This window comes from Martes martes (assembly GCF_963455335.1).
Source record: "Martes martes genome assembly, chromosome: 14".
NCBI lineage: Eukaryota > Metazoa > Chordata > Mammalia > Carnivora > Mustelidae > Martes > Martes martes.
In genome coordinates, this window is record NC_137902.1 from 1,257,714 (window position 1) to 1,397,824 (window position 140,111).

The window sequence follows — 140,111 nt, forward strand, 5'->3', positions numbered from 1 at the left end:
AATCGGTGCTTGTTTCAACTTCGCTTTCCCTGCAAGGTTCACAGACAGCCCTCGGCATGACCTCTGGGTTCAACGTGTCCATGTTGCTCGAAGAGATGCTGAAAACGGGGAGACGAATTTCACAGGAGGAGGGGAGACTGGCTTTGGCCCCGCCGTCCAGGCTGTGGGCTCGGGCTCCCAGACCCCCCATGCCAGAGAGTCCCTGCCGCCCTGCCACCCCTCAGCCCCGACCGCAACCCAGCTTTTAAATTATAAAGCCCCTTTACCTCTGCTTTCAAATAATTAAAAAGGCTGATGACTGGTCACTACTTCCCCCTTCACAGAGAAAGAGCAGCACGGCTCCCCCAGGCTCTCGGACGGGTGACCCTCCAAAGGCCAGAAGTTAACAGAAGCCAGGGTTCAACCACGTACCGAAGAGAAGACTGTTACTAAAATGCTTCACACACACCTTACAAGGATGCAGCCTGGGGCACCTGCCTGCCTCGGTCGGAGAAGCGTGTGACTCTCGAGGTCCGGGTTGTGGGCTCGAGCCCCACACTGGGTGTAGAGATTAGTTAAAAAAAATAAAATCTTATAAAACACACACACGTAAAGATAGAATTGATTCTCGTTTTAGCTAAAAATCTCCCTGATGGAAAACAAAAATTAGTTGAAAAGAGGGGCCAGTCTCTTGATACTCAGGCTGTAACCCAGTGCTTGGGGAATTCGACCCAGCTGCCTCCGTCCTCCAAACCCCTGCGGAACCAGGAACGCGGCGCTGGAGCCACAAGCAGATGCACGGCCGGTCCCACCCCCGCACCTCACGGACTCCTTCAGGGCGTTGCGGGTTTTATGAAAGACCAGGCAGTTGGAACAAGATGGTCCCGTACTTAAGAAAAAGGGGGTACATTTTAAATAGCAGTTACTCTGAAACTCTGGAGAAAAAAGTGTTTTTACATCCTTTCTCTGTCCCTTAAAACTACAGATGTTTCGAAGGTAAACATGGCTCAGGATCACCTGAGACTGAAAGAAAAGGAAGAGAAGAGGCCTTTTGGAGCCGTCAGCTGCTCTCTTTGGAGCCGTCTAGCATCTCTCCGAGCCGGCGGAGGGGCCGTCTCCCCCGGCAGGAACGTGAGATGCTCTCTCTGCGCGGTGGATTTTCTACCTCCCACTCCTCCTGCCCCCCGGGACCCCAGAGAGCCTTTCTTTGAAGGCAGACTTCTAGGAAACGCGTTCCTCCGGAGGAAGAAGAATGGAGGTAGTTGAAAATCGGACCTGCAGTGTCCTGTGCACAAGCCCTAGGGTTCGCGCGGTCCCGTCTAGCTGGGCAGGGCCTGCGCTCAGGGGGACGTGCGCTCTCGGGCACCCGCGGGGACTGCGGGAATCCAGGGGCGGGGCGCGCCCGCCTGCCCACCTCAGGCTCAGGGAAGGAAAGGCGGAGGGTTCACGCCGAGCGCTTGCAGTCCTGCGAGAGACGAGTCGCCCTTTAGGTCTGCAGGTTGAGTCAAGAGGGACGCGTCTGGAGGCGTCAGCGTTAAACACGAAACTCCTGTTCCGCGGAGGCTGCTGGGGGTCAAAGAGGCTCCTGTCACCTCTGGCACAATCTGTCCGCAAAAAGATGACTTAAAACGGTCGGTCATGTCTGTGTCTAAGTTTTCGGGGGCGATCGTTAGGGCGGCTCTCGAAGTCTTCGCTGACCTGAGACGTCGAGCGCTGCTTGGACGATGATGGGATCGAAGTCACTGGGCAGCGGGACTTCAGCAGCCAGAAGTCCGAAAGCCTGCAGTGTGGGACGCCGGGCCGTGTTTCCGAAGTCTCGTTGCAGAGAAACGGAAGGTATTTGGGTCAGGTACGGCAGGCTGGTCTGACGGCAAGTACTGGCTCGGCTTCTGGCCTGGGGAAGCTGCTGGAAGTTCCACCTAGAGAGACCTTACAAAGCTCCAGCACGGCAGATTCTAAAAGATCTGTCGCCTCACCCACTGGTGCGCTGGACTTATGGAAGTGATTAGGCCACGATCGTTAAAACTGGACGTGTTTTACAAACCAAGTAGTCCTAACTCGGCAATCTCTGATTAAAAGCGAGGGCTTTTATAGAGAGAGGATGTTTCAATAACACATCTTTGTAAATATTAAATTTCAACACTGTTATAAACTGGGCTAGATCCAGAATTCTTCTGGTTTCCTCAAATATGTGGCTATGAGGGGCGCCTGGGTGGCTCCGTGGGTTAAGCCTCTGCCTTCGGCTCAGGTCATGGTCTCAGGGTCCTGGGATCGAGCCCCGTATCGGGCTCTCTGCTCAGCGGGGAGCCTGCTTCCCCCTTTCTCTGCCTACTTGTGATCTCTGTCAAATAAATAAAATCTTTAAAAAAAATATTTGGCTATGACTCTCCAACTAAGGTTTCCAATCTTTTTCCATTCTCTTGACTTAAAGTCATTAAAAAACTAAAACTGGCTTTTTTCCTAAAGCCCTAAAAACTGACCCTGGACAACTTGAAGTAAACTTCCAAGAAACAGCTTTTCTATTTCTACACAGTAGCTCATGCGTAGATAATCTTCACGCTTTTTGTTCTGTCGGGATAACAACAGGACCCTGGGGCATATGATTATTTAGAATTAATTCCCCAATGATCATATAATTCAGCTGGCACCTTGACCAGTTCTGTGCGGCTGGGATGGTTAAATTTTCCTTAAAAGCCAGAGCATGCCCCACTCCATGGGGTTAACTGTGGGCTTGTGGAGACCATGGGTGACCCCACTTTCTTCGTGATTGGATCAGATGAGGCACTTGGCGATGCGTCTGTCTCTTGAGACAAGTCCTCTCCCACTCGCCAGTGATTCCTTGTGCTTAGGACATTGTTGAGGCTGACCTCAAACAGAAAGGGCTCCTGACGGTTTCATCCCTCACGGTCGTGTTTATCCTAGAAGCCACCTCTGTAGACGGACAGTCGCAGGCAAAAGTTTTAGCCAAGCGTACAGTAGCCCTCCTGGTAAAGCTCACTGTGGGACAGTCCCTGACTGTCGTGACTTCACATCAGGTCCCGAGTGTCTTAGACAGGAAAGGTCCATCGATGCATGCCGGGAGGCTGACTTATGAAACACCGGGCCATGCTCACAGACATGCCTGAAATAATACTTAAAACCTGTCGAACTCTGAAACCAGCGCCCCTGTTCCTGGACCTGACCACGGCACTTCTGTCGAGCGTACCTGTTTGGACGTCACTGGTCTTGCTTACCGTCACGGACCAGCTGTCAAAGCCGCAGATGACAGCCGGCCTACCCGCGGCGGTAGTTTCATGGAGAGGGGAGTGAGAAAAGCTGGGTGTGCCTGCTGAGGCCCCCGCTCTGTCGCAAACACCTCTGCCCCCAGAGCAGAGTCAATAGCGCCCACCTGTGCTTTGTGATCGGCCAAGTCTTAACGCTCAGCATCTATACCGACTCCAGATATGCCTTCCTCGTCCTATAGGCCCATAGCCATTCGAAGAAAGGCGGATTATTATCAAGCCAGGACTCCCCCATCAAATGCGGGCCTGTTATTATTACACAAACTCAAAGGATGGTCCTCCCAGACCGAGTAGCCCGTGAAATCCTGCCTGCACTTCGAGGAGACCCAGGACTAGACGACTGTCTCCTGGCTGGGACCCAACGGCTCTGCGACTCTGACCTGGGGCCCTGGCGTCTCCCTGGCCGGACAGGCCCCCGTCGCCTGTGTTTCGCCTGGATGCATGGACGGACAGTTGATTAAAACCGTTACCTGCCCAGCCCACTCCCACACGTAAAGTGACGGTGGACATGTCCTGTGCCGCGTCCGCATGGCCACCGAGCGTCTGCCTTTGTGCTTCGGGGCTGGGGGCTGCCGATCGGCACGTGAAGCTCTACTGAGCGCAAGGCCAGGGCCCCGAGCGACACCGAGAGCGGCGTTTCTCTGTCAACACCGAAGGGACGCGGAGGCATGAAGCCGTTCTGGAAAACAGAAACAGAACAGGCGTCGGATGTCCGCACCGCTCCACGAGGTGGACCGTGCGCCGGCAGGGAAACTGCTGTGCGTCGCTCCAGAATGCCACAAAGAACTTCTGGGTTCCTAATGGATGTGATGCTCAAACTGGTGCTTTAAATATCCCCTCTCTTTCCTTTAGTGGTTAAAACTCCTGGACTGGAGGAAAATTATGGTCAACTCTCAATAGGCGATTTTCGTCGGGCTTCTTTTTTCTCATTATTAGCCATATTTTGTTATTTTTTTCCAGTGTCTCCCTACCTAGTGCCAGAATTCCTCTGTTCCCGTAACTTCAGCCAACAGATGACCCTTTCTACTCAAGGAGGCTCATGCATGTGTCCTTGTAGGATTCGGCTGCCTCCCCCTTTCCTAACTCCCCTATATATTTCCGGACTGACCAACGCTGACCCACAGGTAGGGAGCCTACGAAGGTTCTTCAGAAAACATCTTTCTCTCCTTACCCCCCAACTCCTGAGTATATAAACCGCCGCCCCTCACAACCGCGGGCGGCAGCCCTTTCTGCCCACGGGTCCTGTCCCGTCCGTGAGCTTTAATAAAATCACTATTTTGCACCAAAGACGTCTCAAGAATTTTCTCTCGGCCATCGGCTCTGGACCTCACCCCACCACACCACCTACATTCCAAAACCATATCGTTAGAACAATAGTTAGATGTAAACAGGAAAGTTTGAAAGGCTTATGGAAAAGGAATCTTTGGGAGGGTGTGCCTGGTGGTCCCGCTGGCTAAAACGAGGATCAATTTAAGTAAGTCAAAGAGTTTCAATGTCGAAAGCACACGGGGGGGGGGGTGCGTTTTCTTCATTAAAAGAACAAAGTTTTCCTGAACTATTGGTCTGACGTTAATGAAAAATCACAAACGTAAGTTTTTCTTTTCCTTGAAAGTTATCCCCCCTCCCCCCATACAAAGGATTCTATGTTTTGGCAACATAATTTCCTGTTTCCCACGTCTGTGATGACTTACGGACCCTGCGTGTCAGTATTAGAAGAGCCACACCGGGGACGCCTGGGTGGCTCAGTTGGTTGGGCAGCTGCCTTCGGCTCGGGTCATGATCCCGGCGTCCTGGGATCGAGTCCGGCATCGGGCTCCTTGCTTGGCAGGGAGCCTGCTTCTCCCTCTGCCTGCCACTCTGCTTGTGCTCACTCTCGCTCCTCTCTCTCTCTCTCTCTGACAAATAAATAAATAAATAAATAAATCTTTAAAAAAAAAAAAAATTAGAAGAGCCACACCGTGCTCCCAGCTGTAGAAAAGGTCTTGCGTTTGCCTTCGACATCTTTATTGTCCCTGTGGTGAAATGAACAGCTGATACGGGTTCACAATGACTTGTAATCCTAATAAAATGTTCAAACCTTTCAACGTTTTGTTTGGAAAGACTTTCTAAAATCAAGTCTTAAAATAAAGTCTTTTGGGGGGCACCTGGCTGACTCAGAAGAGCATGTGACTTTGGATCTCAGGGTTGTGAGTTCGAGCCCTGCATTGTGGGGGGCTTACTTAAAATAAATAAATAAATAGGGGCTCCTGGGTGGCTTAGTTGGTGAAGCGTCTGCCTTCGGCTCAGGTCATGATCTCGGGGTCCTGGGATCGAGCCCCACGGCAGGCTCCCTGCTCAGTGGGGAGCCTGCTTCTCCTTCACCTTCTGCCTGCTTGGGCGTGTGCTGTCTCAAATAACTACACAAGATCTTTTTTTTTTTTTTAAGATTTTATTTGTTTATTAGACAGAGAGAGAGAGAGCTAAAGAAGGAACACAAGCAAGGGGAGTGGGAGAGGGAGAAGCAGGCTTCCCGCAGAGCAGGGAGACCCATGTGGGGCTCGATCCCAGGACCCTGAGCCGAAGGCAGATGCTTAAGCACTGAGCCACTGAGGCGCCCCTAAAATCTTTAAGAAATAAAATAAGTAAATAAAGTTACATCCCAATATCGTTCTTAAAAAGTATGGAATGATTTTTACCACGATCTAACTGAAGTCTTCCAGAGAGCTCGTGGAACATTTCAAAGATTTTTTTTTTTTTTTTGAGAAATTAAGCCAGTCAGGCGTATTTGGCGTGTGAGATGAGCGGAAGCGCCCTCGGACTGCTGGTATTCGACCCTCTGAGAATGCATTTGCATAGACGTGCGGTTAAAACGAGCGTTTTACGAATCGTATGAAACTCCCAGAAGCCCGGTGTCCTGGGATGTTGGTGCCTCGGAGCGCTCCGCGTCCCGGAAGTCACCTAATTCCTCCGTCGCGCTGTCCTGAGCTCTCACCGGATCTGCGACCTGCGACCAAGGGCATGTGTCGGCCCTTCTGTCATTCAGACCGTCCTACTTCCACTCAGGCGCCTCCGGGCAGCCGCGTTCCGTCTTCCGTGGGCACAGGTTGCTAATCACGGGGACCGTAAAGCCGAGCTGGGTAAAAATTTCCAGAAGTGGCGGAAACGCTGTATCCAAGCAGAACGAGAACCAGTGACCCGGGGCTGACTGAACGAGCAGGACTGCTCTAACTTTTATGACTTTTTGCTGACTTTTAACAAGCGTTTTGCTTTTCCAGATTTAAGATGACTTTTTATCTTCAGCCGACTGACAGCAAGTTGACAACTTTTCCTCTGGGAGCACAGGAAACACTTCCCTCTGCGCCGCACCCCTCCCTGGCAGCGGGAGTTCACCAAGAACCTGTCCCTTGGCAACAGGACACGGCTGGGAAACTGGTGACGGGTCCCTCCTGCTGCCACGCTTCGTCAGCGATCGGGCCAGGTGTCCTCAAAACTAGGCTTATTTTGTCAACAAACTGATGTTAACTGGAATATTGCTGGTAGCATCGAGGGTGATTGTAGGCGGTAGAAATCTGCTTCTGCGCTGTTCGTCCTAAGCTGGGCCGGACCGACCTCCTCCGGCCTCCGCTGCTGCCTGGCTACGGGTCTGCAGCTGATCATCGTTTTCTCACCTTTCTGACTTAGAGTCATTTCAGAATAAAAACTGCCCTTTTCCCGGAAGCCCTGCAAACGGAACACAAGCCACCGCGATTAACACGGTAATGATGACCGCGCGCCGGAACTCATGCCCCTGCAACCGCTCGCATTTGTGATGTAGAAGTTAGACGGCTACGTTAAGTGTGGATGGTGACTTTTTCACAATTTTCTCGGGGGACGTGGGAGCAGAGAAGTTTGATGACCGTGGCTTTACAAGTGGCCCTGTTTCCGGGGAGGGAAGGTGAGAGCCGGGGTCAGGTGCACAGTCGTCACATCACCCACCGAGGCCCCTTCCGTTTCCCCTGCACTTTCCTTGGACCCTTGACTCCACCTTGGGGCTTCCAGGGGCAGCCGACCCCACCTCATCTGTGACCATCACGGCCTGGTTCACAGATGGGTCTCTGGCCGCTCTCACGTGGGGGTCCTCCGAGTGACGGCACCTGCTACAAGGTCCCTCGTGGAGAGGGAAAACCAGGTTGCAGGAAGAAACACGTTTCCTTAAACATTTCCCAGTAATTGCATATAGAGAGTTCAGAGGCTTATTAAAAAAAAAAAAAGTGTAAGTTTTGGCGAGATTGCAGGATGTGCCAAGACACAAAAATTGTCATATTTCTATACTAGCAGTAACAAGTGAAATTTAATAGCAAGTGCCATAACATAACACAGGACCATTCAGGGATGTACCTGACAAAAGAAAGGCAAGGCGTGCCTGCTGAAAACTACGAGGCTTCTCCAAGAGAAAAAACAACATCTCGATAAAGGTGCGCGGACTGCCTTTGCGGGTCGGAAGACCGGATGGGCAGCTCGTTCTGAGGTTTCCCAGGAAGGGGGCCTGAGGAGCTGGGGGATGCACGGGGAGGACAGGTGTGGCGTGGGAACCTGGCCCGAGGGGCTTTGCAATCGCCGTCTCTGTGGGGAAGGGGGGCTGCTTGTTCCCTGGTTCCCCTGCAGGGCCGCGTGTGGTCAGCACTTGCTGAGTAAATGAGACTGTCAAAGCGAAGGAAAGCTAGAAAGAAGCATGCGTCTCTCCAGAGCAGACAGAGCAGGCGTCCCAAGGCACTCCCATGCGGCAGAGAGCCAGGGGCAGGGAGGGCAGTGCCAGATGTCATCATGGGGAGGGGGCTCAGGGGGTCCTGATGGAGGCTGGGGTGGGGAACTAAGCAGGGGTCCTCGGGACTGGCTAAGGAGCATTTTGGCTTTCTCTGGTTGGTCCTGAGCCGGAGGCAGGCACAGGAAACGGGGAAGCCCTCGGTGACTGCGCAGGGGCTGGCCCTTTGGGGCTCACTGATGGGGGGCGACGTGTGGCTTCCTGGACCAGTTGCTCCAGATACTGGGCTGACTTCCTGGGAGTCTGACTTGTAGCAGACTGGCTTCCCGACTGGCCACTCCGGTGAGGGTCGGGACCGTGGGCGGTCTCTGCAGGTGAGGGTCGGGACCCGTGGGCTGGTCACTCCGGTGAGGGTCGGGACCAGTGGGCTGGTCATTCCGGTGAGGGTCGGGACCCGTGGGCGGTCTCTGCAGGTGAGGGTCGGGACCCGTGGGCGGTCTCTGCAGGTGAGGGTCGGGACCCGTCGGGACCCGTGGGCTGGTCACTCCGGTGAGGGTCGGGACCGGTGGGCTGGTCACTCCGGGGAGGGTCGGGACCGGTGGGCTGGTCACTCCGGTGAGGGTCGGGACCCGTGGGCTGGTCACTCCGGTGAGGGTCGGGACCCGTGGGCTGGTCACTCCGGTGAGGGTCGGGACCGTGGGCGGTCTCTGCAGGTGAGGGTCGGGACCGGTGGGCTGGTCACTCCAGTGAGGGTCGGGACCGGTGGGCTGGTCACTCCGGTGAGGGTCGGGACCCGTGGGCTGGTCACTCCGGTGAGGGTCGGGACCCGTGGGCTGGTCACTCCGGTGAGGGTCGGGACCCGTGGGCTGGTCACTCCGGTGAGGGTCGGGACCGTGGGCGGTCTCTGCAGCTGAGGGTCGGGACCCGTGGGCTGGTCACTCCAGTGAGGGTCGGGACCGGTGGGCTGGTCACTCCGGGGAGGGTCGGGACCGGTGGGCTGGTCACTCCGGGGAGGGTCGGGACCGGTGGGCTGGTCACTCCGGTGAGGGTCGGGACCCGTGGGCTGGTCACTCCGGTGAGGGTCGGGACCCGTGGGCGGTCTCTGCAGGTGAGGGTCGGGACCGGTGGGCTGGTCACTCCGGTGAGGGTCGGGACCCGTGGGCTGGTCACTCCGGTGAGGGTCGGGACCCGTGGGCGGTCTCTGCAGGTGAGGGTCGGGACCCGTGGGCTGGTCACTCCGGTGAGGGTCGGGACCAGTGGGCTGGTCATTCCGGTGAGGGTCGGGACCTGTGGGCGGTCTCTGCAGGTGAGGGTCGGGACCCGTGGGCGGTCTCTGCAGGTGAGGGTCGGGACCCGTGGGCTGGTCACTCCGGTGAGGGTCGGGACCGGTGGGCTGGTCACTCCGGGGAGGGTCGGGACCGGTGGGCTGGTCACTCCGGTGAGGGTCGGGACCCGTGGGCTGGTCACTCCGGTGAGGGTCGGGACCCGTGGGCGGTCTCTGCAGGTGAGGATCGGGACCGGTGGGCTGGTCACTGCGGTGAGGGTCGGGACTGGGGGGCGGTCTCTGCAGCTGGACGGCGGGTACCCAGCGCATCCGCAGTTCCGAAGCGCCCTCGTCGGTCAGTCCTGCAATCCGCGACCAGGACTCCGCAGACCACGCCCCGCCTTCGGCCCGCCCCGCGCAGGGCGACCACCACACCACCTCAGTCCCCGCCCCCCACCGCGCCTGCGCACGCGCACCCCGCTCCTCAGGCCCCTCACCCCGCGCCTCACGCACGCGCGTCCGGTTCCTCAGCTCTTGCCCTGCGCACGCGCGCCCCGCTCGTCAGCGCCTGTTCCGCGCACGCGCGCTGCGGTCCTTGGGCGAGGCTTCCACCCGCCCTGCGCACGCGTTGCACGCGCCGCACGCGCCCCGCGCGCCCCGCGTTCTCGCGCACGCCCAGGCCCCGCCCCTCGACCAATTGGCGGCGCCGCGGCTTCTCCGCCGTTTATCCGTCGCGCGTCGGCCGGCGCGCGTCAGTCGGTCGGGCTGTCGGCCGAGCGCCCCCGCGTCCTCCCGCCCCGCGTCCGAGCTGCGAACCCGCCCGCCCGCCCGCGCCCCCCGAGCCGCCGCCGCGCCGTCCCTCCGGCGCCATGTCGCAGAGCGGGACCCCCGGGCTGCAGGAGGAGAACTTGCAGGGTGAGGCCGCGGGGGCCGGCGGGGGGCGCGGGGGCCGGGGGGTCGCGGGCCGGGGCGGGGGGAGGACGGGCTCCGGGGGCGGGCGGGCCGGACGCGGGGGGTCCCGGGCCAGCCCAGCCTCCGCCCCGGCCGCGGGCAGGCCTCGCGGAGCCCCCGCGGCCGCAGAGCCCTGCGGGGCGGGTGTCACCCCGTGCGCCGCCCGAGCGTGGGCGTCGCAGAGGCCGGCGGGGTCGCGCCGAGTGGGGCGGCCGGGAGAGTGACCGGCACTCGCTCCGCCCGCGCGGGGGGCTCGGGTGCCGCGGCCGCAGGGGCCCGCGCGAGGCTGCGGCGAGGAGCGGCTGCGGCGTGTGGCTGGCTCGGGCTCCGCCTGCGCTGGACGTGCTGCCCAGCAGCCGGGGCTGCGAGTCCGCGGCTGAGGGACGTTGTCCCGGGCCTCGCAGGGACCCTGCGCAGACGGCCGGCCCCGGCCTCCTGGGTCTGCAGACCCTCCTGCTCTCGGGAGCGGGGCACAGACCCGGCCGGGCCTGCCCACCCCCGGCCGAGTAGGCGGCCTTGCCCGTCAGCCGCCGGCGTCCCGCCTCCGGGTGGCTACCGGGCCTCGCGCCCTGCGGCCCGTGGGTGGTCCCGCCCGGAGAAGCCCGCCGGCCCCGACCCTGGTGTCGTCTGAAGCAGACGGTCAGCACGTCCAGGAGCTTTGGAGAAGGGCCGTTCCGAGCTTCGGGCGGGCTCTGCGGCGCCGCGGCCCCGTGAAAACCCTGTGCGGGAAGTGCGCGTGAGCCCGGACGGTTTTTCCTGTTCCTGAGCGTGAGTTCATGGGGCAGGACGTAGGCTGGCGCCGTGCACAGCGCGTCCGTGAAGTGTGCAGCCGCTGCTCGGGTCTGCAAGCGCGAGATTCCAGGGCACTGGTTTTCTCGGGAACCGGCACAGGGACCGAGGGTTTAAATTCTGTCTCTTCTGTAAGACCCTGCATAGGCTTCGCCTTGGGACCACCCTTTCCTAGTTAGCAGGCCGCGTCCTCCCCGACGCTGTGCTTTACATGCAGGCCAGGGTTGAGTCTCTGGTTGGTGGAGTCCTCCCCAGGGGGCTCTGCACCCCCCCCCCCCACTGGACCCCCAGGTGCTGAGTCATGGGCCATGCTAAATTGCCAGCTTCTCAGCTGAAAGTTTGTTTCTGTGTTTTGCTTATTCTATAAAAAGGTGGTTACACACGGAACGGAAACTCAGGTTGAGGCTTCTCTGGGCCCCCGTCTGGGGCGTACGTGCTGCCGGGCACTGGCTCCCCCAGGCCGCTGGTGGGTGGAGTCACTTGCCTCACATCACGTGGGGCCGCGCTGCTGCCCCGAGAAATGTGAATCCAGGCCTGGTTCCTGGCCGAGGCGGTGCTTGTCCCCTGTCTCTCCTGGTGTTGTGACCTCTTGTTTATATTTGGAGTGCGGACTGGGCCAGCCCCGGCGAGCCCGCCCGCGCGCGGCCGCAGACCTCGCCTGGGGAGGTGCCGGCAGAACCGTGCTTCCTGCCCACGGTCGTTCTGCTTGAAGCCGTTGTCCAGCAGGACCGGTCAGTGCCCGCCCCAGGCCTGGCGGAGAGGAGCTCGCTGTGCTGATGGTGTCGGTGTCATGGGGAGGGGGTTGCCTCACTGACTTCCCACGGGACCCCTGGACGCGAAGCTGAGCTGCTCATGAACGCGTGGCTTCAGGGAGGTGAAGCCCCCCACCCTGCGCCCCGCGTGCTCTGCAGCCAGCTGCATGGCTGCTTGGGCGAGCAGCCCACTGGGGGCAGAGGTGTCTGAAGAGGAAAGCCTGATTTCTCTCGAAGGGAAATCGTAGTATTGTGAAGTTCAACAGCGAAGGGGTTTCAGCTCCTAGATCCTGGCCCATCCCCCACATCTCACAGTGGTCACCGTGAGAGGCCCCGGGGCCGAGTGGAAAAGAGGGCAGGCGACCACAAGTAGAGGGAGAGAGGGGCTCCAGGGAAGGGCCGGTGGGGTGCTGGGAGCCGGAATGACGACGGCCCAGACAGCAGGGTGCTGGTTATCCCGAGTGCTCCAGCCCATTTCTGTTCTCAAGTTCAAAGTTGACGGGTCTGGCAGGTCTGTCTCGTTCCTGTCTCACCTAACTTGAGAAGCTTTTATCTGTTACCGTTTATTTTCTGAAGCACGGTTCCATTACTGTAAATAACGGTCGTGTTTACAGAGAGCTTTGAGAACCTGCCGTTTCCTAAATAAGAGGCGCCTCTCCCGGGAAGAAGCCCGCTCTGCCGTGCCGTCTGCAGCATCCCTCTGTGAGGACTGCATCCCACCGTCCTGAGGGTTACTGGGGTGCCTGCCGCTCCCCTCGTCAGTGCTCTCCCACCCTGGCTGCCCAGCGTCTCCATTACAACTTGAGCAAAACATGCGTGTGCTGGGGTTCTGCCTCAGCATTCCGGACCAGATTCCAGAGTGCTGAGCGAGGCTTCTGGAGAGCCTCGGGGCTTCCCGCAGCCGCCAGGGCCATGCAGTGGGGTGGCCTTCCTCGTGGGCTCCGCCGTTGTGGCCGGAAACACTTGCCCTGGGTCGCGGAGCGGGCAGTGGGGCTGGGGGAGGCTCTCCTCTGTGACAGGAGAGGCAGGAGCTGCGCTGGGCGCCCCGTCTCTAGCTTGTGGGGAGGTGGGACGTGGACTCGCTGTGTGTGCCGGCGACCCGTGAGCGGGGTGACCCGTGAGCGGGGTGTGTGCTGGGGAGACGGCAGGGAGAGGCGCGTGGAGTTAGGCAGGCCGGCCTGCCTTGGGCCGGTAACACAACGGCGTGTTTTTTTGTTTTTTATTATACCGAGTTACTTGATAGGTTGTGATTCTGAGGTCGTGAAGCTGCCTTGGTCCCCACGTTTCTTGCTTAAAAAGGTGAGTGATCTTAAAACTTGGGTGACGTCGGTGGCGGGGTAGCCCGCCCCTGTCCCTGGCCCCGTGCTCTGCTGCTTCCTGCCCAGTTGTTCAGGTTAATAAGAAAACTCTCGTCCTGGTAAATCATTCTTGGAGTACAGCTTTTGGACTCCAGGGCATAGACAGTCCAGCATGGGATTTTTTGCTTTCTTGGGGTGCTTAGGGCTTTTTGGGACGTGATTGTAAAAAACAGGAGTTTGTCTCATCGGAGTCTTCAGTTGGCCCTTGTGGTGTAACAAAAAAAAAATACATATGTGCATCTAATGGTGTCACGTGTTTATTATATATGTTTATTTTTTTATTTTTTTGAAGACTTCATTTGTAAGTAATGTCTGCGCCTAACGTGTAGCGCGACCTCGCAGCCCTGGGACCAGGAGTTACGCACTCCTCCGGCTGAGCCGGCTCGGCGTTCCAGTTGTATCTGCTGGAAAATGTTCATCTGTTAACTTTCTCCCTGCTTTGTGGCACGGAGCCCCCCAAACCCTTGGAATTTGAGTGATACAAGTGGCTTATGGATAAAGAGCCCCTTCTGTGAGGTGCTCCCTTGGAACACAGAGTGCGGTAGTGCGGTGACTCGGTGGGGCCGTGGCCGCCACACGGGGGTGGGATAAGAGGGTGGACACCCCCCTCCAGGGATGGCAGGGGCTGGAGATGGGTTAGATGTCACGCAGCAAGGTTCAGAGACACTTGAGCCTTGGACGAGCCGACGTGCGGGGAGTGTGGCCCCCCCTTCCTCGTACCCAGCCCTGGGGGTCTTTCCAGCGGGCTGTACCTGAGCTCTGTCCTTCCCGATAACTGGGTAAAGGGAAGTAAAGTGGCTCCCTGAGTTCCGTGAGTTGTTCAGGGGGTGACTGCACCTGGGCCGGGCATCTTTGGAGCCCCTGAGCTTGGAGTCTGCAGCAGGTGCGGGAGGAGCCAGGACGAGCCCATGTCGGCTGCTCTCTGCCCGAGAATCTGTCTCTGGCTTGTGTGGGGGGGGGGGGGACTGACGACCCCCGCGCCCTCCCCACCCCGGGTCATGTCAGAAGTGATGTCACCCCTCAGCCTCCCGACATCACGCAGCACAGGCCATCTGGTGCGCACCTTCGCCCAGCGGAGTGAGCCGAGCCAGGCCTGGCACCTGCGCGACGGGGAAGGAGCCTCGGAGAATGGAACTGTGCCCGGGCTGGTCTGCCGGCCCGCCGAGTGGCTCCAGGGCGGCACTCCCACTCCGGAGCTTCCTTCATGACGCGTCAGGGTCAGGCACGGAGCTCGGTCGCCGCGTCGCTGGGGTGTAGAATGGCCTGGAGTCACTGCAGCTCCTGGGGATGTGCTGGCTGCGGGCCCGGCCCTGCCGCCTCATGCCTTAGGGACGTGCTCCTGAGGGCCAGGCCAGCATGAAGCAGTTGAGATGTTAAAGACACAAGGTCGCATGTCACTGGAAAGCTTGTGTGAGGTTTCTGTTAGCTAGCGGGGTGCCAGGGTCTTTGCTTTTTTCTGATGCAGGCGACCTATTCAACTGCCAAGGGCAGGTTAGGACTCCGAAGAGCTGCCTGTTGGGCTCACTGGGCAGCTGGAGGCCTGCCGGTGCCTCGGTCCACGCAGAGGGGAGTGGGTGGGGCTGGGCTGTCGTGGGTCACTGCTGGAACTGAAGTTACCTGCAAACATGGCTCATTGTGTGTCTCTGGTCCCTGCATTTCTGTCCTCCGCGGTCTGCCTTCACCCTGCCCATACTGCCCCTGTCCTCTGTAGGCCACCAGAGTGGCCTCTGTAACAGATGGTGCTGGAGACACAAAGACCTGTGACACAGAATAGAGAAACTAACCGTCTTGGGCTCAGAAACGGGCCCGTACACGTGGCCAGCTTGATTTCTGGCAGAGGAAGTAGCGCGGCCAGGGGCAGCGAGGGCAGTCTGGTCAGTGAGTGGTGCCGGGCAGCTGTTTGTCGCAGGGAAAACCTCACCCATTTGGGACCACGTGCACAGACGGAAGCCAGGCTCATTAAACACCAGCCAGGTCTCCAGGCGTAGGAAGAGATTGAAACTCTGAATTAAACGTTGGAAAGAACGTGACGTGAAACCTGAAAAGGCAAGCTGTAGGGGACGTTATCGTCCATGTTTCGGTGGAGAAAGGCTTGTATCTTAAATGTTAAACTTCCACAGGAAGAGTAAGAGGTTTTTGAACCACTAATTTATCTCCTTTTTTTTTTTTTTTTTCAGAGAGAGAGTGCGTGCGTGGAGGGGCGAGGGGGAGGTGGGGGGGGTGGGATCTGAGCCCCTGAGCAGCTAATTTAAAAAGATGCTGTCCAAGTGGCCAGTAAGCATGGAGAAGACGGCCAATTCCATTCGAAATCAGAGAAATGTCAAAGCAGCCACACAAGACACTGTCCCAGAAAGGCCGAATGTCAAGACTGGTTTACTGGGAGGACCGCACCTCGGTTTGGCTGTGTTAGAGGCCAGGCCTTTCCTAGGACCATTGAATGTGCACGTGTTGGCCGTGCACATTCTGGCCGCGGGCCTGCCCCGGCGTCCGTGTGGACACAAGTGAGAGTGGCTGCCACGAAACGTGAGCACTACGGGGCGCTGAGGTGGCCCAGTCAGCTAGGAGACTGACTCTTGGTTTCAGCTCAGGTCACGATCAGGGTCGCTCCTGGCGCGCACTCGCTCGCTCTCTTCTCGCAGATAAGTCAGACCCGAAACACGCAGTTAGAGCAGAACTCGGCAGGTGCTGTCGCAGACCTAACAGGTGGACAGTCTGTGGTCCAGCAGTAGGTGCTCGTGAGCCACAGCAGTGTGCGGGGTGCTCAGCCACGCGCACGCATCCGCCAGCGCTCGGTGGCCCCCACGCCCAGCCCCCCAGGCATTGCTCTCGGGTCCCGGCCCACCTCTCTGGCGGGCCCGAGCCTGCTGCTGGCCGTGCTTCTAGGACGTGTGTGGGGGGCTCGCACCCACTGTTCTCCGGGCTGGGGCTGCTCCTGGGCTCGGCCAGCTGTTGGCTTCCCCAGACACGGGCTGCAGCTGTGCATCCTGTCCTTGCCGCCCGGGACTGCGGCGCTGACGTGTCGGCCCCTCTGTGCAGAACGGTGTGCCTGGGACGGTGCTGAGGTCGGAGAGAACTTACACAGAAGTGCAGCCACTGGGGTGGCCACAGACCAGCCTTGCCGAAGACTGTGGCTCGTGTCGGGTGTGGGGGTGGGCCGGGGGTGGCAGGTTCTCGGTCCTGTTTGGGCTAGTGGCCGATCTGGTGTCGAGACGGCTCTCTGTACCTGCAGAATTCGGAGAGCAGCAGCCCGGGATGGTCACCTGTGGTCATTTCTAGCTCGAGAAGGCAGACTTCTTCCTGCAAAGACGTGGCTAACTGAGCACGTCGGGGATGGCTTGCTCTGGTCAGCCACGTTCAGGGGGAACCTGCCTTTGTTCTAAGCAGAGTATGTTCCTCTGGCTCTGAGGGAAGTAAACACAGCCCAGCAGTCCAGGGTTTGGGGGGTGTCAGGATCCGAGTGCGACTCTGCTGTGGAGGTGAGGGGCGCAGGGTCGTACAGACCTGCCAAGAGCTGAAATCTCTTAAGCTCCCGTCGAGCCCTTTCTCTTCTGAACGTCGAGTGGAGAGAAAGCATCGTGGTCTGTCGGACTCCGCTGGCCCCAGGCACCTGCCGGGCGTCCAGGGGTGGCGGGAGACCGGCCGGAGCGTGTCCTGGGGTGCACCTGCGGGAGGTGGGTGCCAGGCGTGTGTCTCGGTGCGTTTCAAGGAGTGAGGCTGCCGCGACGCTAGGACGGGGCTCCGCAGCGGGCAGCAGATCCCACCGGGCGCTTCTGTGTCTCCGCCAGGCTCGTGGGTGGAGCTGCACTTCAGCAATGGGAACGGGAGCGGCGTCCCGGCCTCTGTGTCCGTCTACAACGGTGACCTGGAAAAAATACTGCTGGACGCCCAGCACGAGTCCGGACGGAGTAGCTCGAAGAGCTCCCACTGCGACAGGTGCGTGTGAGGGGGGCCCGTCTGCGCGTGCGGGTTTACAGCACAGGCCGAGTCCCGGAGTGGCCTCCCCACCCCTGTCTGCATCGCAGAGCCTTGGTCTCCGCTGGGAAGGATGGGGCCTGGCCTGTGGAGGGACCGCGGTAAGGCTGGGGGCCGGGGGGGGGGGTGGCGGCCGGCACACACCCAGTGCCCCCGGCGTGTCCTGGCTCTGTCAGCTTGGTCACTGCGAGCTGCTGTGCGTTAGCGCGGCTGAGTCCGAAAGCAGAGGTCAGGGGTCTTCGGGGTGTGCCGCGGAGCACAGACCCCGTGAGAAGGCCGCAGGCGGGCCACTCTGGGGGTCATGTCATCCCCGACCCCCCCCACCCCTGGCTCCCTGCTGAGCTCAGCCGAAGGGGACCTGGGACGGTGGGAGGGGAGACCTGGAGGCTGGGGCCAGCGCTTCCTCCTTTCAGGGGAGACAGGGCCCGGCCTGCGGGGGGCTTGGCTTCTCGTAACGGAAACTGTGCTAACATCCTGGTTTCTCCGTCCTCCTCCCTGTGCCCACCAAGCCCGCCTCGCTCACAGACCCCGCAGGATACCACCCGAGCTTCGGAACTCGACACGCACAGCATCGGCGAGAAGAACAGCTCTCAGGTGGGCCGCGCGGGCAGTGGGGCGGAGCAGAGAAGGGTGTTCTCGGGGGCGGGGGGCCTCTTGCCTTTCTTACAGCTGCGGAGGGGGCATCCCCACACTCACTTCCCGCTGAGCTGACGGGAGCAGGTGTCGTGGGGCCTCCGCTGCCCTCAGCTACCACCCGAGGATGCATCAGGAGTGCGGGCGGCTTCCCTCAGGCTTGGAGCCCGGCTGGACCCATGGGGCTGGTGGGGAGGGCCCCTGGGGGCCACTCAGCGGTGGCGCTCTGTCGTGGCCGGCAGTCGGGGTGGCCCTGCTGCGCTGAGCGGTGCTTGCGTTTTTCAGTGTCAGGAGCAGGGGGTATCCCCACACTCACCTCCCGCTGAGCTGATGGGAGCAGGTGTCGTGGGGCCTCCGCTGCCCTCAGGTACCACCCGAGGATGCATCAGGAGCGCAGGCGGCTTCCCTCAGGCTTGGAGCCCGGCTGGACCCATGGGGCTGGCGGCGAGGGCCCCTGGGGGCCACTCAGCGGTGGCGCTCTGTCGTGGCCGGCAGTCGGGGTGGTGGCCCTGCTTCGCTGAGCGGTGCTTGCGTTTTTCAGTGTCAGGAGCAGGCGGGCCGGTCAGTTCCGTGTGAGGCCCCTGCGTGCCCGTGTGCGAATGCTTCTGGGTGTGATGTGCCGGGCGGGGCTGCGTCCTGCTGTCGGGGAGACCCGTCTCGGGGAACGCGGGCTGTGGCCCTGTAGGACTGCTGCCCTGGCGCGTGGTGGGATGTGGGGGAAGCGTCCTCTGGGTGTTCTCGGTGGTGATCACGGAACGGTGCACTTCCCCTGTATTTATTCCAAAATCGCTTAGGAAGTGGGGTCTTGTGATCAGTACCACCGAGGATGTTGATGCCATGGGGTCCCCCCGCCAGGCCTCCCTCCCACCCAGGCTTCGTACCCCCCGGGTCCCCCAGGTAGTGTTCTCAGGGCAGCTGGCTGGGTTTGCTCCTGCATTCCAGAGTGTTTCCAGAATTTCAAGCAGTGGTCTTGCTGACTTTCAAAAGGAATTACAGACTCAGGTGCAGAGTTTTTTTAAAAGCAAAAAACCCCAGAAAGTCTCCCATCGTTAGTGTTCGGCCTTACATATCTCAGGTGTAGCTTGAAATCACAGGTGTGTGTGTGTGAGTTTTTGGTTCTTTCCCTCCCACTGAATGAAACTGCCCTTTAGAGACCGCGGCACGAGGCCCTGTGTCACCCCAGCCGTGTGGGCCTGCGGAGCACTTGGATTTTCTCTTCGGAAAACCTGCTCCGCGGTTGGCGCCGGCGTGTGGACGCCGTTGTCCTCGTGCGCCCTGCTTCCTCGGGAGCCCGCGTCTGCTGCCCCGGCGTCCGTCTGCAACAGAGGGACGCGTGGTGCGGGGCACGGCGGGGCCACGCGGCGCTCAGCGGCGGCGCACGTTGGTTCTCTTGTAGTCGGAGGAAGATGATATGGAGAGAAGGAAGGAAGTCGAGAGCATCTTGAAGAAGAACTCGGACTGGATTTGGGACTGGTCAAGTCGGCCGGAAAACATCCCCCCCAAGTGAGTGTGTGCGGTGGCGCGGGGGCGTCCTGGGCCCGGGGCTGGCGGCTCACTGCGTGTCCCCCTCCCCAGGGAGCTGCTGTTCAAGCACCCGAAGCGCGCGGCCACGCTCAGCATGAGGAACACGAGCGTCATGAAGAAGGGGGGCATCTTCTCGGCGGAGTTCCTGAAGGTCTTCCTCCCGTCCCTGTTGCTCTCTCACCTGCTGGCCATCGGGTTGGGGTGAGTGAGGCCGCACGGGGCCGCCTCCGCGTGGTCCTGAGTGCGGGGGATCCGGAAGCCTGTCCTCCGGGTGCAGATCGTCAGTCCGCTTCCGGAACGTGAGGCTCGGATCGCGGACCCCAGACCCGGGAAGGGCCCCAGCCCTCTTGCTCCTGGCCCTGCTGTGGGTGTGGCCCCGCCGGAGCCGTGAGCGCGGGTCTGCCTGGTGCCTCCTTGACTGTCTCGTGTCAGTGTGGACTCAGCCACGCTCGTTCTGTTCTCACGCTGTGTGGACGGACGCTGCTCGGACACGCTGAGCTGTCCCTCGCTGCAGCTGGCAGGGCTTGGGAGCCGCCCCACTCCCACAGCGCAGCCGTGCTCCGGCAGCAAGCCCCCCTCGGCTCTGGTGTCTCGCGCCGTGGGCTGGGTGCCCCTCCAGCCTCTGTCTCGGGGTGCCACGGTGTTCCGTGCATGCAGCTGGCTGGACAGGCCGGACGGTCACTGTGAGCGTCTGACGGAGGCTGGCCTCCGGGGCCCCAGGGAAACGGGGCGAGACAGCCCCTGAAGCACTGTCCCCCCGTTTTCCCAGATCCCGGGGATGGGGCGCAAGAGACCTGGGTGTTCGAAGTCTTAGGGCAGGTGGGAGCTTCCTGGCCTTGCAAGGTTCCTTCTCTCCCGCCAGCTCTGGGGGAAGCAAGCAAGCACGGGGCTGCTTTCCCTTCAGAGCCTCATACCCTTGTTCTGGGAACTGTGCCTGGAACGCGGCTTCCCAGTGGGCCAGAGGCTCCTGGACGTCAGCGTCCAATGTGAAGCCCTCCCTGGTCCTGGGCCAGACCGTGCCCCCTTCCCGCTCCGAGCTCTGGCTCTCAGCACGGCCCCGCCGGCTTCATCCTGGCCTGTGTCTCAGAGCCGGGCTCGGGTTTTCTCCAGGGCTAGCAGGTTAGGCTCTCTGGGAGCAGGGCCCGGGGCACGTTCGGTCCCTGGCTTGGGCCTTCGCTTCAGGGTAAGTCCCTGCAGCCCGCTCCCATGCGCCGGCCCTGCCCCTCTCTGCTCCTGCCAGGCTCGCGGAGCTTCTGGTGCCCGAAGTCCAGCCTCCTGTTCCTCTTGAGGCGGCTCCCAGCAGGACCCGTGGGCTCTTTCTGCCTGTGGGCGCGGTGGGTGGTGATGCCCCGTGGGTGACTCCCCAGCAGCGTGTCACTGCACGAACTTACAGACAGACCACGACGGCCTGTGTGCGGCTGGTTAGTGGCCACCTCTGCGGGGACCGAGCGCATCCGTGCGAGCGCACAGCTGGCCGGTTTCCGAGGTAGATGTAAAAACGGGACGCTGAACCCTGACGTGCTCACCCGGGAAGAGACCCTCACGGAGAGATTCAGTGCCAGGTTCTCAGAAGCAGGTCGAGGCTAGGCCATCCCCGCCCGCAGGAGCTCTAGGCCGCCCGCGCGCCGTCTCTGCCGTGAGAGCCATGGGCCCCGTGCTAACTGCTGTTGCTTTTTCCGTGAAGGATCTACATCGGGAGGCGCCTGACCACTTCCACCAGCACCTTCTGATGAAGACTTGGAAGCTGGCCTTTGTCCCGTAGTTGGGGGGTCGGCACTGGGAGCCGGAGAGCCGCCTGGGGCCGAGCGGAGCGCTTCTCTTGATCCGGCTGGCTGCTCTGTGAACCGTGCGCGCTCCTCGTCCGCTAGAACGAAAGACAAGACAGAAAAACCCCAACACGCTAAGCTGTCATCACACCTACGGGATCAATTACTGCGCATGTGCTACTGAGGAACATCTCCTGTAGTAATCGGGTAGTGAGTTTTGTTCGGATATTATAAGTAGCAAAGTGTAAGTAATTTTAACATACTAGATACGACGCGTAGTATTTTAACAAAAATTATCTGGATCGGTTACTCAGTTAAAATACTTTATATTTGAAAAGAATGAATAATGTTTATTAAAATAAGAATGAATGTTTATTAAAATGACTACATATGGGGTTTGTCCCAAGTGAATACTGTGGCCTTACACTCACGCTGGTCTAGGAAGCGCTGGGCGTGAGTGGGCAGGTTGTCTTCGCTGAAGACTTCGCCCACCACCGCTGCCAGTCACGCGGTGGGGTCAGAGGAGCAGACGCCGACTCCTGCGTCCGCCTCCGACACTACGCCGTGGGCCCTGCTGCCCCGGACGGCCGTCGTGTGTCCCGGCACCTGCTCATGTCTTCCCTCTCTCAAGCGCCTGGATTGCTGACCTGAGTCGTCCTCTTTGTGTTCGGTTTCTGTGCTCCTAGAATCAGCTTCGTTCTAAGCAAACCTCTGTCTACGAGAGACTGGAAATAGAAAACAATAAATCTCTCCCAAATCCTTCAGAGAGGACTGTGGTCACGTGTGGTTTAAATGAAATGTTAAAAAAAAAAAAAAGTAAAAATAAACGTCAGAAAGCTTTCTGATTCAACCCGGCGTCCGCCCCGTTGTCCCGTTTCCTTCCCGAGGCATGACCTCTGCAGGGCTGCCTCCTGGCCCCCCGTGTGTCCCCGCGTGTATCTGCTCCACATTTCCACCCTCAGCTCCGTTGTGTTAAATAACACATTAGTTTTTAACATTTCTGCTTACACTTAAATGATTACCCTGGACCCAGCCGTGGACCGCCGCCTCACTGGGAGGAGAATTTTTCATGTAACTTTTCCAGAAAAGATGAAGCTCCCAGTCTCAGGGACGCGCTCCAGCCCGGCCAGTTCCCTTGTGACTCACAGCAGGTGGATTTGCCTTTCGCTGGAAATGGGGGCTCGTTCTTCCGCTGCTGGGGGCTGGAGCGCCTGCCCGTGGGGGCCACAGCCAGCAGGGCCGCATGAGCCCCCCCGTCTTCAGGGTTGAGCGCTACCCCGTGGCCTTCCTGAGCCGTGGCCTAGGCGGCTGGGGTCCCTCTGCAGGGCAGTCTTGTGTCCCCGTCGCGGTGGCAGTGAGCAGAGCTGGGTAGAAGGCCTCCAGGGCTGCTGGGAAAGTGCTTTTCTGAGTGACACGGGGACTGAACCTTGGGCCTTCCCGGGGCCCCTCCCACTCAGCGTGGAGGTGGACATTGGACTCCTTGAAGCGCTGTATTTGTGTGGGGGTGTGTGTGTGCGCGTGTGTGCTTTCTCGTGTTGGGGTGGGATGATTGCATGGGGGTGTGTGCGCGTTCTCGTGTTGGGGTGGGATGATTGCACGGGGGTGTGTGTGTCATTCTCATGTCCGGGCAGGATGATCGCGTGGGGGTGTGTGTGTGCGCGTGGGGTGTTCTCGTGTCCGGGTGGGATGATAACCCTGCAGGCCTTGGGGTCTTGGAGGCGGCTGGATTCGCTGAGTCGCAAGTGCACCTGCTCGGACTGTGTTAAGGAGCCGGACATGGAGTTGCCCCTCCCGAACGCAGCTTCGGGCCACACACCTGCAGGCTCCAGAGGGCGCTGGGGCGCTGGGGGCACCGGCAGGTACGGCTCTGGAGAGAAGCCAGGCACCTGGAAAGCCCCCTGCCCTGCTGGTTCCTTCTGACCTGTGACCCACCCGTAGGAATCCACCCCAAAGATGAACCTCCGAAGGCCTGACGACCTGCAGGAACGCGTCCCGTAAGAGACGCTATGTAGCAGCGTGGCGCGTGCGCGCAGCTGGCCGGGTACACGTGCCACGGGGCTCCCGTGCTGGATCCCAGTGTGGCTTCTCAAAATGACCAACAGGGTTCAACAAATGGGGATTTCTGGGGTGTACTGGTTCTCCAAGAAACGGGCACTGGAGTTGGTGGCTGACAGCTAGAGCGGGGTCGCCACCTTTCGACTGGTTGGTCTCCCTGCCTGAGTTCCTTTCTGGGAACCGGCCTGCTAGGGTAGCGGGAGGCGGGGGCAGTGCTCTGGGCCAGCCGCGTTCCCGGGGATTCCGAGCGCCTCGGGGAGAGGCTGCCTGGGGAGGGCGCCCCAGCGCGGACACGGGCCTTCTGGCGTCAGAAGAGCTGCCCAGTGGATGCTGACCACGGAGAAGCGAGAGGAGCTGAACCCAAACTGCAGGCTGGTGAACAAAAAGTATTTGAAAAAATACACATGGTGTGCTATTGTTTGTGCAAAACAGCGTGGAAGAAAACAGAACTGCTCACTTGGGAAAAAGGACAGATCTAGAAGTGCGGGAGACCGGCTGCTGCGGGGGGGGGCGGGGTTGCTGGCAGGTGGGGGGAGTGGGGCTAGAAGGGAGGCCTTTTCCGTGGCTCAGAACCCCAGCGATGCCTCACAGCCAGAATCCGTAACTGAAACCAACATTTTCAATGGGATTCAAAATGGAACGCCGGGAGGGACGCTTGACTCTTAGAGGAGGCTACCCTGGTGGGGCGGGGGAGGTGGACCCGCAGTGGCACAGAGCGGACGGGAAGGGGCGGGTTCTAGCCAGTGGGGGATGCTAACCGGGGCACCTGTAGCCACTCACGGTCCTAAGTCACGGCCATCCACGCAAGTGTGCCACGCAAGTGTGCAGGCAAACACGCATCTCGCTTTGTCCAAAGGGCCTGACACCAAGGCAGCAGCGGTGGGCTGGCCTGTTTCCTGGGCGGGGAGTCAGGAAGGGCTCAAAGCACAGAGAAAGGACAGAGGCCAAAGTGGAGGAACCCAGAAGTGGCACAACCAAGGCACAAGCTACAACAGTAATGGATGCTGACCCGAGACTGGCGGGCGTGCCCGGGTTCACACTGACAGCAGCCAGCTGGGCGAAAGGCACAGTTCTCCCTCAGGACCGCAGCTGCGTGCGGAAGGGCGGCGGGAGGACTGACCAGCAGGTGGACAGCTGCCGAGTCCGTGGGGGCTGGAGTGAGTGGGGAAAGGTGTGAAGACGGGTAGGATGTCTTCCCCCTGAAGAGTCATCACAAGACGGGAACTCGCAGCGTGACAGCGAGGAAGCCTCGTGCGGCCGGAATCAACCCACGCACACACGGCCCGCACCCTCGAGAGGGGCGGCGGGAGGCCTGTGCTGCCGCACAGTGCGACGCGGGCCGCCGGCTGGCTCTGCGGGTGGAGAGTTCAAGCCCCCACGGGGCACAGGGATGACGTTCACGTCTCGGGTCACCTGGGGGGCTCTGTCGGTGAAGCCTCCAGCTCTTGATTTCGGCTCAGGCCGTGATGTCAGGGTCGTGAGACGGAGCCCCGCGTGGGGCTCTGCATTCAGTGGGGAGTCTGTTGGAGAGCCTCCCTCTCCCATTGCCCCTGCCCGCACGCCCTTTAAAGTATTTTTTTAGAAGATTTTATTTATTTATTTGAGAGAGAGAGCACAAGTGAGGGAAGGGGCAGTGGAAGAGGGAGAAGCAGGCTCCCCAGGGAGCAGGGAACCCGACATGAGGCTTAATCCCACCCAGGACCTGAGCCGAAGACAGACGCTTAACCAACTGAGCCACCCAGGCGCCCCTGAAATAAATCTTTAAAATAAGATAAAATCTTTAGAAAAACTGTTAAAAACACCCAACAATGAATTTAAGCCCAGGGGCAGTGACCTCCCTGATCTTGGGGATGGATTTTTGGATTTCAGACAAATGCAAAAGCAACAAAAGCAAAAATAAACAGGTGGGACTAGAGCAAACGGAAAAGCTGGTGCTCGCCCCGGGAGGCCGCCAGCATGACGGAGCAGAAACCTGCCGAGTAGGACAAACTGTCTGCGGATCGCGTGTCTGAGACAGAGCGAACGTTCAGAACAAGCCCCACGACCTCCTCTAACAAGTCGGTTGGATTGAAAACGGGCAGAAGACACGAGCAGACCTTTCTCCGAGCGGACACGCAGACGACCAACGGACACGGGAAGCCGCGCTCAACATCGCTGCCGTTAGGCAAATGCACATCAGAACCACAGTGAGGCGTTGCCTTGCGCCCGATCCGAACAGCAGGTGTTGGCAAGGGTGTGGGGAGAGGGAGCCCTCGGGCCGGCCGGCAGAGTGCCAGCTGCTGCAGCCGACGCGCACGGCGGAGGCTCCCCCGGCCGGTGAAGACAGCTGCGCCGCGGCCCCTGCCCGTGCGGGCGGAAGCAAGCAGAGCACTGATTGGACGCTACACCCCACCCCGGTTCGTAGCCTCACGTCCAACAGCCCCAATCGGGGAACAACCTAAGTGTTCACCTTAAATGGATTAAGTGTGCGCTCCTGGCCTCGCACACACAGAGTAATGCTGCGCCGCCGGCGAATGGCGGGAAATCTTGCCGCTCCCTTCATTTCCAGCGTGGGTGGACCTCGATGCCGTGATGCTAAGTGAACGGAGTCCAGTACTGCACAATCTCACTTACATGTGGAGTCTTCTGTGTTTTCTTTTAAGATGTTATTTGAGAGGCAGAGAGCACAAGCGGGGGGAGGGGCAGGGGGAGAAGCAGACCCCCTGCTGAGTGGAGAGCCCGCCGTGGGGCTCCCTCCCAGGACCCTGAGATCGTGACCTGAGCCGAGGCAGACGCTTCACGGACGGAGCCCCCCGGGCGCCCCCCCACGTGGAATCTAAAAACAAAGCAAATCAACCATCAAGCTCACGGACGCAGGAGTGGGCTGGTGGCCGCCAGAGCTGAGTCGGGCCGGCAGAAATGCGCGGAAGGCGTGAAAAGGTGCCGCTGTCCAGCTGTACACCAAGCCACGGGGACGGAAGTCAGGGCGTGGGGACTACAGGTAGTAACAGCATCTGGCAGCTGCGACGGGAGCAGAGCTGAGAGGTTCTCGTCATAGGAGACGGCGTTCTGGGAGCGTGAGGGGACGGACGCCGAACGGAGTCACTGCAGTGCTCGCTCCCCAACGTGAGTGGATATCGATCATGTCCCCCTAAACTGGTCTCTGTTCACTGTACCTCGATTAAAAAAAAAAAAAGGAAATCACCATTTCTAACAAGAACCATAGAATTATACTGCATTAAAATACTTCGATTTCAGAGAACATACTTTCCTCTGAAACATAACAACAAATTCCTGCTCCTCATCCCCATGGAACACACATTTTCAAAGATGTCTCGAGATCTGCAGCGACACTGACAATGACCTCTGGGGCAGACAAGTGGACCGTCTCAGTAACTCTCAGAGGCGCACCCGGCAGCCTGGGGAGGGTGTGAGGCTGCGAGGGAGCCCCCCGCCAGGGGCAGGGCTCTCCCCACACCCCTGGGCCCTGTGCGCTCCGGCGGCCGCCCGCATAGCCACGGACCCTGGCCAGGATCAGGCTGTCGGCGGTGCCCCCAGGGTGCCGGCGACGCGCCCCGGAGCGTGCGGCCCGGAGGGGATCTCCCACAGAACGCCTGTGCAGATCCGCGTGGGTACGGGGCTCTGTCGGGGACTTACCGGGTACGGGGTCATCAGAGAAACCGCGGTGTCACCGGCTCTCGCCATCCTCAACGGCACAGGGCCGAGAATGAACGCGGGGCGTGTGCTCCGGGGAGGAGCGCCACCTGAGGCAGGACAGGAAGGACAGGCCAGATGATCCCACGCGGCAGCAGCCCAGCCTCCCAGCCAAGGGGGCAGCTGCCTGCCCCGGACACCCGGTGCTGGGACCCCACCTGCACTCACGCTCTGAGGACAGGGACACGCTGCCGGACGAGGTGCAGATGGGGCCGGTGGACTCCAGGCCCAGCGGACCCCCCTCCACACATTCTTCTGCCGGCGATTCCCTGCTCGTTGTTCCGGGGCCACAGCTCCACGGTGCGCACGCGTTCCGCATCCTGTACGCACCCACCCCTCGCCAGCTCCGGGAGGCTGCAGTGTGGGGCCCAGAGGCCCAGCGTGCAGGCGAGCTCCCCACCGTGACCAAGTGCCACCAGGTATCCACCTGGACCCCCAGCAGACTGGTGTGGGGGGAACCGCCGGCCGAGGGGAAGGGGTGCGCACCATCGGGATCAGCGCCCAGGCCGGTGACACCCCGTGACTGCCTGTGACGGCCCCGTGTCGGGGGGGAGGGCTGCCTTTTACCCACGCGTCGTCCTGACCCCAGACTGTGCAGAGACTCCTGGGGTGCTCCCTGCCCTGGGCACAAAGGAGCCCCTTCACACCGAGCGTGGGACCCAAGGCAAGCAGGGTGGAGGCCGGCCAGGCAGGTGTGAGCAGACCATGCGATCGGGCCGGCCCAGCGAGCGGAGGAACTCGGGCTCAGCAGGCCGAGGCCTGAAGGCTGCCATCTGGGGGCCCCGGGTGCCGCCTTCTCTGCCCCGGGAAGGCCAGGGACCGGGTCTCGGTTGGTTTTCACACCAGCTCGCACGAGACTTTTCTGGACTTGCTACACTCGGCAGCCAGAGCGCCCGAGCCAGGCCAACGGGAATGATGGTTCTGTCGATGCTTCACACCCCCGGCAGGGTCCTCGGGCAGCCCCCACCTCAGACCGGGGCTCTGCGCGAGGACCGACATCCTCCGGACGGCAGGGGCCTGCTGCTCCTTCCCCGCCGGAGCCGAGTCGTCGCCGTCACCCAGGCCGACCGGGTCAGGGCTCCCGCTCCTCCGTGCACAGGGCACGGGTCAGAGAGAGAAGTCCAAGTGCGAATCCGGACCCTCTTCTCAACCCCCTTAAGCGAAGAGCCGCAGACGAGCCCTCCTGAGCACACCGTGGAGCAGCAGAGCCCCCGGCTCAGCCCGGCTGCCAGGGACGCCCGCAGGGGCCGCCTGGGGCACGGGGCACGGCCTCTGGCTGTGGGCTCCGGGCCGCTTAGCTCCTCCGAGAGTGGGCAGAGCCGTGGCCTTTGCTGTCGTCCCACTGCAAGCGCCGGTGATTTGTGGACAGCTGACCACCAGGCTCCTGAATCTCACAGTAGCTTATTAGAAGCTCGATTTTTCTTTAAAACAAAGAAACAAAACCAAAAAAACGTGTCTAAATCCACACATGAATAAAGCGTGTTGGCCCCGACGCAGGTCACCAGCCTAGAGAGCGTGAAGGCTTCCAGGGAAACAGCAGCACAGAATCTAAGCATGAAACCGCTCACACGACTCACTTTCAGGACCAGAGACGGTGTCTGTAACCGTGAACGAGAGAAAAGGGAGCGCCGTGGCGGCCGCAGGGGCAGCGCTCCCCTCCTCGGGGACCCCTCGGTGACGGGCGGGCCCGAACACACAGCCGAATCCAGTTAAACACTGGCAACTCATTATGCCTTTTCGACAGTTGACACAGATACGCCATCCCGCTAGCACTTTTCCGGCAGGACCAGGATGGGCGAGTCCTTGCAGAGCTGCGCCCCACACCTCGGCTCTGTCCGTGCCAGCAACGGACACACAGTGAGAATTATGTTTGATTGTACTTGAAATTCTCCATTTCTAACTTAGTGTGTATTAAAGTGGCGTCTGTGAACGTTCCCTCAGGGCAGCGAACAGAACGGTCATCACGAAGGTCTGTTCTTAGTTACAGGCAGTGTTAGTAATCAAGATAGGCCTTAAAATTTCAAGACCGGCGCGTGTGGCCGGGCGCTCCTGTCCCCTGGAGGACACTGTGACTAGGGCCGTGTGTGGAATCCCAGTAAGGTCCAGTCACTTGGCCCTGGTACGTGTCTGTATTGCCTTGGGAAATACTGATTTCTGGTATCAAAGATCCTGCTTTAAAAACCCACCCGCAAGGCAGTGATGGCGTCACATACGGGCTTGGGAAGCAGTGCAAAGCCCAGCGCCTGAGGGACCCGGGCAGTTTGTAGAAAGTCCCTCCCACGCGTCCTCTTAGAAACAAAGCACATCCGCGTCCCCGCTGTGAACGGAGGCACGGTGGGCAGCGACGGCGCGGCTCGCGGCTCTCTCTCCGGGGGCGGGGGCCAGGCTTCGCGCAGACCTTACCTGGCGCGTTACCTGCACCATTTCCACAGAAACAAAACAGACTTCGAGTTTGGGACGGACGGGCTCCGAGCCCAAGTGCCGCCGTCCCGCCAGCGAGGGACAGAAGTTTTACCCCTTGTCCCAAAGCGCGATTCTGCAGAATTTCATGACACGCAACGAGAGCAAATAAAAGGCCGATACTTATCTTGGATTTAAAACCACTTTTTATAGTGTGTTGTTTTATTCAGTGGTCACGCCCGAGGCTGTGATGGCAGGTACAGGTGTGGGGGGTATAAAGCTACGGGACCCGCTCGGGGAACCACGCCCTCGACAGGGCCACCCGGGCTCGGAGGACGGCGGAGGGGCGGGGGCACGATGGCACGCACGTGTGAAGGCCCGAGTGTGACGGGGGGAGCTGGGGGGGTAAGAGTTTCAGAAAAAGAGATGTTCCGTCAGACAACGTTCCTCTTGGGCGTTAACCTTTCGGTCTGCGAACCGGAAAGGAAGGCTCAGACTGAATAAATACACGTATTTGGAGTAACGGCCTTTACTGAGCACTGTCCACCGACCGCGCGCTGAGCGGGGCTCCGCGGAGCAGCGGCCCGCGCCCGGCTTGCTGCAGGCGGGAGGCCGACCCTCCAGTCCGCGAAGGGGAGCGGGCAGCACCGCGTGCTCCTCACGGGGAGGACAGCGCCCCTCCTCTGAGAAGACGGCCGGGCTCAGTCCCCGCGCTGGCTTCCTTAGTTGACCTTGTCCTGGAAGATGTACAGGTTGTTGGTGGCGGCCACGGCGATAATGTTCTCCGCCGGGTGCCAGGCCGTGTGCAGGATCTTCTTGTTGAAGTCCAGACTGTCCACACTGATCTCGTCCTTCCTTCTCTTGCCGCCCGTGCACACCTTCCGGGGCTTCAGGCCGGCTCGGGGCTTACTGTTCTCCCGGGAGGCTTCCAGCGTGACGTCCCTGCGCACGTTCCGATCAAACATCCTGAAGAAGTTGTTGTAGGACCCCGTCATGATCGCACTGCTCGAGACAGGGAGAGAGAGCAACGCCGGTCAAGCGGGAAGCACTCGACACCCTACCGCACGCGGGGCCCGGCGCCCCGGACGCCTGTGCGGGTCCCCTCCCCCCACCCCTCCTCGGCCTGACAAGACCCTTCTAGGAAAAGCGACACGGAGGATGCTCTGCAGAGGCGCGCAGTAGAAGCTTCCTGCTGAGCGGTGGACGCACGGCCACGTCAGCAAGAACAGGACAGGACAGAACAGGAAAACAAGAACAGTCACACTTTTACTCGCACGTTTTTGTTTTCTCAGTGATCTCCACACCCAGCGTGGGGCTCGAACTCACACCCCGGAGATCAGGAGTCCCACGCTCTTCTGACGGGGCCAGCCAGGCGCCCCACATTGATGCGTTTTTAAAAAAGTAAAGGAAAAAAACCCCACACCCCGACACAGGCACCTGTCCCAGCCACAGTAACTGTATTTATTCTCAGGTCTTGAACATCTGCAACTCTGCCGGCGACTGGAGCTGCTCTGCGCTCAGACGCTAGTCAGACTTGTCCCAGCACAACACACAGTTGCTTGAAGAATACTTGGTTCATTCTGACGTCGGCAAGTTATTTCACGGGAAGCAACAGGAACACGAAGAGGAGAAGTCCTAGACCTCAATGTGGGTCTCAGACGCTGCCCACGTTCTTCCTTCTCCCGCATTAATGCTAACGGCTTCCACCGTTTCTATAGTCAAAACGTTTGTTACAGGGTAGAAACTTCTGGTCTTTTTCTACAAAACTGAGAGGAAAACGGCTCACAGCCCGTGTTGCCACGACCTGGCCCACGGCTTTAGGACGAGCCCCACCGCAGACCCCGCAGCCTGCCGTCTCATCGAGGCACGGCCAGCAGCTGACCCTGACCGAGGGCGAACCCCCCGGGGTCTGACTAAAGTGCACGCAGGAAACAGGCTCAACTCCGAGAAGACCGCTCTGCTCTTGAGCCCCGGGAGCGCCCCGCCGGGGACGCTCGCCAGCTCAGCCTCGGGGCCGGACGCCAGCAGGGAAGGCTGAGCGGGGCGCGCCCACGGGTAGCTGCCGTCCGCGCTCAAGAAGCCGCACTTCCTGGGAACACAGAGGGCGGGAGGCTCCCTCAGGGCCCGCTGTCTTGGGCCTGGCAGAACCCACAGCAGACGGACTGTGGCAGACCCCGGACCCCGGCTGCTCTGACCGCCATGCCCGCACGGGGGCTGGGAGGGCGGCGTCCCCACCGCACTGGTCCAGTGACCCAAACCACACAGATGACCACCTTCCCGAGCACCTGGCCAGGTGTCCCCCTGTTCGCTGGTGCAAAGCGGACTCAGGAACGAGTGGTATGTCCGTTTTTGCTGCTGGACAACCTGAGCACAGCCAGGCGGTGCCAGGGACAGCACAGCCCCGGGCGGAGTGCAGGTCCCCCCCTCGTGCCACACTATCCCTCCGCAGGGGCTTCCTGGCCAGAAGGCAGGGGAGCGTTTGCAGGGCTGAAACAGGCAGATGTTCCTGGAAAGCTCTCCGACGTTCCTGGGGACGGGGGACTCAAGGGAATGTTGCAGTATTTCGGATATACCAAGAGGCATAAAGAAAAATACACTGACTGTCCACCTACCCATAGGCCACCGCCCGCTTGGCCCAGAAAGACCGGTCCCCGACCCGGGGCCCCTAGCAGGACGCTCAGTCCTCAGAGCAGGACAGGATCATTCCGGGACATGTTTACATGTCAAACAGTTACACATTCTTAAAAACACATCCATCTCGTGCATTCTACAAGACACAGAAGCCATCGAGTCGTAGTCTTCCAACCACGCGCTTTCTCCGGTCTTTATCCTCGTGAGATCGTCTGTGGTTCTTCCTGTCGTGGGTTAGGAGAAGACCAGTTCCCTGTCCCTCACCCGACGCGGAGCACTGGGGCTCCTTCAGACGTTCGCTAGTTCCTGTCTCTGAACAGCTCTTCCTGCCTGCGTGCGCACGAGGTGAGGTTACTGACCCACGTGGGCCACTGCCAGTCTCCAGAGGACCCCGGTCATCGGCCTCCACCCCCCAGCCTGCCTGACATCGCTGTCGTCGTGAGAGCTCTGGGACGGCATCCCAGTCACTCTGACCTGCTGACTCCTAATGAAAATGAGCATTTTTATCCATTTTCTTCCCATTTCTATTAACGCCCATTCCTGAGCTGTCACTTTCCTACCGACCGGGAATCCTCTGCATAGTCTGGACGCTTCTCTCTTAAGCAGCTACAGTTCTCTGCTCGTGCGGGTTTTGTCTTTACCGCCGTACCCAGCATGTGTCCGTCTGCCCGGAAACCCAGCTGACGCCCCAACACCGCCTCCACCTGGATCCGGGCTCACCGTGCGGCGTTCTCCCACGGCTCCGGCCCTGTCCGTACAACACTCAGCCTGTTCCCTCCGGCTGAGCGAGAGCCATAACCTGTCCCCCCAACACGGATGACCGAGACAAAAGACTCGCTCAGCATCCACATTCCTCAGCTTTGCTCACAGCGCTGGGGCCAGCGGCCGCTGCTTTTGAAGATGGCGTCCCTTCCGGGGGGCGCACCCCCCGTCTCGTGAGCTCCCCGTCAGGGTGAACTGCCCTCCACCTGAGAGCAACTTATCGCACACACGTTCTGAGCGATCCCCGTCTCGACACACACCCCCGGGCTGACAGCAGCTTTGTCCCCACGTGCTGGAGCGAGGACGAGGGCTGCGTCGCGCCGTCCACCCGCTGCGCGGAGCGGGCCGCCCTCAGCCAGATCGTCTGTTCTCCAGAGTAGCGCGTCAGGCTTTCCGTGGCTGTTTTCAAGGTCTCTCTGCTTCTGGAACCCTGTGCTTTCATTCTGACACGGCGGGGGAGGGGTGGGTTTCTGGGCCTCCTGAATCCAGGTGCCCACTCTCCCGGCAGCTACCGAAAATTCCCGATTTGGCCGTGTCACAGGTACTCCTGGGCACACATCCGCAATTCGCCTGGTCCGCCCCCACCCCCCTGTGCTCCGGGTGCTCCTGACCTTCCACGGGTCCCACCGGCCACACTCCAGAGGCACGCGGGGCCCCTCTGATGCTCTTCAGTGCACAAACCCAAGGTCTCTCTTGCTACTCTGGGTCTCCTGCCAAGCCCACAGCCATTTCAACCACTGCGCTTTTCATTTCTAGAGGTCCTGTTTGATTCCTTTACACATTTCCAACGTCATTTTTAGGGCTCTTAGGATTCCTTCCACTGATGTGAAAACATTTTCAGCGTTTGTCTCTTACGTCCTGCAACTTACTCTCCAGTATCGGACTCCTCAGAGCTGAAGCTCTGCTGCTGTTTCTGACTCGTTCCCAGCAGCTCCGTGTGTACTTGGTACTTCTTACCTGTACGCTTGCATCTTAACGGATTTTCATCGGGGGAAATCCCGAGTCCGGGGGCGCTGGGCGAGGCACACTGCCAGGTCTTCGGTGGGTTTGCCGGCAGCGCGACGCTGGAATGCTCTCTCCCAGGCCGGGTGCCAGGGCCCCGCAGCGTGCAAGCGCAGGCGTGCGGCCTCTCTCTGCCGGAGCTGAGCGTGTGCTGGTTGGGACCCCAGCACTTGTGCGGCCCTGCCCGGGGCCCTGGTGTCGCTGCCGGGGCCTTGAGAAACGGATGCCCGCATGAGGTGCGTGCTGCTTGCCGGGGCGGGTGGAGCCTGGAGCTCTGCCTCTGCCCCAGGAGGCTCGCGTCTGCCGCAGCACCCACGGAACACGGAGAGGTGGCGGTCAGCGTGACGAGAAGGCGGGACCTGAAGTGGCTGCTCTTCCCGAAGCCCAGAGCCCTGCCCGCTCTGTAGGGCTCGACTCCTCAGCTTTTCCAGGCCACGCAGCCCATCCAGATACAGATGCCACATCCTGGGAGGGAGGGCAGGCTGACGGTTCCACGTCTCCGGGGACTTTCATGCTTCTCCCACCTGCCAGGGGCTCAGACACATTTCCCTTAGGACTCCCATCTGGACGAAGAAGGATGATGCCGTTTCCATAATCCTTGAGGGTCTCACTGCCAGTGCGCACTTGTGGACCCAAGGCTTCTTGAAGCGCACCAGCCCTCCGCTGTGAAAAGCCAGCCAGCAGGGTCCTGGGATCAGATGTCCCCAGGCCAGCCTGGCACCCCAGGTTCCCGGACCTTCTGCTTCCCGTCCCCTCTTCACCTGGCCATCACGCACTCTCCCTCACTTACGTGTGCGCTCCATGACCCACATGCAGAGATCTGTGGCGGCTTGGCCAGCAGCACAGGCCTCTGCCGCTCACATCACGGGGAGGCCCCACCTGACACAGCGTTCTACTAGGGACGATGACAGTCTCCTTCTGGCACCAGAAACGCACCGTGTTGTCTGAGATTGAAGACACAGCCCTCAACAGTGCTGCCATTACTGCCCTCCTCAGAGGACGTGCATGAAATAAACTACGAGACACCAGAGCCACTGCCCCATCAAGGCCGCTGGGACTTCGCACCAGCCGCCCCGGCAATGAACCTGGAGGGCACGTCCCTTCTTCCCTCCAGAAGAAAAGGCAAACTGGAACGTGGCCGTTCCACACGCTCAGGGCTAAGTACTTCCTTCTCACTCATCTTGGAAATAATACAAAAAAAGTTATTTTGAAATATTTAAAAAGTATTTTAAAAACAGCCAAAAGGAACTGTAATACCACGTGCACTGAGTAAGGACGGGGTCGTGAGCGAGGGGACAGCTGTTCAGACGCCCTCTCGTCTCTGCCTTGAACGTGCCGCTCAGCAGCCGGCAGCCCCCCAGGCCGCTCCTCCACGACGCGCGCCCCACCTGTCTGAACCGCTCCAGCAGCACTCGAACTTGTCAAAGATGCAGTCGTTTTCGTACAGAGAACAAAGCTTGCTTCGCAGATACTCGTGCACCTTAAGGAAACCACAGGAAAGTTAGAAAGCGTCGTGCACAGGTGTGGCGCCTTCCCTGCGCGGCGGCCTCACCTGGTGGGTCTCCACGGGCCGGCTCTCCATGTTGAGGTCCCACACCTTCACCGACAGGTAGTCCCGGGTCATCATGTACCGACCGCTGTGGCTGAATTTTACGTCGGAGATGGAGGAGATTATTTCTGAGAAGAAGGACCTACTGCTGGGGTCTTCAGGCTCTTCAAAAACTGAAAAACACAAAGTTTTCAGCTTCTGTTTAAAAACCAGAGAACGCGGGAATGCCTGGGTGGCAGAGCTGGTTAAAAGTGATTTCAGCTCAGCGTTGTGGGATTGAGTCCCATGTGGGGCTCTGCACTCAGCGCAGTCTGCTTGGGATTCTCTCCCCATCTTCCTCTGCCCCTGGCCCTGCTCACTTACTCTCTAAAATAAATAACCAAACCAAACCAAACCAACCCCCCTCCCCCACAAAACAACAAACCCAGAGAACAAACCCTGTTTCAAGTCCCTAGGCCCTCCCTGGGGAGTCCAGGGGGCTGCAGACCACACAGCACTCACGCTTCTCGTCTTTCTGGTATGTCTTCTGGCCTTCAAATTCCGAGCTTAAGAGACTTAGATGACACGTCCCAGTGCCAGTTACTGCCAAGGGACAGCATCAGAAACACAGGCCCTCGGCTGTGGCCTGGAAAAACCCCTCAGGACACTCCGACGGGCCTTTTGGTCAAGAACCCCGTGCTGACCACCACTAGCCCAGGCCCTAGAGAGCCACGTGCAGACCTGTCCCGTCCACACCATGGGAAGACGAAAGCAGCGTCACCTGGGAACACCGGGTCCGGACAGTAACCACCAGAACGGGTCCCATATACCACAGCCCGTCAGGAAAGGAGTCTGTCTCTGCTGTTCAGGAGTCAAGCTCCACGTAACCAAACCGAATTACTACTTTCAGGAAGACGCCAGGTGCCTCCTTAGCAGACCTTCCTTCCTCCCACTGGTTTTGCTTTCCCAGAAGAGACTCTACGGCCCTCCTCCTGCGCCGTGCTCGAGAGCCCAGAGCAACACCGGACCCCTGATTGCACCGTCATGCCTTCGGCTCCGGAAACTCCGAGTGCGTGCGTCCTCCTTTGAAGCTGCATTAGCTTTATTATTTTTTTTTTAATGTAGGAACCCAAAATGGCTCCGCATTTAAAGTTAATTTTAAGCAAGCCAGTGGCAACACCAAACATTCGCTCAAGTCCATTACTTTGCTGACAAGAACTACTTTGGTATAAAATGGTTTACTCAAGAATATTAAGGGGCGCCTGGCTGGCTCGTTGGGTGGAGCATGCGACTCGTGATCTTGGGGTTGTGAGTTCAAGCCCCACACTGGGTGGACATTACTAATGACAACCACAGAACGTTCTCTTCAGAGACAGAGGCCAACGCTGCACGAGGCTCATCCGTCACCGCGGAGTCCTAGAGGAGGACTCTCTAAAACACAGTCGGCCGCGGTCACCGAGCATGAGGCAGAAGGGCAGCTGAGAAGCGGTTAGAGCGACCCACGGAACGCCAGGCCTGCTGGTGCCGCTACGCGTCGTGTGGGAGCCACTCCGGACGCCACGACCGCGAACGGATTTCACCAGCGGAGCGAGTGTCGCGGGAAATGAAGACGAAGGCACGTCCTCGCACAGGCTCCCGGGACCTGTCAACGGACCGTGAGGACGCGCGAGCATTGTCCCCGGTCACAGCCTAGTCCCCACCACGGGACCCAAAGCACGACGCGCACACTGCCGGTTTCCTGTAAGGCTGGGCCTGCTCTTTACCGCTAAACATAAAAACGAAACTGTCCTCACCTAGAAGATACTTCAAGGCTCAGAGGATTACAGCGCTAGAGCTTCGCCTGAGGGAACGGGCTTCAAGTGCGGCAAAGCTCACCGTGAACAGAGCCCATCCCGACAGCTGAGAACCGTCGCGAGTGAGATGCGTTCCGGCAGCCCCTGCCGAGGTCCTAATGCACAGAGGTAGAGGCAACAGATGGTTCTCGGCTGGGAGTCCTCTGACGGAGCCCAGAGACTCTGGGCGGGAGGAACACTACAGCTGCCCCACCGGGGGACAGCTAACGGCGAGTCCGTGGGAGCGTGGCCTCATGGTCCATGGGTGCCCGCAAGTGCCCACCAGAGGCCACCCGGGGACTCAGGATCAAAAGCCGGTCCTACTACGCCTGCGTGGGCACGAGGAGACCAGAAGAGACGCTAAGTCTCTGGAGATGGTCTCGCGCCCGGGGAAATGGCATTGACACAAGACATACCGAGCCTTTCGGGCACTTACACTTGGAGTGTCTGTCACACAGGGCCGAGGAGCGCATGTCGCACAGTCGGATGGTCCCTTTGCTGCTGCTGTACACGAACACATTGCACTGCAGCGGGTGGAACTCGGCCGCGGTGATCACCTCCGTCAGCTCCTCCATGTTCACGGGCTTGATGTCCACGATGTCTGCGGGCGCACAGTTAAGGCAGAGCGCTCGGCGGGCTTTAGTCCACGTTCAAGCGGACGTCGGGTGTGCATCACCCCGCCGCGAGGGCCGAGAGCAGACACGCACGGCACGTGAGCCTAGTAAGAGAAGCTGGGTCCCTGCGCTGCTCACACCACCGCCCTGCGCCTCACCGGGCCCGGACCCACGCGCGCACAGGCGGAGCTGGCGTCCTGCCCACCAGGGTCCCGTGGGAAGCCGTTCCCAGCAAGACCAGACATGTCTGATGAAGCAAACAACGAAAGGAAGCAAGCAGCCACTTGTGCAAAAATCCCACACTTCTATCCATAAACCACACACAGAGAGAACCGTCAGATTCCAAAAGATTCTGCTTTTTCGAGAATCTTTTCTTGATCTGCCACGAAGAGCCCATTCCAAGCAGTCAGAACAGTGCTAACTCTAGTTTGCCAGCTTTAGAAATCATTCAACTAAAAAAAAAAAGTAGAATCTGGCTCTGGCTTTGGGTCAGGATGGAGCAACAGGGTCCAGGTGGGCCCTTCCACTGAAACGTGTAAGAACCGGGCCCCCACAGCTCGTTGCTGGACACGAGACAGCACAGGCCGCAGCCCTGGACGGGCCGGAGCCCTGTGGCCGGCCCGGGGGGCTGCTGGCGGTCGGGGGATGCTCACGGGGCCTTCTGCGCCAGAGCAGAGGTCCTGGCAGGTTCAAGGAGGAGCAGTGAGCAGCAGCCCGTGAGGACACCGCCCAGGCTGCCGGGGCGGCGCCTTGACAGACCGAGCAGGGCCCCCCCGCTCAGGACAGCGCACGGCCTGCAGCCCGAGGTGTGCTGAGGGGATGGCGGTCAGCGCGCAGACCGGTGCAGCGGCACAGGGGCAGGGGCAGGGGCCCGAGCCTTGGGGAGCAGCACGACTTGCGGCCAGAGCGCTCAAGTGAGCGGAGCGAAAGGCACTCGGAGGGTCACAGTGCTAACAGAAGTGCGCGTAGTAAAGCGCTGTGTGTTCCGTGACCTACGTCGCCACAAGGAAGGGCGCCTGAAACATGACCGTGGGACAGAATCTTGCAAAGACAACGAAAAATATGACTGCATACACAAATCATTTATGAGTCAGAGTTCTCACAAAACACGAAGAGAAAAGATGAAATTCCAAAAGGAGAAAACCCACAAAGGATGGTAAAAAAAAAAGTTCACGCTAATGGACAGTAAATTAACAGAATATACTTCAACTCACCTATAATCAAATAAATTAAAAATGGTCTTACTTTGGTTTTATGGATGTGAAAAGTTATTTTAAAGAAGATCCAGGGTTTTGCTAAAATAGACGCTCAGAGGCGGTGGGAATGCCTGTCTCCAAGCCTGCCCAGAGGTGGCCCCCACGCAGCCCTCTCTGCGGCTCACGTCCCGGGGACCGAGGCCCACAGACGTGTGCATGGCTCCGAGTGTACACCCACTCCTGCGGCTGGAAACCCGCATTCTGACTCGGGGAAAGACGGCTATGATGCGCCAAGGAATCAACGAGGCCAGTGGCAGGAACTCTGGAGCTTTTGGATGTGCCCCAGGCCCTGTGCACACAGCTCTGCACCCACGGGCTCTCGGGTCCCACAGGACCACATGCAGCACCCCAGGAGTGCGGGTTTGCAGAGGGAGAGAAAGGCCTGGGCGACGGAGGGACTCCATGCTCATTAAGGTCGTCGAGCTGAACTCGGGCCCCGCACCCCTTGAGTGCCTGCAACTTCATTACCACCGTGTGGAGGAGCCCCGTCGTTCTTGAACACCAGCTTCCTCATACGGATGCGGGGCGGAAGCACGCGCCGCCGCCTACAACGGTTACCGGTGCAGGGTGGGACTGGGGGAAGAACTTCCTCTGAATTATCTGAATTTTGTTCAACACGGTCACATATTAACAGAGGAAAGGAGGATTTAAAATAGGAGTTTAAGGAGGGAAAGCAGGGAGCACGGGCACGAACCCTGTAAGACGGGAGCTTGTGCCCGGCTGCAGGAAGAGGAGACCCCGCGGGCAGGCGTCGGAGCGCCTCAGCGACCGGCAGGACCGGCAGCACCTCGGGGTGGACAGAGCCGCCGCGCTCTCTCTTTGCAAATGGAGTCAACAGCCACACCAAGCATGGGGACAACAGGCAATAAAAATCCGGTGTGAAATGCTAGAGTTTAAAACACCACATACACTTCATCTCGCGGCTCTTCCGGAGTACAAGGGAGCACACACACGTGCCAAACTGCGTCTAGAAGGCGGCCCAGGTGACCTGCGGATGTTTGTCCCACTCTGACCGGCCCGACATGGCTCCCAAACGGGAGAAATCCCGACCAGTGCCCCTCGACGTGCACACAGGACAGGGCTCTCGCTTCCGCACAGATCGACAACTTCTAACATGCGTTCCTGAGCAGCCGCGCGCTGACGGTCACCCTAACAGGAAGAGCACCCCGGCGGCACCCCGAAGACAGGGGAGAGGCCTCCGCAGCTCGTCTTTGAACCCAGAGCTCTCCCGCGGTCGGTCACTCCTAACCACCGCTCCGACCAAAGCCGGGGTCTTCTATTCTAGTATCTGCGAGCAGGTTTGGGGGAGAGCAGGGGACCAGGCAGCACTGAACCTCCGGACACACACACACTATTTAAAACTGTCTCTCGGGAACCCAGGAGGGCAGATTGTGCTCATTTCACGGAGAACTCTCCCCAGAGGCAGAAAGCAGTTTCCAGTTTTAAGGACAGGTCAAACCAGAGATCTTACACCACGGGCTACCATGCAGCAAGCCGTGCTCCGAGGTGCCGACTCGGATGCAGGAGCGGACGTGCATCCGGAACTTTCCTGAAGAACAGACCTATGAACAACACCAAGCCAGCCGACTGAGGAAGGATACTAAAGCTTCTATCTGTGATTTCTAAATGCCATAGATTAATTCTCAGGTCATCTGCAGAAAGATATGTTTCATGATCACTATTTACTGAAATGGAATTTATATGATATGTGTGAGCATTTGCAAAAATTCGTCGTGGACTTGCTTCTACCATAAGATCCATGGGCTTCAATATTGGAACCTAAAAATGGAAGGAAATAGGGATTCAAAACAAAGATCACCACAGCATAAAAGTACAACACTTACAGTAGAAAGCAAAAGGGAACAAATCTGTATTCCCAGCGAGCTAAGAGTTCTGTACAGGCACTACCCAAACAACCAAAGAGCAGAGCTGTGAAAACAGGCTGCGGACGGGGTCCCGTCCCTCCCTGCAGCCGTCCCCGCGGCAGATCCACCGTGCTGAAGGGCAGGGCATCCCGGCGCGGAAACACGCTGCCGCCAGGATGGGTGCCCCCGAGGACGGGGCTTCCGCCTGTCTGTCCTGCAGCCACCGCGCGCTCCTGCGAGGCACCGTCAAGGAACCCCCTTCCTCTCTTGCCGCTGCTGCTTTGCAGGGCGACAGTGTGAGCCTCTTCACTGCCCGGGTGGTCTGCTGCACCGCGTGCTGGGCGCCAGGGAGGGGCGCGGGGAGGGGAGAGCGCACAGGGGGCCCCGAGAGCCGGTGTGGGGCCGCGCTGCCATCAGCTCCCGGCCGCGTGGCTGGGCCGCCTGCGGGTGCTCCTCAGCAGCTCACTGCGTCCGGCAGAGGCAGTTTCTGGAATGTGGAACGGACTTCAGTGAAAGGGTTTTTAAAAGGAGCACAAAAACCCCATCTCTGTGCTGGGCACTGTGGTCAGGGAACAGGACAGCCGCACCATTGTGGAAACAGTGGAGTTGCCTGGCAACAGACAGATGAGAGCAAGGGGCCGCCTGCGTGTACCGAGGCCCCCACGGGAGGCAGGGGCCCATCATGGGTGATCATGTCCACATGTGAGAAAGGAGGAAAAAGTCCCAACACCACAGACATCTAGTGGGAAAGAAGGCCGGAGTTTAAAAGCACAATAAAAATTAATAGTAGTAACTCTGCTACTTTTCTAAAAGCCAAAGGGAGCACCTGGAAAGGACAGGAGGAGAGCTCTCCTTTTCTCTGCCCAAAAGTCTGCAAAAATGAGGTTGGGGGAACATGCATAAATGCTGCCTTCGTTTCCCAGCAGCTAGGTGCTGACGCCACACCGGGGTTCTCTGTAGCAGGAGGCATCTGTCCTGCAGGGCGCACGGCAGGCCGCCACAGCCCCCCCACGGGTCTCTAAGTGATCCGAGCACATGGCAACTCTCATGTTAGGACAGATAGGCTCTTCCTCCTAAGTAAGTCCCTTTCCTGGCACTAAAAGTTTAAGAGGAAAACAAAATTTAGAAAGGGAATATTTGACTCCTACTCAGCTAAATTTGGGCAAATAGTCCTTTTTTAGCTTTTCGAGAGGCAATTAAGAAATCAAATATAGGCCTAAAGTCACAGAAGTCAGTCAATTTACAGCCCGTGACTCTGAAATCAGTGTGCTCATAACAGCTGTTTCTGATGAAACGACACTTCGGTCCAGTTACACCAAGTGCCTCTGGCGAACGTGCAGAAGAGCCACTGAGTACAACCGACACTGAGCCCGATAAGACCCGTGGGTTTTCCAATGGGCACGTGAGCGTCTGGTGTGGCGGAGCAGGCTGAGAACTGGACAGTGTGCTCGGCGGGAGGCTGTAAAGGCGGTGGGGCACACACAGGGGACACCAGGGCAGGAGGCAGGACAGCGTCACAGGGCACCCAGAGCTTTCTCCGTTCGGTCACACTCGGAGTTCCACATGTTGGGAGCTGGAACCTGAGAGCCACTGTCACTCTCCGTGGCTCATCACCACCGCATGGATGTGGAAGCAAGGGCATGGTGCGGGGAAACCACCAGTGTTTACATCAAAACATCCTGGTTCAAATCAGGGTTTTAGAAACTCTCCCTGAGTCAGTCACGCTGCTTCTCTGTGCCAACCCCCTGGATGCGTGGTGACACCTCGGTCCCACATGCACTTCTCCTTGACAATGCTGTGTCCTGCACCCTGGGGAGTACCGGCCCCGTGGCTGGGCTGTGGCTGTCCTGTGCGCCCACCATCCCAGCACCCCGTGTGCGCCCAGCACTGAGAGCTGGAACGGAGCAGAGACAGACCCCGAGCACTCCGCACCTAGTGTCACTATGGTCTCTCAGCGGGGTCTTCCCTGGAGCACCTGAATAACCCGTGACGTGGTCACTGATAAGGTCTCCACTTGATAAACAATATTCAGCAAAGCTTCAAACCTCGTTAAAAAACAAACCAGCCAACCAGCAATTTTCACGGGCACTGGCCAGTGCTGGTCTTCCTGCCGCTGCCCCATGCACGCGGCACATCCCGGCGTCCCACCTCCCTTCCCATCTCCTTCCACACACCCTCCAGGGTGGGCACCCCTGGGCAATGACCTGACCCAACTTCACAGCTGTTACAGTGTGAACTCAATCTAGGTGTCAGAACTGATGAAGACGGTCGTGTCACAGGGTGCCCAGGGATACCAAAAAGGAAGTGAAGGGATTACGGACTGACAGGCAAAGAACCCCGAAAGCTCCGAGGGTGCCTCAGCTAACTGCGGAGATGCCACGAGAGCCCCAGGGTTGTGTGGGTTGTGTGGTTCATCTCGCACCCGCGGCCCGTGCGGCTTCATCCGGGGCACCGCTCTGAGTCCCACGGGGACCTCACCACCACCAATGTACGCCTTAAAACCTTTGCAGTGAACGCTGACACACTGAGAGAGATTTCTCTTGCAGGGTCAGACTTTAGTTTAGACTTTCTTGAGTATCATCAGATTTTTCTGAACTTACTGTGCGGCTCCCTGCTTACGTGACATACAGGGAGCCCCACTGTAACACACACGCACACTACAGCTGTGGTCACAGACGGCCTCCACGGATCGGGAAGGCAGATGTCACAGCAGTCCTGCTCAGCGGTCTCCTCTACACAGCTGACTTACGCACTGTCTCTGATTAACCAGGAAGAGAACGGGGTAGTTTGAGAAAAAGCAGCGTGTACCCGCAGTGCTGTAATTCGAAATGGGTCTCGAAGCCGTCCATCTTCATCTTTCAAGTTATAACCTTCTGCTCTTTTGTCCCGTTCACTTATTTTCCATAATTTAATAGTTTTATCTGAAAATAAAAATCTCAGTGTCCATATTAAAAGAAAAACTGTATCACGCACCACCGTTAGTCAAGTATCACATCAGAGAACCGTATGGCTCTATGTTGACTGAGAAGCTACGAGACTCTGAAGGTTACTTTCCGGTATGGACAGAGCGGACACTCCGTCTGCAGGGTGAGGAGAGACGGGACACGCTGGAGGGCAGGGCCGCACGGGAGCGCGCTGGCTTGCTCACTTGTGTATGCTTTACGTTTTCAGCCTACCACCTGTTCCCTAGCTAGTAATTTACCCTGTCCCCGAAGTTTAAAGCAGAAACCACTTGTAGAATGGATTAAAGTAACAAGTAAAGCAAAAATCTGCTACACCCAGCAAATTAAAAATAAAATCCTAAATCAAATAATCACTTAAAAAAAAAAAAAGCTCTTACCATTTGTAGAGAGTAGAAAATGAGCAGCATTCTGTTGTGGTAGCCACCTAATTTTATTAATTTTTTCCTCAATTTCTAGACTTTTCAAATAGTCAAACTCTGGTTCATGACTTTGAAAGGTACTGTAAACATTATATTCTCCCCTGGAGTGAGGGCGACTTTTGTTCTGCAAGGAAACGTGAGCCGGGTTAATGACAAAGCACAGGACAGAGAAAACTTCGGTACTACCAATTTGAATATAAAATGACGACACACATTTTTAAAAATTAAAGAAAACCCTGGGTCAAAAATTATCAAGTAGAAGATACTCTGAAATAATTTACTTGGAAAAAACCAGTATCCGATGATTTCGCAGACCTTCTACCCCACCCCGGGGCACACGCGCTAGAGTGGGGGTCTTTGGAATGTGCCTGCTGCCTGCACGGGAGCCAAGGGCCCCTCAACACAAGGAGGCTCCTCCACGGACGCACTTTTCCCGGAGAGGCCGGCGGGCCCATGATGGGGGCAGCACGGTGCAGTGTGGCCCTGTGCAGTCCACACTGAGCCCCAGAACAGCCCGCGAAGACAACACTCTCCCCGCGTGTCACCCCCAGGAAGGGGACGACCAAGCAGCACTCAGGCAGTGACCATCACCAGCAGAGGACCCCGTGAAGGAATTTTCAACACATGTAAAAGCAGAAAAACCTGCCTGGGAGACGCATGTTGTCTTCAAAATAATAACCAACCCTGGGGAAGCAGGTCTGGGAACAAAGCTGTAAGACAAACTAGGGAGACCACAACTGGGGCCGCCTCTACCTGCCAAGGGCTTTTCTTTTAGGAAAGAGGAAAACCTTGGTAGTGGGTTCATAAATGTATTTACATTAATCTCTACAATCTTCTGTAACCAAAGTGACATTTTCTATGAAACAGTAAAAATATTACATAATTAAAAACCAAGGACAGCAAGATTTTAATTCTTGCTATATAATCGGCACCTGAACTCTTACATGTTTACACTTGAGGCTGTGTGTCAAGGACCACGAATGAAAAAGCGAAACCGTGGTGCCTGGGTGGCTCAGTGGGTTAAAGCCTCTGCCTTCGGCTCCGGTCATGATCCCAGGGTCCTGGGATCGAGTCCCGCATCAGGCTCTCTGCTCCGCAGGGAGCCTGCTTCCTCCTCTCTCTCTCTCTGCCTGCCTCTCTGCCTACTTGTGATCTCTGTCTGTCAAATAAATAAAATCTTGAAAAAAAAGAAAAAAAAAAAAAGAAACAGAAACCTTTATGTCTGGGCTTGTATATTTCTGAATTAAGATCACATGTTATGAGAAAACACCCCCCAGCTCCCCGAATCTCTCCACCGCATGGCTCTTTCTGTGCCGCGCACCCCTGGAAACCACGCGCAGCCCCCAGGTCTAGGACCCGGGTGCCACGTGTGGCTGTGTTAGGTGCGTTAGCTCTTTCTTCAGGCCTGCATCCCACCCCCCACGAGAAAGCAGAATCCACCAGCAGATGCTTCTACCTTGCCCATGAGAAAAAGGAAATTGAAATCTTTAAAAAAGAAAAATCTATGGACTCAGTCCCATGCCTCAAGACCGCAACCAACTATAAGAAAACAGCAGGATACGAACGACCGTATGAGGCGCCCACACCCAGGGGCCACCTGTCCTTCCCGGCCACGCTCTCCGAGAAGCCGCGCTGCAGGCCTCTTCCTGTTAGAACCGCGCCGCGGCGCCCCCCCCCCCCCCGCCCACACCTAGAACCTCTGTCCTACAGGCTGAGACCCTGCGTCAGCCTCCGAGGACCCCCAGGCAGGGAGCAGTCTCCATGCTCTGTCCGGAAGAGGTAAGAAGAGAAAGGCGAGAGGAAGGGCCTCGAGGAAGACCTGCTTGCCCACGGCGGCTGGGTCCCTAGGAGAGAGCAGGGCCAGAGCCACCAAGGCTGCCCGCCTGAGCTGCCGGGAACAGGATCGTGGAGGAGGACGGGAAGATGGTGGCAGGTGCACTGTGGTGCCCATATGCTGAGTGCTGGTGTCAGAACTACTTACGCCTGACAGTTTGCCCGGTGAACTGCAGAGCCGAGCCAAGTCCTTCAACCCTGCTCGCCTGAGACTGACACACCGGGCTGCCGGGAATGGAGGGCTCTGCCGCTGAGAAGGAAAACAGCTTGAACTCTGCTCCCCGCCTCGCGTCTTGGGCACACCCTGAACTTTCCGATGGCTCCCTCTTGCCCCGACCCCCTGGCCGGACACCCGAGGTGCAGCCAGCCCTGTGCCCGGGGGCTCTGCGGGGAGGGCGGCGGCGGCTGGACCGAGAGCACTGGGAGAAGCCGCGATCGCGGCGAGCACCGAGAAGCGAGAGCAGGAGACTGAGGGCTTTTCATGTCAACCAAACTGACGCAGATTAAGTTACGTTTAAGTTATTATTAAGTTGCAGACAGCCGCGTTTCTCAAATTTAAACAATGTCAACAGCCCGCTTCTGCGTGAACCCGTGGCTTCACGTGACTAACCACGACGGTACATCTGAACGAAACACAACCACCGGTTCTCCCAACGGCGGCGCCCAGCACACTGTGTAACAGGACGCTCGAGCAGGACTATGATCTATCCCCCATTTGAACCTAGCACTTTTTAGGTTTAAATGAGGACTCACAAAAGGAGGAAAATTTCATTTTCTACAAGGATATCATTTAGGTGGCAAACGTAAAGGAGCTAAGAGCAAACTCCTGAACGGCCGACGGCTCGACTCGGCCGTCCGCTCCCGCACAGCAGCGCCGGCCAGTGACCGACGTCTGGGAGGGACGCAAAGTTACGAACTCATCGAACCGTCTGTGAAGACCTAGACAAACTAACGGCAATATATACACTATCTACCAAAGAATTCTTGCCACCCCAAATCAGAAAAAATAGGATTAAATCTACTGAACTAAAAAATTGCCTTTTTAAAAACTAAAAAATAGTTTTTAAATCTATGTGGACATAACCCAAATCAGAACTACAACAAGCACACTTTATGAGATGCTGACCTTCCACAACGCCCTTCCCACTGACCAATGCAATCCTCACTTCGGCCGGGGGAGCCCAGGGCTCGCCCTCCCACAGATGCCCCCGAGCGAACCTCGCTGGCCGTTGCCCGCGTGCACGTCTGCTGGAAGGGAACAAGGGCCACGAGGTGCTGTAGCGAAGCTCCACCACGAAAGCGTAGAGACCAGACTCCGAGGATGAGAAAGTACGCGCCCGCTGACCTGCCCGGACACAGACAAGGGTCCCGTGTGTGAAGCTGGCGGGAAAGACCCAGACGGGGCTGCACCGTGGTTCTTGCCTACAGGATGTGCGCACGGCCCGGCAGAGCACCCGGCCGCCGCGCCTCCTTCCTCAGCACTCCCCACGCGCTCTGCTGAGGCTCCGGGGCAAGGCCCACTTCTACCTCCCATTCTCTCCTTACGCATTACTGAAAAAGACGGGTTTCTCTGCCCTTTCCCCCAAAGAGAGGGAGTGACCCACAAAATGGCTCATGAGTGCGAGTCCTCTGGGGGGCCCTCCAGCCCCCGTTCTGAGGACTCCTTCCTCTTAGCATGGACAGTGGGGCCCTCGGGGGGCATGGCAGAAGCAGGCAGCTCACCTCTGACTGAGGAGGAAGAGAGAATTCATGGCCCCCAACACACAATCTTCCCCGGAGCTGGCGCCGCCGGAGCCATCCAGCGCACACTGCACACACACTGCACACACACTGCCCGCTGGACCACGGGGCTGGGAGCCAGCGCCTCCAGGGGCTGCGGGAGTGATGCTCACCCACAGCCCCCGGCATAACGACAGGATGAGAGCAAAGAGATGCGGAACTCCACCACCCCACGTCCTTCCCTCGGTCCTCACGACAGCCTGTGGGCAGGGCAAGGACTCTCCTCGCCCGAAGACTAGGGCACAGGGGACTCCGTCAGAGCTCCATGGCTGGACGTCGGGGAGCGGAAGCACGGGTCCTCTTGCTCACCCGGGACAAACGGCTTCTGCACAGGTCGTCTGCTGCGAGCGACTCTGAGTGAAGTCACAAACTGAAAAGTGCCCGTGTTTCTCTCCCTCCTTCCCAGTGACACGAGAAAGGCTGGTGTTCATTTGGCTTGTGGACGGTGAATCACTGACCTCTTGTTCCCGCTGAAAAATAACAACTCTGCCGCCCTTGTCTCCCGTCGCAAGAAGATCTCCAGAGTAATTGAATTCAACAGTTGAGATGATGTCAGCTGCCAATAAAACACAGAAGCAATTATGATTTGGAAAGGAGTTACAATCAATAACAAAGGTCGACAAAAAAGGTCCAAAAGACAAACACACACGTATACAACTTTCTTGCTGGATAAAGCAACACTTTCGCAGGAAACTCGTCATCACCAAGCGGCTGATTCCACTTCTGGTACCCGGAGCCCAAGAGCACGTGGGCTCATGGGCTCCGCTCCATGGACTGAATGCTTCGTCCCTGGGGCACCAGGATTTATTTAGGCTGCATTATCCTGATACAAGGATATGGAATAAAAACTTAGAAAATTAATTTTGAAAAGAAAACAAAAACATTGGTCCTAGAAGACTGTTATCTGATTTTATGACACATGCCTGATATTAACTTATAAAATAAATCTCGTTCTTACAAGACATTAACAGATGTTTTAATATTCTCTGCAATACCTTTTGTTGGCTTCTGTACAAAATAACACCATACACGGCACAAACTCTATTTCACTGATTGGATTCAACCATTACCACCAATGATGACAGCATTGTTTCCCAGTGAGACACTACTGCTGGACACCCGAGATTTCGGACACTGACACACAAAGACCTTGGCTCAGTACAGGTGAAGGGCACAGGGTACGAGCAACAAAGCAAGGGCGGCGTCCCGAGGCCGAGGCCTGGAGGGACCGGATCTGGATTCATGAATGGACCCCTGGATTAAGAAAAACAAAAAAGACCGTTTTCTCCCGCTTGGGTGCGCTGCGTGTGGGCCGAATCAGGACAAGGCCACGGGTTGGTCCCGCAGGGGCCGCTGTCCCCCTGCTCCGTCCAGCACAGGGACTCCGGGCCCGCATCAGCTGCCCCAGACAATCTCAGCTCTGGCTGCCCTGAGGACGAGCCGGGGTGGATCAGTACAACCCGCCCAGCCGCTGGAGCACGGACGCCAACAGCCCGTCCCGCTGGCGGACGGACCGCGTGCTCTGCACACGGAGGACCCCACGGCCGCGGCAGGAGTGTTTAAAGACACTACTGCTGCGCAGCTCCTCGTCCAACACTAAGAAACAGACAACGTCTGAAAGTACTTGGAGAACCTGGCCCACAACGGGGCTCTTAAAGGTGCGCGCAAACATGCAAGTCACGCGGTTAACACGGGACTCTGCCGTGCGAGCTCTCACCTCACCTGCACTGTGCTCCACGTTTTGTTTTTAATTTTTAAAGAGATTTTATTTATTGTAGAGAGAGAAAGAGAGAGAGAGCAGAAGGGGGAGGGTTGTGGGAGAAGCAGACTCCCTGCCCAGCAGGGGCCTCGAGGCCCACACCAGGATCAGGACCTGAGCCCAAGGCAGCCACTTAATACACGATGAGCCACCCGGGCGTCCCCTGGGCACGACTTTTAAACACACAGGAATTCTCCTGCCTGGGATGTCCTGCCTTCCTTTTTTTTTTTTTTAAAAGATTTTATTTATTTATTTGACAGACAGAGATCACAAGTAGGTAGAGAGGCAGGTAGAAGAGAGAGAGGTGGGGTGGGGGGGAAGCAGGCTCCCACTGAGCAGAGAGCCCGATGCGGGGCTCGATCCCAGGACCCCGGGACCATGACCTGAGCAGAAGGCAGAGACTTATCCCACTGAGCCACCCAGGCGCCCCCCCCCCTTTTTTTTTAAGAAACAAACAAAAACACCCCTTCAGTTACAGCTGGGAAAAGGACTAGGCTTCTTGTTAGAAGTGTCACTTTTTAAATTAAATTACTGAAAATAACCCATTTTGCTTAAATGAAATGAAAATATCCTGTATTAAACTAAGCGGGACTAAATCTCTGTCGTTCAGACCCAAGGGGGTCTATGATATTATATAATTAACGGCATTCTAGCTCTGACAGTTATTTTTAAACTTAATTGAAATGGACTGAATCTTTTAAAAGAGAAACTCCCATGATTGCCACTGGTGAGAAATTATTTTCATTAAGCTGCACAAATCTGTATGAATCTTAAGTTAGAAAATGCTGCCCACAGAATTTAAAAGAGCTCTAAAGTCAAGATAAATACACAAACTAAATACCTACAAAATTACAAAACCAACAAAATTTAAATTACCAACATGAATTTAACATGATGGCCATTACTCTACAAAACTAGTGTGATGCTAAAAGCAAAAATATGGTACTGAGGGCACCCAACGGGGCCTCTGCACTGGCCATGCACCGCACGAGGACTCGGGACGCACTGCTCGGTCTGTCTGAGCGGCCAGAGGCCCCTGCGCAGGGCCCACACGCACACGGGCCCTGCTGGCCACAGGGGGTGGCCCTGTGTCTCCGCAGAGCGGCAGCAAGGCTCGGGCGCTGGTGCACAGACTGCAGCGAGGAGCTCTGGTAGGATGCGTCATCCGGCTGGTGCAGAACTTACTCAGTCTATGTTTTAAGTCATACTCAGAAACCATGACACACGCCTGGCAGTGCCCAAGAACCCAGCTCCGACTTTCTGTCAAGTGCGGCCCACTGCTGGCAGAGGCCTTTCCCTCCCACCACCACCACCACGGTGCCGGAGAGGACTGGTAAAGTGTTGGACCACAAAGCAACAATGGTGGGCACGCTCTGACGTGCAGGGGACAGCAAAGGGGCAGGGGGATGGTAGGTGACAGTCTAAGTACACACAGGGGGGCGAAGTCTCAACCTGCCCGGGGCCTCGGCCACGCTGCACGCCAGGTGCTGGGCCTGGAGCTGGAAGGTCATTTCCTGAACTACGAGGTCCCCCAGCTCGTCCCCGTCCCGTCAGGTGGGCGCACACAGCTACGCCCCCTTCCTGTTTCCCAAACGCCGGCTGCCGCGAGTGAAGACTCCTCCCCAAAAGGAAAAATCTCGGAAGAAAAGGTTCAAGACTCTAACACATGGGGTCCTTAAGAAGCGACTGACCTCAGGGAAGCCCTCCAGCCGGAAGGCCCACCTGCTCACGGAACTGCCTGCGGCTCCAGATGGCTGCATCTCAGACACGAACCCGTCGCCCCCGATCTGCAGACAGCGGAGCGAAAACGCCACGACAAGGCAGCGGAGCAAAGAGGGACAGCGCGCCGGCAAAACGTCGAAGAAATGACAACGTCCTCAAGGGAGCTAGTGCCTGCCAACAGGAATGACATTGCCAATGCTGGCTGGGCACCCGCCAGGGGCCGGGGGCTACTCTAACCGAGTGTGGCCCCAGGTGAAGCGGGCGCCCCTCCAACAGCCCAGGAAGCAGGGCTCCTGTCACCCCTCTCTGCGGGAGAGAAGCAGGCCCTGGGCACGGTATCCAGCTCACCTGCGTGGCACCCCAGCCAGGCCCTGGGGCGCAGGGCGGGGTCCCTGGAGGATGGGCGACGCGCTACTACAGAGAAAGGAAACCAAGGAAATGCGCTTGAAATTCAAACAGTAATAATTTCTAAACTCAACACCTCTTCCAAAGGGTAGAGCCAAAAGACAGAGATGGACAAGAGGAGAGAAAAGATCATTAGAGGACAGGGGTAGGTGGCCCATCACCGGGTAACAAGCTCCAGAAAGGAGAGAGAAGAGAAAGTGACACAAACATCAAAGGACTAAGAGGAGCGTGTCCCATAGCAGGAGCCCAGGAGCCTCCAGGCTGACGAGGTCCACGGAGGGCTGAGCCGGACCCAGGAGCAGACCCTCGCCCACGGTGCTTCACTGCGGAAACCACACCACTGGGGATAAAGGGAGATTCTAAAATTCTCCCGAGGAAACGAGCAGGTCACACACCAAAGGAATCAGAGGGCAGCAGACAGGACGCAGGAAGATGGTGGCTGGAATGCCAACTGTCCTCACAGTTCCGAGAAAAACCAGTTTTTAACCCATAATTCTACACCTGGCCAAATTTTCAACTGCATTTAAAAGGACGGAGTAAAGATACTTCAAACATGAAGGGAAAAAAAGCAAAGACCACAACAAGAGCCCCTTTCTCAGCAATACCGGATGATGCAATTTGGCAAAATGAGAATAAAGCGAGGGGAAGGCAGGCGGGGAGCAGACGTCCCCGCGCCGGCGGAGACAGGCTAGGAGGCCCTGGCGCTGGGAGCAGCGGTCCCAGCGGGGCAGACGAGGCCTGGAGGGGCCCGCTGTGCCTGGGACAGCCTGGTGACGTGGTGGCAGAGAGGCCGCAGCATCCGTTCCCACCGCAGCAGACACAGAGGACCAAGCGTGTGGAGCCACCAGGCAATCATCAGCTCTGGGGAAAATGAAATTTGTATGAGAAAGAGAACAGAGACCGCAGCTCGGACCGAACACTGTCTGCCGTCAGCACAGTGCGGAGGGAACAGAGACGCCCAACGGAGTCCTCTCAACTCTCTTTTCTTTCCTGTTTCTTTTCTTTTTCAGGGAGGTGGGTGCACGTGGGTGGAAGGTGATGTCAGCAAAAAAGCTAAATCATCAGTTACCATAACAGGAAGGCAGTACTTACTGCTCAAAATAAAATCCGGAAAGTGGAAGTTAGCAGTGTGAGACGCCCGGCCGTGGGGGTGCTTCACGGCCGGAGGGGGCAGGCGGTAAGAGGCGCTGGATGTAAGAGGACGGACCGCGTGGACATAAGGAAGCGGGAACAGGACGTGTGGAGGGGCAGGGGGCCCAGAGGGGAAATATCGTCAACAAGGCGTTAAAAGATGGAGAACACGAAGTCACGTTCATGTGCCCATGGCCTGGCGTAGCCGCGGGGGCTGATGACACACGAGAGCTGGGTTAGCAGAAGACAGGCGGGGACAGGGGCACCTGCACTGGGGGGTGCCCCTGCACCGGGGGGGGGGTGCGGGGGTCAGGGAGTGCACGGCACAGGAGGGGCAGGAGCAGACCGGGCGGACGCGCGGTGTCATGAGGCGGCAGCTTTCTTCTAGGAGGCAGGACAGACGAGTCACCTGCTCAGAGCACAGGTCACGTGGGGGTGAGTGAAGGGAGTGTTCCCAGGGCAGGAGCCAACCGCAGCAGAGAAATGCAGGGTTGGGTCAATGCCCACGTGAGATCTGAGGGCTGCAGCTTATTTTCTAAAATTTAGCAAACACGTGAGTGGCTACTGTAAGCCAGGCAGTGCCCTGGGCACTGGGGACACAGCACAGGCCGAGTCCCTGCCGCCTGGGGACCGCCATCTCCACGAATGGAGGAACTCTGAACGACCCCTTCACTGCAGCTTGTGGAGTTGCTGGCGCGGGCAGGTGGGGGACCAGGTCTGGGCTTCTGCCCGCGGTGTGAGGACAAGGGCTGAGACAGACAAAGAGGGTCAGAGAGAGCGAGGAGGGACTCAGAGTCAGGCCCCAGGGTCCCGCCCAGGCGGGGGGGGGGGGGAGCCAACTCCAAGGGCAGCTCCCCGTGCTGCGTACACAGATGCGTGGGTCTCTACTTCCCCAGACTCTGAGCTTTTCAAAACCAAACACGCGAGCAAGCGTCAAGCTTCCTCTACTTCATGCCTTACGTGCGACGTGACGGTCACCTGCAGCAAAATCCTGGGACCCCTTCTGAGTGGCCGTCGTGGCTGCCCTGTCACCGCCGGCACCGCTGCGGCTCTCTGGGCCGGGAGGGACCCGCGAGCCCAAACTTTGCAACCAAACCACCAAGTCACGTCAACACAGAACGAAGCCACGACGACCATGACCACAACGCCGTTTCCGTCCACGCAGTCTCCCTCTCTCCCGGGGCGCTGGGGGTGCTGGAACCGTCCCTTCCATGGGGCCCGTCTGTTCCCGGGGTGGCCGCCCACGCCCACACCCGTACCGGCGGGACATGGGGGAGACCCGGGCTTGCGTGCTGCCTCCTGACCCCATTGTCCCTTCGGGACCCCTCCGCTCACGGTCTCGCCAAGACGCCCCCACCCCGCCCCGAAGGCCATGACCCCCGTGGTGGCAGCCGAGACTGCCGCGTGTCCGCCCAACAATGGCACGGTCTCCCAAGAAGACACCGAGGGCACCTGCCGAGGGACCCCATCCACGCTGAGCCCCAGAGCAGGTGCACACCCCCAGACCCGGGAGTCCTCCATGGGCCGCCCCCGCCGGCCCCCGCACTCACGTCCCCACGGGGCCGGCGCCCTGGCTCCGTGGACACCGCACCTCTGTGCACCCCGCGCTCTGCCTGCCCCGCCTTGCCTGTACACTCGGAGCCTCAGGCACCCAGGACAGGCCGCCCCACAGCCGGGCCACCGACTGCAACCCTCCTGCCCTCTGTGGCCCCAGCCACCTCCGCCTTCCAACAAAGGGTCCTGACTTCACGCAGAAACACTGTCACCTCATCCTCAAAAGTCAGTGGACCTGCCCTTCATGCTCCCACAGCAGAGCGGGCGGCGCTCTGCCCCCACCGCTGCCAAGGCCACCTGCTTGAGCCGGGCCAGCTCCTTATCCCCTCCCCGATCTGTGACCGCCTGGGACACACATGCAGGGCCCTGGCCACATCACTCACCTCGGGCTCCGCAGCACCCATCAGAGGGCGGGCATACACTGCAGGCGCTCCCACAGCGACACACACCATTAATGCAGGGACAAGACGCTTTGGGAAAGGGGTGGCCTGGGGGGGGGGCGGCATCAGTCCTTAAGCGTCTGCCTTCTGTCAGGTCACGATCCCAGGGTCCTGGGATGGAGTCACGCATGGGGCTCCCTGCTAAATGGGGGAGCCTGCGCCTCCCTCTGCTGCTGCTCTCCCCGCCCCTTGTGTTCCCTCTCTCTGTGTCAAATAAATAAATAAAATCTTTGAAAAAAAAAGAGGCTCTGGGAAAATCACACTCAAAAATACTGAAGATGCTTTACTTACATTCAGGTTTAGAAGTAGTGTCTACTCTCCAAGTCCAACGAGAATGTCCGATAAGTCAGTAAATTTCTACTTATTAAGGTGAATACAAGGGTAGAACACACTGAAACACTACACATTTCCATTAAAAAGTGGACAATTTCCTACTAACAGGCACAAGTAAATACGATGCATGTGTGTGTAGCATTTCTCACTGTCACTCTAAAGCAGATCACCAACGGCCAAAGTTCTCCTTCAGAAACCAGCCACGATGGGGCACCTGGGTGGCTCAGTGGGTTAAGGCCTCTGCCTTCGGCTCAGGTCATGATCCCAGGGTCCTGGGATCGAGCCCCGCATCGGGCTCTCTGCTCGGCAGGGAGCCTGCTTCCTCCTCTCTCTCTGCCTGCCTCTCTGCCTACTTGTGATCTCTGTCTGTCAAATAAATAAATAAAATCTTAAAAAAAAAAAAAGAAACCAGCCACGAACGGGTAGGCGTGAATTATAAGCTTCCACCAAACAGAAAAAATGGAAAACCACCTGTACGAGCAACAGTGAGGTTCCAAACTAGAGACGCTATCATCTTAGAAGTACTCAAAATTGAGTTTCTCCAAATTATGAGGACTGAGTAAAAGGTGACAAAGGAGAAAAATCTGAGTATCACTTTCTAGTCAGTCACTAACCACCCCCCCCAAACCAAAAAACCCAGTTTGTGGCAAACTAAATAAGCTGGAAAAGTCAGAAGGGAGAAATGAAAGTCATTTTCTCTGCTACTAGAATAAACAGGATTTTAATAAAAGGAAGCGTGAACTGTATTTTAGGAATACAAGGACAGTTTTAAGATCTGAAAGTGACCCAACGTACTAATACACCATGTCAATAGAATGAACAGACAAAAACCACATGGTTCTCTCCTGTCCAGATGCGACACTGACAAAACACAACACCTGACCATGATAAAAGCACCAGCACACGAGGAACAGAAGCGGACTTCTTCGACCTGACAAGGAGCACCCACAGGAGAGTCCAGAGCTAACATCGGTTTCACTTCATGGTGAAAATGTGGATGCTTTCCCCGGACCATTTCTGGGAAGCTTTCTTCTGAAGGTTCCACTCAGGGTAACCAGACAAGGAAAATGAAAGGCCTCCAGATGGAAAAGGAGTAAGGAAAACTCTCTGTGCAGACGGCATTACCCTGTATGCCGAAAATCCTAAGAAATCCATGAACCACTCACTACCAGCGCTAATAAACACGTGTAGTGAGGACTCAGGACACAAGAACAAAGATCAACTGTGTTTTCTATACACCAGCAGTGAACAATCCAAAATGAAATTAAGGAAACAATTCCATTTATGGTATCATCAAAAATAATAAGGTATTTACAAATAAATTTAACCAAAGATTGCAAGATTTATAAACTAAAAATTATAAAACATTGTTGAAAGAAATGAAAGAAACCCTCAAGAAATGGAAAGATTTCATGTGAAGACAGAAGTAGTCTCCAAATTGATGTACAGAGTATAGGCAACACCCCTTTAAGGCCTCAGCAGTCTCCCCCACACCCCACCCCTGGCAGAGAGGGACAAGCTAAATCTAAAAATGCATGTGGGACTGCAAGGGACCCAGAACAGTCAAAACAATTTTTAAAAATAACGAAGTTGGAGGACGCACACTTCTCGATCTCAAAATTCATGGCAAAGCTACCACAATTAAGACAGATTGGTACTGGCATAAAGACTGACATACGGACCAAGGGGAGAGAATCCAGTCCACACAGGTACCCTTACATCTACGGCCAATTCCTTTTCAACAGAGCTGTCCAGACAACTCAAGGGGGGAGAAACCAGTATTTTCAACAGATGGTGCCTGGGACAACTAAGTATCCGCATGCAAAAGAAAGACATTGGATCCTTACCTAACGCCGCATACCAAATTAACTCAAAATGAGACAAAGACCTAAATATAAGAGCTAACTCCATAAAACTCTCAGAAGAACGCAGGAGCAAATCTTTGGGGTCTTAGATAAGACACCAAGAGCACCGCAGACGAAAGAGCAGAACAGAGAAACTGGACGTCTTCGAAACGGGACATTCTTGTGCATCTAAGGACACGGGCAGAGCGAGGAGACAGTGCACAGAGTGAGGGGGACACTCGCAAACCGTGCATCAGGTCAGAGTCTGGCATCCGGAATATACACAGAACTCCGTAATTTAAAAAGAAAGCCAACTAAAAAAAACGGGCAAAGGACTTGAGGGGACGTTTTCTCCCAAAGAGCACACACCAACGTTGAATACGCGCAGAAGAGATGCTCAACATCGTTGGTCTCTAGGAAAATGCACATCAAAAAGCACAGAGGGATGCACTGCACGTCTCTCTTACCATGGCTGAACGAACCCCCCGAACACCGCACAACTGCCGACCAGGAGGTAGGGACACGGGAACCGTCCCGCACTGCTGGTGAGCCTGCGACACGGGGCAGCCACTCCGGAGAACGGCTCGATCTCCTCAAAAAGGTCAACAGACTTAGCCGGTGACCGCGCATTCCCGCCCTGCGAACCACGCCTGGAAACCCGAAAGCGCACGTCCACGCAAAAACCTGTACGAGAATATTTAAATAGCCAGATACTGGGAACAGCCCAAAGCGCTCACGAAACGAACTGAAAAACAAATGGGGTCTGTTGTCACACGACGGAAGACCATGCCGCCAGACGAGGAACGAACACTGATGTGTGCGAGCCCACGGGTGAGCCTCGAAGACAGTTTGCTAAGTGGGAAAAGCCGACGTAAAGTCACCTAACACACGATTTCCTTTCTACGGAATGTCCACAACAGGCAAATCCACAGAGACAGGAGGGGAGGAGGGAATGAGGACGGACTGCCGATGAGGTGTCTTCTGGGGGGACGAAAATGTTCTAGAACTAGACGGGGGTAACAGCGGCTCGAGTCAGTGAACACAGTAAAAAACACCCACTGTAAACTTTACGAATGAGTTTTATGCTGAGTGAGTCGTCATCTCAACAGAGCGGTCATTTTTACAAGCACACAAGAACGATGATCGGACCCCGAAACCGGAAGGGCCCTCACAACTCGTACCGGTTCCCAACCGCACCCTGAAAGGACACCAGGCTGCGACCCGAAGCGCGCGCAGGGCGGCACAGGCGCCGGGGGGTCAGGAGGACGGGCGCTCGCGTCGCCCCCAGCCACCCCAGGCGCGCAGTGCCGGCGGGCGTCCAACCCAGGGAAGCGCGACTCTGCCCTCCCGGCCCTTGGCGGGTTTCACCGCTCTCCCGGAAAGCCTGCCTCCCAGAGTGTTCGTGCTCTCTCCTCCACCCCGGCCTCGGAGAGGAGGAGCTCTCACCCCGAAGGCGTCCGGCGGAGCGCGCGGCACCGGCGCGACCACGAGGGGACTGTGACCAGGAGGGGACTGCGCTCACTCTAACAGCCACTCCTCCGGGAAACGGCCGGCCCGACTCTGACCCGAGGCAAGTCGAAGCGCTCCAGAACCGCCAAAGGCAGGGCAGCACCTTTGTAAACACAATCATCAAAGTACTTACTAGAACCCGTGGAAGAAAATCGAAAATACACACCCTTCCACGGAGACTCTCGCCCCCACCACGACGCCAGCCCAGCCCCACTCACTGCAGCCAGAGTCACTTCTAGTTTTTAAACACAAACGTGGTCATGGGATTCTCCTACTCCACACACACCAGGTGAAGTCGCAACTGCCCTCAGGATAAACATCAAAACCCTCATTCGATTCTACCCTTCGCTTTCTGTGGTCTGGTCACCCAGGCCTTAGTCTCTTTTCTCCTTTTTTTAAGATTTTACTTACTTACTTCAGAGAGGGAGACAGAGACCGCGAGAGTGAGCACGGGTGTGGAGAGGAAGGGAGAGGCACGCTCCCCACTGAGCACAGGGCCCGATGTGGGGCTCCGTGGTAGGGCCCTGAGCCACCCAAGCACCCTCTGGAGCCGTCATCACAGCCGTCGCCTCGGCGGTCCTGCGTCTCGGGACCGCATGTGCCGCAGCGGTGCTCGCGCACGGGGCAGGAGCAGCAGGGACGCGCGCTGGCAGAAAGATGCACCAGGAGGCAAAAGAATGGGGAGCTCGCAGAGTTCATTTGTGAGCCCGGGTCCCTCACCGTGGGCCAGGAGACTCCCCTCCTGCTGCGCACCCAGACAGGGAACTACCCAACTACTCCCTGGTACTTCAGACTCAAACCAGCAAGAAGACAGTATCGGCACTTTTGTCAGACATGTAAAAAAGGCCACCAATTCGAGAAATTGGTACCAAAAGGGGAGGAATCCCTCTTTACATCTGGGAAATGATCTTTAAACCCAGTCTGTCATTAGAAAAACAAAGCTGCTGTCATTTCTCTCCTTATATGCTACTTTTTTTTTTTTTTTTAAGATAAGCTCTGTGCCCCACATGGGGCTTGAACTCACAATTCTGAGATCAAGAGTCACATGTTCCACCCGCAGCCAGCCAGATGCCCACTCAAGTGCCATCTTTTATTAGTACGTTAGGCACTGGCACAACCCTCAGAGTCTTCCTTATGCTAAATAAACACAGTTCAGTATATTTAAACACATGTGGAAGAACTCGCACACACTTCCAAGTTAAAGAAATCCTGAAATAAAGAAACAATCAAATAAGTGGTATATTCACCAGCTAAATGGTAAAAGAAGTCAAAGTTTTATCAGATTTTAAGCAGACAATGATTACTATACCCAGTCTGTGATTTTATTTTTAAAAACATTTTATTTATTTGTCAGAGAGAGAGAGAGAGAGAGTAAACATGTGCACCAGGGACCACAAGCAGGGGGAGCAGCAGGAGAGGGAGGAACAGACTCCCCGCTGAGCAGGGAGCCCAACGCGGGGCTCGACCCCAGGGCCCTGAAATTATGACCTGAGCCGAAGGAAGACACTTGACCGACTGAGCCACCCAGACATTCCCTCCAGTTTGTGATTTTAGGAAAACTGTAGCAAGTTATTTTTGACCAGTAAGTCTGTATATAAATAATTCAATTTCCAAACAGCTTTTGAGGAATATATTCTTTAAGAATAAAATTTTTTAAATTTTCAAGGACTGAAAATAAAGTAAAAAAAAATCAGAGATGTTCAAAAAATCCACATTTAACTCTGCCATAAAATGGAATGAAATTCTGATCCATTCAAGAGAATGAGAAGATAAGCCACATACCAGGAGAAAATATTTGCAAGAGATACAGCTGATAAAGTACTGTTATCTAAAACAGACGAAGAAGTCTTAAAATCAACAATAAGAAAACAGCCCAATTACAAAATGGGCAAAAACCTTAACAGACACTTCAGCAGAAAAGCTCTACAGATAGCAGATAAGTGTATGAAAAGATGCTCAGCATCACCTCAGGTAAATACAAATTTAAACAAGGCACCGCTACACACCTATTATAACGCCAAAACCCCAAGTCCCGGACACCACCAAAGGCCGGCAAAGATGCGGAGCAGCAGGAACTCTCTTTCACTGCGGATGGGAACGCAAACCGTGCAGGTGCTTTGCAATGAAGTCTGGTCGTTCCTTACAAAACTAAACATTCTCTTCCCATAGGATTCAGCAATTGTGCTCCTTGGCATTTACCCAAAGGAGCTGGAAATTTACATCTACACAAAAACCTGCACACAAATGTTTACAGCAACTGTATGCAATATTTTAAAACATGGAAGCAACCAGGATGTTCTTTGTTCTTCCGTAGGTGAACTGTGGTCCAACCAGACACGGGGGTGTTATTACTCAGAACTAAAAAGAAATGAACCATCGGGGCACCTGGGTGGCTCAGTCAGTCAAGCGGCTGCCTTTGGCTCGGGTCATGATCCCAGGGTCCTGGGATGGGGCCCCGCATTGTGTTCTCTGCTTGGCAGGGAGCCTACTTCTTCCTCTCCCTCTGCTGCTGCTCCCACTGCTTGTGTTCTCTGTCAAAAAAATCTTGGGGGAAAAAAAAAAAAAAAGAAATGAACCATCAAGCCATGAAAATAATGCATAGAATGAAGTGAGAAAAGCCAGAATGAAAAGGCTGCATACTGCGTGGCCCTAAAGACAAGACACTTGGGAAAAGGTCAAACTTTGGAGACAGTGAAGAGATCAGTGGTTTCAAGGGTGAGTGGAGGAGAGGAACAGGCAGACAGAGGGTTTCCAGGGCCGAGAAACAGCTCTGCGTGATACCACGGGGACAGCCGTGAGTGAGAACACATGCGCCCAACCCGCAGAGTATTTAACACCCAGAGTGAACTCTAATGTACACACGCTTATGATGGGACTTTGGGCAGCAAGGATGTGTCGTGTTGGTTCCTTGGCTGTAACAAATCTACTATCTGGCGCGGGTTGTTGATAGTGGAGGAAGCTGTGTGTGTGGGAGGGAGGGTAGCGGGGAGTACACGGAAAATCTTTGTAGCTTCCCTTTAATTTTACACTGAACCTAAAACTGCTCTAAAAAAATAAAGTCTTAAAAAAATTTCTGATACATGCTACAACGCGGAGAGACCTTAAAAACATTATGCACTGTGAGATAAGCCAGATGCAGGTGGACAATGTTGTGTAATTCCACGTCTGTGCGGTCCCTACAGTAGGCATATGATTTTCATAGAAACGGAAACCAGAATAAAGATTACTGGGGGCTGAGGGTAAGGGGAAAAGGTTTTTTTGTTCTTTTAATTTATTATTTAACGGGGACAGAGTTTTTGTTCGGCAGGATGAAAAAGGTTTAGGTATAGATAGTGCTGATGGTCACGCAACATTGTGAATCTAATCAATGTCACTGAATTATATGCTTACAAATGGTTAAAATGATCAATACTAAACTCTGTACAGTTTACCATAATTAAAAAAGAAAATTCCCAGACCTCACAAGAACATCCACTCTCACCACTTTTATTTAGCAGAGCACTGGCGCTCACAGCCACGGCAATTAGACAACATAAATAAATAAAAAGCATCTAAATTGGTAAGTAATAAAACTCCATTTGCAGATGACACGATACTCTATGCAGAAAATCCTAAAGAATCCACCAAAAAACTACCAGACCTGATAAATGAATTCAGTAAAAAGTCACAAGATACAAAAATCAACGTACAGAAATCTGCTGCATTCCTATAATACTGATAATGAAGTGGCAGAACGGGAGATTAAGAAAACAATCCCATTTACAACTGCACCAAAACCAATAAAGTATCAGGAATACACTTATCCAAAGAGGTGAATAACCTGTACTCTGAAAACTAAAACACTGACCAAATAATTTCGAGAAGGTGAAAAGAAACGGAAAGGCATTCCGCGCTCCCGGGTTGGAAGCCCAGTGATACAATGTGGACACTGCGCAAAGCAATGCACACATTTAATGCAATCCCTATCAAAATAACACCAGCATTTTTCACAGAGCTAGCACAAATAATCCGAAAATTTATATGGAGCCACAAAGGACCTTGAAGAGCCAGAGCAATCTTGAAGAACAAAACTGGAGGTGTCACAATCCCAGAATGGTACTGGCGTAAAAACAGACACAGAGATCAGTGCAACAGCCCAGAATTAAACCTACAACTATATGGTCAATTAATCTTCAACAAAGGAGGAATGAACATCCGGTGGGAAAAAGTCTCTTCAACAAATGGTGTTGGGAAAACTGGTCACATGCATAAGAATGAAACCGGACCACTTTCTTACACCACACAAAAATTAACTCAAAATGGATTAACGGCCTAAATGTGAGACCTGAAACCATAAAAATCCTGGAAGAGACCACAGGCAGTAATCTCTCTGACACCTGCCACAGCAACTTTCTAGTTATGTCTCCTGAGGCACAGGAAACAAAAGCAAAAATAAGCTACTGAGACTACATCAAAGTAAAAAGCTTCTGCCCAGCAGAGGAAGCAACCAACAGAACTAAAAGGCAGCCTGCGGAATGGAAGAAGGTGTCTGCGAGTGTCTTATCAGATGAAGGACTAGTACCCAAAATACATAAAGAACTTAACTCAACACCCTAAAATGCCAAACAATCCAAATTAAAAAATGGGTGTAAGACTTGAGCATTTCTCCAAAGACATCCAGACGACCAACAGACACAGGAAAAGATGCTCAACATCACTGCCATCAGGCCAATGCACATCAAAACCACAATGAGATGTCACCTCACACCTGTCACAATGGCTAAAATCAACTTTTAAGATACAACAAGAAGGACAGGGAGAAAGGGGAACCTTTGTGCCCTGCAGGTGGGAATGCCAGCTGGTGCAGTCGCTGTGGACAACAGTGCGGAGGCTCCTCAAACAGTGAACGACAGAGCCACACTACCATCCAGGAATCGCTCTACTGGGCACCCCCCAATACAGAAACTCTAATTTAAAGAGTATGCATGTGCCCCAATGTTTATAGTGGCATTACCCACAACAGCCAAAGTGTCCATCCACAGATGAATGGATAAAGGAGATGTGACAGATGTACAATGGGATATTACTCAGCCACCAAAAAGAATGAAATCTTGCTACTTACAACAACACGGACGGAGCTAGAGAGTGTTATGCTGAGCAAAATAAGTAAGTCAGAGAAAGACACGTACCATATGATCTCACTCGTACATGGAATTTAAGAGACAAAACAAACCAGCAAAGGAAAAGCAGAGAAAGGCACACTGAAGAAACAGACTCTTAACTATAGAGAACTGATGGCTACCAACAGGAAGTGTTGGTGGGGGGATAAGTGAAACAGGTGATGGGGATTAAAAGAAATAAACTTGGGAGCACCTAGGTGGCTCCGCTGGTTAAGCATCTGACTCCTGATTTTGGCTCAGGTCATGATCTCAGGGTGGGTGAGATCAAGGCCCGTGTCAGGCTCTGCACGGGGCATGGCGCCTGCTTAAGATTCCCTTTCCCTCTCTCTACAGAAATATTAAATAAAAGGAAATTAGAATATAACATAGGAATCTAATACAGATGTCAATTAAAAAAAAAAAATCACCACCACCTCGGGTGCCTGGGTGGCTCAGTTGGTTAAGTGTCTGCCTTCCGCTCAGGTCTTGATCCCGGAAGTCCTGCATCGGGCTCCCTGCTGGGTTGTGAGTCTGCTTCTCCCTCTCCCTCTGCTAGTCCTCACCCCCTCCATGCTCTGTCTCAAATAAATCAACTCTAAAAAAATCCCAAAAAAACAAAAGAGCCACCACCACCACGACAAAAACTAAACACAAAAAACACAGTCCTCAAAAAACAAGGTCCAAACCAATGCTGGCCAGAGTGTTCTGTACTTCTCCTTGGATCAGATGGAATGAAAAGACGCAGCCCAGGAGCCGGTTCCCGAGACAGAGACAGGCTCTCTCCAAGTCGGCCAGCCCTCCCCCAGGACTCCACAGGTCCTCACGGCCGGCAACCCCAAACGGAACAGTGGATGGATTTCTAAATCACCGATCTGTATGATTACTACTTTACCTACTGACACGCTTCACCCCGAGCAGTAAGAAAAAGACACAGAAAGTCCCAAGTGGTTAATTTCATAATTCAAGTCAATTCCTCCTTTTACTCCCGAATTCCACTGTTCCTGTGTGAACAGTAAGTAAACTGAGAATGGTTAAATGTTCTCATTCCCTCGAATTTCCAGTTGCAATCAGGATTACTACCGAACTTAACTGAGCTCTGTGGCAAAAGAGTATTTTTTATTTTAGGTAGGGGCGCCTGGGCGGCTCAGTTGGTTAAGTATTTGCCTTCAGCTCAGGTCAGGACCCTGAGGTCCTGGGACTGAGCCCCCCATCCGGCTCTGCTCAGCAGGGAGCCTGCTTCTCCTTCTCCCTCTGCCCCTCTCGGTACTCATGCTCTCGCAGGAGTATTTTTGGTAACTACTGCTCCTACCCAGACTATGTCTGACATTTCCGAGGACTCCAACAAGTGACAGACACATCCTTTCTGCGACCAGAGAGTCGAAACCTAAGAAACGTGATCTCTAACACTCAGTCTGATCACTGAGGTCTGATGAGAGCGCGCTGGGGAAACCAGCAGCAGGAGCGGGGCTGAGGCGGCTACAGTAATCTTCGCTCGATGAGAAGCTGCAGAAGGTGAGCCGTGCATCTGACGTGCTACAAATTCGTTACGAGGGGATACCCTAGATGCCAACTTTATGGCAAAAGCTGCCGCTGGTGAGGGAAGGGGATGAGGCAGGTAGTTAGGTTCTGATGGGGTATCGGGAGGTCAGCAATGGGCAAGGTCAGAGGCCTGTCCTGGAACACCCCACAAGAAGCCGGATGAAATCAGACAAGCCCAAGATGGTGGGTACCGGCACAGGACCTCTGACTAAACAAGGAAGAAAAGGTGCAAGCCTCCTTCCAAGAAATCCCTACCCCAAGTGACATATACTCCTCCCCCTAGTTAACCTGTCCTTTAAAGACAGAAAGCCGAGACCCCTAAGTCGCACGGCCCCCTCTCCCTAGAGCTCCTGGCTCTCCCATCTCCAGAGTGTGTTTTCCCTTTAACAGACTTCCCCGCCGGTGTGGCTCTCCTCCCAGTCTGCTGCACTGGGTCTGCCCTTGAATTCCTTCTCAAGACAAGACCAAGAACCTTGGGCAACTCCTCTGAGACAGGCTGGGATGAGACGCCACAGCCCAGGGTCTCCCCAGTTTACTGGGCAACAAAGAGAGGGGCTAGCAATGTGACTGCGGATTAAGAAAAAGAACTTCAACTTGAACCGTGACTTTTTTTTAAGATTTTATTTCTCTGACAGAGCGAGCACAAGCAGGGGAAGCAGCAGGCAAAGGGAGAGGACGACGCTGACGCCCCACGGAGTAGGGAGCCCGACGGGGACTCTGGGATCACAACCCGAGTTGAAGGCAGATGCTTAACTGAGCCACCCAGGTGCCCCTGTAACTTTTACTTCTTAAAAAAATCTGAAACAAAAAAGACCAGCTATCGAAAGCGTGACTATTTATAATTATCGTATCATGCTAACAACACGTATGTACGTTATTTTGTTTAAAGCTGACTTACAGGGTTTATCAAGACGTGAGGTGTTCTCCTACATGCAAGGTGTGCCCTGGAAACAACGATGCCATAACGTTTCTCCAGAGCATGCAGGTGGACGGTTGATTGCCAGCAGCAGAAACAAAGCCGGATGCAACCCCGCTGCTTTACGAAGTTCCGTCTGCTTAACTGACGCACTGACGCGCAAAAGGCACGGAAGTCCCCCCGCCCCCATCTTCAGTAATTATTAGCTGGGTTATTGTCTGGCTTTGTTTTATATCGAGTTAACGATACTAGTGCTTTTTAACGGTTGTGCTTTTATGAGTATCTATTTTGCCATTCGAGATGTTGGAAGCAGAACCGTGAAAAGTCAGCGGCAGGGTCTTGGGGTCCGCACACAGTGAGGGCAGCCCATCACAAGCAGCAGCAAGGGGCACTCTCCCGGGTTCAGTTCTTAGAGAACTAATCTTTTCCTTTCCTTAATGGCCCTTTTCTCCTTACCATTACAAACCACAATGCATCCTTGGTGCAGAACATCTAACAATACAGACGCATCCAGCGTGAAAGCAGACGTCTTTGTAAATGGGAGCCCCCCTCGCCACAGGCCCCAGTGTGAACCACTGGGCAGGTTGCCTCCACGCCTACGCGTTTACAACTACACTCCGTTTTACAGCCCAGTGCTGTTCTGCGAGGTTTTTTTTTTTTAATGTTTTTATATTATACACACACACACAAATTATATTTTATTATTTGAGAAAGAGAGCATGAGTGTGCACGCGTGCACGCACACACACACACACACACACACAAAGCATGAGAGGTGGGAGGACCTGAGGGAGAAACAGGCTGCATCCTGGGACTCCATCCTGGGACTCCAGGATCATGACCTGAGTTGAAGGCAGTAGCTTAACCAACTGAGCCCCCAAGCGCCCCAAGCTCCTGTTTTTAACCTCGTGTCCCAGACTGCTCTCTGACAGGCCTGGACCCCGTTAATGCACAATACGGCGTACCAGAATGCTTTTAATCACTTCACCACTTTTGGGCATTCCAGGCTTTCCGGATGTCTGCTTGCTGCACAGTGCACGACTCTGTAAACACGTGGTCCTGCAGTGCTGCGAGCTCTGGCAGGGCTCCTGCACGCAGAATCACGGGGTTGCAACCTGGCTTTAAGTGTAACAGACACATACGCTAAACTGCCCTCCAGAAAACGAGCGTAGAGATACTCTCCAGAAATGTCAAACAAAAGTAAAGTCTCACCACTCCTTTAAATTTTTTTTGCTCAATACCATTTCTTTGATGATCTATATTAACTCTTTCACTTGTCCCTTTTAAAAAATGAATTACATGCTAACAGATACGGCTAAAGGTGAAGACCTCTCATCTGCTCTTTTCACCCCACATTTCCTAATTATCATCTGGGAACTTGCTACCTTTGGGGCAAGAATAAGGACTCACTGAGAACTCAAAATTCATTAAGACGTGTCCCGTACGCCCACACTATGCTCAGCACTGCACAAAACATAGGAAAAGATAAGTGCATTTACACCCCCACATCCCCTTTTTAGTTGTGGTTTTCTGACGGACGGAGATCGAACAGGCCACAGTCTGTTCCATGCTCTGAGCCCGGAGTCCTGTCCAGGGTTACTGTTTCCAGGGCTGGTCTCTGCCTCTGAGCTCCCAACTCCAGCTTCTACTTCTACTTCTACTTCAGCAAATGAGCCGCCCTCCCTGTCCCACTCACCGTTCCCCGTCTAAGCCATGACTGACTGACCCACACACAGATCTAACTTTTTCCTTGATCTCCAACAGCAGCAATAGCAACAACAACAAAAAATCCCTTTGTAAAAGATACATGTTTAGCAGACTTAACTGAACTCTGGGCAGGAGAGCATATGAACTATGGGGCAGAAGAATTAAAATTCAAGGTTTATAATAAAAAACACTTAGAGGTTGATATTCATATTGTATAAAAAGCTTTTAAAAATTAATTTTTAGAAAGCTCAGGAGAGGGGATCCTGGGTGGCTCCGTGGGTTAAAGCCTCTGCCTTCGGCTCAGGTCATGATCCCAGGGTCCTGGGATCGAGCCCCGCATCGGGCTCCCTGCTCCTCGAGAAGCCTGCTTCCTCCTCTCTCTCTCTCCCTCTCTGCCTGCTTGTGATGTCTGTCAAATACATAAATAAAATCTTTAAAAAAAAAAAAAAAAGCTCAGAAGAAAACCGGAGTCATGATGTGATCTAACAACTCAGAAGAAACAAATCGTCAATAAAAAGTCTGTGTTGCTAACTGGTAAGGAAGCACGAATTACGGCACTAGACCTGCTGCAAAGACTGCTAACCAGAAAAGCCTGACGTGCTCAGCCAGTGGGTGGGGGAAGAACTTCCTGGGAGGGTGTAGGTTGTTATCGCCTTCGGGAGGGCAACTTGGCAGCACCGAGAGGTAAATGACCGGCTTTGCCACTGCGTCCACTCCTAGGAATCCAACCACGTAAATGTCGCCACGGGCAGCTGGGTGACCGGACTATTTCCCATGGCATCTTTAGTAACAGCAGAAATTGGAAACCACCAGTGAGACTAGTTAAATAGATGAGATAATCTGTAAAACGTGACAGCATGCAGCCATCCAAAGGGACCACATGGAGCTATGCAACAGGACAGCATGGTTAAAACTATTCCGGCCGGGGCCTTGGACTCAGAACACCTGACCGGATGGATCCTGACGCGAGGGCCCACGAGATCGTGACCTTCGGCAAAGTGACTTAATCTTCCTGAGGGTCCACTTTCTCTTTATCCAACAAAAGCAGCTTCCATCTCAAGGGGTGGCTCCAACAGTCAAAAAAGGTCACGTATATACCCAGCTGCGCAGAGAGCCTGGGTCACTATAAAACCTCAAGTTACATACTAGGGCTGCAAGAAAGCTGCAACACAGTATTTACAACAGGATTCACACTGTGTGAAACAAAAATAAAACTGCTTACATACAAAAAGTTTTAAAATAAAAATGAATAAATAAATGTGTAAGAAATGGTCTAAAAATATACACACACTGTTAAGAACAGTTACTTCTGCGGAGGATTCCTGGAGGGTAGGGAAGAGGACATTTCATTTTTACTCTTTATACGTCCGCATCATTTGATTTTCTTTAAATATTGAACTCTCGGGGCTCCGTGGGTTAAGCCTCTGCCTTCGGCTCAGGTCGTGATCCCGGGGTCCTGGGATCGAGCCCCGCATCGGGCTCTCTGCTCGGCGGGGAGCCTGCTGCCCCCTCTCCCTCTGTCTCTCTGCCTGCGTGTGATCTCTGTCTGTCAAATGAATAAATAAAATGTTAAAAAAATAAATAAATACTGAACTCTCCGGTTTTACAGAAACAACAGTAAATCCAGAGAGGACGGGGAAGGACGGTTGGTCCTGAAATCTGCCCTCTTGTCCCTACTGCTCGGAGCTCACTTGAAACCTACGGTTCTCCAAGCGGGCTCTGCGGACCCCCGCGGTCCCCGCGGTCAAAATTATCCTCCCAGTGACGCGCTGCCGCCGCACGGACCAGCAAGGGCGCCGGCGGGGCAAAGTGCGGGCCCTTCGCTCCCAGCACGGCAGCAGCGCCACGCCGGCAGGCACGCGCACGCACACAGGCACGCGCACGCACGGACACGCACGCATATAGGCACGCCGGCGGGCACGCGCACGCACGGACACGCGCGCACGCACGGACACGCACGCACGCAGGCGCGCGCACACAGGCCAGTCTCACCTAGGGCGGTGCGGACGCAGTCACACGCGTCGGTTTTGCGGCGCGCGTGTTGTGACGATCGCTGCGGTGACGCGGCCGCCGCTCCGCCTGCAAGCGCCGAGCCGGGGCGCTGGAGCGCGCGTGTCCTCCGCAGGACGGCGGCAGCAGCTCCGACGGGGCCTCCCGCCTCGCAGACGCTCCCTGCCCGCGCGGGCTGCGGACCTTCCCGTGTCCACCTGCAGGAGGATCTGGACTGCGGGGCGCTTGCGTCGGCTCCGCCACCCCGACGGCTCCCGACCGACGACTCTCCGACGAAGCCCGTGGGACGGTAGCGCGCGACCCGCTCCGGCCTTCCGCGACGAGACGCCCGGCACGGACACGCGAACAGCCCGGCGCGCCGGTGCTGGGAGCCCGCGGGCGAGAACCCGCTCGGCACGGGACGGAGACAGCGGACTCCGGCGCGCGGCGGTCCCGGAGCACCACGGAACCCGGGATGCGTCGTGCGCCCGGCCGGGCCGCGCTGCTACAGACCCGGACTCCATGGAAGGGCTGTTCACTCGTCCTTCGTCTTCCTGACGACAGCGAGCGGGAGGCCCATTCTCCCCGCAGACCTCAGCGAGGCCGCTGCGAGAGGCTGGACACCCCGCCGTCTTCTACCGACCCCGCCTGAGGGTCCACAAAGTGTGAAACAACGCCCGTCTTCTCACTAGGTCTTTTGTTCGTTTGAGAAAGTTGTTTTTCATGGAAGATGTCTTGTTCCCATGTATCAGACTCATTACCACTTTAAAGTGAAATCAATATCTTAAGTTCCTCCGTTTTAATTCAAATACAGGAAAAGAGCGACACATAAACCCCACACAAACAAAAGCGCTCTGATCCTCCGGGAGCCAAAGGCTCGAGAAGCACAGTTTGAGCACCGGGGCGGGCCAAGGGCACCGGGCCTCCGCTGTCCGCGCAGTGCTGCGGGCCGGCTTCCGTGGGGTCTGCGGCTGCCGGCCAGCCACGCAGGCAGAGCCGAGCTCAGTAGCAGCAAGAGAGACTGCCTGGCCTGCAAAGTCTAGAATATTGACTACTCGGCCCTTCACAAAAACACCCCCGGAGACCAGCTTTTATTCCTGCAGTAACTTCCCACTGGCCTCCTTTCTTCCCCCTTCACTAACCATTCTCCCAGGGCCAGAGGAACCTCCCTAAAAAAAGGTCAAACTGGTACCACTCTTCTGCTTAGACTCTTAAAGGCCTGCGCTCAGGATCACTTTCAGGTACAATGAGAAGTCCTCAGCAAGGTGATCAAAGGCTGTTACTGGGCACTCTTTGGCCATGCCACTCAGCCCCTCAACAGGGCCACTACCCTCTCTGCTGAAAGACCAGCCAAGCATTCTGTTTCCCAGAAGGCACCATGCTCTCTCCAGTCTCCTCCATCTGGAACATTCTTCACCTCTTCCCTTTCCACACCCTGCCACACCCTGATTTCCTCGCCCTCACTTCCCACCCAAGTCTGCGTGCGGGGCGCTTAGGCACGTTCCCTCTACTCCCTCTGCTCTCAGGAGGGCGTCTGTCTCACCAGAGGGTTTCTCGAGGCAGGAACAGGGTTCCTCTAATCCACACCAGCTGCCCTTGAGGACATGGTTGTGAACTTTCCGATGGGCTACGCTGAAAGCGGCCCCATAACACCTTCCTTTTCTTCAGTTGGCTCCCGGGAGCAACACAGAGTAAGCTCTTCCGAGCGAGAGTGTCTCTTAGGACAACATCCCCACAGTTACCAGGTACTGCGTGTGCCTGTTTGCCAGAGCTTTCCCTGCATTTGTGTGGACTCTTCCTAACAACCTGTCACCGCCACAGGGAACAGCACCCCGGCTGTACAGACGAGAAACCACACGGTAAGTAACCTGTCAAGGTAACACAAAGCTAGTAAGACAGTCGAAATGGGATTTGCCTTCCCATACCCTGAGTAACAAGTTGAAGAGACAAGATTAACCCATGCATAAAACTGGGGAGAGAAAGCAGATGCTGGAAGGACTGGTAGGGTGTGGAAGGTAGGCAGGAAACACGAAGAATACTCTTGGCTGCGAAAGAAACAAGAGCAAGGGTCACAGAGTGTGAGGAAAGAAGTACACGCAAGAAAGGAACCCTGAGTAATAATACAAGAGCCAAGTGGTTAGGCCTAACTGAAGGGATCTAGGAAGAATGAAGAGACTGGGGGGAAATCAGGAAAAAAAATCAAGAAACTGTGATTTCTAGGTCTAAGAACAGCTACAACCAAACCCAAACACCCTAAAATACATGAGAATTAATTAACAGTCATACCTAGAGCTCAAACTTTACAGGAAACAAAAGCACTGCAGATTGTTTAATCCTGACAAAAATCATTTTTTTTTAAATTAAAGGTTTTATGTCTTTATTTGAGAGAGACAACTCGCATGGGAGCAGAGGAGAAGCAGACTCCATGCTGAGCAGGGAGCTGGACTCAACCAGGGCTCCATCCCAGGACTCTGGGACCATGACCTGAGCTGAAGGCAGATGCCCAACCAGCTGAGCCACCCAGGGGCTCCCTGACAAAAATCTTTTGATATCATTTCTAGATAAGTGAGCTGAAGTTCAGAACGGGCCTTCACACCTGATAAATGGCAGCCATGAACTAAACCCAGAATTTCCCAACAAAACCTTTTTTTCCCCCCTAAGGTTTTACTTATTTGAGAGAGAAGGAGAACAAGCAGGGAGAGGAGCAGCAGAGAGAGGGAGAAGGAGCCTCCCTGCTGAGCAGGGAGCCCCATGTGGGGCTCAATCCAGGACCCCGGGATCATGACCTTAGTCAAAGGCAGACGCTTAACCAACTGAGCCACCCAGGCATCCCAAAACAAGACTTTTAAAATCAAGGAATAAAAGAAAAAATGAGGAGTACGATTTAATATTACCATAAATCTCATACTTACATCTGATTATATAACTACAGTCAGCCCAGGTTCTTGAACATGCAGCCTGATTTCAGAAGCATGACAATGTAGCTGTGCTCCTAAGTATGTAAAATGCCTTAATCTTAAGAAAACCACAAGTACCTGATATCCTAATGGCGCATCTCCTCATGAAACTCTCTTCTAAATTAAACAGCAAGAATGTTACTAGATAGTTCTCTTGTTTGATGGCTTCCCCCCACAAGATGCTTCCCTGGAGAACTTTCAGGATGGCATAGATACAAATATTAAGTAAATGGGAACCCTACAATGGAATGTAGACAATGTATCAGATTAGGAATACTTCAAATAGCCAGATACAGATCCCATCAAAATTAAAAAAAAAAAAAAAAATTCAATGATAAATACTAAGTGTTCACTTCCTATATACAGAAAAAAAAAAACCCACCACACTCTAAAAATAATATAATCGAAAAGTTTTGCATTCACAAATACTGGATTTCACTAATTGTAGGGAGCACAGGTTCCTACATGTTAACATTTCTAAAATCAGATGTAGCTCAGATTTATGAAACGCAGTATCTTCTTAATATTGATACCCAAATGCCCTTAGTTTTTGTTTCTTTCTCCAACTTCAAGGTTTTCCTCTAATAATGTATCTACATAAACCCCTTTAGAAAGGCCGGACCACATCACTGAGATACCCATAGGGTTTAAACAACTCCCCAGACTTAAGCTGGAGTTACAGATTAACAGTTTAGTATTATCTCTTTAGAAAAAGATTAATGTCCAATTCAAGACCACAGACCAGATCACGGATTAAGAAGCAGATTAAAACAAAACGATCAAGTAAAAAGTCAAGACATGTAAAATTACTGATGATGAACCAGTGGCCATCAGGCTACACAAAAAGCTATAAAACCAGGTCACAGTTGGTTACAAAGCCCTCCTACAGCCCTCCCCACAGCTTCTCTGGAAAAGCAATCCACAGGCAAAGGCAGCAGGACCCAAAGCTTTCCTGCAAGAAGCGAGTACAATCGTGCTTTAAGTAACTCACAGAATTACTGCTTCGTCGGCAGGGTGCGCAGGGGTTCCAGGCTCTCCCCATCAAACCATCTTTGTGACATCTGCTCTTCGATGGCCATGCTTTAACCCTTGTTCCTAACCTTCCAAACCTGGGACAGACACTTGCTCTCAAGGCATCTCATTTTCATTTGCTTTCCTACAACTCTGGCCAGTGAGCGCTCTCATGCACTCTCGAAGGAGCCATCCCCAGGGTGGCAGCCACATCCCACCTAGAGGGCCGCAGCAGCACTGCCTCCCGAGCCAGCCAGGCTGGCTTCAAACCCTGGCTCTGACGTTACAGTGGCTGCTGACCAAGTTAATGACCCTCTGTGCCTCGTCTTCTGCATCTAGAACTGGGAAGAACAGTCCCTCCCTCCTAGGGCCGTGTGACCGGGACTAACAGATCCAGGTAACAGAGCCACGTCTGCAGCAGTGAGCACTCACTGTCTGTTGGTAGCAGCACTGCAGACTGGGTCCTCTACAAGGTGTGTGTGTGAGGGGGACACCCAGCCTTCCAGCTGGATGAGACACACTAGCAAAGAACTATAGTATCATATGGCATCTGCAAAAGTCATCTGTTCAGCGGAAGTTGCCCAAGGAAAGGGCTTAGGGACTGGGCAGTGGTGACTGAGCACCACACATGGAGATCTGCACGGACACCTAACAGCTTCCGCACAGCGCTCACTGCCTGGAGCATAAGGATTTGGAGGCACAAGCTAACAAACCACTTCCCTTCTCACTTCCTTTTGGAAGCCTCGCCCTGGTTTTTACTCTTGATTCTTGCTTTCCTGGGCAGAGAAGTTCACCTTGTGCACCTGCAGAGGGTGGTGACTAGTCACCAGCAGCAAGCTGCAGGGGAAGGAGCAGTGACCATCTCTCCTGCACCGTGTCACCAGCAGGAAAACTACCAGGTCCCCTCCAAGCCCCGCTCTACTCCTACTTGCAAGAAATGAGAAATCCTGACAGTGCTATGCTGACCTGGCCCATGCCTAAGCAAAACTCCACTCTTGGAAAAGAAAAAGCCATCAAATTTTCCACGGTTCTGCACCGTTATGATTCGAGTCCCCCAAACTATCAGTTTCAAAATCAACAAGGAAATCAGAAGCTTCAGTCCGATGCGTGCACTGTTGGAGCGCTGAGTCCTGAAGCGCCTGGCGCTGCCAAGTGCTGCCCTCACGCAAGTGGGGACAGGGCCCCCGCCTGCGCCTCAGTCACGGTCTCGGGAGGCAGAAAGACATCCACTGTGCGCGGGTCCAGGGGCGCTCTTCCACGTAGAGCTCACACCTGGGCAAACACATCGCGAGCCGCAAATCTCAACAAAGACACGGAAGCACACGCCAGGGCACGAGAACCTCCTTCCAATCACACCGCACCTTCTATCTCCTCCCAGCGTTTCCCACCACGGCCGCGCTCGGTACAGGCTTCTCCGCTCCCCTTGCCCAACCACCCCCGGCAGCTGGCCGTTCCGTGTCCTCTACCCACGACTTCCCCGGCAACGGACACGAGGGGCGTCCGGGCGCGCGCCCCGACTGAGCACTGCGGCCGGAGCCCACGTGGATGACAGAGAAAGCTCGACGCATGCAGCCGCCGGAAGACGCCCGAGGAATGACCCCAGAGAAACCTTCCAGGAACAGCAAACGTTCACATCTGTGCAAAACCGCGAAGTCGGGATTCCCAACCGCAGAAAGTTCCCATCGGCTCAACTCAGCGAACACAGTCACGGCGGCGCAGACCCCCAGGACGGACACCGCGCTCGAAGCGCCACGCCCGCCCCGGCGCGCGGCACTTCCGTCGGTCGGTCCGTGCGTCCAGGCGCGCGCGGAGAGGGGGCAGCGCCGGCGGGACGAGCTCTGCCGGGGAGAGCGGACGCACAACACGGACGCGCAGCTCGCACGAGCGCGGGGAAGCCACGTGTTTGCGCCCGAACCTCCGCTCCCCCCGGCCCCTCCGAGTGCGCCTTCGCGTGTTTACCGACCTGCGCGCGCTCCGTCTCGGGGGCCCGGGGCGACAGGGACCCGGCGCGGGAGCACGGCAGACGGGGCCTCACGGGCCGCTCCCGCCGACGCGCCGGCCCCGGGTCCCGCAGGGCCGCGGTCCGGGGGAGCAGCACGCGGGGTCCGCGAGCTCGGAAGGCGTCGCGCGTCGGAGCCGCAGAGAGCGCCGCGCCCGGCCCGCCCCGCCCGCCCCGCCCGCCCCCCGCCCCGAGCCCCGAGCCCCGCCGCCCGCCCGCGGCGGCCACCCGCGCGGGGAGGAGCCCGGACGCGCCGCGAGCAGAGTCCGCCGCAGGCCCGGTGACCTTGGCTCCCTTACATAAGCCTCGGGCCGCCCCGGGCCAGCCGCCGGGCCCCGCGCCCTCCCCGCGAGCGGACGCCGCGCCGGCCCGGGCTGCGGGCTTCCCGGGGGCGGCGGCCGGGAGGGGGGAGCGCGCCGCCCCCGCCCAGGTGCGCGGCCTTACCTTCCGCCACGTCCTCGTCGACGGCCCCCTTGACCTGCGAGAAGCACCACTGCAAGTCGTTGCCGCCCGCGGGGCAGCCGCCGCCTCCGGCCCCTGCGGACACACACCGGGCGCGTCAGGGCCCCGCGCCCGCCCTGCCCGCGCCCCCCGCCCGCAGCCCAGCGCCCGCCTCGCCCCGCGCGGGCGCCTCACCTGCCATGGCGGGCCGGCGGGCGGGCGGGCGCCGAGGCGGCGGCGCACGAAGGAGGCGGCCGCCGCGCTACTGCCGCCCGAGCACCTCAGCCCGGCCGCCGCCGCCGCCGCCGCCGCCGCGGCTGCCGGGGAGGGATTTTTTTCCCCTTTTCAAAATGGCGCCCAATGCCCGTCGCCCCGCTCGATGACGTCATCCCCCTCCGCCTCCTCCGCAGGCCCGGGCGGGGGCGGGGCCGCCGGGAGGCTCCCCTGCGTGGGCGGGGCGGGGCGGGGCGGGGCGGGGCGCGGCCGCGGGGGCTGCCGGGGAGGGATTTTTTTCCCCTTTTCAAAATGGCGCCCAATGCCCGTCGCCCCGCTCGATGACGTCATCCCCCTCCGCCTCCTCCGCAGGCCCGGGCGGGGGCGGGGCCGCCGGGAGGCTCCCCTGCGTGGGCGGGGCGGGGCGGGGCGCGGCCGCGGGGGCTGCCGGGGGCTGCGGGGCGTGCCGACCGCGCCTGCGCAAGCCGCCTCCTGCTGCGCCACGCCCCCCCCAAGCCCGAGCCCGGCACCGCCCGAAGCAGACCCGGGCGTCCAGAGCGGCGGGGCTACAGGGGCTCGGGGCGGGCGCGTCCTTAGAGGCCAGCCGCTAGGCTGCCTCTCACCGCCCGCCTCTGTCGTAACGTCCTGGAGGGCTGGAGGCAGCCCCCGCCCCAGCGCGAGCCGGGCCCGCCCCCAACCTGATCCGCGGCCAATGGGAGCGCTGCCCGTGGGCGGAGCAGCCAATGGAGGGCGCGCTCGGAGGGCGGCGGGCGGAGTCCCGGGCCCCGGCCGCACCTGCGCGCGCCGCACCTGCGCGCGCCGCACCTGCGCGCGCCGCACCTGCGCGCGCCGCACCTGCGCGCGCCGCACCTGCGCGCGCCGCACCTGCGCGCGCCGCACCTGCGCGCGCCGCACCTGCGCGCGCCGCACCTGCGCGCGCCGCACCTGCGCGCCTGCGGGCGGGAAGGTGAGTGTCCCTCTAGCTCGGGCGGAGCCCCGGCGGTTCCGCGTCCCCGTTGGGCCGCAGCGCCGCGCAGAGCCCGCGCGGTCCGCCAGGGTGTTCGTGCCGCGGTGCGTCGCGCCCCCGGGATGCCGCCTTAGCGCACTTTGGGCGTCTCGGCACGACGGGACCCATGGTTCCTTCTTTCGTGGGCGTCTCGCTCTGGGCGTGTGGACGGACGGACCGAAACCACACCTTCTTCCCGGGACACGGTGAATGTGGCAGTGACCGCATCACACCCCTGGAAGACGACCACTCCCCAGCGGGAGCATTTCCCGCCCCCACACACCACCTGGCCGCTCCCGCTGCGTGCCCCGCGCTGCGCGCCGTGTCCAGGACGTGGACGTCCACGGAGCGAACCAGCCCTGCGCTCGCGGAGCTTCCACGTCTCCGGGGGACCGACGGCGACAGAGAGAAGAACCGAGGTGTGCAGTGAGTCGGGTGGGCTGGAGAGGAAAGGGAAGCGGGGCAGGAGGGACGGGAGTGTAGCAGTGGGCGGCGGGAGAAGACCTCGGAAGAGGAGGGAGCGACCCGTGGCGCCACGTGCAGAAGGTTGTGCCCGGGGGTGGGATGGGCTCCACACGAGACGGGAGGCCATGGGGCCGCGAGCAGAGGGCGGCGGTGATGACTGCACTTTAACAGGGCCGGTGTGGCTGCTCTGCCGAGAAGACACGGGTGGGGGGGGGCGAAGAATCAGATCAGGGGGCCTCCTGACCAGGTCGTTGGGTCATCCGGGCAAGAGGATGAGGGCTGGCTGGTCAGGAACGTGCCGGTGGGGGTGAGAACAGGTCAGATTTCAGAGACGAGCACCTGAAAAGCACAGCCCCTGGGATTTACAGGTGCGGTAGATGCAGTGCGAGAGAAGGAAGGCGCTCAGGGATGGCTGCACTGGGGGGGGGGGGGCTGTGCACCTGGTGGAGAAGAGTTTCTTGACTCGGAGATGGGAGGGGCTGCAGAGGGAGCCGCTGAGCAGGAGCCCAGGCTGGCTGAGACCTTGCAGAGCTGCTGCAAAGGCAGAGGCGCACAGAAGTCTGGCACCCACGGGAGAGTTGCGGCCTGGAGGCGTAAATTCAGAGAATGAGAGTATCTACGGGCGTTTCAAACCAGGAGAGACTGGGCGAGCTCACCCCAGAAGGGAAGGTGGATGGGAAGGGACCACTACAGAACTCCAAGGGAGGCTGAGGAGGAGTAACCGTGAGGTAGGCTTCCAGAGAACCAGAAACCCATGGAGTCCCGAGCTGGGTGAAGACGAGGACAGGAGTGGCCAGTTCCCCAACGCTGCATGATGAACGCTGAGGATGGCCTGCGTGGTGTAACAGTTGGGATGCCGTGGCTGACAGAACCAGAGCGGTTGCTGTGGAGTGCACTGTGCAAATCTGTTGTGAGAGGGTTTCAGAGAAAGGGAGAGGAGGGGGTTGGAAGCAGTAACCACACTTTGCTGTGAAGATGAGCAGAGAAACGGGGCTGTAATCTCCCTTTCTACGTGTAGAGTTAACCAGTCTGCCTCCAAGTGGTTGAAAGACTAGCTATTAGGCTCCCCCACAAATGGGTGCTCTGGTGTGCGTTACAGATATGTCTTTCGAAGCAATAGCACCACGTTTGGCTTCAGTTTAGGCTGTATTCTTTATTAATTAGCTTTCGTTAAATTAAAAAGCAGCAGAAGCCACACACAGGCGCCGTGTTCCGGAGAGCACTGTGCTGCCTTCCTTGCGTCCCCCCCCACCCCCGTGCGTCAGCTGGCCGTCAAGAGACTTTGAGCTGTTCTGTTTTATGACCCAAAGAGGTTTAAATATCTCAGTGAGTTACTCCGGGTTCTAATTGGCGTTTGGCAGTTTTCTTATTTTCTTATTTTTGGATCTCATGGCCAAATTGTGAAATGCCTGGTGTGTATTAGAATCTAGCCTGCCGTATTCATGCAAGAGATATGATTCTGTAATAAAAAGGAACGGGGTGCCGGTGCAAACAGGGGTGACTGTGTTTGTATCCATGACTCAGAAACGTCATGCTGAATGAGAGGAGCCGGGCGCAAAACCACACACCATGCATGATTCCACCTGTATTGTCACAAGTGATGGTCTTCGGTCTGTGTGACTGGGGCGTAGCGCTTAGTTATTTAATTGAACGTGAATAGAGATGTTGCCGTGAAAGTACTTGGCAGATACAATTAACACCTACGGTCAGTTGGGTTTGATGAACAGACAGTACCCTTGATAGCGGCGGGGGTGGGGGGCTTCATCCAATTCTGCCTCAAGGCTGCACGGCCAACTGCTGCCTGCATTCGCAGCCCGCCATGCAGACATCACACTTGCCAACACCCGCAGTCCTGGGAGCCAGTCCCTCAAAATGAGTCTTAATATAGGCACATCGATGCGGTTGGCTCTGTTTTTCTGGAGAACCCTGAAGTCCGGAAGAGGATGAATTGTCCCCAGTGACAGAGGTGAGCGCGGCTGTGGGGCAGGGAGGGGACTGACTGGGAGAGAGCAAGGGAGCTTTCTGGGGTGATGGAGATGTTCTGTATCTTGTTGGAGAAATGGTTACACCGGTGTATGCGGCTGTCGGACCACCCATCAAACTCGAGTCTGAAAGTGTGTCCATTTTTTTTAACGTGAGTTATGTCTCAGTACACTGGTTTTTAAGTCTAACGTATATCTAATTTTGCCCCAACCCTAGTGGGGACTATATATCTTAATAGTTTGAAGGAAATCACAGAGGAAGCTGCCCTGTTCATTGTTCTTCCACAAACACCTTTGTTTTAAAAAATTTCTTTGATTTACTTAGATTTCAGCGACTACCTACCATTTAGAACACTGCACGTGGATTGTTTTCAAGTTCAGAGTCAGCAGCTACTCAGAGCGATCACAGACGTGCCCTGTTGGCAGGGAGCACCGTGTTCCATTCTAAAACGCATGGGGTTAGAGACTTGTTCAAGTGCAGGGAGTCCCAGTCCCCACTCTGGGCTGCTTGGGGGGCCACGTGGGCCGCAGGGCGTGGCTGTAGGAAGCCCCGGTGTGTATGTCCCACGGGCCCTTCACGTTCTTCACTCCACGCACAGCTGTGTTGCCGGCAGAATGCAGTGCCTGGAATTGTGTCTCTGATTCTGTTTTTAAAAGACTTAATTTTTTTAGGGCAGGTTTTTCAGGTTTACAAATAAAATGGGACGGAACGCACAGAGGTTTTCCACATGCCCCCTGTCCCAACACATGCACCACACCCCCCACTGTCAACACACTCATCAGAATGGTACGTATGTGACCAAAGACGAGCCTGCACTGGGGTGTCCTTCATGCTCGAGGTCCGTGAGGGTTCACTCTTCACACTGCACGTGCCCTGGGTTTGCACACATGTCGAATGCATGTGTCCGTCCTTTTGGTGTCATACGGAGTAGTTTCTCTGCCCTGACAATGCCCCGTGTTCAGCCCGTTCCTCTTCCCCACTCACCCCGCGAACACTCATCTTTTTACCGTCTACATGATTTTACCTTTTGCAGAATGTTTTATAATTGGGTTCTTTTTTTTTCATTTCACAACATGCGTTTAACGTTCTCCCTGTGTTTTCATAGCCTGATAAATAACTTCTTTTTATCAATAATAATACTCCATAGTCTGGACGGACCACGGTGTATTTGACCATTCACCTACCGAAAGACAACTTGGTCATTTCCAAGTTTTGGAAATTACGACGGAAGCTGCTATAAACATCCTTGACTCCACATCCTGCTGCGTCCTTCCTGCTGGAGCTCCGTGAGGAATTAAACCTCATCCCACCTTTTTTCTTCACTCTTCCCTGAATTTTTCCCCAAATGACGAAGGGGAGGAAGGAACAAAGGACTACATCAGGACTGAATTACCGTTACAGGGCAAAAGGACTTTGCAGAAGGAATTAATGTTATAGGATGCCCATAGGAAGATTATCCGGGATTATCTGTGTGGGCCCCATCGAATCACATGAGTGCTTTAAAAAGGCAGAGAAATTTCTCCAGCGGGAGTCAGAGAGACAGAGAAGGGCAAGTCAGAGGGCTTGCGAGCCTGTGAGGGACTCGGCTGGCCCTCGCTGGCAGTGACCACATGGAAAGTGCTAGAAGGAATGCAAACAGCCTGTAGAGGGAAAGACCAGTATTGGCTGCGAGCCCACAGGCAAAGGGGACCTGAGCCCTACAACCCAAATTTGGCCAACTGTTTGAAAGGGCTTGGAGGGGCTTGCATTCCCAGGACGCTAGCCACAGCCCAGCCCAGGCAGAGGGCCGCTGACCCGCCCCCGGGCTGACATTCAGCCTCCAGAGGCGGGAGGTACTACACAGGTGTGGTTTTCAGCCATTACACTGGTGGCCGTTCATTCTGGCAGCAAAAGAAAACTTCTGCCCCTCACCCCCACTTCCTTTGTTGCGAGGCTGAGACGTTTGGACCTGAATTTTTTTTTTTTTTTAAGATTTTATTCTTTTATTTGACAGAGATCACAAGTAGGCAGAGAGGCAGACAGAGAGAGAGGAGGAAGCAGGCCCCCCGCCGAGCAGAGAGCCCGATGCGGGGCTCGATCCCAGGACCCTGGGATCATGACCTGAGCCGAAGGCAGAGGCTCAACCCACGGAGCCACCCGGGAGCCCCCGACCCGAATTTGATGAGCTACGGAGCTGTAGACACGGGCAGCCCGCAGGCTGGCCGGGTCCCTGCGAAGCCAAGGCTGAGGCCCTGAGTCCGGGTGAAAGTGTGGGAGGAGACGATGAGGAGCGGGCTGGCTGTGGCCGTGGGACCCAGCGGCTGCCCTCCTGGAGCTGCAGGGCAGACGCGGCCCTGAGGAGCCCTTGCGGGAGCGGCGGGCTGTGCTCTGCCCGCCCACCTCCATCCCTGCGCCTCTGCTGGGAAGCCGGCTGACCCGAGGGAGCTCCCAGCCATGGGCCTTTCCCAGGGGCATCTGAGCAGCTCCGGGGGAACCCTAGGCCACCCGGTCCCACCTGCCTCCCCCCGCTGCCCCCCGTGTGGCCTTGGGATGGGTCACCAACTCCCACAGCCTCGGTGCCCCTGGCGTCAGGTGGGTTTGGGACATTCCACGAGCAGAGGCTGGGAACTGGGTCAGACCAGCTGCCGGGTGGGATCAGCCGGCCTTTGCTGCCCACCACGTCCTCCTGAGCTCCAGGGAGCCCAGGGCGGGGGCGACCACACCGTGCTGGCCTCCTCCGCTGCTCCTGCCGTAGCACCTCGTTGCCGATGCGGGAGAGGGAGGAGGCGGAGCGGCTCAGGGCGATGGGCCTGGCACTACCCACGGGGCCCGCATGGTCCCCTCTAGGTCCATATCCGGGCTTCGGGGTGGCAGAGGGACTTCCCACCACGGGCCTGCACAGAACCCGCGGGCTTCTGTACGCTTTGTGTCCTTGCAGCAGCAGAGTGAGGCCGTGGGCGGGCGGGTGACCAGCCCCCGTGTCCCCGTGTGCCCAGGAGCAGCTGGGCCCCCCGGGGAATCTGCACATGCCCTCGGACAAAATCTTTCCTCCCCAAACTGACAGTCCCCTGCACCTGCGTGTCTCTCGTGGTTTGGGTCACCGCCAACCATGTGGTGCTTCTTATCTTTAAAGCAGGTGTTTCAAAAGTGGGAAAACACTTGCCCAATTTAAGTGTTTTTTTTCTTTTAAGAAATAATTCGCAGATGGGCATGACTTCATTTCAAAAATAAAAATGTTAGCTTCACGATACTCCACAGTATGGTTTTTTCCTCCAAAGTATAAAAACGAAGGCAGCTCTGAAGCAGGTGGTGCCCTCACGTCAGCGAGAGGGTCAGGACTCCGGAAGGCTCACGGTTCAGAACACCTGGCGATTCTCCTCCACTGGGAGCGGATTTCAGTTCGAATTATGCACAATAAATGTCACATCTTCCCCCATTTACCTCAGCAACGTAGGGATTCCGAATACTGAAAAAAGATCTTTGTGCTTCAAAGGCTCCTCGCCAGTAGGCGTGTTCCTTCTCCCCATGGGGGAAGGCGTCCGCTTGATGGGTCCCAGGCTTAGATGCTGCGGGGACAGGCCCCGCTCAGAACGAGCACCTTTGTTCTGTGCCTCGCGCCGTAGGGTCTGTTCTGCGGAGCGCTCTGTGCCCGCGGTGAGCCTGCTGCGGTCACGCCGTCACCCAGACTGGTTCATTTCGGGGCACGCTGTGGACCTCACGACCCCAAAACTCGAACACGCGGAGCTCCAGAATCGTGCGGAAGCACGAAATGCAAGAAAGCGCCCCTCCCCCTCCCCCAGACCGACAGACGCTCACCCGCGGGAGGGCGTGTCGGGTCTGAGCCCCGTCGTGAACATGGGGATCCCACAACTGGGGTGAGCGCGTGCCCCAGGCGATCCCCGTTTCGGGAGCTTGGTGGCCGGCGTGCTCAGCCTGAGCAGGTGCTGGGCGGGGGGCCTCGGCGGGCAGTCGGGCTACGCCACGAAGTTCCAGATCCCCCTCTGCTCCCCCAGCCCAAGGACCTCGCGTGGTCCCCAGCCTGTTTGTTTCTTCTTCCCAGAAAGATAGGACCCGAGGTCCCAGCTCTGCCTGCCCCCAGGGGCCACCTGGAGGTTTAAAGCTCTGGAAACTGTCACGTGCATTGAAATATATGTGACCTGTCTTTGTCCTGGAGGTTTAGAGAGGTGGGGAATTCTGTTCTGCGCCCAGCCCTGCAGATGTCAGGGTGGACATCGTGGAAAACGTAGGCAGATGGGCCGTCCTGGCGCCAGTGGCCGCTGGTGACCCAGGGCCTGGCCCTGTCCCCTGGCAGCTGCTGCCCTCTGCTGGCCAAGCTGGGGCAAGCAGCAGGGCGCTGCGGGGACCGGCCGGGTGGAGGTGAACAGGTTACCTGTGGTCTCTAACAGCTGCCCTGAGCCCAACCATCGCAGCAAAGCAGAAAGGGGGACCCCCTTCATCATGGGTCTCCGTGGCCAGAGCTTGCAGCTGGCCTGTCGGGAGACACGGCATGTCCTCCAGTCCCCAGTTTGGAGAGTGTGGCTCTTGAAACACAACCTCTGCTGATAGGCCCCATGGGCCGTGTCTTGCAAAGTGCTTGTGTGAGGTTGTTTTGTTAAGATTATTTAATTGAGGGACAGTGAGGGAGAGGGCACAGCGGGAGAGGGAGAAGCTGAGCAGGGAGCCCGATGCGGGACTCGATCCAGGACCCTGAGATCGTGACCCAAGCCAGGAGCAGACGCTTAGCCCACTGAGCCCCCCAGGTGCCCTGTGAGTTTGATGTTTTGATAAATGTGATACACGTCCTGGGAGGAGAGGCAGTCTTTAATTTATTCTTATTTAAATTTTAAAAATCAAGCCTAGACTCCAGAAGGAGAAGGTGTGAGCTGCGCTGTCCTGGTTAAAGCTTGGGACTTGGGCTGAGAAGGTCGGACATAATCAGGCCCAGTTCCCAGGCAGGCAGCACTGTCTGCCGCGAGACCTGGGCTGTCCCAGGTCACCAGGGCAAAACCACTGGCTGGGCGTATCTTCCTGGACGGCCACTGGGGGATGGCTCTGCCCCGAACCACCCGGAAGCCAGTAATGCCGGCCATTCCCTTGCGGGAAGGCTGGGACGCCAGCCCCGTTGCTGGTCAGCCCTGCAGGGAGTACAGCTGGAACCCAGTGCCTTCTCAGGGGACAAAGCGAATGAGCCACTCAGGGATGTTGATAGCAACGAGGGTTTTTGACATGAGACACACAAATATAAGTCAAAGAAGTTGAATGGAGACCTGTTCGCCAAGTCGTGTCAGTTATGCCAGTGGCCTTACACACTCACACATGCTTCCTGACTCTGTCCTCAGAACGACCCAGAATCAGTGACGCTTGAATGGCATGAGCATCTCTGCCTGAATTTTGGTTCCTAAATAGCAGTCTTGGGGCGCCCGGGTGGCTCAGTGGGTTAAGCCTCTGCCTTCAGCTCAGGTCATGGTCTCAGGGTCCTGGGATCGAGCCCCGCATTGGGCTCTCTGCTCAGCGGGGAGCCTGCTTCCTCCTCACTCTCTGTCTGCTTCTGCCTACTTGTGATCTCTGTCTGTCAAATAAATAAATAAATAAAATCTTAAAAAAAATAAATAACAGTCTTTTCTGCAAGGAAGCAGGAGTCTCCCCGATCTGAGGCAGAGAGAGCATGAGGGAGCCCACAAGGCGGTGAAGATGGAGGTCGGTGTCCTGAGAACCCCACGTCCCTGCCGGGGACAGAGGCTGCTGCCGGCCTACCACCTACATGCCTGCTGGCCGCCCCAGGTCCCTGGAAGGAAGCGGGTTGGGGGAGTCTGGGGAAGGGGTGTCCTGAGGGCCCCTTAGAGTTGTTGCTGGGGCTGCCAGGAGCCCCACCTTCCATTGCCTTGAGACCCCAGTGGGCATGGGGCTCCCTGGGGCAGCGGTGTCCCTGAGTCCCGGCCAGACACAGCTCCTTAGCACTCGAAGCAGCCCCACCAATAGCTCTGCTTTCTATGTAGAATTTATTTTAAAAATGTAACTTAGAAAGGCAGATTTTCCTTTAAAAAAAAGATGGTTTGAGTAAATCCAACTTGCTTCATCAACGGCCTGGTGACTTTTCCAGATTAAAGGAAAGGTTCACGAGGCAGAGGGGATGAGAGTGAGGGTGGGGGGCGGTGAGGGAGAGGGGGGCGGCGAGGGAGAGGGCAGGCGGTGTGGGTGAGGGGGGCGGCGAGGGTGAGGGGGCAGCGAGGGAGGGGGGCAGTGAGGGAGGTGGGGTGGCGAGGGAGAGGGGAGCAGTGAGGGTGAGAGGGGGGTTGTGAAGAAACAGGTGAGGGCCTGTGTTGATGGAAGGGCCGGGGAGGGTCCTATGGGCCAGAGTTAGCCGGTCTGCCTGGAATGAGGAGTTTGGAGACGAGAGGTCAGAACAGGGGCGTCTTCAGGGCAGCAGCTGGGGAGAGATGCTTCCTAAAAGTTGCCTCCACCACTAATTCTGGAAAATAACTTTTAAATTGATTTACAAGATGGGAAATTTTCATATTAATTATTAGTGGATGTTTAATAAGGGGAACTTCCCCTCTTGTTAAAGGATACCCACAGACCCCACAGCTACATCACGCTCAACTGTGAGAACCTGGGTGCTTTCCCAGAGTCGGGAACTAGAAGGACGTCCCCTCTGAGCACCACTTCAGCATCACGCTGGGAGTCCTAGTGGAAGCAGTAAGCCAAGAAGAAGAGACAAAGGCATACAGATTGGGAAGGAAGAAACAAAATTGTCTTTGGTCACAGATGGCAAGGTTGTCCAAAAAATTGACACAGGAACTCCCGAGCTGATACATAATGTTGGCAACACTTCAGGATACAAGGGGAGCGCACAAGAGTCATTCTTGCTGTCCTATCCGGGAACAAACAGGATTCAAGATTAAAGTTAAAACACTATTTACATTAGTGCCAAAAAAGGAAAGAAAAAAAGAGAAATACTTAGGTAGAAATCTAACAAAATATGTCAGGATCCATCTGAGAAAAACAAAACTCTGGTGACAAAATCAAAGAACCAAGTGAATGGAGAGGAATCCCACGTCCACGGACGGGGAGGCCAGAGACTCAACACCGTCCCAGTCAAGATCCCAGCAAGCTGTGCCGTGGCTATCGACAACCCGATGTTGACGCGGGCTGGAGAGGACGCACGGGCTCGGAATCACACGGACGCCGAAGGGGAAGCGCAAGGTCGGAGACTGGCATTACCCGGCCTCAAGGCTCCCTGTGAAGTGCGGTCATCAGGACGGTGTGGCGTTGGTGAAAAAGCGGGCAGACGGGCCAGTGGATCAGAGAAACAGACCCACTGAGTGCAGTGACTGACGTTCGACAGAGGAGCGAAGGCGGCACGGTGGAGCGAAGGCGGCGTCTTCAGCAGACGGTGCCGGGACACGTGCGAGATAAGGAGTCGAGAGCCAGACCGGGCACCTTCGCGGAAGCTGACCCAAAGTGCATCACAGACCGGAATGCACGACGTGAAACGGCAAAACTGGGAAATACAACAGGAGAAAGGGCAGGTGACCTCGGGTTGGCAGGGAGCTTAATTTTAAAGCAGTCTCTCCACCTAGTGTGTGCCGAGACTGGAACTCGGGATCCTGAGACGAAGAGTACCGTGCCCCACCCGAGGAGCCGGCCAGGAGCCTCGCAGGCGAGATCTCAGAGGCGTCGCTGAAGGCACAATCCATGAAAGAGTAACGTGTACGTTGGACTTCATCACAACCAAGAAACGTGTGCTCCGTGAAGCATGCCGTTGAGAGGATAAAAAGACTAGCCACAGGCGGCTAGAAAGTATGTGCCAAGGAAACATTGGATGAGGGGTGTGCGTTCAGTGTCCCTGGGGGAGCTCCGGCCGCTGGCTGGCCTGCAGGGTGTGCCAGACAGGGGTGTGCCCCGGCTGGGATCCTCTGGGGCAGAGTCTCTGCCAGCGGCCTGAGAAGGAGCTGCCGGGCTCATATGACCAAAGTGTAGAGGGCAGGGACGGCCAGGCCCTGGGATGCTGACCCCGGGGGCTGAGCTGGGCTCCCAGGAGGACTGGGGACACCCTTGCCTGCGGTGCCCCTGTGAGATTTCAGACCCTCCTTCTGGCCTCCGCAGGTGGGCATTGGGCCGGTGGGAGAGTGTGGACAACTGGGAAGCAGCATGGCCTCCCTCCGGGCAGCGGGGAGCTGAGGACCACGGCTTTCCCTGACAGTTTTCTCAGCAGAGTGCTGGCCCCTCGCAGCTACCCCTCTGTCCTTTAGGCTGCTCATATCCCCGTGCACGCCCCTACTGGCCAGCCATTGTCCAGCCCGGCTCCTGCTCGCCGCAGAGGAGGCTGCTGCGCAGAACGGAGGTGGGTCCTTCCCCGGGGGTTCTGTGTTCACCTTCGGAACCCGCAACGGCAGGATTTTGGGTGATGGTCGTGTTTCTGATGTGAGCTCGGTGCTCGGGCACTCGGGGCCCAGCTTGGCGCTGGAGACCACCTCCCCTGGGATGAGGCCTCCACTCTCCAGAGTCCCCGGAGCAGCGGGGACGGGACACATGGGTACAGTCCCGGGATGTCCCAGGGAGGCATTTTGTGGTGCTGAGAAGCTGACAGACTCCCTTAGTGGAGATCAAGCCCCTGACCCGGCAGCCGGCGAGCTCAGGGCTGCCAGACCTGGCCGGGGGTTGCCCCGGCCGCTAACCGAGAATGTGGCCGCAGTAGAGTTCAACTCCAGAAATGATATCCAATCTCACGTGACCTTGAACGACCATGCGTCATGTCAGAAACGAAACATTCATAGTCTAGATCATTCTAGAGCTCTAGAAACATCTGAGATCACAATGGACCTCATTTCCTTTCGAGCAAACTTTTTTTACAAGGACTCCTAAGATCCCCTCACAGGCCAAGAGGAAAGGTGAAGACGTGCCTTCCCAAGGTCACAGGGCAGTGGGATCTGAGTCTGAGGCCTCCAGCCCTCCCCTCCCCTCCAGGCTGAACCCCACTCCCCTCGGCTCCTCCCAGGAGGGCGTGGGTCAGTGGGGAGAGAGGGTGGGGGTCCGGTCTGCAGGCTCCTCCTTCTCCCAGCCCTGGAGGCAGGGGACCCACTTCTAACCTCCTTCAGCTCCACACTTGGGCCTGGGGCCCAGGTTCCCAGCCCAGAATCAGATACCCTGGGACCCAGACCCTCACCCAGAAGTAACCTCAAGGGGGCTGGCCCAGCACTCATGCTCCTGGGGAGTCAGGAGGGGAATGTGCTTCCCAGCCAGGCCCTCTCTGAAGGCTTTGCCCCCCACTTTCTTGGGTCCTCAAGGCTACCCGGGGAGGGAGTCCCTCATCGCTGACCCTGGGGTTGGTAGGGAGGGGACAGTGTCATGGGCCAAGGCCCCAGCTGTAGCCACACACCGGGCCTCTGCTGAAGGCTTTGTGCTGAGACGCACCCCTGCAGGATGAAGGAGCTGCTGGGTGCTGGGGTGACCAGGCAGGTCTGGAGGACTGGGACTGGGGCCATGCCCACAGCCCAAGATGGGAGATAAAGCCTCGCGTCTGTCATGGGGCCTGGGGCTGCCCCCCAAAGAAAGAACACATGCAAAACCAGGCGAGCAGCCTTTTCTCCCCACAAGGCAGTGGCAGCTGAAGGTGTGAGGCAGGCACCCTCTCTGGCTCAGTTTCCCTAAGACCTCGTGGGAGGGTGTGGGTCCGACCACCTGGGCTCCACTTCCGTGTCCTCCTGCGGGAGAGAGGAGCAGGGCTGGCCGAGGAGACCTGCCCCGGGATGACTGGATCATGATAGGGGGCTTGGCCCCAGCCTCTTCCAAGGGGAAGAGAACCCCTCACCGGGGAGCCCCCCACTGTCGGGAGTGATGATGCCCGGGCTGGGGTGGGTGCTCTCCTTCGGCACACAAAGGGGAGCCCTGACGGCCTGCGCCACCCCCGCCTTGCAGTCTCCTAGCTGGATGGGGGGGTGGGGGGTGCGGCCGGTGGGGGTGGGCCTCCCAGGCCCTCAAATGAACCAAAGAGCAGACTCGAGGGGCCCCGAGTCCAAGCAGGACATGCGCAGTGAGCGTGAGCACGGCTGTCCCAGAGAGGGATGAGCCACGGGGTCCCTGCCACCCGGCGGCGCTCCCGTCCCTCGTCTGTGGGCTGGCTCGCCCGGCCAAGGCAGCCCCGGTTTGCCTGCCTTCCGCTGGGCTGAGAACCACCGGAGAGCGGTGGGAGGAGACAGGTTTGTTGGACTCCATCCGGGCCCTCGGCTCCGTTTTCCAGGGTCTCCCTGTCCCCGCCGCTGGCGTCGTCTCCGTCCGGAGCCCGCGGGCCCCGCCTGTCGTCCGTGGGAGGGAAAACCAGGACGGCGCCCATTTCTCCCGAGTCTTCCCGCCGGGATGGGCCTGGGGTGCTCAGACACCCCTCGGCTGCCTCACTTTACCCAAGGAGCCCCGAGGACACACCGCCCTCGCTGAGCCTCAGAGGTCTGTGACTGCAGGTTTAGGACTTCCTCCCGGTTCTGTGTCACGGAACCAGCCCCAGGAAACGGGGAGAGGCGAGTCTGACAAATTGGGATGCCGGCACCTCCCTCCAGGCTGTCATGGGTCCCCGGGTTTGTAGTGGAGGGGCCGGGCCCACCCCTGCGAACGAGGAGCCCTGGGGACGGTCTGGGGTTCTTGCAGTGTGACCAGCCACTGAACCATCATTTTTTAGGAAAAATTGCGCTTGGTTTGTGTTTTAGTTAGATTTCCAGCACCTGAGAGGAAAAAAGCCGCTTTCTAGGACAGAGGAGACACGTCAAAGAATGTAGGGTAACCGGATAACGTGTTTCCTTCTGGAGAGGCAGGTGCTTGGGGAATTAGGGTCCCACGCTCCTCTGCTTTCAGGGGTAGGGGTGATGGTCAGGGGCAGAAGGGGAGGTGGCCCGGGCGGGGGGCAGGTGATCAGGGGTTAGGGGGTGATGGCCAGTGGACAGGAAGGGAGGTGGTCAGGGGGTGGGTTGGGATGGGTGGGACAGACCTTCTGGGTCTCCCCCCCGTGCTGTCAGGGGCCTGGGCCTGAGGGCATCGTTGGAACTGCTAGAAGCCAAGCCCCCCTTTCCAAGGCCCGTTTCTAGGATTGTTCTGTCTCCGTGTCAGAGGACCCTGCCGCCACGTGTGGGTCGTTCTTTGCTCAGGATAAAGGTCCCCAGCAAGGATGGCCCACAGCCGGTCTCCTGGGACGGACCTGCTTGATCTGTCCTCCGTGTGGCTGGCAGGCTTCCTGCCAGGGAGCTGCCTGAGGGTAGGGGCTCCCTCACACCCTTCCTGGTTGATGACAGTAGGTGTCACACTCTGGGAAGGGTCCCCTGACCTGCCTCCTCATCAGACAAACGGAGCACGGTGGGGGTGGGGGGAGCGCCCTGCATCCCTGAGTCCCTGGGTCCTATGGCAGCGAGTCACCTGTGTGCGAAGGCGGGGAGCCTTTCCGGAGGACGGCGGTCAGGACTTGGAGCCCTTCCCTCCCGAAGAGGAGCACTGGGGAACCGCTGCCGGCTCCACTCACATCGCCAGCAGGAAGGACTGAAGGCAGCCGACGGAAGGGGAACCTGGTGTCCGGCAGGGGGACAGCTGGTGTCTGACACTGGGTCGCTGATGGTCAGTGGGCCAGGAGAGCTGGGGCTGGGGTCCCCATGAACCCGAGGGCCCTGAGCTTCTGGCTTCCAGGGCCACAGGGGACTGCACAGATGGCTAGAGTGGGCCTCCGAGACTTACCTCCACAGGGACACAGGACACCGGCTGCGGTGGCCGCCAGGGCACATGGCCTCTGGGTTTCCCCAGCGGTCAGCGGGAGGGTGGGCCTCAGTGGAGATGCTGGGCTTCAGGGAGGGCGTTCGGACAACTGAAGCCTTATATCGTTGCGTTTCCCGCCAGACCGTGAGCGACCGGAGGCCGAGGGTGGGTCTTCACTTCCCCCGTTCCACGGCGGTGGGTGTGGGCGGACCCCAGAGTAAGCCCCCGCCTGTGAACCCTGGGGCCCCGGTCTCCCCCATGCTAGGTGCTCAGGAGGTGCCAGCACACGTGGCAGGACGGAGCCGTCCCCACGCGCACGCTGTGGCCTGCTCGCCTACCGGCGCCCCTGCTGCCCCTGTCTGCAAGCGGCAGGTGAGGGGCTTTGACCGGGCGGCGGCAGGAGCGAGCTGCTGGTGCCCGAGAGGTCACCTGTGGTGTCAGCAGAGTTCCTAGGAAGAAGACAATTTTAGGGACCGTGAGGTGACTCACTCAATTTTGCCATCTTTCTCTAACATCTCCCAACTGTCTGATATCCCAAATACACAGATTTTAAATAGGTTTCCAGAAACTTCTACTGCTAGACCTGAAGATTCATTTCTTTTTAATTTGGAGCTCATTTCATGCTCAACATTTCAACACTTGTCCTTTTAGACTAATATATCAGAGTCGTGGAGAAAAGAATTGAAAATGGAAAAAATGAGTCTCCCTAAATTATATTAAGTAACAACGCATGAGTAATTAAGTAACAACGCATGAGTAATTTGGGTGCCTTTGCCGAACAGCGAGCACTGAGACGCTGGCTCGGAACGGCGCCCTGTCCCTGTTGTTAGCTGGACACCCAGGGCAAGGGTGAGATCGGGCCCGTCCGCCACGTGCCCAGCAGCACATGGGACCGCAGCGGCCTCTGCTTCCCGACCCGGGAGGCCCGAGCGAGCAAGAGGGCCCTGTCCCTGGGCTCACGCCGATGCCACAGGTGCGCGCGGAAGGAAGTCTGTGTCTTCGGCCGAGCGTCCTCCTGCACGTGCGAACTTCGGTCCCCCCTGCTCGGGCTGGACGGCTTCCCGGGCTTGCAAATGTCCCAGAAGCATATGGCGCACCTGGAGAGAAGCGTGCGCCGTCTGACCCTGTGGCAGCTAATCAAACATTGTGTTCCATAGTAAAACGAACGAGTGTCCTACAGAGTGACGTGTAGGAATTTAAAGAAAAATACTGAATAGAACTTGTGGGATCTATTCTGTGTCGGCAGCTCCAGACCACACCCTAGATCCCTGTGGGGCGAGCTGACCTGCCCTTGCCTTTGGAGAAAGCTCCAGCAGGCCTGGGTAAGGTGTCATCCTGCAGGGCGTGGTCTCCGGGCCCCGTCATTTAGGGTGAGTAGCTCAGCATTCCAGAGCCTCAGCCTCCCTGGCTGCCTCCTGGCTCTGACCCCACAGGCAGATGGGTGTGAGACCTGTGCCTGGGCAGGCCTGCCCTTTCCACCTCCATCACTGCCCCCAGACTGGACAGCCTCCCTGGTTGGAGCCACTCAGGCCTCTGATCTAAGCCGACTTGTGCGTATTCACGATGTGAGAGTCTGAGTGCGTTAGAACTTCATGCCAGGGAACGGATTTAGATTTCAGGCTTAAGGCTCAGTTTTACCTTTAAAGGATGCTCTCCACGTCACGTCTGGGGGCAGAGAGAAGCAGCATCGCAGACACTGAGCCAAGCCGTGGAAAGTGCCCGACACCCTGTGTCCTAGAGACCCTCAGGCCCCACAGAGGTCTGTGCAGACCACCGCCACCCTGGGCTTCCCTCCACGTCTCACCTGCATGACCACACGGGGACCTACGTTCATGGGAGGGGCCGTGTTTTCAAGCACTGCTCTCAGGCGACTCTGTGAACATGCACGTGAGGACGCATGTGCCCCTCGGTGCTCTTCTGGTTCACGCTCCTACACCCTCCAACCCCTCCCCGGGCCTCGCGGGGGCCCACCCGCTTCCCTTCCTTACCACCCCCCAGCAGGGGATTTTGCAGGTAATGAGCTCACGTGTTTATTGCCATAAATTAAATATGCTCATTTTGGACAGTATTTAAGTGTTCATCGGTTCTGACTTTTAAAATAGTTGAATTAACAGAAGTTCAATTTCTTCTGTTGAACAGAGTCAGACCTGGTGTTGATTAATTCAGTCTGCTCAACATAATGGCAAGGTTGGGTCTTAAATACAGCTTTTTAACACTTTTAATAGAATGCGAAAGGAAAACTTTCTGGCACAACAGTTAAAGCAATTAGGAGGGCTTCAGGAGCGTAAATTGAACCCCATGGCTCTGATGGGTGATACTAGATCTTTCGTCAGTAAATGTGGATTTGTGGCTCTGAGCTTGACCCCCGGCAAGCACGAGCAACGCCACTCTCTTGAGCCAGCTGCCCTCCATTTTCCCAGGACACCAACATGACTCTGAGGTCATCGGCTGCTTAGGCACTGGTGGACGTTCTGGAAACATCCCCTAGCACGTGGCAGGGAGGGGGCCCTCCCGAGTTTCTCTTGCTTCTGGAGCTGCTCACTGCTTTGGGGCCACTGTGTAGGTGGGGAGCGATCCTTCCTCGGTGTGACCTCCCTACCCAGACTGGGGGGCTGTGGCCCTGAGGTCAGAATCATGGTTTCACCCCTAAGAGAACTCTGTGAGCAGAACTGCCTACCAAGATGGAAAGTTAGGTTTGCACTGTCCAGTCCGGGTGGCCACTGGCTACATGGTGCTATGGAACCTTTGAAATGTGGCTAGTGTGGCTAAAGAGCTGAATTTTAAGTTTTACCTGATTTTAACGAGTTTGAATCTAGATGTGAGAGTTACGTGAGGCTATAGTACTGTGTGGCGCACTGTAGCGGGGCACTTAGACCTCGCCCCTCTTTACAGAAGCCTCTGGCAGTCGGCCTGCAATCCCGCCTCTGGAGAGAGTCCAGCCACCGCTGTGCATGCTGGGAGAATGCCAGGACTTGGGGTGCAGGCCACCGCTGTGCATGCTGGGAGAATGCCAGGACTGGGGGTGCAGGCCACCGCTGTGCATGCTGGGAGAATGCCAGGACTGGGGGTGCAGGCCACCGCTGTGCATGCTGGGAGAATGCCAGGACTGGGGGTGCAGGCCACCGCTGTGCATGCTGGGAGAATGCCATGATGGGGGAGGCAGGCCACCGCTGTGCATGCTGGGAGAATCCCAGGGTTGGGGGGCAGGACACCGCTGTGCATGCTGGGAGAATGCCATGATGGGGGAGGCAGGCCACCGCTGTGCATGCTGGGAGAATCCCAGGGTTGGGGGGCAGGACACCGCTGTGCATGCTGGGAGAATGCCATGATGGGGGAGGCAGGCCACCGCTGTGCATGCTGGGAGAATCCCAGGGTTGGGGGGCAGGACACCACTGTGCATGGTGGGAGAATGCCATGATGGGGGAGGCAGGCCACCGCTGTGCATGCTGGGAGAATGCCATGATGGGGGAGGCAGGCCACCGCTGTGCATGCTGGGAGAATCCCAGGGTTGGGGGGCAGGACACCGCTGTGCATGCTGGGAGAATCGCAGGGTTGGGGGGCAGGACACCGCTGTGCATGCTGGGAGAATGCCAGGACTGGGGGTGCAGGCCTCCGCTGTGCATGCTGGGAGAACTGGGCCACCTCGAAGGGCCAGCCAGAGATCAGACGCCACAGAATGAGCACTGCCTCCCGGCTGGCAAGTTCATCCTTTCTGCAGTGTCCTCCCCTACTCCCCTTAAATGTTTTTTATTTCCGGTAATTAGGATTAGGGCAAAGTTGGCCGTGGCTATTATCACAGATGTGTGTGTCTCGTATCCCCATTTGTCCTCAGTTCCTCAAGAAACCTCGAGTCGTCTTGTCCCCCAGCCTCCCGTGGCAGCGGCTCTGCTTTACGGGCAGGCACTGGGAAGTCAGTCCCTCTGCCCGGACTTGAAACGCAAAGACCTGTCCAGAAGGCTGTTTGCCGTCTCCGTCTGTTCTTCCCGTTATCTCAAGAGTCCTAACGGGGTTCCCCCTCCGTTCTGGCTGGTGCAGAACCTATTCACCACCCTTAGGTGGAGACCTTTTCAGAAGAGGACTGTGAAACGGGTGCTTTCTTCTGTCTGAAAGGGCAGGGCCGCCTGGACTGGGGCTGCCAGGCCCCGCTCTGCTCTGTGGCATTAAGGGACCCAACACCGGCTGAGCCCGACAGAGGCTGTCTGTGTATGTGGCTGTGATCTCAAAACGTGGTGCCGTCCCCAACGTGGGACTCGATCCCAGGATCCCAGGATCCCAAGATCACAACCCGAGCCAAAGTCAGGCGCTTAACCAGCCCAGCCACCCAGGCACCCTTCTTCAACCATTTTTAAAGATTTATTTATTTATTTGAGAGAGAGGGAAAGAGAGAGCGCGTGCCCGCGTGTGGAAGCATGAGTAATCTCGAGCAGACTCCATGCTGAGCACAGAGCCTAATGCAGGGCTCGAACTCACGACCCTGAGATCATGACCTGAGCTGAAACCCGGAGTTGGACACTTAACTGGCTGAGCCACCCAGGAGCCCCGATGTTAGCCATGTCACATGAACAGCTCCGCAGCGACCAGCATGTCCCCGAGTACCGCAGCCAGCCCCAGCCTCCACCCCAGTCCCCTCTCACCCTCCCGGACAAAGCTCTGCCCCCGCCCCTGTGTCTGCCCCTGGCGCCCGCCGGCTTCTCTCTGTTTCCGAGACTGTGATGGCTCCTGGCACCTCACGACGGTGGTGGCACGTACTCCTGGTCCTTCGGTGCTGGCTTCTCTCAGACAGCATTAGGCCCTTGGGGCCTCTCCACGTGGTGGCAGGTGCCAGCCTGTCCCTCCTCTCAAGGCTACAGGACACTCGTCCTTCATCCCCTCACCTGTGCTGGGTGCTCGGGTCCCTGTCCCATGCCCCTGAGCCATGCTGCTGTGAATACGGGGTCGCAGATACGTGTTGGAGTCCCTGCTCTTGGCTCTTGGGGGTGCGCGCCCACAGGTGGGATTAGGAATGTGTATATGGCTCTGTTTCTAGTGTTTTGGGGAACCACCACACTCCTTCTGCTGCACCATTTGACATCCCCGCGCCCGCGTACGCAGGCTTCGGTATCTCCACATCCTCACCAGCCCTTGTTTTCTGGTTGTTGCTACCGTTTTGGTAACAGCCAACCTGATGGATGCGAGGCGACATCTCACTGTGGTTTGGGTTTGCGTTTCCCTGATGATCGGTGATGTGGGGCATCTTCTCATGCGCTTCTGGGCCATTTGTCTCCCTCTTGGAGCAATGTCTCTCGAGTCCTGCTCGTGGTTGACGTGGCTTATGTGTTTGCTCTTGACCCGCCTCGACCTCGAACCCGCTTATAAACCCTGCACGGCAGCATTTGGCCTGTCCGGCACCCAGTCGGGCGTTCTAGGACGAGTCAGCAAATCCGCAGGGGGGCGTGTGGGGGCAGATGCTTGAGTTCGAGGCTCGTTTGGGTGTTTGCCCACAGGCTAACGAGGTGGCCTCCACCCGGGTCAGAAGAAACCACCTGGAGGAGGGCCTCCCGCCGGCCGCCAGAAAGTCACTCCCAATCCTCCCTCAACCTTCAAGATAAGGATTTGGCTGATAGAATGGGAGTCGTTAGTGTTCCTCTGTTCTTCACTGCCGGGAAGATCAAATCCCAACCTAATTATTCGTAAAAGTGAATTTTTTCCCCCCTGAAAACTGCAAGCTTTCAATAATTGGCGTGAGAGCACACTGTGTGCACACGTACGGGGACGGTTTCGTGAAGCTTGCCTCGTCCGTCAGCACCAGCGGCCAACACAGATTCTGCCAAAGGGGGTACCTCGGGCTGCGGGAGGAATGAAAATGGAAACAGCGACATGAGTGATCCTGGGTCATTGTCTAATCAGGGGAGAGACGGGGGAGCTAATAACAGCTCCAGGAATAGGATTTAACGAGGAGAGAAAAGGCAAGAATTAGTGCTGAGGTCGGCAAGATGGTGCGCACCGGAGCACTGGCGCCCCGGTCGGCTCCGCGCAGACGCACTGCGCAATCACGGAATATGGTAGCTAATTTGAGAAGTACCAATAGTAATAATGATAACAACCCCAGCATCTGTTTAATTCTTGGGAACTTACAGAGTCCTTGTGCACGCACCCCATTGGGTCCTCAGCATCCTTCACCTGGGGGTGGGTGCCCAGGACTGCGTCCCAGGATGGGGGTCTGGCCTCAGCCCCTTCTTCTCAGTCCCTCTCTGGTGCACCGGTCCCCAGGCCTCGCCGGACCCAGCGCCAAGTTCAGGGGATGGGGTCTAGTGCAGCCACCCCCAGAGTGAGGGGCAGAGCTGTGGGGCTCTTCTCAAGTCTCCCCGGCAGCCACGTCCCCGGGCCACTGGCCACTGACTGGTCAGTTCCACCTGGCCGCGCTTCCATGTCCGTTTCAGCCCAGGGCTGGCTGTGGGTCCCCCACTTGGGACCTGGGGACAGCAATGTGGCCCCCCATCAGAGCCCCCAGGCCGAGCTGAATGCCCAGTGGGCAGGCCTGCAGTCTGTCCCGTGCTCCCAGCTACAAGGGCAGCCCCTGGCTGGGCATCGACAACACCCCAGACAGGGAGCGTCTGTCGACGCGAGCTTTCCACAAAGGAGGTTCACGGTCCTGGCTGGGGGCTGACACCAGCCTGGAAGGTCCCAGAACGGCAGGCAGAGCAGCCCGGAGCTCAGGCAGAAGGAGGTGACCCCCGCTCCGCCGGCCTGGGTCCAGGGGTTCTGACGCTGGGCCTGCTGTGGGGCTCCTGCTCCCTGCCTAGAACAAGCCCAGCTGGGGTGGGGCGTCAAGGGCTTTGATGTGGCCTTTGCGCCCACTCTGGTGACAGCCCCACACTGCCTAGGAAGGGCTGGACCGATTCCTTCATTTTCCCCTTTGACTCACCTGCAGGTTTTCATCTCTCTGCACCGTTAGACGTCTAGTTGCAAACCTGACCTCCAGGTGGGCGTTCCTGCCCTGTCCCCGGCCTCTGGAGACCCTTGGCCGTACCGGGAGACGGAAGCAGCAGAGCCGCTGGACGAGCGGTCTCCCGGAGACGGCGTGCTGCCAGACGCTCGGAGCGGGCCCCAGGCCCAGGGAACCGACAGAGGACGTTGGAAAATCTCCCGCGTAACTCCACTCGCTCGTGCAGAAGGACACACACTTCCCAAGGCTGACCCCGCGTCCAAGGCAGCTCTCACGCCAGGAGGTAAGGCCGTGCGGGGGCGCTGGGCGTAGGAGGCCGGAGGAGGCCGAGTGGGGCTCACGTACTGAACCCCGAGAACGACTCTGGGCTTTGAGCTTTGAGCAGTAAACTGCAGGGGTTTACTGCAAACCAGAGCCCGGTTCACAGCAGGGGACAGGGACGGGGCCGGGGAGGCGGGGAGGCCACTGTCCACATCCGGGCCAGCAGAGGTCAGAGGCCCAGTGACACACTCAGAAGACAGCTGGGCCTGGGGCGCCTGGGTGGCTCCGTCGGTTGAGAGCCCGACTTTTGATTTCAGCTCAGGTCATGATCTTGGGGTCGTGAGATCGAGCCCCGTGTCGGGCTCTGCCCTCAGTGGGGGGTGTGCTTCTCTTCCTTCCCTCTCTCTGCCCCTCTCCCCGCTCATGTTCTCTCTCAAAAAGACAGCCGGACTTGGGAGGCTGAGACGGGGTCCGAGGGTTCTTTCTGAGCTATGCTCGCTGGGCGGTGGGGACACAGGCTCCTATGGGAGCAGCTCGGCTGCAAACAAACTCTCCACGGGGACAGGGCTCCAGAGGGCCTCAGCTCTGTCCTGGGGGCCTTCCTATCTCGTCACTGCCCCGGGGACACCCCGGGTGTGGCCGTGCTGAGGAAGTCTGGTGCCGCGTCTGGAAGGGCGTCCTTCTGTTTGCCAGGGACAGCTGTTTTGTCCCCCTGCCCAGGATCTGACACCATCCATGGGACTCCCTCCAGGCGGGGTGTCAGTGTGGGGAGGAGGGTCGCTCTGGGGCTCTGCCTGGGCCGTTTCAGATTTGCGGGAAAGGAGGCCAGTTGGAGCTGGTCCCTTATGTAGTGTTCAGGATGAAACAGGGTGACCCTTGGTGACAAGAATGACATTACATTTTCACCGCAAGTTTGCTTATTTGAAAATGCCTTAATTGGACATTAAGGAAATAGAATATTATGAGTGGTTTTCATAAGGACGTCAATCAGAGAAGACAATGTCTTGGAAACTCAAGCATGCGAGGGCGTGTGTGGCTTGTGGGAACTATGTCCCCACTTTCCGGCCGGATCCGAGGTGGGGCTCCCCAGAGCATCACCGCTGTGTCCTGTGCCCAAACTGCCTGCGAGCGGCTGGGGGGAGGGAGGCTCAGCTACGGAGGCCTGCGGGCCGACCTTGCTTGGGAGCTGGGGGGGGGCACCCCAATTCCGTCTTCAGGAGTCGCTGTGTTCAAACGCGGTGTTTGTCTTCCCCTCTGCAACTCCAGGAAATTTCACTCTTTAGGGCAGTCATGAGTGTGTTATTAGCGCAATGTCATTTATCAAGAGTACGGCGACGGCACCTGTTCGAGCATTAGCCGGGGGCAGCTCTGTTTCGGAGGAGGACCAGGAGCGTTTGCGGCCCTGAGCTGCTTGGCGTCTTGGAAAGGAGGAGGAATTAGCTAACGGGAAGGACGAGCGGTGGCAGATCATCCGAGATGTGCAGACGTCGGCTCCGTCCTCTGGTTTAGCTTAAAAAAAAAAAAAAAAAATCCCCTTGTGTTGGGAGCGTGCCAGGTTCTTGGGATGGAACTTGCTGTCAGAAGCGTTTTCACCTTGGCTGGCTGACGGGACCGTGTGGAGAGCTGCTGGGGACGGCCCCGCTGACACTGGCTGGCGGGGGCACCTGACGGTCAGGATTACGGCCCACACGTCGCTGCCCAGACGGAGTCTCAGGGACATTTCTCTTCTTTCTTGATGGGACAGTCTTGGAAATTGGTTCCAGAAACCACCCCCTTTCCTGGGCCGGGGACCCTCTCAGTGAACACCTTAGGGACCCGGACATTTTTCCTTGGGTCACCAGACGGTCCCCGGACGTGGGTAGAGCCCAAGGATGGCGACAGTCCCTGTCTCGTGCACGGTGGTGGGACAGCCCAGTGGGTCTGCTGGATCTGTTTCATCTGGGGGTCCCTGACTCTGACTACCGGTCTCTTCTCTGCTCAGCACCCCCCGCCCCCCAAGACGCCCGGTCACCTGGGCTGGCCGGATGTCCAGGTCCTGGGCACCGCCTGCCTGCTGGGTGGGAGGGCCTCTCCTTGTCTCGTCACCGGTGGCCACGTCTCCTCGGGGGATGCTCTTCATGCTGTTGTTGGACGTTTCTGTCAGTGTGCGAACTCTTCCGTGTAAGGGACATTCACTGTAACGGAGAAGAAAAGTCTTGTAGCCCACAGGACAGCCCTAATTCCTTCGTGGCTCCTGGCCACCTTCCTTCTAGGGCAATGCCTCTCCCCTCCCAGGGATACAGACTGGTTTCTGACCTTTCAGTATTTCCACACTTTACATCTTCATCCCGTAGAGCCCATTTTTATGTGTGGTGGGACGCAGGGTCTGGATTTCCATTTTCCTGGCCAAACCCTCCAGCACCTCCCGCTGACTGTCTCTGCTGTCCCCAGTCTGCCTGCATGGCCGTAACCACATGGCCAGCCCCCAGGTGCCCCGCCGGCCAGGATCCCACTGGCCGGTGGGGATTTTCACATCAGATCGGCTGGTTCCCATCTCACTGTTAAGAAAACATTCTTGGCTGTTTACAGACATTAGTCATTCTCCATGTGAATTCAAACACCATATTGCTTATTCCAGGAAAGAAAACAGATGAGATCCCTCTAGGATTCTGGCTTGAGGGGCATCATGCTCACACATTCCTGGGGAAGGTGTTGGTGTGTTTAGCAACATGAGCTGAGTCCCCAAGGATCACGGTGCCTCCCTCCGCCGCCTGGGTCCTGCTCTGTGTGCCGCCTGCAGAAGGTCTGTTTTACCTGGAGATGCGTCTCCCTGTTTCACCCCCTTCCTTGGGAGCCGTATGGACAGTCCCTCTTGGGTTTTGGGTGGAAGAGTGAGCTCTCATGTGTGTTCACGTGGTGCTCTGCTGTTGGGGTCCCCTCTGTCAGGCCTCTGCAGTGCTCACTGTCACGGGCCACAGTACCTGGATGTTTGGTCCGATCTACGTATTCTCTATAATAGTCTAGCAGTTGCTGCGAAGGTGTTTCTTGGATGAGATTAACATTTAAGTCAGTAAACATTAAGTAGATTCCTTTCCGTCATGTGGTGGGCCGCATCCTATCAGTTGAAGGTCTTAAGAAAAAGACTGACCTCCTCTGAAGAAGAGGAAATTCTGCCAGCGGATGGCCTTTGAGCCCAGGCTGCAGCCTCCACTGTCCCTGGGTCTGTAACCTGCTTGTCTGCGGTGTCGACTTTGCCGTGCCGGCCTCCGGGATTGCCTGAGTCAATCCTGTACACACTCTCTCTGTCTCTGCACGTGTGTGTACACACCTGCACAGATGTCCCGCTGGCCTGTTTCTCTGCGTGACGGTCTCAGTGCTGGAAGGCCGCTGGTGTTTTAGCCCCCACAGCCCCGCTGTCCCAGCGTCGGCCAGCCCGTGGTCTTCTGCCGGCAGCCTGGTTTCTGGCTCACCCCCGACCGGGAAGGCGCCTGGCCTTTGTGCAGAGCCGCGGCCGGTCCTCCATGCCTCTTAGAGGCCTTGTCAGAGCAGCCACGCCTCCTGCAGGCACTCATTAGTTGTTCTGGAAAGTTGACACAGGTCAGAAACATTCTTTTAAGAAATTTGCACACATAGAGACTTTCTTCCTTGGGCTTGAATGGCCAAAGTGAAACCCTCTCAGTTTTGTAGCTTCTCCCCTCTGTTTGCTTCTTTGGGGTCAGTCAGTGCCCAGGAGGAGAGCTGGGCTCATTATCTTCTCCCATCACGCAACTGGGTTACGTCATGATGAACAGTGTCTTGTCAGTAGAGACGACTTTCTCCCCCTCGCTGGTCTGTCCACGTAAACCTTTCATCCGCTGTCCGGGGAGGATTGGAGCCTGGGAATGGTCGTCCTCGGTTCTGTTGCGGGGGTCACGGTGGCTTCCTGGCTGGCCGCTCTTCCTCATGTGTGGCGGATCATGGTGCCTGTCCCCCGAGCGGCAATGGCTAAGAGAGGCGTGGGTTCTGTGGTGTCGTCGTGGGGCCTACCCGAGACCTGGACAGGGACCCCGACAGCCACTGCTTACCCCTCCCCGGGGGCTGGCCCTGAGCCCACCATGTCCTCGTGCGGACTCCGGGTTGGTCCTCTGCCTGGTCCAGTGGCTGAGGGTTATCCCCACCGGCTCCTGTGGTCACAGGGGCTGCGTTCTGAATCATTTTCAGCACTAACAGGCCTGACTGAGGTGCGGCTGGCTGACCCGGACGAGCATCCGATCACTCAGAAATATCCGGTGCTGACTCCGCAGAGCCCCCGGCCTCTCTCCCCTCTAGGTCCACACCTGCCATCTTGATCTGCGGCTTCTGCCCGGGCTGGGTCCACACCCAGGCTGTGGTCCACACGCGCCCAGGGAGGCTTGTCTCCACTCCTTCCCTCCCCGACCAGACTGGAGAGTGGCCCTGCGCTTGGTGGAGTGGAAGTCCCAAGGATGCCCATACGTCGCCCCCTGGAACCTCTTCGTCTCCTCGGCAAGGGGGAGGGCTTGAGGTTGTGGAGCGGCTGACATTAAGAGAGGGACACTGTTCCTGACTGTCCACGTGGGGGTCCCTCCAATGTCACCGACCCCTCTGACCAAGTTCCCGACACCCAGAGACACACCCTGGAGGCCCCTGCTGCCACACACGCCTCTCGCGAGCCTGTAGGATTGTTTACACCTGGATCCAGGCAAGAGCCTTTTCCTCCCAGAGAGTAAGGATGAAGGGAGCACCTCGAGTTACGAGCGAGTAGCCGTTTCAGCCGCCTGGCGGTGGGCTTCCCCGCGGAAGGGGAGCGCATTTCTAACAGAGTGGCTTCAATCGGAAGTGTATTTTTGGTATCTCTTGAGCAAGAATGAAAGCACACCAGTGTTTTCGGGGGGTTCGGGGAGCCCAGTGAAGCCCACGATTCTTCCCTCCGCCCGCATCAGCCTGCGGGCAGGTGCATCCCTCCAGATGGGGCTGGAGTGCCTGTAGCCCGGAAGCTCTCCCTTGGCTCTGGGACTCCGCACTGGACAGGGGGAGCTGTGGAGTGGGGCCTGGAGGGGCGCGACCTCCTCCTGGCCCGTCCGGGGTCCCAGGCAGGGCGCCCGTGCCAGGTGGGCGGAAGACTGCCTCGAGCTCCAAGCCTCCAGCGATGGGTCCTGCTGACGACGTGTACCATCCTGACCCACATCCACAGAGCCAGGGAGAGCCCCCTGGTCCTTGTCAGCCTTGGGACCCAAGGGTCACAGTCACTGTCCTATGTGTGTATTTGGGTGACGACCAACTTCCACGACTCAGAGGCACCTCGGTCTCTTGGGGACACTGAGGACAATCTCTCGGCCCCTCCCTGGAATGAGCGAGGCCCCCTGGGCTGGTAGTGAAAGGCTCAGTCCAGGCTGTGACCTTCTGGGGGCCACGCGTTCCTGAGGCATTTACGTGCATCCCATTACCGTCACCATGACTGGGAGACAGGAGGAAAGATGTCACTCTCCCACCTCCCTAGAATCATCAGTCAGCTTATTTTTGTATGTATTTTTTACACATTTTGATTAAATTATAGATACAACATCGTATCCTGGTTTTGATTATTTCAGAATCTTTTGTATCATTATTTTCAGTGACAACCTAGTAACCCGCCCCCCCCAACCCAACACGAGAGGGCACCTCTGCCGTTTCTGGGTGTTCCTGTCACACATCGGTATAGGGAGTCTTTACGCGAAATGTTGACAATGTTTAGCATCGTTTCTTTAGATTTAATTACGAGACTTGCAGTAAATGGGTCAACGGATGCTGCCAGTTTCTTCAATCTTGTTTGAATTGAAAACTCCGCTTTTCTCCAGGGCTGGGTCCTGGGGGAGGAGCTCCCGGGGGCTTGGCATCCTTCCGCTCGTGCAGGCTTGCGTTCATTCTGCCCTGGTGGGGGCCTTACAGGGAACCATCCGTGGGCTCCTGCTTGCGGGGGAGGCCACGGGGGGCGCTGAGCCAGGACACGAGGGTGAAGCAGAGCCCGTCTGGGACTGGGTGCTGGGATCCCAGCCCTGCCTCCTGGCCCACGGGTGTGGGCTCCCCAGGATCCGCGGGGCAGACCGGCGGGCTGTGGGGACCGCGGCGCTGTTCGCTCGGTGGGCAGCAGAGGGCGGTGTCTGGACGCGGATGGCAGGAGTTCCCGCAGACCAGGCCCGGCTTCCTCTGTCAGCTGCTTGGGTTCAAAGCCAGCCCGAGGTTCTCTCCTGTGGTCCCTGAACGTCCCATACCTAAATCAAAAGCCTGATGTGCTGCGGAAACAACGGTCTCATATCTGACATGAATATAGGTTTTCCCTCGGTTATAGCTGTCGCGACGTCCTCCATCCCGACAAACTCTCCAATTAACTTTGAACACCCACAGGAATGTTTTTTTAAAAGATCCAGTTAAAAACAGGAGAAAATCTTTGCGACCTTGGGTTTGGTAGAGATTTCTCAGGTGGGACACCGAGATCACAAATGACAGAAGGCGGGAGCTTCCCCAACACGCATGCTCCTGCGTGGACGGCGGCACCGAGGAGAGCCAAGCGCGGACGGGGGCGATCTGGGCCGATCCCGTTCCTGGGGAGGCTTCTCTTCCGAATCTATAAACAAAGTCTGGAATGAGAAAACGTACCACCCCATGTAACGTGCGGGCCTGAGATCTGAATGGACACCGGGCGACGGGGAGGGTTGGGGGGGGGGCCCTCGCCAGCCGTGAACACGCGTGAGCACAGTTGGAGCTGCCAGGAGGTCCCACTGTCGGAACCGCTGAAAAGAGCCAGAAGACACGTCTGCTGGGCCCGCAGCGAAGCGTGAGGGAGCCCAGGACCCGGTACACGCGCCTTTACAAGCAGACACACGAACCCCGGGCCTGGAGACGCACCTGTGGGCGGGAAGAAGCTCGTTCACTTGAAAACCCGTCCTCGAACATTCGCAGCGGCTGGGTTGTGACCGGAGGAACCGGGAACGGCTGAGGCCTTCCGCTGGGGACGGGTGAGCGCACGGCGGCTGAGCACGCCCAGGGCTGCCGGCAGCGGGATGGGACACCTGCCGCGTGGGATCGCCAGCGCCGTGTGCACAGGGAGAATCAGGCCAAAAATGCCGGGCGCTACAATGACGCTCCGGAAAGCGAGATTAGGGAATCAGGGCGTGCGTTCTCTAAGCTCCGTGGCCTGAGGCTGAGGCTGGTGAAGCATTGGGAGGGAATTTTGGGGTGGTGAGGAGGTCCCATATTTTGACTGCACTGGGGATCTAACCTACAGAATGGCACACACACAAAAAACATACCTTTTTAAAAAGTGAAAAAGTGGGTTAGTTATCAATCCCTCCCTCTGCTTCCAAAAACCTCGTACCAGGTGCGCCGAGGTCCCAAGAAGCCAGGGGCCTCTTGGGAAGGTGACTCTTCTGGGCAGCGGGGTCTGTGGGGTGCTGGGGCACTTAGCGCGCTGCTGGCCACCTTCAGGGAAGGCACAGGTGACACTCGTGTGTGATGGCTTCTGGCTGCCCGCAGTGGGGAGGGGCTCGTAGCCCAGCTGTTTGTCAGCTCCTGAGGACTGGACAACCCCGGGGCCATGCGGTGTGCTGGGCGGCCCGCAGGGAGTCCGTGGGGGTGGCCTGCATTGGGGACACCGTCTCAAGAAAGTTCAGTGAAAAAAAAAAAAAGAAAGTTCAATGAACACATTCCCTGAAATCGCTTGTATTTTAATTTGAAAGAAACTGCAAAGGCAGGAAAGCATCACGGACGAGGGAAACGCACCTGCAGTTTCGTCCCAGAGATCACCTCTCCCGATGCTGCCGTGAATCCTTCCAGATTTTTTTGTAAACCTCGATAAGAAGAGTCATAGGATAATAATTTTCCCCACTTAATACACTGTGCACATTTTCATATCAACCAACGTGGGTCTGCATAATCATTTTTAATGGCCGTATTCCGCAGCACGCAGGGGCCCGGTGGGCTTTGCTCCCCCGTGTCTCGGGTGCGCACGCGCCAGGAATGGGTACCACAGCTGTCTCTCGTCATTAAGAGTGAGGTTGGGGGCACCTGGGTGGCTCAGTGGGTTAAAGCCTCTGCCTTCGGCTCAGGTCATGATCTCAGGGTCCTGGGATCAAGCCCCACATCAGGCTCTCTGCACAGTGGGGAGCCTGCTTCCCCCTCTCTCTCTGCCTGCCTCTCTGCCTACTTGTGATCTCTGTCTGTCAAATCAATAAACAAAATCTTAAAAAAAAAAAAAAGAGTGAGGTTGTCCGTGGATGGACCTCGAAGGCGTCATGCTCAGTGGGATAAGTCAGACAGAAAGACAAACTGTGTGATCTCACTGACACGCAGCATCTAAAAAACCTGAAAAACTCAGAAAAGGAGAGGGACCCTGTGCCAGAGGCAGAGAGTGGGGAGAGGTCAAACGTGCAGACTTTCAGCTGTGAGATAAAAAGGCCTGGGGATGCCAGGTGCCGTGGGACACGGCCCAGGGGCCCACGGGGATGCCGCTGAGACACGGAATCCTGAGTCCTAACCACAGGGAGAAGATGTCTTTCTTTCTTTAAAAAATTGGGCCTTTTTTATTGTTTCTGGAAGTTTCATCACTCCCTGTTCTCAGAATAAGTCGGTTTTCAGGCTCCATGCTGGACTTTTGCTGGACCGATTCAATCCAGAACCTCCCCTTCTGGGAAGTTTTCTTGTCTTAGTTCTTTGGTAATGTCCTCCTCCCTCTCTTTTCTTTTTCCACTTCCACTTTCTGGAATGGACTTAGCCCTAGGTTTGATTTCCTGAGTAGATCACGTTCCGTCTCATCTTCCTCCTGCTTTCCTTCCTGTACCTTCTCGCTTTTAAGTCACAGAACAACTCAAATCATTCTCTAAGTCTGAAAAGTAGGAGCCCGTCCTGTCCTCATCAGCGTCGGGTGATCAGTTACAATTTTTAAAGAGTTTCTCGCAGCCCTGTGTGTGTCCCCCCGTCCTCTGCTCACCCCATTCCTCTGCCCGTCCTAAGGTAGGAAGCTTCTTCCCAGATGTCTTCTGGTCTCCGGGTGTCCCCCCGGTGTTAAGGGATGAGGCAAGAAGAAGGGACCGGAAGTCGGGTGCCGGCGGCTTGCTGAGTGTCGGGCCCCGATCGGCGTGGCTGGGTCCTCACCGAGGGTCTGCAGACCCTTTCTCTGGGGGGGCACAAGCCCTGCTGGGCATCCCACGTTTGGGTGTGGGGTCTGTGCGTCTCCCCAGAAGGACAGCCCCGTCCTCCGCCGGCTGTGTGTACCACTGGGCGCTGCGGCGGCACAAACCGCCTGTGTCAGCATCTCCTGAACCACCGTTTTCGGGGGCGGGGCCTTTGGTTCTCACGTCTGGGGACCCCCCCATTGCGGCTCCTGCCCCTGAGTGGGGCGCACATTCCCCCTTTGCCACTTCTCAATTCCTTTTGTTTTCAGGAGGTCATAGGACAGCGCGGCCGGAACCTTTGTTCACCCGTCGTGTCGCAGCAGAAACCCCCACCAGGGTGTCAAGATAACGTCTCAGAAGGGGGATTGTTTTGGGAAGAAAGCTTGAACCTTTCCTAGGCTGTTGGCTTGTCATTCTGTCCCCCACAACCCCCCATTTTCCTCCCCAGGTCAGGGTATTGAGGCGCTGGTCCGTTTTCTCTGTGCGCTTCTGGGGAATGGGATGTTCGGCTCCATCTGGGTGTGGGGTGGCTGCACCCGCAGGGGCAGATGGGGAGCTAAGCTGGGGGAGGGTCATGGCGGGACAGTGGAACCTCTGATGGGACCCAGGGAGGGCTAAGCAGAAGCCGGGCATGTTACACTCCTGGGGGTGCGTGGCTGGGAGTTCACAAGGTCTCTATGGGGCACGAGGGGCCGAAGCCTAGGCTCTGCCTGTGAGAACCGGCGGGGGGGGGGCAGCGGGGTGGGGGTCCAGTGGGGACCTAGATGCACAACCAGCGCATAGGGCTTGGGGGCTCAGGACAGTGTGACCGCCGCACGGTCAGCAGATGGGGCGCTCTGTGAACGTCAGCCACCTCCTCCCGCAGGACCCCCGTGGCTGGGCGTGTCGTGGCCAGGTGTTCCGAGTTAGAGAAGCATCTCCGTGGGTGGGATAAGTGTTTTCTCTCGTAATAAAGGCCTTGTGCGTGGGGCATGTGGCCAGCAGCCCATCTCTTCCCCAGGCCCGTTTGCTTTCTCTCGTGGGGAAGACGGCGCTCACATTCTCTGGAAAAGCAGCCGCTGTCCCGCAGAAGCAGGGTTCACAGCCAAGCGCTCATTTTCCTGCGTGGTCCGGCCTTTCTCAGCTGTCTCAGACCCACAGGCCGCTCGGACCACCAGATGAGGACCTGCTCTCGGGCTGCCTGGAGGGGCTGAACTCCTGCCCCAGACTTCTGGCGGGGTCTTGGGGACAACTGGGGGGCAGTGGCTGGACTCTCAGCAGCTGACCGGGGCTTCTCAGGGGTCTCGTGGGTGGTTGTCTGCTGAGCGGCCCAGGAGGACTTGCGGGGGGTGGATGGTGGCACCGGCCGGGATCCCGGATGCCTCCCTGGGCAGTCCCCACGAGCTCCTCTGCTGGGGCAGTGCAGGGCTGGAGGCCCCGCTAGGCACCGTGTGTCTGATGAGGCCGAGGGTCCTGTTTCCTGTCCTTTCGTGTTCGCTGGTGACTCATGAAACCATCGGCCCCTCTCACTTCCAAGGAAGACGCCTTGCCGCAGCTTCTGCTGGGAACAGCCACCACACCGGGTCCCTTGGGCACAGACGAGGGTCAAGGGCACCTGGCCGAGGGCACCAGCATCAAGCTGACCAGTGACCGTGGGCCTCGGTGCACGGTCAGTAGACCAGGTGGTCAGTCAGACTGTCCAGATCTCATGGGACTGCGTGGAGAGAAGCTAAGCCAGGAGACCTGGGAGGAGAGATCCGGGTAGAAGTGAGACCAAGGGCTCGGAGCAGGTGGAACAGAGCCCGGGGGGCACCTGGGCAGCTCTCAGGAGGAGTGAGGGTGCCTGGGGCCCCGCCGTGGGGTCCCCGAGGCCACCCGCGTCCACAACTGCCCAACTCAGGCTCTGTGGTCCCTCGCTGGGGGAGGGGCTCGAGGGTGACATCACACTTGAGCAGGCTTGAGTGCACCCCTCCTGTCACTGCCAGCTGGGTCAGGCCGACGGCGAGAGTAGCGGCTGGCCCCGGGTGACTTCCCTTAGACCACCCGCGGCCCCAGGTCTGGCATCCTAACCCCCGAGCCCTGTGGTCCGTTGGCCTCGGGCAGCTCTGGGGCTGAGGGCCGAGCAGCCTGAGCCCACAAGGGAGTCAGGGCACCCTCCAGGCCCGGGGAGGGGAACGGCTGGGCTTGGGCTCCTGCCTCCTCCCGATCCCTGGTGCCACTCATCCTGAAATAAGAGTGACCCGCGCGCCCCGCCCCCGTTTTCCCAGCACCGGACACATTCCGAACCCGTCCCCCTGCGTTTGCCTGTAGCACGTGCTTCTGCAGCCGGGACCTGTGTTCTCTGCTTTACCCAGGCGGGCCTTCCAAAGCACCTTCGGGAACCTGCCGGGTCTCGGGCACCAGATGGGGCAGGAAGGTGCTGCTGCCTGAGACAGGGGTCCACACGCTCTCGCCAGAGACAGGCCCCCAGAGACAGCCGCAGAGACCTCTGTGCATCCCCAAGGGCTGAGGGAGGGTGGCTCTTCCTGCCTCCACCCCGCTCCATCCTGCTGCAACAAGACAACCTTCCGTGGCTCCACGGTCACCGCCCAGCATCGGGTGCGGGCAGCCCCGTTGGCAGTGTGAGGTCCACTCCCGGGCGGGGGGAAGAGGCGGGAACACTCTGCTGGGGCTCCTGACGGTGCGCTTCGAAAGCACACGCCTTCCATCGTTTTGTCCCCCGGGGAGCATTGGCCTCCCAGTGATACATCTCAAGGCCTTGGGCCTGGAAAATCTCAGGGAGCAGATAGGAGCGGAGAGGCCCTGCGGTGGGGGTGGGCAGTTTTAGGGTGTCTGGTGTTAGGACTGTTTCAGGGAGGAGAGAGGGGCCTGACCGGGGTAGGTAGGCTTGGGGACTCTGCTTCCTCCCTCTGGTGTGGGGCCGATGGAAGTCGCATGGGACTGTCCCCAGACCTCATACTGGCCAGTGGGGGTGGGGGGACAGCTGCTGGATCCTGCAGAGCGAGTTCTGGGGTTGGGGTTGGGGTGCCCCTTCTCCTTTCTCCGAGCATCTGGGGGAGTGTTTGGTGCCATGGTGGGAGGAAGTGGGTTGACGCGGGTCACTCCCTCCCCTCCTACGGACGCTGACGGGTTTGGGAGTGGCCTGGGCTCCCCCGCTGCCCAGTGGTCTCTGGATCTGGTGAGTCATAGTTGGATGGACGCGCACACCCACCGCCGGAAGACGCAACGTCTTCGCACATGGCTCTGGCATCCGCCTGGGTGCCGTTAAGTGCTGCTACTTTAGCTCACGTAGGGTTTGTTACGGTGGGAATAACATGAGTCATAAAATGAGGGAAAGCCATTTAGTTTGTCTTATGATCTCAGATTCAAACTAAACACCACCTTTGGTGTTTTCCTGCTTTGGGGAAAGCGGGCATCTGGATGGAATAAATATTTCACTCAGGTTTTCCTGCCTTTACAGTCTGGATTTCAATTCAGAATTACTGTTTTCATGGTGCTACCAAATACTTACGGAACTCACAGAAGACGTGAATGAAACACCATCGGATAGGATGGGGCACTGCCCTACGCTCCACGGAAGCCAAACCTTCAGAAACCAGGCAGCACGTGTGTTCCTCTTGGAGTGAGAACGGATCCGTGGGACTCGTAGGTGTCTGGGTGTCAGGGAGCCCATGGGGGTGGCACGGGGAGTGCCAGGTGAAAGCTCCCCTTGCCTGTCCTGGGGTGTTGATCACGGAACAGGCGAGGGGGAGGCCACGGGACCCCGCCGGATTGGGAGGAGGCTCCTGGACCCTGCCTTCGCCGGCCTTTCTGTGGTTTAGCCTAAGCACCAAAATTGTGCAGAGTTTGAAATAATTGAGGCACAGCTGTGGGATTTCACATTTCCTATTCATGCCGCTAATGAACAGCTTAGCCCGCCATGTTAATAAGAGCTGCGAACTGGCTTCTCGTTGGTGTCCTGCGCCAATTACCTGGGGTCTGAATTAAGACCAGGCTTTCCCCTCGTGGCCTGAATCGTGGAGATTTGCTCCATCATTTGTTGCTTAGCTGCTTCTCCGGGGGTTTTTGGAGGATCAGGCATTGCTGTAAATAACCCGAAACCACTCTTCGACATAAAGCCGTAAGCGATGGGAGCAGGACTCAGATGTGGGGCGTGTCTGCCCCCCCAGCCCCGTCTCCCCAGTGACCTTTGTTCTCAGCCTCCGCACTCCCCGCTTCCCGTCTTTCTGCTGAGCCGGCCAGATTTAAAAGTCAGCTTCAAGTTGCACACATGCGGTCTGAGTTGGAGTGGTCCTCAGGGTGCTGGGACGGTGGTGCTGCTGGGATCACACGCCTGGGGGCTGCCCCTGCAGCGGCCTGGGCACTCTGTGACAGTAAATGGGCCATGCTGGGCCTTCTCTGACTGCTTGAGGATCTGGGGCACCCGGCAGGCTCACGGATCCTGTCATTTTTGCCGAACAGCCCTGCCTTGCTGGGATCACAGCCCTGGCCTGTTCTGTCTGAGCTCCAGCTGCTCTCTGCAGTCCCCTTGTGTGCTGGCCCTTTCCCACCTGGACACTTCCCAGGGAATGGTCTAGCCCTTCTTTCTTCCCCTCTCTTGGGAGGCCTGTCCCCAGCTGGGATGCCTGTCCCTCCTCTGTTCAGGGGCCATCAGCCTCCCCTTTCCAGCTCCTGGCGCACGACAGATCTGTCTGTGTCTGACCCTTCCACGCCCAGTGCCTGGCTCAGACTGCCTGTCGTCCGACTGGTAGGTAGTGGAATGGGGCGGTCCCCCAGGTGGCAGGACCAGCTCTGGCTACCACTCTGGAAGACATCAGGTGGCGATCATGGGTGAGGTCAGGTGTATAGTGGCCAGATGGAACCTGCCCGTGGGGGCTCGTTGTCCAGCAAGGCAGAGCAGGTTTGGTGTCGAAGCTGCTGAAGGACACTCACGTGGCCGGCTTCCCACGTGTGGGGCGGTGAAGCGGACGAGGCGTGGCGGGAACCAGCCCTGGACGCTGACGGAGAGCCGGGCCGGTGCTCGTAGATTTACCCAGGTTCTGGAATGCCAGGAGACAGAGCTGCCCCTCATTAAGGTGGAGTTTGGAGCCTTCCCACATGGAGCTGTCACTCCCCCCATATGGAGAATTAGTGTCAGGTTTAAAGCGTGACTGGGCAGGGGTGCACTGGTGGCTCTGCATCTCCCTCCGTGCTCGGCGGCCCATCTCGACCTAGTGACTGTGTTCGCGTACGCGTCTCCCTTCACAGGTGTTCTAGAATATCACCTCATCTTGCATCCGTAATATTTCATAATACTACTTATCATAATATTTCATGATAATGCTGAAAAACACATGTTCTCCTTATACAACGAGGCCGTGATTCCAGAAGGACTTGTGTTCTAGAACACCGATCGGAGCCTCATTCACAGAGGCCACGCCGTGGCAACACGGGCCCAGGCCCAGGACGCCACAGACGCAGAGGTGGAGCCCTTGATACCAGGATACAAGCTGTTGTGTCAGAGTTTGTTAGGAAAGAAAAGCCGATCTCAGAGAAACTTATGTATCATGTACAAAGGCCCCTGTAACTGTATCTTTGACTGAACGCTGTACATCCATGTCTCTGTGAGGGGGAGAGGAGGACAAACCCGTCATCCATGATCCTTACACCGAGGGTCTCCTGGAGGCAGGCGGGGAGCCAGCGCCGGTGGAGGGGGACACGGTCACCAGGAGGAGCAGGCAGGGAGGTGGGAAGGAGCCAGCCTGGGCTCCCACACGGTCCGTAGGACGCCGGCACGGGTGTGTCTTCAGGTCGCATCTGTGGTCGTGCGTCCAAGGTTCCCCGAAACTCTCCCTGCCCAGGGAGACCGAGACCGGTCTCCGCGGACGGGGAAAGGCTGGTCCTGGTTCTTGCCCTGGGTCTCCGTGGAGGCTTGGCGGCCCCTCTAGTGCTGGGTGGGGGCTGTTGGCGGCCACCGGAGACCGTCCTTCAGGTGGTGGCCTCCCGCGCTCCGATGCGGCTGCGCAAGGTGGGTCTGGGGCGAGCTGCTGGCGGCGGAGGGTCGGACCGTGCTTGGCCCGGGGCCCCCCAGGCCGCGTCGTGCTCGCTCTCAGAAAGCAACGGCTTCGGGGAGAGACACTTAGAAATTTGGCTCCTGCTCCCAGATGCTTTCTGTGAAAACTTAGGAAATAATAAGTTATAGAACATAAAACAAAACATCTCCCATTTGCTAGTAATTAAATGCTTAAACACTTAAATTATCCATATCTTCCGCTTATCAAATTGCTGGTAGCCCCAAGGCTGTAGAAACACGCGGTTCTCCCGCTCCCCAGATGTCCCGTCTCCTCGCTGTGGTAAATCTCAAGTTGTCAACGAAGCCTCTCGCACAACGGAATGGGGCTTCACAAGCCAACATTAGCTCCGGCACGCAACGAAACCCGCCCACATCAGGATTCCCATTAGTAAGGAAGGAAGTCTCCTTCTAGAGTGAGAATAAACACCATGCTTTTGCTAGAAAAGTGATGGGGGAACATGGCCTCCTGAGATCGTCTGTCAAACACCCTTGGAGAAACAGATCTCGGCGTGTTTACTGCAACAAATGTTCTCAAGACGGACGCCAGCTGAAGCTCTCCTCGGTGCCGCGTGCGGCGTCCCCTTCCCCTGCCGCGCTACGGGGAGACACGCCGCGGCTGCCCGGGCTTGTCATCAGAGAACTCCCCGAGGCTCCCGCAGAGCAGAAGGATGGGAACGAGCAGAAAGGCGAGGAAACCCACTCCCAGAAGGGGCTTCGTCGTGGCCCAGCAGCCTGTGACCACAGTCCAGAGCAGCCTTCACCTGCGATGGTTCACCATGGCCTCTCGCCTGCAAAGGGACGGTAACTACCCGAGCCTGGCCGATGCCATTAGCGCTTCTCTTTTGGATCAGGGAAGAAGAAAGCCTCGGAGCATCTGGCTTAGACCGGGAAAATGGGTCCTTATGAGCCCAAGAAAGCAAGGCATGCCTGGAAGGACGACTTCTCTGGACCTCTCAGTCTTGCCCAGGGCGTTGGCTTTCTTGTGCATGGTGGACGGTCACGGCGGTCACAGGCAGCGTCTCAGGTGCTGCTGTGTGTAACAAATCACCCTGGAACTCAGCTGTCGTCTTATTATGCTCACGGATTCAGAGGGTCAGGGGTTGGACGGGGACATTGGGATGGCTGGTCTCGAATACTCAGTGTCTGGGCCTTAGCCGGGGGGGCTCGGGGGCTGGAGGTGATGTGGCCCCTGGGCGCTGGAATCATCAGGAGGCGTGGCCACCCGCTCTTGGAGCCTGGCCTGGGAGGACTAGAAACCAGGGCTGCCTCGGCTGACCCGGCCGCGCACAGCACGGCGGCCTGAAGCGGCTCAGGGCTGAGCGCGAGTGTCCCGTGAGCAAGACAGAGCGACGCGCCCCTCATGACCCCGCCCCGGAAGCCACCTGGGTCACTTCTGCCGTCTGTGACTTGCATGCATTTCTCCTGCGGCCGAATCCAGTCTGGAGCCAGGCAGGGGAAGGGGCTTCTGGGAAATGCAGTTCCAGGCCCTGCAGATGGTACCCCCCGCCTGGCTGGGCAGGGGCGGGGGTGTCTGTTCTCTAGTTCTGTCTTGCTAATGTAGACTTTTTCTTTCCTGGAGCCTCGGGGTTTTATGAGGGTGATGCTGTGTCGGGTGCGGGTATGACTTAGGCCCCTTGTCTGCTGCAGATTGTCCCTGTGCCATCAGGCCGCCGTGGGCTGGAGGCCTGCAGATCCCGGGGGAAGGGGAGAATGGGGGACGCTGCACCAGGACGGGATGTGGGGTGTGGGGGGTCCCGGGGGCTGTTTCCCAGGGGCGCATCTGCATCTACAGTGTGTGCCGGCTAAGACGCGCTAGTGTGAAGTTTGGAGAGTTAGGAGTTTCGACAGCCAATGTCCTTCAACAGGGGAACCGTGTTTTACAAACTTGGCCTTCTCAAGGATGCTCTTTACCAAAGCTCATAAATCCAGGTCGTCCGAGAAAAGGCCACGGAAGAAAATTCCATTTCAGTCATTTAAGTGAGTCTGCTTAGCCGGCGTGCCGCACGCTTGACTGGCTGTAGATCTTCCTCTTTATGACTGTGGCCAGGGGCTTTGTGACCAGCACGGATGTGCAGAGACAGAGGCCGGGGGCACCAGGATGCAGAGAGGCTGTGCTGGTGTGCGTACCCACGGCCTGTGGCTCTGGACAGCACCTTCCAGTGAGAAAGCAAGAAAACCATCAGTGCCCAGCTGCTTGTCATCTGTGTATCTTCTTTGGAAAAGTATCTGTTGACATCTTTTGCCATTAAAAACCCGAGTTTTTATATTTCTATGGTTGAGTTAGACAATTATTTGTATCTCCCAGATACAAGTCCTTCATCAGCTTTATGACTTGAAATATTCCCCCAGTCTGTGACTTATCTTTTCTTCTCTTTCTCTATTTTTTTTAAAGATTTTATTTATTTATGTGACAGAGAGAGAGAGAGAGAGAGAGAAAGAGACAGGGAGAGAGAGAACACAAGCAGGGGGAGTGGGAGAGGGAGACGCAGGCTTCCTGCAGAGCGGGGAGCCCGATGTGAGGCTCAATCCCAGGACCTTGAGATTGTGACCTGAGCTGAAGCAGATGGTTAACGACCGAGCCCCCCAAGTGCCCCGTCTTTCCTTCTCTTAACTGTGCCTTTCAAAGAGTAGATATGCTTAACTTTGATGAAGTTCGGTTTACTTTTTCTTATGGATCGGGCTCTTGGTGTCCTGCTCGAGAACTCTTTGCCTAGCCCAAAGAGTTATATTTTCTCCTGTGTTTTCTTTTAGGAGTGTTGTAATTTTTCATGTTACATTTGAGCGTATGATCTATTTTGAGTTAATTTTTGTATAATGTATAAAGTATAGGTTGAGCTCATTTTTTTTTTACATATGGATGTCCAATTGCTCCAGAAATATTTGTCAAAAAGATAGCCATTCCCCCGCTGGATTACCTTTGCTCCTTTGTCAGAGATCAACTGACCGTGTTTGTGTGGGTTTATCCTGGACTCTCAGTTCCGTTCCACAGACAGACGTGTTTCTTCTTTCACCAAAGCTAGGCTGTCTTAATCACTGTGGCTTTAGAATAAGTCAAAATCTGGGAACAGAGCCTGCCAACTTTGTTCTTTTAAAAAAGTACTTATCTATTATGGTTTCTTTCTACAGATATTTTAGAATAGCATCTGCATGTCTATAAAAAATCCTGCTATGAATTTGTCTGGGAATGTGTTAAATGTATAGATCGTTTTTGGGAAAATTGACATCCTACCTAAAATGAATGTTTCAATCCATGAACATGGTTTGTCTCCCCATTTACTCATCCCTTGTTGATTCCTCTCACCAGTATTTTATGGTTTTCAGCCTACAGATCTTTTACTTACTTTGCTGGATTCATGCCTACATATTTCATTTTTTGGAGCTAAAGTAAATGGCATTGTTTTTAAAATGTTCTTTTCTAAGCATTCATTACTTGTATGTAGAAAAATAGGTGATTTTGTGAGAAGATTTATAATTCACACATTGGCACCAGGACTTTTTTTTGGGGAGGGGGGAGTGTAGATTCTTTGAAATTTTTTGCAATCATATTTGTGTAGAGGGACAGTTTTATTTCTTCTTTTCTAATCTGTGTGCCCTTATGTTTCTTTTTCTTATGTTATTGCATTGGCTATAATTAGTGCAATATTGATTAGGGATGGCAAAAGAAAGAGAAGCCATTCTTGCCTTGTCAACAATATTATAGCAAAAGCATTTAGTCTTTAACTATTAAATAAGATGCTATTCATAGATTTTTTTTGGTCAATGTGCTTTATTAAGATAAGGGTGCATCCAGGTGGCTCAGTTGGTTAAGTGTCTGCCTTTGGCTCTGGTCATGATCTCAGGATCTTGGGATCAAGCCCTGTGTTGGGCTCTCTGCTCATGGGGAGTCTGCTTCTTCCTCTCCCTCTCCCTCTGTGATCTCTCTCACTCTATCTCAAATATAAAAATAAAATAAAATAAAATAAAATAAAATAAAATAAAATAAAATAAAATAAAATAAATAGGAAGTTCTTTTCTCTCTTTCCTGAGAGTGAAAGGATGTTGAATTTTGTCAAATATGTTCTCTGCTAATTAATAAATAGGTTTATGTGGTTTTATTTTTTAGTCTGTTAGTGTAGTGGGTTCCATTAATTGATTTACAAGTGCTGCATCAACTCGGCATTCCCAATAAAAACCCAAGTTCATTGTGATGCATTGTTCTTTTAATATATTGCTGAATCCAGTTTGCCAATATTCTGCTGAATGTTTTGTTTATGTGTTCATGAGTGTATTGGTTTGTAGTTTCCTTGTACTGTTTTGTCTGATTTTGATATCAAGGTAATGCTGGCCTCACATCGAGGTAGGGAGGGTTAACTGTCCTTCTATTTTCTGGGAAGATTGTGGATTGTTGTATTACTTCTTCCTCAGGTGTTTGGTAGAATGGTCCTGGAGTTTACTTTTCTGGAAGCCCTCTCACCCCATCTCTTTCTCTCTTTCTTATAAACAAATTTCTTTAATAGGATGATTTTCAGATGATCTATTTCTCCTTGAGTCAGTTTTGGTAATTTGTGTTTTTGAAGGAATTGATCTGTGTCATATAAGTTGTTGGATTTGTGTGCATAAAGTTGTACTAACATTACCTTATAATGTCTGTAGGTTGGTAGCAATATTCTCTCATCATTCCTTATGATGCTATTTTGTATCTTTGTCTTTGTTTTCTCTTGGTCAAACTGGCTAGAAGTTTATCAATTTTACTGAACTTTTTTTAAAGGAGCAGGTTATGGTTTCATTGATTTTTTTTTTTTTGGCATTGTTTTCCTGTTTTCAAGATAATTGATTTCTACTCTTATCTGATTTTTTTCCTTATGTCTTCTTGCTCTGTGTTTATTTTATTCTTTCTTTTTCTGGTTTCTTAAGGTGGAAACATAGATTATTGATTTGAGTGCTTTTTTCTTTTCTAATATATGCATTTAATGGCATAAATTTTCTTTAAGTGTTGCTTCAGCTCCATCCCATAAATTTTAATATATTTTAATTTTCATTTAATTATAATATTTTCTAATGTTTCTTTGAGACTTCCTCTTTGACCCATGAGCTACTTAGAATTATTTTGTATAACTTCTAAGTATAAGGAGATTTTCCAAATATTAATTTCTAGTTTAATTCCATTCCTGTTGAGGAACATACATTTTATGATTTCTATTCTTTTAAATGTGTGCTGGCTTGTTTTATGATCCAGGATATGGATCTGGTTTGCCTTGGCAAATGTCCCATATGCACTTTAATAGAATGTGCCTTCTGCTGCTTTGGGATGGAGTGCTCTATAAACATCAGCTCTGTCCAGTTGTTGAGGAGCTTAGGTTTTCCATATCTTTGCTGACTTACTCTCTACTTATTTTTTTATCGGTTGCTGAGAGACAAGTGTTGAAATCCCTAACTACGATAGTCTATTTCTCTTTTCAGTTCAATCAGTTTTTGCCTCATATCTTTTACCTCACTGTTATCAGGTGCATATACATTTATGATATTGTGTGTTCTTGGTGAGTTGAGACTTTCATGATCATACTGTGTCCCCTATTGGCCTGGTAATTTTTCTTGTTCTGAATTCTTTTTTGTCTGATATTAATGTAGCCATTTCAGTCTTTGTTTGATTATTTTTAGTCGTGTGTGTGAGTGCACGCATGTGCGTGCATGTGTGGGTGTGAGTGTGTGTGTGCGTGCGCGTGTGTGCCTGCGTGTGCATCTGTGTGTGCATCTGCGCGTGCAAGTGTATGTGTTTGCGTGTGTGTGCTGTGCGTGGCATGTGTGTGTGCATATGTGCGTGCGTGTGTTTGTGCGTGCATGTGTGTATGTGCGTGTGCGCATGCGTGTGTGTGCACGTGTGTGCGTGTGTGCGTGCATGTGTGTGCGCGCGTGTGTGTGCACCATCCATGTATTTTAATTCATGCATATCATTATATTTTAAGTGGGCTTCCAGACCGCATATACTCAGATTTTTAAAAAAATACACTCTGACAGTCTCTGCCTTTTAATTTGTATTTTTGACCATTTGCATTTAATGTAATTATTGATATGGTTGAATTTAGCCCTACTGTTTTATTATTTATGTCTGTTTCTTTCCACGGGTTTTATTTCGTCTCTTTCCATTTTTCTGCCTTCTTTTGGGTTTTTTGAGCACTCATTTATATTTATATTTTAACTTATTTGTCTTTGCATTATAGCTCTGCATGGAGGTCTCATTTCCCACGAAAGTGAGAGAATGTGGCCGGGATGCTGAGGCAGGCGGGCTGGGCACTGCTGGAGACATGGATGCCTCTGGTGGTGACTTTGTCCAGACGTCCCTAGATCTGCACGGTGGTCTTCCTTCCTCCCTGGCTCCTCCTTGAGGGTCAGGCCCCACACAGTCTGACAGTTTACTCAGCTTCCCTGCTCGGTTGGCATTTTTCCCTAAGACATTTCCTAAGACGTTCTTTCTCAGGGAACTCTGTCTTGGGAGCTGCTTCTCAGAGGACCCAGAAACAGGGAAGACGTGGCGGAGTGTTGCGTGATGGGCACAAACGGAAGCAAAGCATGAAGCCTGTTGGATGAAAGAGAGATGTGAGCTGGAACATAGCCAGAGATGGCCAGTCTGCTGCCTTGTCCATCTGTTGCGGACATACCATCACAGAGGTAAGGACCAGGCTTGGTGACTGCATATGACAGTGGGATGGGGGTTTGAGTGCAGAGGGTGGACCCCAAAGTTAGAGGTGAGAGAGATCTCATGCACTTGATCCTGGGACTTGTTCACCGTTCTCAGAATTGGTTGAGCGGGACCCGGCCCTCGGTAGGAGATGGCCAGTTCATTGCTTTTCCTTATACATCCAGAGACTTGTAATGGGGACAGCCAGACGTTTGATTTGCATTCACAGATCTGTTTATTTGAAGGTGATTTTGCATTGAAATTCACGAGGCAGCAGAAGCACTGCCTGGATTTTGGGGTAGATGTGGGCGATCTGTGTCTGTGACAGAGCATCTCTGGCCATCTGATCTGTGTCTACTGAGTACGGTGGGCAGCTCTTCTTTCTGGTTCATAATCTCAGCTGACTTATCTACTTTCTTAGCTGCAGAATTTTCCTGTCTTGCTTATTTCTGTGCTTGTGAAGTAGAAATAACTCACAAGGAGAAGACCTCTGGCTTCCCTTTATTTACCTGCCGTGGCTACGGACCATGCACCCGCTGCTTTCCCTCTCACACTGCAAAGTGAGAACGAACCTCTTCACAATAAGCCCCAAGTGGCAGACACAGGCTCCCTCTGTCTGTGGAAGTAGATGGGGTCCTCTGCTGTGGTTTCAGGGCGAATGCAGGCATAGACTCAGGCTGGATGCTGGAACTCAGCTGCCCAGGGCCCAAGCCAGGATAACGGGCATCTGTCTAAGGAACAGACAAGTAGTGCTTCCTGTGAGTCGGGACTGCTCTGGGCCCTTCGTCAATGTCCATGATGAGTCACGGCTATTGTCTATTTTATGGAGGAGGTGACGGAGGTGCAGGGAGTGCAGGGAGGTCCATAACTTGCAGGTGGCAGAACTTAGATCCTAGACCCTCCCTGTGGTGGCAGAAGGATGCTCTATGCACTGTCCCAGCTGCCTCTTGGACTCCTTCCTTTTTGGGGGGGGGATGGCTAAAGTGGGAAAACAGAGCTGCCCAGCTGGTCTAGATGACCAGTCTTCCCAGACAAACCTCGTGTAGTGATGGTGGTCTTGCTGATGGCAATGACATTGACAGTAGAGGAGCCCTCCTACAAGCCAAGCCGGTGTTGGCACACGTCCAGGGGACAACGTTACATGGCCCGAGGCCTCCCGGCTGTTCTGGGCCTCCCCCTGGGCCTCCCCCTGGGCCTCCCTCTGGGCCTCCCCCTGGGCCTCCCTCTGGGCCTCCCTCTGGGCCTCCCCCTGGGCCTCCCTCTGGGCCTCCCTCTGGGCCTCCCCCTGGGCCTCCCTCTGGGCCTCCCGCCTCGGCCTCTCTGCCGCTGTGGCATCTTCGTGAGCCGGGGCCGTTGGGGAGGAGGTGGGTGGAGGTGGCTGGGCAGAGTCTTGCTGTCCGTCGTGGTGCTGGCGCCCAGCCCACCTGAGACCCCTGCTGGGATCACACACTTGTCGACTCACCTCTGAACCTTGCCCAAAGAGAGATGAGGGTCTTAACGACCCTGCTCTGAACATCAGTCTTTACTGTTATTCCAGTGCCGTTCCTGCCCGGGAGAGCAGCTCTGTCGGCGACCGTGCGGGAGGCTGCGTCCCTGCAGGGTGCCCCTGGGCAGGTGCTACTGAGTGAAGTGAGGGAAGGAAATGCCCCCCTCTGGGGGGGACCCTCGGTTAGAGACCCTCATTCGCCTTTTCCCCTGTTTTTTATCCGAGTTTAGCACAAAGCTGCTCCTTCATGATTCACATGATCTTGGAAGGGGTTGAGCGTGAGGAAGACAACGCAGCAGGGGACTGGCGCTAACGAGTCCCCATCGGGCAGGACCAAGGTGGAGGCGTGGAGCTTCCCCCAGACCCCGTCTTCCCGCCACGTGGGACCACGGATTCCAAGCCCCTCCCCTTGCAGAGAGAATAGACTTGTCACGCTGAGACATTTAAACAAAAGAAGTCGTTCCTTAGAGTGACTTAGGGGACCTTTCCTGTTTTCAAATATCCACTGTCAGTCTGAATAAATTTGGGAACAGTATTTTGTCGCCGAGAGATGCTTTTCTCCCCTCAGGCTGCTATGGCTTGGAAGCGGTTCTTTCTGGAAATCCGTGTTTCTTGCTGTCCCTGATAACACCGCACACAGATGTAGGGCATCTCTGCTCTCTGCTCTCTGTGCGGGGGGTGCGTGGAGGCGCGGGATGAGCCCTTCTTGTGGCGGGAGCTGCAAGTCTGGAGAGCTGTCTGAGGCCGTGTCGGTGTGGGGGCCGTTCCAGAGCATTGGGAGCGTTCTGCGGGGCCGTCGCGCTGCTCTGGGAAGAGATGATATGCCGCTGACCTGAGGCTTGTGTTTTGGAGCAAGATAAAAACATCTGTGCCACGGAAACGGACAGAAGACAGGAAAACCAGCAGGATGGGTTGTTTGGGTTCAAGTGCGGCCTAGACGAGACACACAGACCCTGAGGCTGGAGGGGGCTGGACGCCCCTGAGAGGCCACTGTCGATCCCTCCAGGTCCAGCTGTGGGTCACAGGCTCTTGTCTCCTGCAGGTACCACATGTCCCTGGTGGGACATTTGGAGAGCTTGGTGGTGCCGGCATCCTTATGTGAAGTTATGACGCGGGGTGGTGGGGTGATTTCACGGGAGCAGATGGTGTGTCCCAAGTCCCCCACCCTGGGACGCTCGCCCTCCTCTTCTGTCCAGCTCTGGGCCAGCACCTAGAGGAGGGGGTGCCCAGCACCACTGAAGTCATGGGCACAGACCACGGGGGTCCCTGAGATCCTCCCGGGCGGGTCTGGAAGGTAAATATGACGTTCGTAATCACCTTAAGATGCCACCTGAGGTTCTCACGGTGTCAATGTCACACAGATGGGCAGGAGCGCTGCACTCGGTGGGCACTGGGCAGCGGCCTGGGGTGCTGGTGACGGTGGTGCCCCCAGCGTCACAGAACAGACCAGAGCCTGTGGGAGCGCCCCGGACAGCGCTGCGGAAGGATCGGGAGTTCTTGTAACCTGTGCCTCCGGTCCCCATCCCGGGCTGCTCTGCGGGACACGGAACTGCGGGGGGGTGTCTGTGGGACACAAGGCGCCCAGGCCCTACCTCGGGGACGGGGGGAACCACCTGCCTTTTTTTTTTTTATTAATTGTAACACCTTTTGTTCCTGGGGAATGGCTGACAAACTACAGTTGAGTTGTTCAGGCTCTAATAACTGGCAGGTCTTTTCTCCAAAATGAGCCCAGTGAACTTGACACTTTCAGGAAAAGGGACAGTATCTGCGGCTAATGATGAAATTTGGGCTTTCAGGCAAGAATTAGAATTTTGGATAACTGTTGTCCATCACAGCTTCCCAATACTTAACAACCTTCCCACTGGGGTCAGTGGCGATTTGGACAAATGTGACATTTCGGTGTTGAACTGTGACATGTGTCCACGTGAGTCCTCGGACCAGTATCTACAAACGGCCAGTCCGTGTTGTTATAAAGTCACACATACACCGACGTGCAGGAGAGGTCGGGGCAGCTGAAGGCACGAGCGTGAAGGTCGTTGATGCGGGCTCACGGGCTTCAGCGGGCGCTCAGCGAACTCCCACTGGTGGACTTTTGGCGGAGGGTGAACAAGGGGGTCTGTGGTTTTCCGAAAAGGCTTTTGGGACACTCCTCTTTTTCCTACCACGTGTTGGCCGTGAAGTTGTGTTTTCTTAAAAAATCGTAAACAAATATCACGAGAGACTGCCCCACAGCAGTTACGAGGCTCTGTCTTCTGTTGCCACACGTTAGATACACACACACACGTACATTAAAACGTTGACCTTCTCGCTATTACTTTTTAATTTGGAAGATCTACTTTTTTCACTAAAATATGTTATTTATGTTAGCATAGAATGAGTTTATAATTGTTATTTTTAAATGAATTGATTGATCAATATTTAACATTTCTTCGCTTTCGTCCGCACTACGGTATACATAGAGCTCGGTCACGTGCACAGAAGCTCTGTGGGGGCTCCCCGTCATTTTTAAACTCTCTGGTGTAAAGTCTGCGAGGCAGACAGAGGGGAGGCCTCCCACGCCGTGGGGCTCGTGGCCGGGTTCTGGGGCGCCCCAGAGGGGAGCAGGTGCGTGGACACGGAGGCCACTGTGCTCTGTGGTGTGGACGGCAGGTTTCACATCCCCTGGAGCAAACTCCTCTCCTGCTCTTTGCTCCCAGAAGCACCAGGCCACCAGTTCGTGGCCAGCCTCAGGGCGTGGCTCTCACGGCGGGGGGCACTTCGGGCAGTGACTTTCCTTGAAATGGTCTTTCTCCGTCTGGGGCTGCACGCTTCTGCTTTCGGGGTGGTCGCTCTAGGCAGCTTCCGCTAAAGCCCGAATTTGACCGATGCCCGCTTCAGCCGGACAGGCTTGGTTAACGACCAAACCGTGGGACTAAGAATCAGTCGGATCTGCCTCCGCTTCCTCGCTGTGAGTTGGTCGCTCTGAAAGCAGAGGCCTGGTACCGTTTCTTGCTACTGTGAACCCACTTCGTAACGAGGAAGCTCTCCCCGTAGGTACTTCATAATATTTGCGATTAGATGGATTTCTTCAGTTGATGTTAAAATTCATTTCCCGTGGTAGCCATCGGCCCGCCGTGCAGCTTTACGTTCCGCTTGATGGGCGCGCGGATCAGCGGCGCCCTGTGCCTTTCGAGCAGCAGGGGAATCTGTGTGTGTCACGGAGCAGAAGGTCCCCACCCAGCCCGCCCATAGCCTGGATGCGGGGTCGGGTTCCATGCAGCAGCTTTTGGGGACCCCTCCGGGTCCCCAGACCCGATTGTCCTGGAGACGGGAGGCCGGACGCAATTCCTGGCCGTGGGCAGGTGTCTTCTCCCCACAACGTGGCAGTTCAAGCTGGGGCGTGCCTGCAGGTTCCCCTGTGCGTCTTTGCTGCTCTGGGGTCCTGGGGGCCTGGCCCCTCTGTCCACTTAAGGCTGAAGCGTGCCCCCTTCTCTGCGGGATCCTGGCCCTCATTCGTGGGGGGCGCTGGAATTGCGTTTTCCTAGTGGCGCTCTGCTGGTCAGTGCTGTGCCTTCACCCACGGGACCGGCGGTGGAGTGGCGCAGTGGGTGAGACGGGACTCTCTTCTCAAGGAACCTCTGTCTGGAGAGGAGATAAGCTTCAGCCCGAAGCGGCTCACGCTGTGGACGCCCAGCCTAGGGAAGCAGGCCCCTGGCACAGGACGCAGAGGGGCTCGGGGGGTGATGCAGACAGAGAAAGGCTGTGGGTCCTCAAAGAGAATTCGGGAAGAGGCTCAACATGGTGAGTGTGGCCTGAGAGGGCTTTGAGGGTCGTAGAGGAGTCTGGTGGACATATATGGGGGCGGGGGCGGGGGATTCAGGTGTACAGAGGCCAGTGCCCATGTCGGGAGCAGTGAGGCACAGCCGGTGGGGATGAGGCCACTCGAATGGCTTGACCTTGACCCCAATGGGTTGGAGAGCAGATTGGCTTTGTGTCTCCCGCTGACCCTGAGGGAGGGATTTCTTTTCTCTCTCGCTGCTCTGGGATCTTGTCTAGTTTCAGGGCGATGTGTCCGGTGTGAGCTTTGCCGGGTTTATCGTGGTTGGGTTTGGTTTGGCTCTGGATCCGTGGCTCAGTCTTGAATTGCTTCTGGAATTCTCTTCCTTTGCTCAGGAGTGTCACGGCTGCCCTGCCCTCCGTCTCCTCTCCTTCGGGAGCTTCAGTTCGAGGCTGGCCCCCAGCAGCTGTGCCACCTCGCTCTCCCCCTAGCAAGACGAGTGGCTTCGAGCTGCCATGCCTTCTCCTCAACCCCGGGCACGGGTGGCCCTCTCGTCGGGTGTTCGGGTGAGTCCGTCTACCGGGAGCACGTTGTGTTGGCGGTCTCCTCCCCTCGCGATTCCCGTCAGCAGCTTTCACGGCCTTATTTGCCTCCAGCGTATTTCTTGTGTGAATTGTCTGCTCACAATTTTGCCCATTAAAACCCCCAATTGTTTATCTTAATGTGGAGCTACACGAGTCCCCCAAGCGCTCCGGCTCTAGGTCCTTCATCCGATGCGTGTCTCGCCAGTCTTTGCCGGGTCTGTCTTGCCTGTTTCTTTCCTTAACGTCCCTTTCAAAGAGCAGAAGTTTCTCGTTTTGATGAAATCCACTTTATCGATTTCTAAACGATTCTAAGAAATCACTGGTCAGCCCGGGATCACAGGGCTGTTTTCCTGTATTTTCTTCTAGAAGCTTTGTGGTTTATGGTTACAGGTTGAGAGGCGGGTTTTGCCGTGGTGCGGGACAAGGGGCAAGGACGGCTTCTTTTGCTGACGGCTGTCCAGCTGTGCCGACGCTGTTTCTTGCAAACATGCTATTTCCCTTGTTAAACTGCTTTGGTTTCGTGCTGACGCCCGGCGGGTCTGCGGGTGTGGGTCTGCCTCCGGACTGTCCCGTTCCGCTGATCTACTTGCCCACTCTGATGCCAGCGTTACACGACTTAGGTCGTGCCGCGCCGCATCCCGAAAACGCACGGGGCGCGGCCTCCAACTCCGGGCTTCACGTCCAGCGCCGTTCTGGCTCAAAGGCCGTTTGCCTCCTGCAGATTTTAGAATCAGCCTGTCCCCGGGGCATCTTCTGCCTGGACTGCTGCAGTGGCCTCCAGGAGCCCCCGCTCCAGCCAGCTGTTCCCCACACACGGCGTCTTTGTCCCCAGGGCTGCCCATCAGCTCGACCCCCTTCCAGACGGGGACGGTCTCTTCCCACAGATGCTCTGGGATTATTCAGTCGTTAAAACATTCTGGTTATTAAAAGGGGCAGAATGTTTTCACAGTCCCTCATGCGCGGGTCCTAGTACTATGCATGTGATTGTTTTCTCCTAAATCCAATTTTGATTTCTTATGAGGGCTAAACGGAGTCGTCACAGTGATTTCCCCGAGACTCGTGTTTTTGCTAAAAATGGAGATCATTAAATCTAGACCGCTAGGCTGGATCTGGGTCACCAGGCAGGTTAATGACGACAAAAATGCCCAGAGGGCGTGAGGCTGCTCTGGCTCCTGCCGGTGGACCGCGTGCGGCTGACCCCAGCGACCTCGTTAATCCTGTCTGCCGCCCCTGCGGCCACAGGCTCCTCCGTCCCGCTGCACAGGAAAGGTCTTCATCCAGCAGGTGACAGGGTCTGTGTGGACCCAGCGGTGTCGGGTCGGGACAAGCTCATTGCCAAGCTCGTCAGTGTCCTGTGGCGCGGGAGCCGTGGGGTCTGGGTCTGTCTGAGGCCTGGGTAGATGCAAATTCTCTGAGTACCGGGCTCAGCTGGCCGTTTCCCGAAGAGAGCTCGGGGGGAACCTGCGAGGTGCCCTTTAAACGATTTGGCGCGTGGTTGGGAAATGCTGCGAATTCCCAGCTGTGCCTCCCACTCCCCCCTGCACCTGAACGTTCTGGCGGTGGGCTGCCGCTGGGGACCCTAGCCATCTTGGTCGGTCCTGGGGGGCTCTGGTTCTAGCACGGGAGTCCCGCCCCCCCAGAAAGCCCTCAGTCTTGGACCCCCCCCAGGGCCGGGGGCCACTGGACCGTGTGTGCAGCCCTGCTCCGGGCAGTTCTGTTTTTCCTCCAACACGCTGTAAGCCCTTAGTGGTGTACTCACCACCCACAGAGCCCCGAAGCCAGGAACCGGGCCCAGCTCCCCTCTGGGAGACCACCACGCTCAGTGCAGACCCCGAGAGGCTGTGCGCTCGCTTCTTCGCTGGCCCGAGCCCAGAGCGCGGACTTCAGGGTCATCTGCGCACCTGCAGGGCCTCGGTCCCCGGACGCCGCCCGGGGAAAGCTGCTCAGTGACAGTTCAGTCATACACGGACCCCAGGAGGGCACACGTGGACGTCCTGCGGTGAGGAGCCCTTCCCAGGTGCCGCTGCCCTTTTGGGGAGATCAGCTCCGTCGCCACAGTAATGTGTTAGTGAGAGGAAGGAAACGTTGCTTTAGAAATTAAAAGCAAACATGGGTCTGGGGGCTGTGGCTGTGGCCCCGGGGGAGGAGGCCTTCGGGCATTCATTCACCGCGCGCTCGTGGGGGGCCCACTCTGGGCTGCACGTGCACCTGGCACCACCAGACTCCTGCTCTCGCGGAGCTCACGGTCCACAAGTCAACAAATACATCAGGTAATTCAAAATGCGACAAGTACCCAAGGGACAAAGAAGAAGATTACTCTATAAGGAAAGGAGGTGGGAAGACTTTTCCAGGCAGGGAGCCCTTGGCAGGGGCCAGGATCACAATGGCGGCCGGAAGCCTCCTCAGGCAGAGGAGGCTTGTGCGAAGGCCCTGTGGCCGTGGAGGCTGGTGCTCACAGAGACCCCAGAGAAACAGCTGGCGGTCAGGGAGCGAGCGGTTGCAGGAGTAGCGTATTTATGACTCAGTCTGAATTGTGTTTCTGGAGAATTGCATGGGCTGCTCAGTGGAGAGTGGAGTGTGTGCTGGGAGAGGCAGCAGAAGCCCGAGCTGGGCTGTGAGGTGGTGGTGGCCCCCGCAGGGGTGGGGGGACGTGAGGGGGTTCTGTGTGGACTCTGGGGGGACCTGAAGCACGGACTGGGCCTGCAGAGCATGCCTGCATTTCTGCCAGGGGTTCAGGGAGCACGAGGTGCTGGGCCTTCTGGGGCCGTCGGGGAGAAGGCTGGAGCCCCATCCTCCAAGCTGGTGAGGACAGGGGAGTGGAATGCAGTTTGGATCATCCCCTCTGGACACACAGTTTTCCCTGGAATGCGGCCTCTAGCTCCTGCACCCCTGTGTGCTGGTGGGCTGAGCTGGAGAGCGACGTGCAGTGGAACGCCCAGGCCCTCCGGCGGGGCAGGGTGGATGCGCGGCGAGGACGGAGGTTGGCACACAGCCCTCTGTGTTAATCTCTCCCCCGCAGGAGCGGGGATGCAGCTCCGGGAGGCGGAGGCTGGCCAGACTCACGGTGGCTTTGTTCAGCCGTGGCTGTTGCAAATGCCAAACACAGAGGCTTGATAAATATAATTTTAAAGGATAACATCAAATAAACCACCACTGTTGTCAAATTATGTTTAAATATGCTCTGTTTACAAAACCAATTGTGCTATGCACGAAGCAAATAATGTCCTGAGTGGGCCAAGTGAAAAGTAATCACCTGATCAATTATTAATAAAAAATTTCCGAGTAAAGATTCTCCAAATACGGCGTCTGGGAACGAACAATGAGGCCTCAAGTTTATAAAGTTCTAGATGTGCTTATATGCGGGTTTATCTGGGGGTACAAGCCCTGTACTTGCCCCCATGTGGGCCTTGGGGGCTGCCCTGTGCCTCCAAGAATGGACCCTCCTGCCGTCCTTGGGCAGCGGCTAAGACCAGGCAGAAGCTGGTCTTCCTCCGAGCCCCCGGAGCCTGCGACGCCGCAGAGATCCTCTGAGATGGGGCGGATTCCGGCGGCCATGCAGACTTCTGGGACATGGAGAAGGTGGGGTTTAAAGGAACTATTGATCGAGCACTGGCCTCGACGGTCCCCATGCGCTTGGTGACCCTGGTCCCTCTGAGTGTGAAGGCTGTCACAGACAGGAGTGCGTGTCGGGAAATGGTGCCGAACGAGTGGATATCCAGATGCACAGAAGACAAGCGAGACTCTTCCCGGGCTGTGCGCACCGACAAACCCGGCTGGAGGACGCGGCGGACCCAGACGTGAAGCCGCGGCGAGGGAGCCCCCGGAGCAGCGTGGGAGAGAATTTTCGTGAACGTGGGTTGGGCGAGAGTTCTTCGATACGACCCTGAAAGCAAGAGTCGTAAAAACTAATAATATTTCATCACAATTCAGAATTCTGCTTCTCCAGACGGATTGCCGAGAGAAAGGAAATCACGTAGTTATTCACCGAAGGGCTGGTGAGCCGAGTGTGTGAGAAACACTGAGACTCAGCCACAGGAAGACGAAAACCCGATTTACACAACAGACGACGAACCCGACCAGCCCCGCGCCACGGCGGCACGCCGACGGTCAACCCGCCCAGGAGGCGGTGCTCAGCTCGGCCGGTCAGCAGGGACGCGGGAGGGGCAGACCCCGCGCCCCCACGACGAAGACTCCGCGGACAGGACCCCGTGCTGACGGGACGCGGAGCTGCTGGGGCTGCGGACGGTGCGGCAGACGCCCCGAAACCAGCCTGGGGGTTCTCACGCAGCGAAACCCATTTAGACTTGGTCCAACGATCCCACTACCGGGCCTTTACCCAAGGGAAGGGAAAACTCACATTAGCACGAACACGTCTGGGAACGATTACCGCGGCTTTACTCACGACTGTTCCCGGTGGGAGTTAACACAAACACGCGCCCGCAGGTAAACAGACGCACTCGGGGTCTTCCTCTACGGCGGAACCGGAGCGAACCAGCGATGCGCCCGGCCTGAATGACTCTCACAGGCATTACTCCGAGCGAAGGTGACATAACTTGTAATAATACGTCCAGTGTGTTTCATGTTCTAGGAAAGGCAGATCCATGGGGACCGAGAGCTGATGAGCGATGGTGGGGGCTTGGTGTGGTGGGAGGCGCTGACCACGGTGGGCCAGGAGGAGTGACATTTCGGGGGTGATGGAGCTGTTCTGTACCCTGTGTCGTTGGTGATGTAATATTATGCATTTGTCTAAATTTAGAGAATTGTACACCAAATATTTAAACAGCAGATAACCCAAGGATTGCCAGAATGGATTTTCTGCAGCTTTTAGAGTGACGCCGTGTCCCTGATTCACAGGGCTCTGCCCCTGAAGGTTGGGGCGTCCTTCGATTCTGAGGTGACGCCGTGAGCAGGAGGGAGGCTGACGCGCTCTCAGAGTCGCATGGAAAACGTGTGTCTCCAGCGTCAAGCCTGTGCTGTTGCCCGGTTAGTGCCCGTCCTCCGGGGCCGGGAGCTCTCGGGGTAGACGGTGTCCCCGTGTCTTGACCATCCCTGAGGCCCTGGGCCCGGAGAGAGCCCTGATGATGGGGCAGGCGGGCGGGCTGTGGTGTCCCTGCTGAAGCCGCGAGTTCACTCAGCACCAGAAGGGCACGGGGACCCATCTCTAGGCGGGTCGGCGACAGGGTGAGGGACAAGTGCTGGGCACACCCGGGCCCCGGGCACGCTCGGGGAGGCTGTCAGAGGCCCCTCGGTAAAGTGCACCTGCCCCCCGGGGAGGCCCAACGTTGGGCCCTGGACTTGCTTATCAAACGCGAACGTGGTGGTTCGTGGGTCATGATGTGAGCCGCGTGCTTGTAGAGTGAAGGCTCAGCAGTCAGGGTCGGTGCCCAAGGCCATGGCCGCCATGTTTCCACACCATCTCAGGGGTCTGCTGCCGATGAGGTCAGCCGCTGCAGCTGAGAGGAGTGGGGACCCCAGCGCACGCAGGGGCCACTCAGTCCAGTCCGGGTTCCTCTGGGCTGGGTTCTCTGAGAAGCCACCCTGTCCCCCGGTCCCTGACCCAGTCCTCACGTCAGAAGGGCCCCGGCAAGGCTGAGCAGGTCTAGGAGTGCCAGGGGCCGTGGGGCCGGGGGGTCTCAGCCGCAGGGACTGACAGGGCTGCGTCAGGCACGGAGGCCAGATCCTCCACTTGGGGTGCACAGGACCCCGTCCCGTGAGATGTGGCGCCTGGGTCCCTCCTCGGTGGCGTGGTGGGGGGCCAGGTCCCACATCTCTGTGAGCCACTGGTTGCCCTCTGGGCGTGGCTTCCACGAGGCTGGGAGTCCCAGGGTCCCAGTGAGAGGCCCGCCTCTGGGGAGTTGTAATGGCCACTCAGGCGTCCATGCCTGTGGAGGCATCTTGGTAATTTCTGGGGAAGTAGGAGCATTTCCAGGGGCAGATGGTGGTTCTGCCATCTCTGTCCCAGAGACCCCCGGAAAGGCTTCATGAATGCATCATTCCCGATGGACCGGCCCAGGGGCCGGGGAGCCAGGAGCAGAGTCACACAGAGATCGTCCCTCCTTCCCTATGGGGCTGCTGGGCTGCGTTTCCATTAACGGTCCCGCTGTCCGGGGTGTTTGCTGGCAGGTCTGGTGAACTCTGCTTCGGAAAGGCGGGGCGTACATCGTGCATGGAGTGAAGCCTGCTCAGGCTCCCCGGGGAGGCCCATGTCAGCAGGAGGGGCAGCCTCGGTCGGACCCTCCTGTCTGGGCAGCCAGTTCCGCCCCTGGGCCCTTAGGGCACCCCTCCCCCCTCCAAAAGTGCTCCGGGCACGTCCTTGCTGGTGTCCCAACCGCTGCGGCCCGCGGGGACCTCGCTGCTTCTCCGGCCACGGGGGCCTTTGAGGAAGTAATTGCGGAAATGGGGTCCTCTCCTCCGAAGATGGGGCATGTGTGTGTCAGGCTCCTGTAAAGGAACTGTCTACCCTCTCTGCCCCGTCCTGCCCACGTGGGAGCCTCCGCTCCTGACTGTTCCTGAGAGCTGGGGCAGGAGGGCGAACGCCACTGCTCCAGGCCTGGGGCTGGGGCAGGGCGTGGGGCCGAGGGGCAGCTGCGGGCACGGGGCTCCTCACGGCTGCTTTGCGCCCTGAGGTCTCAGGCTTCTGCCCCAGCCAGCTTCCCTTCCCTCGTCGCCTCTCTCGAGGGCCAGCCCTGCCCCCCGTCGGTCTGCCAGTCCACCTGGCCTCACCTTCCTATTTGCCCCGGCATGTCCTCTGATAAATCTCATGCAGGGTCCGTCTCCCCGCCACAGCGGTGCAGGGGCCGGGAGGGGTCCCGCTCTCATGCAGGGTCCGTCTCCCAGTCGCGGCCGACCTCATGCTGACTGTACTTTTGATGGTTTTCATGCCGAGGAACCACCTCAGAAAGAGGGGAGTGGATGGCTTCTACCCTCTCCGCGGGCAGGAAGCTGTCGCGGGTAAACGAAGTGTGGTTGTTGTGCCTGAAACGCAGGCTGACTGCTGTCATTGCCGGCTGTCCTAGCTGGGGTAGGGTTGTGTCCTGGGAACCTGTCTGCACCACGGATGGCCTTTCCCGGCTATCACCCACCTGCATTTTATTTGTTTTAAAAGAATCAAATTAATATTTTATTTAGGAAATTCTCAAATCATATATAATTCAAACTTTTCCAAAGGTAAGCTCTTAAATCTTCCAGACTCTTCTGAGTCATTTCTTCTTGGCTGAAGCTCGTGCTGGAGCCGTCGGGGCCATTGGCGGTGGGTCATGGCCGGGAGCCCACGGGGCACGGGATTGCTTTCCCTGGGGCACATGTGGCCGTGGAGGAGAGGTCCGAGGGGCCTGGGGGGGGCCAAGGAAGGCAGGCATCCTCAGCTGCCCTTGCTGACTACCCCATCTGGAGTCACCTGCTTGGCTCCAGCCAGACAGAGAGGCCTCTAGCAGGGGTGATGGGGGAGGGGAGGCCTGCTCCCTGGGAGGGCAAGAGAGGGCAGGACCTGGAAGGGACCAGGGGCCTCTGAGCTCTGACGGAGCCCTGTGCCCACCTTCCCCTCCCACGCAGGGGTTACAGACAGCGTGCATGAACACAGGGGACAGGTCACGGGTGACGGCCGCGCATCCTGGGTCCCGCAGCTGGGCTCCCTGATGCAGGGCTGGGGCTCAGACAAGGCATTTCCCTCTGCCAGTGCAGCTGGTGGGGCCGTCCCACGGGGTGTGGGAGGGGACTGCCAGCGTGGAGGGAGGGAGGGGCTCTCCCCTTCCCACTGCTTCGTGTCCCCCCACACCCATGTCTCCCCAGAAGGTGCAGAGGGGCCCCCAGAACCAGCCTCACCCTCCCCAGCTCTCGGGACCCGTCCTCTGGGCTTCTGGGTCCTGAGAGCCCCCCGCACCCTTGCATCGGGGTAGAAACTGCTTTATGCAGCAGGCTTTGAGGCTCGGGGATCCTAGATCCCGACAGAAGGCCTTTTGCTGGGGTCACTCCCAGGGCTCTCGCTCTCCCACTGGAGCCTGCCTGAGGCCCGAGGCCCCTCTAAGGGCACATGCAGAATGAGAGAAAGGACAGGGACATCCTGTCCTTTCCAGTGATGGGGACACGTGGACGCTGGGGAGCTATGGGGGTTGCTGGGGAGAGGGGCAAGCGCCGTCCCCCCGGGTGGCTGGGGCTGCGGGTGGGGGTTTGGGTCCCGGCCTGCACATGGCTCAGCAGGTAGCATGACGTCAGAAGGGGAGGCCCTGATCCGCGTGGCTGGTGTTCTTCCAAGGAGAGGAAGTGATAGTGGGGACATGTGGGCACAGAGCGGAGGCCAGGACACTCTGCAGAAGGTGGCTGTGTTCACGGGCAGGAGAGGCCTTGGGCAAGCCAGCCCCGTGACACCCCCATGGCAGACTTCCAGCCTCGGAGCTCAGAGAAAGATTTGTTCTGTGTGGCTGCCAGGCCGGGGCGGGGGCGGGGGCGGGGGTTGTTAGGGAGCAGGTGAGCAGAATCCCGGAGAAAACCCGGGAGAGCCTCCACCAGGGAGGACAGGAGCGGCTGAGGGGTGCGCAGGGGGCCGGGAGGGCTCCTGGGAAGAGGCCCCGCGTCCAGGAGCAAAAGGGCCGGGGGCCGGGGCTGGGGGGGAGCTGGTGTGGTGGCCCGGGGAGGCCGGGGGTGCAGCGTGGCCAGCAGGGTGGGCGGGAGAGCGCGTGCACGGGGTCCGCTGGTGAAGCGGGAGGCGCGGGGGCGCAGGGGCTGGGGTCGTCCTCCACAGCCTCCTCTTAAGACATTTACGTCGTTTTTGTCAGCTGAAGGCGCAGTGTTGCCCAGGGTGGACTCGGGCACAGCAGGAAATTACACCATCCCCCCCACCCCGCCCCCAGCAGCCGGCACCGCTGCCCTGCCCCCACTCCTCTCTCCCCCTCCAGCCCCACTCCCCTCCCCCCTGCTGCCACATCCCTTCCAACCCCTCCAGCCCCCGCCCTCCCCTTCCCGCCCGCCTGCCCCCAGCACTGGGACCTCCCCACCCCGCCCCCAGCCCCTCCCTGCCCCTCCTGCCTGCGCCCCCTCCCCTCCGCCCCCAGCAGCGGGCCTCCCCGCCCACCCTTCCTTGAACCATCCAAAGACCTGCCAATCTGTAAACGTCTCCTTTTCGCTAAGCTCATGTACAGGAGTGTGTTACTGATTGTGCTGTACTTTGCTCTTTTGCTTATGAAATATTTAAAGCATATAAAAATAGAGAATAATGTACCAAACACCCACAACCCACCACTCATCTTAAGAAATAAACATGATGAACTCAAATGAGGCTCCCTGGGAGCCCCCACCCCCGTCCCCCCCTCCCCGGAGGGGCCAGTATTCCGAATTGGGGGCTTATCTTTCCTGGGCATGTGTAAAAAATTCTTCTAATGATATGCATGTATTCGTAGGCAGCATTTAGATTTATTTTGTGTTTTTCTAGAGTCTCGGTGCCAGCCGTAGTGCGTTACGCGTTCTGCCGCTCGCCATTTCCCTCGCTCACACCTCCGACTGCTGAGACTGGCGCCCGTGATCTGTGTCTCGGGGCCTGCGCCGCCACCCAGCTCTGCGCGCACCAGCCTGTCCCACGGCCTGTGTCACCTGGGTTGGCCTTTCCAGCACCACGATTCTGGTGCCCAGAACCATTCCAGGGTCACCAGAGGTCCCGGCATCGCTCCCGGGAAGTGTCTCTGCGGACGTTGTCCTGCCTTTGCACGGACTGGCCATCCCTTGAGGAGGGCCACAGTCCCTGGACCGACCGCTGCGATCCGAGGTGGCCCATGCTGGGTGGGAAGTGGATTCCCGGGTATCCGCTGGGGTGCGTGGTGGTCAGAGGAGCAGAACACCCCCAGGGCGACCTGGACATCAGACCAGGGATGAACAGCCTTGTCTGTGGGGGACAGAGAAGGCCCCGGTGGCCCTGTGCCGAGGGACTCGGCTGAAAGAGGAATGCGGTGGGAGGCAGTTGTGCCAGCACCCGGTCCGGAGGTGGGGCCTCGGGGAGACGGGAAGGGTCTCTGCCTCAGAGGACGGGAGCAGAGCCGGCCCCCACGATGGCCGGCCCCGGGCCTGGGAGGGCACCACGAGTATGGGCGGTTAACGTTGTTTTTACTCACCCTTTAGTTTGAATTGTTCTTTCTAGAGAATGCGTTATAGTTCAAAGTCACATACAGTAAACGACGTGTCTCCTTTAGGTGAGAGCTCGGAGAATTTTGAGGAGGACCAGGATTTAGCCTGTGCCCTTAGGCCTGACCCCCCATGGGTGCCCCGAGGCTGCAGCGTGGCAGGGGGTCTGCTTTCCTGGGTGTCTGCTCCTGGTGGCCCTCAGGAGGGGCGGGCTTGTGGCTGGCACAGTGCCGTACCTCTGAGAACCGTCCCCGTGGCCGCGAGTCGCTGGCTTGTCCCGCTGTCCTGGGCAGTGAGCCGTCCGCCGTGGGGACCGACTGCTCTGCTTCTCCGTTTGCTTGCTTAAGAACTTGGGTTCTTTCTGGTCTGGGCGTTAGGAATAGAGCTGCAGGTGTGTGTGAACGCCGGTCTCCCGAGTGGGGTGACTGGGTCGGGGGGCGTGTCTATTTCACTTTGCAGAAAACCCCAAACTGTGCTCCAGGGGTCACACCGCCAGGGCCTTTACCCAGGTCTGGTTGACCCGCCTGCGGCCGCTCTCTGACTCCCCAGGCTCCGGCAACTTCAGCACCCAGGAGCGCGGATGTGTGGCCACGCGCGGGGCCGGGGCGCTGGCCTGGAGATCCTGGGCCTGACACGCCCAGCACCTCCCATTCACGCGTCGGCAGTGGGTCCTTTGGGGTCTCCAGTTGGGGGAGGACCGGCCGACCTCTCTTCTGCTTCCATCTGCGGGATGGTCAGTGGGGGACCCTAAAAAGGACTGACATCGATGCCGCTCTCTGCCGGGGGCATGGGCTGGGAGTCACGTGAAACATACAGGAGGAGGAATGAAGGAGCCTGGGCTTGTGGCCGAGAGCCCCAGCTGCCGTCACCACGTGCGTGACCAGAAGTCCCCACGGATCCTGTGATGCCCCACCTGGGACTTCAGGGAAGGCGGTAGGGCTGCAGGTGTCCTCACGCTGGTCTGGCCTTGACTTTTCTGGGTGCATTTCCCCCGCCGGCCTGGCAGTGGCCGGAACACAGACAGACAGACGTCCCCGGGGTTGGCAGAGGAACAGGAGCGGCCCGTGCGTCTGTAAGTGGTGCAGACCTGAAACCAAAGGAAATGTTACCTGTTGGGAGAAAGGCGGGGGTCTGCAGAAGCAGAGGGGGCCTGGGGGAGAAGCCCCTGTTTAGGGGTGTCTCCGCGCCCTGCAGCCGAGGGCGGCCGTGGCCTGCGAGCCCCTTTGTGTTGCATGTGGACGTGGTGAGAGGACGTCCTTCCCTTGCTGTGGACAGAGGCGAGGGGACAGGCCGGGCCTGGCTCAGCAGAGAGCAGAGGAGGGGGCAGCCACACCCCACGCCCCAGCACCCGTTAGCGCTTGTCAGCGAGGCTGGGAGGACCAGGCGGGAGTCAGCACCAAGGTGGGCTCTGCCCGCTGGGCAGAGGTCGGGCACCACAGCGGGGCCCCTGGCTGGCTGGAGATGTGTTTGCAGAGCCTCTGGGGTGCGGGCTGGGGTGCAGCCCCCCTCCAAGGTTCCTCCGTGTCAGTGGACGTTTCTCCTTGGGGCAGCTTGGCTCACACACTGGCCATTAGTGGACGTGCAGAGAAACGTCTCTGAGAAAACCTCCAGGAGACCAGAAGTTTCTGGACCAGGCCCGTCTTTGCTCGCGGGAGGGGCCGGTCACGGGGCGCGAGGACGAGGGCGCACAGCTGAGGGGGCTTCCGAAACCCCCCGGAGCCGGCGGGCTCTGCGGCGCGGCTCACGCGATCCGGCTGGTTTAAAGGTCCCCTAGAGCTGGAAGTCGGTGCAGTTGGTCACTTCGTTACTGAACCTACTCTTTAGTCATTTACCATTTAGTCAATTGGTCTTGGGACTATTTCCTGCTATTGGAGAAGAGAATTCCCTCTTTCAGAAGACACGTTTGTGCATTCGCACATTTGGGAAAACGTGAGCTTCCCGTGACCAGCCAGCGGGGCTGGGGGTGGGGGTCTGCAGCTCGATGAGGCCGCGGACGTGGCCACCAGCTCGAGGACGCCCGGCAGGTGCGCAGACTCCGCTCCGGGGAGCGCGGCGACGAGAGGTCCCCTCTAGCCTGGGAACGCAGCGCCAGGCGGCCGTGTGCTCCGCGGCCCTGGGGCCGTCTCTCGTCGTGCGGGACAGGCTGTCAGGGCTCCCGCGTGAGTGCTCTGGCCCCGCGGGTGCACACGGCATTCGCCTGACCCGTGACCGCGTGTCTGGGACGGGACGAGGAACGTGCGCGTTTCCTGACGTTTGGCAACAAGGTGAACACGAGCACACGGCGACGGGCTCTGTGTGCTTTCTTACTCCCGCCAGCCACTCCTCGCTCTTCCCCCAGAAGGCGTGGAACCGTCCACGTGGGAGCCTTGCTTCCCGGCAGCCGCGCCGCGCTGATTCGTCGTCCTGCCAGCTCGCCGCACAGGAAGGGACCCTTGGACCGCGATCTTGGAGGGTCTGAGGGCGGAGGTAGTCTGGGAAAGAGGGGGGATGAGGAGGGACACTGTGCTGTGAGGCCCACGGTGAAGGCTCCGCGTGCCGGCGAAGTCAGGAGCCTCCTCGGGTCAGGCCACCACCCAGACGGCCCCGCATCGCGGCCCGGTGCCCGCTCATCCCGGCTGGCAGGTTTCAGGCCCGCACCGGCCTGCAGGACTATTCAAACAAGCCCTCCGCGGCCTCCTGCGGAATCCATAGCCGCAGGGGGGGCCGGAGGTCCAAGGCCCGGGCGCCGGCAGACCTGGCATCCGGCGAGCCTGCGCACCCTGGCTTGTGGACGCCGTCAGCCGCGGCGTCCACGTGAGGCGGAGGGGACGGGGGGCTCTGTGGGCGCTCCTTCGTCAGGGCACCGATCCCCATCGGGACCCTCCGCCCGCCTTACCTGGTCCCCGCCCGGAGCCTCACCCCCTAACCACCACCTGAGGCTTAGGACCCTGGGCTCAGGACTTCCATGCTTGAGCATCGGTCCCCTGGGACTCAGGCCTTTGGGTTTGGACAGAATGGCCCCGCCCAGCTGTCCTGGGTCCTGGCTTGCAGGCGGCGGACGGAGGGACTTCTCGCTCCGTTGCCCGTGGGCCCTTCCGCCATGACAAACGTCTTCCTGTATATCCGCACGCCTCCCCCTGCCTCTGCTTCTCTGGGGACCCCCGGCAACTACACTTATTTTGCTCGTCCCTGGGTCACATCCACCCAGACAATCCAAGGTCACCCCACCTCAAGACCCCAGTTTAATCCCAACGGCTGTTTGTGGGGAATGACGTGAGCAGGAGTCCAGCGCCCAAGCCGACGCGGGTGCCCCTGGGACGAGGCCCCGAGGCTGGGCTCCTTCGCGCGGGTCACTTCCGCGGAAGCACCGGCTTCACACTGCAGGCTCTGCTGTGGCGGCGTGCGGCCCGCGAGGAGACGGTCAGCACGCGGGAGCCCCACGCACACATTTAACCCCAGCGCAGAGGAATCAGCTTTTGTCCTTTCGAGGGAGACGCTCCTGAAGGCTGCTGGACGGAGGCGGCTGGCCCTGCTCCCCGGGAACCACGGGCGTGAGGGTTGGGCTGTGGTCGCTGTCCTCCATCCCATATGTGCCACGCCTCCGCGTGCCGCCGTAAAATCGTCTGTGGGGGCTCCTGGTCTTCCACAGAGCGTGACACATCCTGGGGTGTTCCTGCGGGATTTGGGTTTAGACCTTTGGGCAGCTGCACCCTGGGTGCCCCTGCCCTGGTCTCTCCCGGAGACCTGTGTTCTCAGGACCCGCCCCCTGTCCCTCCCGCGCACCGGCTGCCCGTGGGCAGCTGACTCACG

At 57.0% G+C, this 140,111-nt stretch overlaps 2 protein-coding genes and 1 long non-coding RNA gene across 4 annotated transcripts; 2 read left to right on the plus strand and 1 right to left on the minus strand.

Annotated features, from left to right (window-relative positions):
- The first annotated feature begins 9,813 nt into the window (after nucleotides 1-9,813).
- Nucleotides 9,814-21,839, plus strand: BNIP3 (BCL2 interacting protein 3). Its single transcript, XM_080822308.1, has 6 exons — nucleotides 9,814-10,159; nucleotides 16,880-17,027; nucleotides 17,576-17,660; nucleotides 19,096-19,202; nucleotides 19,275-19,424; nucleotides 20,908-21,839. The coding sequence occupies exons 1-6, from the start codon at nucleotides 10,114-10,116 to the stop codon at nucleotides 20,951-20,953; spliced, it is 582 nt and encodes a 193-aa protein (XP_080678434.1). The 5' UTR covers nucleotides 9,814-10,113; the 3' UTR covers nucleotides 20,954-21,839.
- A 7,487-nt stretch (nucleotides 21,840-29,326) lies between these two features.
- Nucleotides 29,327-76,384, minus strand: PPP2R2D (protein phosphatase 2 regulatory subunit Bdelta). Of its 2 annotated transcripts, XM_080822306.1 has the most exons (10): nucleotides 76,211-76,384; nucleotides 76,019-76,111; nucleotides 48,080-48,177; nucleotides 43,968-44,133; nucleotides 43,436-43,548; nucleotides 40,364-40,541; nucleotides 37,329-37,493; nucleotides 35,085-35,254; nucleotides 34,921-35,012; nucleotides 29,327-30,139 (listed from the first exon to the last, which is right to left on the minus strand). In XM_080822306.1, the coding sequence occupies exons 1-10, from the start codon at nucleotides 76,215-76,217 to the stop codon at nucleotides 29,860-29,862; spliced, it is 1,362 nt and encodes a 453-aa protein (XP_080678432.1). In that variant the 5' UTR covers nucleotides 76,218-76,384; the 3' UTR covers nucleotides 29,327-29,859. The 2 variants fall into 2 exon arrangements, with proteins under 2 accessions (XP_080678432.1, XP_080678433.1); XM_080822307.1 differs by lacking the exons at nucleotides 76,019-76,111; nucleotides 76,211-76,384 and adding an exon at nucleotides 75,539-75,739.
- Nucleotides 76,385-77,160: 776 nt separating this feature from the next.
- LOC308355241 lies at nucleotides 77,161-82,910 on the plus strand. The gene is made up of 3 exons (XR_013967941.1): nucleotides 77,161-77,653; nucleotides 79,588-79,665; nucleotides 80,830-82,910. It is a non-coding gene; the product is annotated as an uncharacterized lncRNA (long non-coding RNA).
- Nucleotides 82,911-140,111: the final 57,201 nt, after the last annotated feature.

Coding starts and splice junctions, on each gene's coding strand:
- BNIP3 (XM_080822308.1), top strand. CDS start 10,114: ATGTCGCAGAGCGGGACCCCCGGGCTGCAGGAGGAGAACTTGCAGG. Junction 10,160..16,879: donor GCAGGAGGAGAACTTGCAGG/GTGAGGCCGCGG, acceptor TGTCTCCGCCAG/GCTCGTGGGTGGAGCTGCAC. Junction 19,425..20,907: donor CTGCTGGCCATCGGGTTGGG/GTGAGTGAGGCC, acceptor TTTTCCGTGAAG/GATCTACATCGGGAGGCGCC.
- PPP2R2D (XM_080822306.1), bottom strand. Junction 44,134..48,079: donor TTTTTCAGCGGGAACAAGAG/GTCAGTGATTCA, acceptor GTTTCCTTGCAG/AACAAAAGTCGCCCTCACTC. Junction 43,549..43,967: donor TTTTCTACTCTCTACAAATG/GTAAGAGCTTTT, acceptor TTTTATTTTCAG/ATAAAACTATTAAATTATGG.